The 144,179-nt window shown below is 29.7% G+C and overlaps 10 protein-coding genes across 14 annotated transcripts; 4 read left to right on the forward strand and 6 right to left on the reverse strand.

Annotated features, from left to right (window-relative positions):
• Positions 1–2,232: 2,232 nt before the first annotated feature.
• Positions 2,233–9,379, reverse strand: LOC114916681 (WRKY transcription factor 6). 2 transcript variants are annotated; one of them, XM_083068491.1, is made up of 7 exons: positions 8,708–9,379; positions 8,517–8,612; positions 8,182–8,319; positions 7,320–7,685; positions 6,909–7,022; positions 6,012–6,383; positions 2,233–3,720 (listed from the first exon to the last, which is right to left on the reverse strand). In XM_083068491.1, the coding sequence occupies exons 1-7, from the start codon at positions 8,897–8,899 to the stop codon at positions 3,694–3,696; spliced, it is 1,305 nt and encodes a 434-aa protein (XP_082924617.1). In that variant the 5' UTR covers positions 8,900–9,379; the 3' UTR covers positions 2,233–3,693. The 2 variants fall into 2 exon arrangements, with proteins under 2 accessions (XP_082924617.1, XP_029129794.2); XM_029273961.2 differs by lacking the exon at positions 2,233–3,720 and having other exon boundaries at positions 5,235–6,383; positions 8,708–9,375.
• Positions 9,380–14,073: 4,694 nt separating this feature from the next.
• Positions 14,074–25,163, reverse strand: EMB2729 (Alpha amylase family protein). 2 transcript variants are annotated; one of them, XM_020375002.3, is made up of 21 exons: positions 24,743–25,159; positions 23,639–23,710; positions 23,327–23,391; positions 22,220–22,879; positions 21,111–21,283; positions 20,903–20,992; positions 20,232–20,307; positions 19,894–20,001; positions 19,357–19,447; positions 19,029–19,130; positions 18,605–18,707; positions 17,783–17,920; positions 17,586–17,657; positions 17,398–17,502; positions 17,009–17,086; positions 16,818–16,928; positions 16,457–16,537; positions 16,044–16,148; positions 15,784–15,869; positions 15,615–15,669; positions 14,074–14,596 (listed from the first exon to the last, which is right to left on the reverse strand). In XM_020375002.3, exons 1-21 carry the CDS (start codon positions 25,042–25,044, stop codon positions 14,564–14,566), a joined length of 2,706 nt encoding a protein of 901 aa, XP_020230591.2. In that variant the 5' UTR covers positions 25,045–25,159; the 3' UTR covers positions 14,074–14,563. The 2 variants fall into 2 exon arrangements, 1 of the variants encoding a protein (XP_020230591.2); XR_002240830.3 differs by lacking the exons at positions 14,074–14,596; positions 15,615–15,669; positions 15,784–15,869 and having other exon boundaries at positions 16,080–16,148; positions 16,457–16,607; positions 24,743–25,163.
• Positions 25,164–27,372: 2,209 nt separating this feature from the next.
• LOC109811325 (Putative pyridoxal phosphate-dependent enzyme, YBL036C type) lies at positions 27,373–32,725 on the reverse strand. 2 transcript variants are annotated; one of them, XR_014431598.1, is made up of 8 exons: positions 32,371–32,725; positions 32,170–32,236; positions 29,990–30,036; positions 29,620–29,707; positions 29,002–29,135; positions 28,666–28,764; positions 27,924–28,062; positions 27,373–27,683 (listed from the first exon to the last, which is right to left on the reverse strand). XR_014431598.1 is itself a non-coding variant. In XM_083068492.1 (7 exons), the coding sequence occupies exons 1-7, from the start codon at positions 32,593–32,595 to the stop codon at positions 27,985–27,987; spliced, it is 738 nt and encodes a 245-aa protein (XP_082924618.1). In that variant the 5' UTR covers positions 32,596–32,725; the 3' UTR covers positions 27,373–27,984. The 2 variants fall into 2 exon arrangements, 1 of the variants encoding a protein (XP_082924618.1); XM_083068492.1 differs by having other exon boundaries at positions 27,373–28,062.
• A 5,976-nt stretch (positions 32,726–38,701) lies between these two features.
• Positions 38,702–39,687, reverse strand: LOC109811270 (uncharacterized). The gene has a single exon (XM_020374959.3). It carries the CDS (start codon positions 39,525–39,527, stop codon positions 39,060–39,062), a length of 468 nt encoding a protein of 155 aa, XP_020230548.2. The 5' UTR covers positions 39,528–39,687; the 3' UTR covers positions 38,702–39,059.
• A 5,670-nt stretch (positions 39,688–45,357) lies between these two features.
• EMB1789 (CCCH-type zinc finger family protein) lies at positions 45,358–55,040 on the forward strand. 2 transcript variants are annotated; one of them, XM_020374987.3, is made up of 9 exons: positions 45,358–45,561; positions 48,045–48,218; positions 48,802–49,991; positions 51,782–51,847; positions 52,340–52,402; positions 52,601–52,729; positions 53,259–53,309; positions 53,417–53,557; positions 53,711–55,040. In XM_020374987.3, exons 2-9 carry the CDS (start codon positions 48,089–48,091, stop codon positions 54,644–54,646), a joined length of 2,706 nt encoding a protein of 901 aa, XP_020230576.2. In that variant the 5' UTR covers positions 45,358–45,561; positions 48,045–48,088; the 3' UTR covers positions 54,647–55,040. The 2 variants fall into 2 exon arrangements, with proteins under 2 accessions (XP_020230576.2, XP_082924619.1); XM_083068493.1 differs by lacking the exon at positions 45,358–45,561 and adding an exon at positions 47,389–47,562.
• Positions 55,041–65,727: 10,687 nt separating this feature from the next.
• On the forward strand, positions 65,728–66,918 carry LOC109811301 (uncharacterized). Its single transcript, XM_020374999.3, has 2 exons — positions 65,728–65,964; positions 66,497–66,918. Exons 1-2 carry the CDS (start codon positions 65,872–65,874, stop codon positions 66,716–66,718), a joined length of 315 nt encoding a protein of 104 aa, XP_020230588.1. The 5' UTR covers positions 65,728–65,871; the 3' UTR covers positions 66,719–66,918.
• Positions 66,919–76,705: 9,787 nt separating this feature from the next.
• On the reverse strand, positions 76,706–79,421 carry SUMO1 (small ubiquitin-like modifier 1). The gene is made up of 3 exons (XM_020375012.2): positions 79,255–79,421; positions 77,075–77,224; positions 76,706–76,973 (listed from the first exon to the last, which is right to left on the reverse strand). Exons 1-3 carry the CDS (start codon positions 79,336–79,338, stop codon positions 76,908–76,910), a joined length of 300 nt encoding a protein of 99 aa, XP_020230601.1. The 5' UTR covers positions 79,339–79,421; the 3' UTR covers positions 76,706–76,907.
• Positions 79,422–123,070: 43,649 nt separating this feature from the next.
• Positions 123,071–124,337, forward strand: LOC109811293 (ethylene-responsive transcription factor 3). The gene has a single exon (XM_083068494.1). The coding sequence runs from the start codon at positions 123,463–123,465 to the stop codon at positions 124,108–124,110; it is 648 nt and encodes a 215-aa protein (XP_082924620.1). The 5' UTR covers positions 123,071–123,462; the 3' UTR covers positions 124,111–124,337.
• A 9,699-nt stretch (positions 124,338–134,036) lies between these two features.
• Positions 134,037–139,856, forward strand: LOC109811286 (zinc finger (CCCH-type) family protein / D111/G-patch domain-containing protein). Its single transcript, XM_020374979.3, has 4 exons — positions 134,037–134,205; positions 135,859–136,167; positions 137,718–137,778; positions 138,620–139,856. Exons 1-4 carry the CDS (start codon positions 134,080–134,082, stop codon positions 139,612–139,614), a joined length of 1,491 nt encoding a protein of 496 aa, XP_020230568.1. The 5' UTR covers positions 134,037–134,079; the 3' UTR covers positions 139,615–139,856.
• A 761-nt stretch (positions 139,857–140,617) lies between these two features.
• LOC109811259 (uncharacterized) lies at positions 140,618–144,033 on the reverse strand. Its single transcript, XM_020374948.3, has 6 exons — positions 143,656–144,033; positions 143,366–143,441; positions 143,169–143,276; positions 141,909–141,979; positions 141,743–141,805; positions 140,618–141,290 (listed from the first exon to the last, which is right to left on the reverse strand). Exons 2-6 carry the CDS (start codon positions 143,427–143,429, stop codon positions 141,099–141,101), a joined length of 498 nt encoding a protein of 165 aa, XP_020230537.1. The 5' UTR covers positions 143,430–143,441; positions 143,656–144,033; the 3' UTR covers positions 140,618–141,098.
• Between the last annotated feature and the right edge of the window lie 146 nt (positions 144,034–144,179).

Consider the following 144,179-nt stretch of genomic DNA (forward strand, 5'->3'; position numbering starts at 1 on the left):
AACACTTTGATTCGGTTTAAAGCAATGTTGTGCATACAAACATGTTAATCAATAATAATCTCTTTAACACACACCCAAGATATTACTCAAAGTAAAAGATAAGGGTAAGAGAAGATTGCACAAGTCTTTTATTCTGGTTCAGCCACTCCACATGTGACGTACATCCAGTCCTCAATCATATCCTGATCAAGATTTGTTCCACTATCTTAATGAAGAAGTTTTACAAGCATACCACACATGCATACACTCTTACATTCAAGATAATCACTTTCTTGACCCCAAGAAAGCACCTCTTGTAGAAACCCACTACAAGAATTCCTTACCACTTGAGAAACCTACTCAAGATTTACAATTATTCACAAAGAATTAAAGGAACGAATTCACCTGGAATTCAGAATCAAATCTTAATCCTTCTCCCTTTCAAGAATGTGATGATGATGATGATCTTTTCTCAAAACATTTTAAAAACGTTTTACTTCTTGGTTTCATAAAGAAAACACTCCAAGAAGGTCACAAAGACTTCACAAACACGTTTTTCACTCTGTTCAATCTTATTCTTTTCTTGTTTTGAAGTTTCAAAATGTGAAAACTATTTATAACATTTTCAGAACCAGATAATCGATTATTTTAAAGAATAATCGATTGTTTTGTTCTTCATGATTTCTGGAAATCAACCAAGAATAATTTAATCGATTATTCTACAAGATAATCGATTATTCTAGAGAGTGATTCCTGGGATAATCGATTATTTCACAAATAATCGATTATTGCAGCAAGGCATCATTTTTACCTGTTGCTAGAATAATCGATTATATTTAATGATAATCGATTATTTTGAGTCAGTTTTCAAAAACTTTGTTTTATGTCTCAAAATATCTTCTTAAGTTTCAAACTCATCATCATACTCACTCTTAATCAAATTAGATAAGGATTAGCTCATGCACAAAGCATACACACGAAAAATAAGCTCAACAAAACAATACAATTTATAAGCTACTCCTATTACACAACATAATAGCCACATTTTTCCTTGACTTTATTTTTGACTTGTTGATGTCCTTGGTCAACTTTGTTCCACACTTTGTTATCATCAAAACCTTCATTCTCCAGATGTGACTTGATTCACCACTATGAATCTCAGCACTTATTACATCAATTGTACAATTGATATAGATCCCAGTATGAATCCAAGGCCATTTCACATTAGACAAATGTAGAATGTGGTGATTTTTTAAAGGTGGGTTTGTTTTTTGTATCATCCCAAACTTTCAATTACAATTCGTATATCATGTGGTTTACATACAATCTCAAGCACTCAAAAAGTCTTCATTTGACCAAATTACTCCATATGTAACTCTAACTAGTGTAGTACATCATATAGGTACATAAACTAACTAAAATTTATCTATATTAAACATCATCTAGTACATGAAAATGAACTACATACACAATCATAAGATAAAGTAACTATACAATCATATGAAACCTAAAGTATGTCGTTATATACTGAAAACTAATAACTATAGTCAACCATAAGTAGATACACAAGGGTAAATGAAATATGTTGAGATTTCTATTGAAATTACTTTTGTTATTATTGTAAATCATTTTAATTCTCTCAATGGACTCAAACACGACAAGTATAACGGTCGTACAAGTAGTAAATTTATATCGTATCCACAGGGACTAGTTAGGTAAAACAAGCATTTAATGACTATTCATGACTAAAGAATAATTCCAATTTCTCATAGATTGTCATGCAAATTTGAATTAAAGGTTATGACTATTGAAATGTTAAACTATAAAATTCTTTGTTTTGTGTGTGGAAAGGGTAGAAATGGTATTGTGGTTTTGTAAGATTATGGGGTTAGATATCACCGAACTTCACACTGATGAATCTTTAATCTCTTGTTACATTCATTGCTTAGTCAACCCATAAGTTTACTTAAACCTAATCCCTTAGAGCAAGAGTCTAGGTGCAGATAGTGACTATCAATTCCTTGAGAATCCAATACCTACACCCGTATTACGGGTTAGGGTTTAAGACTACTAATGGGCCAAGCTCCATTCCTAGATACATTTTCCACTAGGCATTTGTTTCAGAGCTAGTTTCAATGGTTATTTTCCAATACCCAATAGACTCTATATCAAGCAAAGGAGGATCAATCCAAAGCAAGCATTAAGAATAGAAACATAACACAACAATGAATGAAACAACACATATATATACATATATATATATATATATACATATATCATTAAGAACGTAAAGATTACATAAGAGTATCGTTGGTTACATCTAACCCCACAAAATAATGGGTAGAACCGCTCAAAACAATGAGGGTAAAACAAAAATAGAGATGGAAGAACCGAAGGAAAGACCCACACACGAACGGTCCCAAGCACCGAGAATCCCTTCCTCAGCTCCTAGAAGTCGCCCAATGTGTGAATGAGGAAAAAATCCTCGAAGTCTTGATCTAATACGAGCTAGGTGAGTCAGGTTAGGGTTACCACACCCGGTGCATTATGCTTTGCGCTCGGCGCAGGGCCTTCTAGAGAGTTTAGTTACTCTTTGTGTCAAGACACGCCCGGCGCAATTACTTTTAAGCCGGGTGCGATGTCTTCTAGAGAGTTTAAGTTGCTCTCTGTCTTGAGCACACCCGGCGCATTTTCTTGCGCCCAGCGCAGTTCTGAATTGCAGAGAGTGTGGCTCTCTGTTTTGCTCAAGCCCGGCGCGGGTAGTCTTGCATCCGGCGCAGGTACTCTTCTCCTACTCCTTAGCTCCTTTAATTTCCAATCCAATGGGTCTTCAACTTTCAACTCTTCACTCAATACTTGCACAAAAAATGAGGTGTATCAAGGTATTGTTAGATAAATTTTGAGTTAGTTATATCTGCATAAAAAAATGATCAAAAAGAGAACAATTATATTGCAAGAGTGCATGGGGTGAGTGGAATTGTTCAATAATTCCTATGTATACATATGTATAAATGAGACTTAACAAAATACACAACATTATTTAGTGAAATATACAAGTATATCGTTGAAATGATATTTCAATTATAAAACTTACACTACTCCATGAATCTATTATGCATTTGGACAATAGTCTACATGTGCTTCATAATATAATGTTCATACTTATAGGCTCCTCTCTATCTATGAGACTACAATTTTTTTTTTTTAATATTATTAGTAATAGTGATATAAACAATTAATTTTTTTTCAATTGAATGCATATATAGGAAGCTTAAAATTCTTACTTTTGGAGATAAACTATTGAAGTTTTTTTTTTTTTTTGAGGAATGCCTCATATGCTCATAGCTTTAAGGAAAAATGTGATTGTTAATGTTAAGATTAAATATAAACTACAAATGAAATTTAGTATGTTTAATAATGTATACTTCTACTATATGTTTGATTTCTTTGCTTGACGTGTCATGCATCAAACACATGACTAATGATCAACAACTTCCAATAGGAATTGCATTAGAAAATAATTATTGATAAGCAAAGTTAATTTATAAACAAATATATAAAATTGTACTTACTCTAATATTAAAGTGCTAGATAAATTTGTTTTTTTACTCCTGTTTCCATTATAAAATGTAAAACTACTAAATTTCTTTAGTCTCGTTGCCCAACTTATGAATTGATTGAGGCTCTAAGAATGCATATATGTTGTTGTTCCCTTCAGCCACACAAAATCGATGGTAATACCTACAAAGTTAGAATAAAAGTTTAAAATTGAATTACAAAAATGTAAGTCTTACATCAATCAAAGCAACAAAATTAATATGTTTAGCATAGTTATTCTCTAATTTTTGACAAATCATTATGGTTTATGTACACTAAAGCACTAATCTCTTTATTGAACACAACCTTTACCCACATGGAACCTGTATGGGCACCTCTTCGCTATCAACAAACACTCACCTTAAAGTCTGGATTAGATTTACCTCAATATAGGTAACCACAACTTTTTCCTTTCGAACCTATACAATTGTTTCTTTAATCTACCCAACAATATCCTAATCAACAAAGGAAAAATATTATAATATATTAATACCAAGTTAAAATAAATAGCTTCATTAAATAAAATATTTGGGGAAATTAATAACCTTCAATAGCCTATGGGGTCATTAGATGAAATGGTGAGGGACATGTCCCGCTATCTAAACCTCGACACTTTCTCACCTTGCACCATACACCAAAATTTTCAAGTAAATGTTCATAAACAAACTAAAGAACTAATTGGAGCATTTAAGTGAACAACTAACATACATACATGAAAACCACCAAAATAAGTATAATGGGAACCAATAATCAACCAAAACAACCAATCAATACAAAACAAACAACCAAAATCTAGAATATTAACAAAATTGAAGAACCAAGATATGATGTTCCAAATTAAAGAACCAAAATGTAGACCAAAATGCTCTTGTCAATGATGAAAAAATGAAGTAGATAAAATAAATCATGGGAACACAATATTGAGAGCATAAAGATATCCAAAACATCTTACTCTGGCCTTAGAAACATCAAGGGAAAATTAAGAAGACAAGTTGCATCGACAACAAAGAGAGATCTTTGAGAGGGTGAAGGAAATGTGTGCATGAAGAAAAGGAACCATTATGATGTTTTAAATGGATATACTACATCATTTACCGATGTAGTACAATACTTTCTACATCGACTACATATTGAACTCATGTAGATCGATTAAACTACAATCAAATTAGTATAGTTGGTATTATTTTCAAAAAATATCATTACATCCTATATTACATCCAATGCAACACAACCAATGTAATATCCTATGGTAGTATGTTATATTTTCACTAGTGTTAAACGCTAAGCATGCTTAGACATGTTAAGTGCCATTTGACACTAAAGTTTTACGAATTTGGACGTTAAGCGAGAGAGACTCACTAAGTGTCGTGGCCACAATTAGCTATAATGATTTTGATGTTAGGCATAAGTTGGTCCGGCTAAGCATGAGAGTCACAAAAAGTAAGACTTGTTCTATGTGCCTATGTCACTAACTAGCGATTGTTGTTAGATATCTATTGATTAGACTACTAATTATTGAATTATTATACCGACTATTCATAAATTTTTAGTCATACAAACTTTATATTTGAGAAGTGTAATCATAATGTGAGAGGTGTGTTGAAAATCTCTTTAGATTGAATTAGACCTAATAATCATGAGAATAGAAAAATGTTCAATTGCACACATTCCCAAAGTAGCCGACACTAATAATGATAATTAATACAGTGTAAGGACTAAATAAAATCAGTAACAATGAGTTACAAGGGAGTGTCGTTGTATTGATATTATTCTAGAGGAGTTTGTTATAACGAAGGAAAATTGGCCATCAACGAAGAGGATAACCCAAAAGGAAACAACATCAAAGTAAATCTAAAGAGCCTCCGTTTTGCAAGGAATCATTCATGACCATTTTTTCCTATCTTTCCACATCATGTCCCTGACTTTTATACACTGACTATTTGCCTTATATATCGTTTCCACACCCCTACACGCAATCATGAATAACAATTTGTTACTCTCTTTCTCGCACTTTTTTTTTATTTCCCACTTCTTGAATCATTTGCTATGCGATCTGATGCCATAATAGAATTTTTTTTTTTTTTTTGGATCGGCAAATGTTAGTAATTAGTAAGTTATGTTAGTTGGGTTGCAGGGGGGTTCGAAACCTCCGACCATCCTTATTCCTCCAGCCCCAGGACCACCCCCTTCGCCACCAAACCACCTTATCACTTCGATGCCATAATAGAATTGCCTTCCCTAAAATTTCTTTCTTCATTTATCCTTGAGTCTAGACCCTTCTGCACATATAGTCTTGTGTGTTATTGAAACGTTGGATCTCCACTTGCACCGTTAATATTGTTTGAGTGTGAACTTCCAATAATAGATGTTATGGCAGCCATAAGAGCTACACTAAATTTCGGGTCAGAAGTGATAGCAGATGTTGCTGCATTTACCATGTCCATAAATGAAGCCGTTTTTGTTCCTTGATACCCATGTAAGTTGAAAAGCTTAGTTTGGTCAAGAAACTTCTGTGGTGCCCCTTGTGAGGAATTAGTGGTAGCACTTTGAGTGAGATCCAAAGTAATAGTTGGAAATGGTGCTGAAGTTGAGAGGGTGGCTAGGTTTTGTGAAAATGGAAGTGTTGCACTTTGTAATATGTTTGGGTGTATAAGGCCATCTGAGCTTGGCATCGATCCTGAAAGAAGCATTGATGCAGCTGAAGATGTGGTGGATGCCATTGCCTTGGCACTGAGAGGGAGTACATGATTATGTTGCCCTTCATATGTTGTGATCAACACACTTTGATCTTCAGCACATCTTTGTACCTATAAAGATAAATTAATTAGTGCAATAGTTAGTATGTGTTTGAATACCAATTTGAAACTACATTCAATGAAAAAGCACATATTCTAATATAAAAAATAAAATAAAATAAAAAAAATTATAAATGTAACTTTTTATTCAATCTCAATTGAGTTGAACTCAATTGATTTTCAAATAAACTCTTAATTGATGCAGTTTCATGTTAGAGATAAAAGTCTTATATTCTTTGTCAATTGTGACGTTAAAATCAAGTTGAACCATTTTATTTTATTTTATTTTTAAGAATTACATATGAATCTTAAATTTGATTTGTAAGAAGTCTAAATAGTTTGTCACAGCAAGTTAACGAAAAAATATATTTTGACGCCAAATGTTATCTAACACTTTAAAAAATAAGATGGAAAAATTAATGTAGGCATATGACAGAAGATATGAAATGTGTGATTGTGTGCATTTTAGCCTAATTTTACCAAAATGAAAATAAAATTAATTTTCATAAAAGAATAGATAGTGCAGAGATTGTATACTTGTTTCCTTACTGGACAACCTGTCCCCATTGAGCAACGATAATAAGCTCGCGGACACGGATTCCCTTTTGCTATCTTCTGACCATACTTTCTCCATTGACAACCATCTGAAATCTGTGTGAATTATAGAAAAGAAAAATAATATCTATTGCGCAGAAATTGTTGACTTTCATGAAAGATATATAGGCAATTATGTCACCTATAAAAAATGCATATCACATTGCTTAAAGCTTATTTGGAAATAAACTAAACTAAAATGAACTTATAAGAGATGATAAATCTTTTTTATATTTATACAATAATCAAACATTAGTTTAAGTATTTATAGGTTTTTAAAAGCTAGTTAGTCCACATAATGTAGATCATTTGGACTTGTATTTCCAATCATTAGAAATTTTAACTTATACTAACCATAGGATAATCTGTTGTTGCTCGAACTGATACGCGGGCTTTCTTGATCATTGACATGGTTTCTGATGCTTGATCAACATCCCTTAACGAACTCAATCTTGTGACTTCGTTTGAGAGCCACCCCGGAATAGCTTTCTCATCTTCACTCTTTCGCTTATCTCTTATGGATTTTGCACTATCCCTGCCAGTGCAAATCTTCTCAGTCTTGCACTCCATCAAGTCAATCATGCTTTTGCTTTCTTGCACTTTTCCCTTGGACTTGGAATGTTGCTGCCAAGTCTCTTCTGTCATGGCAACTCCAGTATCCAAGAATGCCCTTGTAATCGTGTCATCTTTCTCACCCTTTTCCTCTATGGCTCCTTTAATCTACATAAAAACCACATGATGCTTTTTAGGAATGAACTTGGTAGTGGAGTTTTACGAGAAAAATGAAGGGAGATCAACTTTTGTAGTTTTATATTAGGAGTTATAACTTATAAGGGTAACCCACTGCATAAAAAACACAAAGTAGGGGTTTGAATATTGTAACATAAAATTTGTTCAGATACAAGTTTTGAAATATTTTTTAAGAATTTTTTATTAAAGAATATTTTTTATTTTTAATAGAAAAATTCATAAAAATACCTCAGTTTGTATTCAAATAAGTTAGTTAATTGTGTTATGTATCCTTCAAATGAAAATACTACTTTTATGATTTGAACTCGTGATTTCTACCAAAACAAATAGCATCTCAACTATTTTTTGGTAAGGCTTACCCCCGTTAGTCAGTTACCCACTAGCCTTGGATAACTAAAGCACCAGGAAAAAAATCATTGCAACATGATATATATGATTTTCATTTATAAAAAATTAATGATATTACCTTGTTGTTATGTTGTTTCTCCTTGAGTTTCATAAGATGCTTGTGTAGGGCATTGTACTTATCGTTCACCTGATCAACCAGCTCTCTCAAGCGTTGATTTTCAGCACTCATGTGGTGCAATTCAGCGAGCATGGCTAGCTGTACCCAGAAAAGAAAAAAAAAATAGTGATCTGATATATAGAAACTCCTCTCATAAACTAATTATCCCAAAAAACTTAACCTGATTGTAAAATAATGTAAATTAAATACAGATCTTATAGCTAAAATAATTTTTATGTTAAAAGCTGTATGTTTGTCAAAATATATATATACATATGGACCCAAAAGAAAAGTACCTTACTTCCCTTGTTCTCCCTTGCCTCCAAGGATCCTTCTTCTATAGTTGATCTAATATTGCTAGTGGAACTCTTTGTAAGGAGATCTAAACTAGTCTAAAAATTCGAAACAGAGAAGAAAAAACAAGAGTTATCCATATCATAGTATTTCAGAAAGAAAATTCTAAGGAAATATTCATGAGTTTGCCTACATCTACATGAAGCTCCATTGGTTGCACCATTTGATCATCATCATCAACTGCACTTCCCTTCTTCTCTACCAAGAAATCCATCTCATCCACGACTAGTCGTGTCCCATTAAATGACATCGTCGGTGAAAAATGTGTAACTGCTGCAACATTATAATGGAAGTCAATCAAGTCATCATTGCATGAAGCTTCCATGTCGTTAGTAAGATTTTGACATATATGAATTATGAAGTTTGTATTTGCACTTTATAGAAGGAGAGTGTGTGTAGAGGTGCTTAGGACAAAGAAAGTGGTTGGATGAGTATCAAAGAATAGTCCTCGATAGAGAAGGGTCTGGTTCTGATATAGGTTGACATAAGAGATAGCTAGTGAGATGCAATGGACTCGGCAACAATTATGGTTTGGACTAAAGACCAAATGCTATGTGGAAGAACTCGAATATTTTAGTTAACAATAAAAGATTTGGGAACTGAGGTAAGATGGTGCGTAATAGTATCCACGTGTCAGTTTGCCATAGGGCTACATGGAGAAATATACCAAGAAAATCGCAAGGACAGTTGTTTGAGACTTAGTCTTATTTATCAACTTTAATTAATGAGAGAGATCTGACTTCTAAATTCTTTGCATTCAGAGCAGCATCCTATCTTGTTTAAGTCCTACATTAGTTGCTTTTGCATATTTTTAAGTGTTTATAAATCAATTATTATGCATGTTAATAATCGACTTATTGGACCGGTAGTCGGGGTGTTTTTTTATTTACAATTTTTAAAAAATTTAAAAAAAATACACCCAATTTATAGGTTTAGGATATTATATATATATATATATATATATATATATATATATATATATATATATATATCGTTTTGATTTATAGATTAGAAAAATGTTAGTATATTTGAATTTTGTATTGTAATTAACTTTACTTTAATATATAGAGCCTAAAAATAAAAATATAACAAGTTCTTCTTGAAAAATATTTCTTAAAAAAAAACAATAATAATAGTTAATAATGGTAGTAATGGTAGTTGTAATAATAGTAATTAGTGATAATGATAATTGTGATCATTATATCAGTAATGATAATGACAAATATTTGTATTTGATGTAGTGATTGTAACATGAAGTTTTTGACAAATATTATGAGATGTGCGTTTAATTAAAATCAAAAATAAAATTTACAATTTTCTCTTGATTTTAAAAGTAAAAGTAAAAAAGATTGAAATTGAATAAAAAACCATTTCATACCCATTTTACAGTTTTGTTTTAAAAATTACGTTTAAAAGCCAAACACTCGCAACCATCCCAAATAGACCTTAAATTTTTTTTTTCTTATGCTAGTTATTTTAAATTTGGATTTATCTGAATTACGTATATAACTTATTTTATAAGTTTGTATTTTAAATCTTTAATACCATCAAAGTTTCATATAATTGGTGTTTTTAATATTGGAAATTTTGTATCGATTAATGATATTACCAAAATAAAGTATATAAATGGAAATAATTCTTATATTATAAAATGATTTTGTAAAAATGAATTAAATTCATAATATATAAATTTAAGATAATATCAAAGTCCATATAGTGATTGTTATTGTTAGGCTTATCGGACCATTTGTTATTGAACCATCTATGGATACCTAATTTTATAAATTTCACCCTCGAGGTGTTCATTCTTTGGTAAGAAGGGGGTATGTTAAAAACTAATGGTATGATCAAAATAGTATTAGAGGGTAGGGGGAGGGAGTAATCCTCATCTTATAATTTAATTTTGTAAAGTTTAGTCGAGTGAATAGTCTACAAATCCAAAACCAACAAAGTTCCATATAGTTAGTATTAGTGCTAAAAACATGTTTTAGTTATTTTGAAACTATCACCTTTATCATATTTAGATGTAGAAATAACATACATTAAGAAAATTTTAGGTTTCTAATTTAGTTAATACAAGAGCTTTTGCAACAAATTTTAGCTCATGAGCTCCATTTGATGCTACTTAAGAGATTTTTTTATCTATTTTTATTTTTGGGAGCAAAGTTCCTATTTTCAACAATGTCTCACATGTTTATATAACATTCTTGAAAAATATAATCTTCCTTTGTTTCTACTAGTCATAACCTTTTTCCATTGAAGAAGGGAAGTTTATTGATAGCATGTTTTCATTATCCATAGCATTATTCTTGTTACTTTTACCCTTCACATTGTTAGATGATCAATTCCTAGAAGTTGAACTCTAGTATTAACTTAAATAAATGAGGTAAGCGCAAAAATATGGTTGAATTCTATTTAGTATAACTTTGAAATCTTTTTCGTAAATGATGTGTGTCAAAAAAGAGAAAATTTTTTTATACATAACTTATTAAAATACACAAAAAATAAAAATAAAAAATTGTTAAGAGAAAAGATAAAAAAAGAAACACAAATATTTATCATGATTCACTTTTAGATCTCGCTACATTCGACCTCTTCACCAAAATGTTTTCTTTATTGACTCAACAAACACACAAGTATTCTTCTTACCTCTTCAAGCAACAAAAATAGTATTCTTCCTACACACAAGTAACGCACCAAGTAATCTTTGACACTAAGTTTCTTTAGGTTTTCACATATACAAAAGTTGTTAATTTCATTCACCTTGGTTAGAGTATGAAAATGATGTATACTAACAATCTCTTTTAAGGATTTTTATGAAAGTGAGAGCTCTTTCAAAATCTATATAGATGATTTGTTTGATTCATACTATTTTTTTCAACATTGTTATTTTCTTTATATAAACTTGAGAAAATAGATTTTCTTCAACATCATGTGGTCTAGTAGAAGGTAGTTGAACCACTACAAAATCTATGAGAGCAACTTCCTCGTTGATCCATGACTAGGAGAGAAGACAACATTGCTAACAAGTCTAAAACAACTAGTAGGATTTTTCACACAACAAGTATATTGTGTGGTTTCTAAAGATAAAAATGTGAACATCCATTAAGTCTCAAGTGCTTCCTATTTATAGGAAAATGACAACACTATAACCTAGTGACTTTTGGACTCATTACATTAAGATATATCTTGGCCTATGAGAGACCTTATCTCCCTTCTTATAATTTTGGTCTATCTTCTAATTGTGTCTTACACACTATGAGTCAATCCAAAAAGAAATATTACAATCATGCATAATGTTTCACATTTTTTTCTTCTAATTTTTTGTTATGCATGTGACCTAATAGGTTCTCATTATGTTGGTAATAATATTAAATCTTAATATTATAAAGAGTGAGGTATCTAGCAACACATCACTCATACCAAAGCAATAAGACTATCCTATGATTCAATATATAATTTTCAATTACAATCTTCTTTGTGTTACATAGTCCGTTGTCCTAGATGTCATAATTGAATACAAGGCGTATGTTATGTAATACTTGTATAGTTCAATTCTATTATATTCTTGATACCCAAGAAGACATTACAAGTCAATATCTCATATTAACTTACTTTGTATAGCCATGCATAATATGTCTTACTCAATCAAGAAAACCCATATAGATAAACTCTTGTTATCAAGGAGAGACAAATTTCATCAATATATATCACTCACATTCCTCTTTATGATTCGTTCTATTTTCAATAACCAACTTTATAACCACCTTATTACATCTAATGTTTGTTGGTATTATAACATATATCTTCTCATGTAGGAATTGTAGTAACTACATATATTAGGACTTTATACCCTATTGTCAAACTTAGAATCACTTATGACACAAACATAATTTTCTATACAACATTATAACTGAGATTCATTCCGATACATCATTACATTAACCATGTACATATATGAAGACTAGATATCTCATACATGATAATTATCGGTCTACTCACATACTTATCTTAATGTACTATTGTTAATATTGACAATAATACTTGAGTATGAATAATACATTGAATATCTCATTTTTTATTAATAAAATTGAGCAGAGTACAAATGTAAATCACATAGAAAACTATTGCACTCTAGATCTTTAAAATAATGTTTGTTAAAGGAGACTTTGAAAGTCCAATAACAACTTTGTTTTAAATGTTTGAACCATATAAAGAAAACATATCTGTTGTAAAAGTGGATCATCCAATACGTTTATGCTTAAAATAAGTATTGGACACTCATTCGCGATTGGATTTACTTATTTTAAAACATAATGTCAGACGTGTTTTATTTAAAAAGACTTTTAGAGTTGTAAGAATTTTAAGTTTATCCAAAGAAAGTCCATAAACAAATAAAAATTTATATTTGTGCATTAACTTTTTTGGGTACATGGTGCGTTTTTTTGTTACACTATTGTGCAATTTACTATTAGATGTCAATATTTTTCGTTTATAAATTTGAATAATCTTTATTATCATCACAATATTTAGAAATTAGATGTTTCATACATCTTTAGTTTTAATAGGCGAATTGGTTGTTCGGTCCAACCTGACCTGGGTTTCTCAAGCCCAGTTGCGAAAGCGGGTTGGGTCTGATCAACTAGAATTTCTAATGTGTTGTAAATTTATTGCCTAGATCTGGTCTATTGGATCTGGTCCAATTAGCCTTTATTTTAGCCTAAATATATACAAGTTTTACAAGAAAATGAAATAACAAACAAAATAGGCATAAGTTATTTTTAAGACGATATTTCAATTTTCATGGGTCAAACCACATTTGTGGGTTGTTCGGCCATAGCATAATTTGCTACCTCTTAATAAGCTGTATCTCGAAAGCTACTGTTTGGAATTCTGCAAAAATATTTCAGTGTGTTTTTTAAAAAATACAAATATGCGGAGGTGCAAAGAGGATACAAATGGCATTGCTTATCACATTTGTAGCCACAAAGGGTTATTATTAACTTTTTAGTGAATAGAATTAATTCACGTACCTATAAAATTTATAAAAAGAGAAAAAACAACGAAGAGGCCTATATTTACATTTTTCATGTAATTTTACTTTAGTTGTGTTGTGTTCATTGTTGTCTTAATAATATTACAAGTAAATTGTACTGATGCTTCGTGAGATTTCGTGAAATTGTATTTGATATCCTGTTTTATCTAATATTTATAAAAACACTCCTTATAGAGAAACATGTAATATTTTTCAAACAATTAAATGGTAGTGGTAGTGGTGAATGTAACATTTTTGCCAACTTAGCATCTGGATCAAAATGTATATTAGCAAGTCAAAAGCAGGTTTTGGTCCATAATGTGAAGACTCATCTTCCAGCAGATATTTCATGCATCTTCTGATTAGGAAATTTACATTTTCCTATGAAATAATTGGACTGAACATATAGAGATAATTCAGGCATAACCGTAATTTAAGGTACAAAACAGTCCCAGTGCAACTACTTCAGTCAATAATCACTTCTCTATGCTTTATGAATATAATGTTAAAAATAAATATTAAAAAAAAATCCTATCCTATAAATTCTTCCAATAAACCATCTCATCAACCTATTCAACAACTCTTTACACAAAATCTAGCACATTTTTGGTACATGAATCATTAGGGTTTACAAGCATGAACCTAGTTTATATAATTATGACATGAAGTGCCATATTTCAGTATCTTGCATGTGTATGAATTTAGAACTCATTGCTCTAAAGCCTCCCCATGGATCATAGAATAACCCACAAAGCATGTGTTAACCTTAGAAAGTGGCTTGCCATCAACTCATTCAATTAACATCTGCACCTTCATGTAGATGTACTTGTATGCTGATGATCATATTTAATCTTATACTTTTGTTATATTGCTAGACATACTACTAGAGAAAGTATTCAGTGGTAAATTGTCATGAAATTCTGGCTGAAAGATACTCCACAGATGCAGTGTGCCTCATATTCTCAAAATCCGCCTTAACTTGTAAACCTGAAAAGGTAGGAAGTCTTTATCCTCAGTACTGTCAAGCAGAAGTAGTCAATACAAAGAAATGCATATACTTCAAAAGTTCTGCACAGAACATCAGATTGAAGGTTTGTAATATATGAATTTCGCAATGAGTAATCCTAGTAGGACTGTAGGAGTAATATAGTACAATTTCTATTTATAAAAACCAATAGACTTTTATAAATTGGAAAAGGGGGAAAACTCCTGCACATAGAGTTGGCGACTTATCACAGTAAGTGCCGAAGAAAGAAATTGAGTGCTAAAATGTAGATACGATTCTTTCTATTATCTAGGCAATATTAGTGTCGAAATCGAAACTATTCATGTTTGCTTCAACATATTCCCCCCATAACATCAAATTTAATTGATGCCGAATAATTATATCCAGAGTTTCAGAAATCACAAAATTTTGAATCCATATACATACATAGAATAAATGAAATCATACAAACAGTTGGCTTTCGGGATCAAAATTGTGACTAAAAAAAATTCAGGATCGCCAAGGATTAGTTTAGTGCCCCCCTAAAAAGGGTTATAAGCTTATATAAAAAAAATAAAAAATAAAAAAAAGGAGTGTAGAAAAGGATTATGATAAAGTCATTCCTTAAATTTTCCCTCAGAATTTTGAGAGGATGCCCAACTGAGTTTCAAAAAGGTGCTGGTATGAGTCACACATCAAAAAGAGAATAATATAATATTTTAACCGAAAGAATAAAGTTCAACAAAATCAGATAGTTAGTGTCTTAAACCTTTCTGCACTTATCTGTAGATTGCCACGAAAGAAAGCATTAAATGAGGAGCACAAGGAAATCAGAAACCCTAAACTCTATATGATTAATTTTAATTTTTTTCCCTTACTGTTTATAGTTATTGATACCAAATAGAGGATAATGAAAACCTAGAAAAATGACTTCAACTTAGATATACTTCAATGCTTTGATTGCATAACTATGATAGACATATGGTCCTTGGGAATAAACTGAGCAATAAAATAATCAACCTGAGCAGTTCTGCTGGGTAGTGACACCTCTAAGCAGTTTCGAAGGCCATCAACTCTGTCAATAGTCAAAACATTTGTTGCACAGATCAAAGATACAAAAATAGTACAAATGATTCTCCTTAAAAAGAAGAAAAGATGGAAAACCAAGAATTTCAAGGAGCACAAGTACCTTCTGCTGATAGTTTTTTGAAAATATTGGTCTTCTTTAAGGCTCCCTTGACCTCCATACTTTATTTCATCTGTGTTCAGAATAATCTGTGCCAACAAAAAATCAGTTATCCCTTCAAATGGCCTAAAACAAAATTATTAAAAAGCTTCGCCTTCAGACAGATTAAAATAAGCAAAGATAAATAATAGTAATAATAACAATAATAACAATAACAAAAACAACACGAGAAGTTAAAAATTCCAAGATGAATTAACACTTACTTGATACTCCCCGGCCTCTTCTACTCCTATGCTGTAACTATCATAAGAATCTTTTGGATGAAAATTCAAAACAAAGAGAAGGGGACCTCTGATGTAAGCTATGACCTGCAAATAGTTGAAGTGTATACTTTTACTAAATAGATTATTAATTGACACCTGTTGGCATGCTATATAATAAACCACTTAAAATATATAATACAAATATGTCAAGGACTTGTATATATAACAGAAGAAAGAACTCATCAAAAATGTAACAGAAGAAAGCAATGCATGATGCCATTGGAGTTTAGACAAATGTAGAAAAGGACATATACCATTGAACTGTCAATGAATATGCCAGAAACTAATTAAGAGGACAATTAATCACCAATTATGTTAAAGGAGAGAAAGGAATAAAAAAACATTCACTTTACCATTGAACTATCATTAACATGATGAATGCTTGGAAAACCTCGTGAGAGCACTCTCTCATTTTCATCCAGCTTCATCATGTCCTGAAAAGAAGGGGACATGTAATAATTGCAATTTCATTGCTTAGCATTTTAATATTCGCTGGTTACAGTCCTGTCACAAACATAAAACCTGAATCTGAAAGAAGCTTCGAGCCTAATATGATTACTTAGGTAAGAAATTCAACAAACTGCTAGCAGCCTAAACTGTTTATGAATAAAAAATTATTAGCAAACTCAAAACACTATACAAATTGATGCATTTGAGATTTGACCAGTTCAATATCCCAATTACTTTCCAAGAACACAACTTTTATACGATCACCTTATCAAAGGAAAATAAATCACGGTGAACTCCATCTTTGGCCAAAAGATCCCACTGACGAGTAGCAAGCAAATATGAGTTATTGTTGCTTGATGTTGGAAATTCAACTCTCTGGCACAGGCAAAACATCAACATATTATCGGTCACAAACAAGGATATATATGTGCATATTTAATATTAGTAATCCTCACCTTTGGATGCCCAAATTCATTACCCATGAAGTTCAAATAGGCACGACCACCAATTGTTAACGTGATCAATCTGATCATCTAGCCCAAAAGTAAAGAAAATTAATAAAGACAAAGGATGATGAAAATCATAGGAAAAGTCACTTTACATGATATATATCTACCAAAAGCATGTTACTTTTAATATAGAAAACGAGGAAGAAATTTTAGTGAAAAAAATCCAGAAGCAGAACCAACAGATTTATGCTAGACCTCCTGCATAATTACCCATGTTATAACAGTCATACTTAACAACTTGGAGAGAGACAAAGGTAAACAAAATTTTAGTTCTAATTTCAAAATCTTTGTTTTCACTTCTAAATAGTAAATTTCCAGAAAAGTGAACAGCATACTTTATGTAATGAAGATCCCCTCAATAAAGATTCCTTATAGTGATGTGAATTCTTGTCTAATTCGCCAAACAATATTTCTGCAAATGATCGCCTTCCAGATATGGACTGGAGCAAGAAAGAAAAAAAAAGATTTAAATCAATACCAAAAAAATAAAGCTCACAGTTCTGGAAATTGAAAAGATAGCTACCTGGTTGTGATTTTCAGCGTACATAAGCATCTTATCAGCATATTCTTTATTTGAAATTAATGTGTTAACAATCTACAGCAATAGAAACAACATAAATGAAATTATAGAATTAATTAAAAAAAAAAGGTAAAAGACTAAAAGGACCAACCAAAATCATTTCATTAATGAAGGAATGATCAATTATACTCAAGTACAACCTTAGTCATGTTCCATTCATGATCAGGAACACTCTCAAGAAAAGTTGACCACAAATCAGACACAGAAAGGTTGACATAGTAATCAAATCCCAATCCACCTTGAGAAGTTGGCTCACATAATCCAGGATAAAATGTTGCCTGAACAATAAGGGATACAAACATTATATTATACACACAACAATGAAAAGACCTCAGGATAATGATGCTCTAGCTTTAAAATATATGCAGCCCACTACTAACAGGCATGGGATGGTGGACAAATACAAGAAGTCACTAAAGAAACAGGAGGAAATCACTGAATACAAGCAAATTACCATGTATGATTTAATGTTACATTAAATAATTAACAACAGTAACCTTCCCCCCATCCCCCTCCCACGAAAAAAAAAAGAAAAAAGAAAATAAAAATACCACATATTATTTGTTAAATTGGCTTGTTGAACTTGAATCATGATGAATGCTTATCCTTTTTAATGGGTTAACCTACTTGATGAGCCTTTTAATCAACCCTTCTAGCAACTAGGTTGAGCCAGCTACATAGTTAAATAATGTCAATGAGATATAACAAAATCCATTATATTTGCAAAAACCAATTAGAGTAAAGTCTCTTTTAATGGCTAGATTTACTTTGGTCTTTCTTTGTGCCTTTTAGTCAGTTTATCTTCCATTTGACTACAATCAACCAACTACATCATTCCAATTCACAAATCACAATAAATGGCTTATTTTTCCTTTTTCTGTTAAATCTTAAGAAGTTCTGTGCACATAAGTATGTAAAAGTATCTAAAATTCTAAATAAATGAAAAGAATATAAACACTTACATCTTCCGCTATTGTGATGATATTTGGGTGAAGATCATGCAATATTTCATTGGCCAATATAAGATATGCAAGTGCATCCTTGTCAACATATTGGTTGCAGTACCTGAATGAAACTAACATTTGTAACGTATACATTTTTTAATGTAATTATGTAACCTATTTAAAAGAAATCTAAGTCCAAGTAGTACAATCAGTAAACTTGAAATTTTGCAAATGTCAAGTTGTAAAACAAAAAAAAATTAAAATTGACAATGATACTGGAAACCTTAAAAAGTCTTTTGAGAGGGCAAAAAGTTCAAGAGAATGAGTTCACAACAGCATTAAGATTCGAGCAGTGTCTTGGAACTAAAATATCTTTGTAAAAACCAACTAAAACTCAGTATATTTATCCAAACGAAGCAATAAATTTTGAAAAAGGTCTTACTCCTCCAAGTCACCCGTAAAAGAAGCAAAACCATTGTGAGTATACATCATTGACGAAACTGAATGGAACTGAAAACCATCAATTTGATACTCCATAATCCACCTGTCCAAACATCATTTCATGAGTAATTTAGTATATACCAATACCATTACCAACATCCTGCCAAATGATGAAGCAATAAAAAAGTAATAAACAAAAAAATAATAAAATAAAGTTCTGTATAAAATAATTAATGAATAGACTAATCAGGTAGAAAGACAATGGTTCAAAGAGACAACTGCAACCACTAGTGTACTCTACGCTATCTTTGCTTTGCAATTGCATATACCAATTCAAGTTTGATAGAAGGAAATGCAAAACATCAGGATCACCATATTTGAACATTCTGGTTCCCCAATACTTGTGTTGCCCTCGTTTACCTATTCAACAAGGAAATTTGAAATCAAAACTAGTATTTACAGGTAGTGGGATGATGCTAAAGCAGAGTAGGAAAAATCAATACAGTATTTTCTTTATATAGGGAGACAAAAGAAATTATAAATATCATACTCAGAAAACATATAAAAGAATCTCATCTGACAACAAAACAATTTACAAAACAGAAAAAGAATTCAATTATATGTAAATAAAATACGAAGCTTGTCCAGGATGGCTACCCTTTAATAGTACTATTGTAGTCATGTATATCAAAAAATTTAAAAGCAGAGATGAAATTTAATATATCAATAATTGACAGAAGATAACAGAAGAAACATCATTCGTAGACTAATAACTGATGTCACATCAGACAGGCTGATTTGTCAAGGGGGAAAAAGAAAAGTTCCATGTTACTAAATGAAAAGGTTTGAGTAGCATGAACAGGTACCAGAACGAAAAAAACAGTCATTTGATCCATCAAACATTGATAATCCGACCATCTCATCTGCTGCTGCATATGAATGGACAATTTCTAAGAAGACGAGCAGTCCTAATCCTGTGCAGTCAAAAGCAGAGTTAGCAAAATAGTCTGTTTTGCACAACAGAGGCTAAGAAGAGATTTTTTCATTATATATTATATATTATATACTTTAGCCTTCAATGCAAAATAAGGAAGAACTTCTCCAAAAGCTTAATAGCTGTAAATACTTGATAAAGCAGTAGTAGGTTAACATAGTCAGTACAAACAATTAAAAAAATCCATCAGTACAACATAAAAATGCTAACCATGGGCCTCATCAACTAATCGCTTGAAATCCTCAGGAGTGCCATATCGACTACTAACAGCAAAAAAATTTGTAACCTGTGCCAACAGATAAGACTTTAACCATGTCCTCAACTAGCTTATAATAGTGAACTTCAGATTTAAGCATAGTCAGAATCAAATTGTTAAAAAAGAGAATGTCACTAAGGGTCAGAGTAGCAATAAACTACTAATAAAACTTATAAGCAGATATAAGTGGAATTCCAGTATGTGCACATAGTGTGAGCCGTGACTTGCAAGATAATGTATGACTTTTGCACAATTTATATTTTATACACGTCAATTATTACAATCCGGTTTTTCATACAAATCATTTGGCAATGGCATCAATTGCTACCGACTTTGTCTTATACATTAATATTTAATAATACTTAATTTAATAGATATATTAAATTCAGAGGTCAACAAAGCCTAACATGGTTACATTAACCAAGAATAGAAGCTTCACATTCAGATTGATTTACAACCATGACATTAAGAAAGACCACTAAATATTCCTACCTTCTGGTCATGCATTCTCAGACATATTGACATAGTGAGCATCCACATTAGTAACAAGCACAACTTCTAAGGAATCTTAATCACAATATATTTACAGTGAAAAAATAAGCAAGAATCACAATATTTAACTTACTCTGTAACCAACTGTAAAATAATCCTTATGTTCAACAATTCCAATCAACTGGATGGCATTGTATCCAGCTTCCTTAATATAAGGAAGAACCTACATTTTCCATATAATAAAAATAAAAATTCAATGGAGCCAATTACAATATATAGACAAGATAGATATGTATAATGGATTAATTATAATTTCCAACAAAAAGAAATGGGGGGAAAACCTTGTCTGTGAAATCATTGAATGAGGATACTTTTGGCTCAGAACCACTAATTCCGATGTGAGCTTCATATATCCGTAGGGACTTTGGTACTTTGGGATTTGTATTTCTCCATTTGTATGCATCCTCAGGAGGTGGTTCCCAGTGGATTGCATAAGCTTGCCTTCCTTCTGCCTCTGCAATGTATTAAATCAGTATCATTCAGATAACACAAAAATCAGTATAAATACGATAAATATATATAATAAATAGCACAAAGAATGCACATCAAGGTAGAGAGGAAACTCCACCCACCACCAAAAAAAAAAAAACAGAAATAGAAAGTGACCAAGTGAATTAGGCCTTTTTCCTTCTTTTAGTGAATTTAGGTATACTAGCATAGCATTCTACATTTTTTTATTATTTTATAAAACTGAACTTTTAAATAGAACATAGATTCATAACTTTTAAGTGCTATTCAAACCCAAAATTGGCATTAGTTGAAATAAGTGTATTAACATAGGAAAATGAACAAAAGTTTAAATTATGGAAATGGTGATAATACATGAATTTCTTTCTAGGGTATAAATTTTATCACCTAGTGGGGTAAGACTTTTGTTGATGTGGGTTCTAAATTTTATACCCTATAAATAAATAATGCCAACATCAAGTAAGCTCTAAACATATCTTCCAAGTCTAGGATGCATTTTAGCTAATGCTCATTTTGAGAAAGAGAGAGAATGGGAGACATAGGATGAAATTGTGTTTGAAATACACAGTAGAGTAAATATCTATAATTAAGAGTCATAAATACAGGGGTAAAAACAAATAATTACAAAAATATACAATTACTCTAATTAACATAATTACATAATGTATAATCTCCCGTCACTATAATTACATTATTTCTAACTGTTCAAAGCATCTTTCCAAAATGCATGCCCAATTAACAAGAAAAAATTAACATATATGGCTATGCATGAGATCATGCAAAAGAATGCAAAATACCATGATTAAATGAGTAGGAAGATTTTACAAAAGAAACAACCACAAGATACTACACTTGACCAAACAGAATTCTAGTTTATATATTCACAGACAATTAGACTTTCAAGAATTCATATAAGATTTACCTGGCTGCACATATGTAGCCCAAGCAGGCACCCTCTCCAATGGTCCATTAGGAGTGTTGAAGTAGACCCTGTACTTACTGCCATGAGGAATGCCAGGACTATACTTTTTCAACCAAGCCTTCCTACCTTTACGTGTCTCAAACCAGTACATTACAGGAGGTTTCAGTGCACGTACTTTTTCATGCCATTGAGGATCAACTATCACATTAAATATGTCATACTCCTTGCCACTATCAATCACAGCAGTAGGGGAAGGGCCATGCTTTGCTGCCCATTCTTTGTATCTTGTTTCTGCATCCGGTATGTCCGGCAGGTCCTCTAAGGTCTGAGGTCCATTAGGACCAAATATCTGCTCATATAGTTTTACCGGCCCTTCAAAGCGATGGTTCACAAAACGGTCTTCTCCTGGTTGCCAGTACTCCTCATTCGCTTTCTTTATGAGCTCTTCAGCAGTGACACCACTATCCCCTTTATCATAATCATCTATATAGTTATACATTTGAAAATAGTATTTATCTGGCTCTTCTCCCTCTCTCAGCTTATCTTGAAGAATGATGAACCAGTATCCATAATCATCATGACCAAAGTAATGCTCTTTTGCACAATTTTCTGTAGGTGACCATCCATTGAAGTCACCGATAATTGCACAATAGCGAGCCCCTGCATTTACTTGCTTGTCAAAATAACAATGCTGGACAAAAATCACGTTCAAACAACAGATTTTTTCTTGGTGGCAATGGCAACTTCACAAAATAACAATTTCACTGTATCACAACTCTACATATGGGCCCATGTGTAGGTCACTAGTAGCAAAAGTTAAGCTTTTACATTAATACTAGGGGACAGATAAAGCAAGTATAGCTCAGACATAAAAGACTTGACTACATTTCACAAAGAACATAGAATAATTCAAGTTTAAGAACATCCATTAGAATATACTGATTTGGCAAATATCTAGGGTGTAATATAAAACTCAGGATGATGGAATCTAACATTGAGAAATGATTCTTGCCAAAAATAAATTAAATAAATTAGACTACACATTCAATATTTGGGATTTGAGAAAGACACAGATCCTAAGAGAAAACCTAGGGGATAATGTCTAACCTGGAGCCCATTCCATATAATCCACCCGATGTTCTGGATGACGATGCATACCCAGTAACTCAAACCTGGAGCAATTCATGAACAGATTTGTAAAATAAATATTAGCAATAACTTCAAACATCATAACTCAATGACAAATAATTTCAAGAACACATGCAAAACATAATACACAGCACACTATTTCTCCGAACTATGGTAGATTGAATTGATAGCGAGTTAAAATATTCAAAGACTTCCATTACAAGGAATAATGTAGCTTATGGCTGAGAGAACCGAATTACAAGCTTAAAGCCACATAATAATGGAACTAACCCAGAAGCCAAAACCATGAAGCTCTCGTGCCGCTTCAAAATTTCATCTTTCATGTCCTTCAATACTTTATACCTGTAAAACCAATGATCATTAACATCTAATAATGCCAAGCATCAAATTTCCAATACATGTAGGGGCAAAAACATAAAGTGCCCATAATAGCCATGTCACTCACATGCAAAACAAAAAATGAAAAATAAACAAGTTTTCCCCCATTTTATGTAGGCATAATTACACTCATTATGCGACACCCTTATCAATGAAAAACTACACCAACTTATCCTAAGTCCTTACTTCATATACTATTCTTACATCTCAATGACCCATTTATTTACAAAATTACACACAACTTCCCGATTCTTATTTTTGTAGTTGTAAGAACCCTGCACAAGGTGTTTCAAAGAAGGGATCAAACTCCTCTAAAGTCACCAGCTCACTTTAGAGAATAAGGTAAGTAAATTTGGTGTATGTTTGGATACCAGTAGGGGAAGCTCGAAAGTACTTTTACTCGTAAAACAAAAAAAAAAAACTCTTCCTTCTTTAATTCGTATCTTGGAACTCAGAAATGCGCATTAGCATTTAGAATTCTCAAAAGCTCGTTCTCATCCTTTATCCAAACCGATTCATAAAAAAAAAACTTTGTATATTACGTGCACAGGCATAATAATAAATCATGAGTGTGTTACAATAACAATCATTAATTTTCTCATTAACAACTGAAATTACATACTTTGAACATTTGTGAATAAACTTCTCTGAAAGTATTTTTCCGAGAGAAAAGAAAATGGAATATGTTTTCCATAAACTAAAATTAGTTTATCCATAAGCTAATTCGTAAAAGTTCTTTCTGGTTAGCTTTGTCTATTAGAAATACTTCTAAAAAAGTTTATCCAAACACATTATTTCCCGATCACTCACTTTAGAGGAGCCTAAGAAGCAGAGTGCCAATGCAAAGTAATGTCATATGAAGATAGTGCAATTACCCCTTCTACTTAAGCTCCCAACTTTCCATCACAACCACTAAACCAAACAGACCCAGAAAAGCCAAACGCGAATTCTACCAAACAGCACGCAAGTTTCATTTCAAATTTCCAAATTTCTTGCCTTTCACGGAGGAACTGGGCAAACGCTTTGTGGGAAATGCCGCGCTTGGCGAGAAAGCCAGCGGGGTCGATGCCCTTTTCGCCATCGCCATCAGCAGTGTTTTCTGCTTTGGAGTCTCTCTGCTTCTTCTGATTGGGGTTTTGGCGTTGGTGAGGGTTCTCAGAGGCAGCACAAGCTGTTGTTGTTGTTGTTCTTCTTCTGCGTTGGAAAGTAACGGTTCGGGGTTTGGTTTGGGAGTGAGGGGAGGAGGTGGTGGTGGTTGGAGGGAAGCAGAGTCTGTGTGGGATTGAAAGAGTTATCATTGTTTGAGTTTGAGATAAGGAACAGAAGAAGAGAAGCAAGACGCTGTTCAGTCTTGTGTCGAGTTTTAAGAGAGGTTTTTCATTTTTGAGTCCACTCCGCAAGCCAAAATCTGAAAAGGAGAAAACAGAGATTTCAAAATGGTTCTATGTATGGTAGAATTTAATGAAGGTTAAAATACTTTTTTACTTTGCATAGTTTACCCAGTTTTAATAATTTAAAAATACATTTTTTGAATTTTTATACTTATATTTTTTTATTATTTTTAGTCTTTGTCAATAATTTTTTTCTAATGTTGTTTTTGTGTAAGTAACATGGATTTATTAAATTTACGTGATAGTAATATATTTAATATTGTGGATCATAATGTGTCTCTTAATGATTTGGAAAAAAAATGAAGAGTCTAAATAATTTTGTGGATAATTAATATTTTTTATGATGAATATGATCGAGATGAACGATGAAATTATGGATGACTACATAGATAGTTATTAAATGACATATTGTCGTTCAAAAAATTAAATACATCATGTCATTTAGATTTAATGAGTGCATGTCAGTTACACAATAAACAAAATTACCAAAAATTAACAAAACTAAAAAAGATTAAAAAAAAATATAAATATAAAGTTTAAAAATATCTATTTAAAATAATAGATATTAAAAGATAGTGTTAATAAAATTTTATAGACTAAAAAGATATTTAAACCTTTAATTAATGAGTCTATAATCATTTTCCTCTTTAAAATTAAAAGGTCGAGTAGTTTTTTTTAAGCCATGTACATTTTCATTATGTGGGTATTCAGGACTAAAACTTAAAATCAATGTTTAAATTAATAGATAAAAAAACTTTAAACTATAAATCTTAAATTAGAATAATTCCATGATAATTAATTCACGTATTTGATGACAATTATATTAATTTGTGAATCAAAAGAACTTAAAAATAATTTTAAAAAATTGATAATAGCCTAAAATTAAAGTAAATTGTGACCAAAATATAATATTAATATATATTTTTCAAATAAAATTAATATTAAATAATTAAATTAAAGAAAACTAACTATTTATCATTATAGAGAAAGAATCGGGGTTGATTTATGATGATAGAATTTCAATGAATGAAAAATAAAATTTAAGTTAAAGTTATTTTTAGAATTAAATAACAAAATAATTAGAAGAAATTAGGAGATAAAATTAATTATTGAAAAGTAGAAACTAAAATACTGTATTCTTTTTTATATAGTCATAGATTTTAAAGACTTTTTAATAATTTTCTAGCATTAAGAATTAATGTGATAAGAAATTGTGTGTTTTGTTATATAGAAATTAGAGAAGAGAGAGAAAAAAGTGATTCCCGCACTTTTTATTTTCTTACAAATATGCTTGGAAAATGTACAGTAACTCACGCAAAACCAAAAATAATAATAATAATAATAATAATAATCAACTGAATTGAAGTTAGTTTATAATCAATTATCATGGACTTCTTCACTAAAACAAATTCATTTCATTGAGTTAATCAATTAAATAAAAAATAATCAATTGCTTCTTATTTAATTAATTAAATTAAAATTTTAATCGATTATTCAATTTATAAAATTGATTTTAAAAACATTTTTAATTTTTTTATTTCTTTCTTTATATTTCTCTTAAACTAAACACTTCTATTTTCACTCCTTTTCACTTATTTCTTTCCTTTGTCCCAAAAAAAAACCCTTGATGAGATCACAATTGAACTACAAACTCAACGAGAGATACTTTGTTGTCATGCAAATAAAGATAGTAGTACTCAACGCCTCTAGGTTGCTTGGACCGAAGAGGTTTGAGAACCAACTTTTATTAAACAATTTTCAACCATAAGTTACAACTAATTTGGTTTTCTATCTGCTGATAACCACTGGATTATGAGTAGGTCCAGTTAGCTGGCAGAATAAAAAAAAATGATTGCTTCAAACATGCCTCGAGCATTAGTTATATTCTAGTTAGCTAGCAGAATAAAAAATTGTTTGATTTAAGACAGGATCATTAAGATGAACCACTGCGCAAACTAGCTAGCAAATTAAAATTTGACGTAAAACATTTATTTCTTAGTATGCGAGGTAAGAACCAAAAAAATAAAACCATAGCACAAGTATAATCCACAAAACAAGACAGCTAGAACCAGGAATCAAACATGATAACATGCTACCATTATTATATACCATTGTATTTGATACTCTCAGCCTTTCTCACTCTCACATGCACGCATGCTCGGACACAAATTCACTGGTTAGCATAAACAAGTATTCCGTAAAACAAAAACAAGAAATAGGAAGATTGCATATCAATTGTTTTTATGGTGTAGAGACCAACTATGAACTTCTTTTATTACCAATTCCATCCCATCAATTACAAAGGTAAATGAATACAATATAGTTCAGACCATCTGCGCATTAATGTATACAGTGTATATATATATATATATATATATATATATTTAGGGTTTATATAACCCTTAATGAATACAAAGGTAAATGAATTGTTTTTATGGTGTAGAGACCAACTATGAACTTCTTTTATTACCAATTCCATCCCATCAATTACAAAGGTAAATGAATACAATATAGTTCAGACCATCTGCGCATTAATGTATACAGTGTATATATATATATATATATATATATATATATAGGGAGCGTATCAAGTGAGAAGTTTTTATTGTGAGAAGGTGAGAAGGTGGAAATATAACCCTTAGATTAATCAAGTGAGAGAAAATTTGGGATTTAATCAAATGAGAGAAAATTAATCTAAGGGTTATATTTCCACCTTCTCACCTTCTCACAATAAAAACTTCTCACTTGATACGCTCCCTATATATATATATATATATATATATATATATATATATATAGAGAGAGAGAGAGAGAGAGAGAGAGAGAGAGAGAGATTACAACTTCCCACTATTCTTGTTTCTTTGGATACTCCCTCGGTCCAAATATTGTAGACCCAATTCTCACATTAGTACTACCCATTTCAATCTGCAATGACAAAAATATTTATCAACTGTGGCATGTATACAATTGATCAAGAGTAAAAGAATATCAGTTAGATGAGAAATCTTAGTAGTTCAAAGAAAGACTGAAGTAGTAACTTATCTATCAATAAGTATTTTCAAAATGCATCACAACCAATACTGATCAAAAGAAATGTGCCAGTGTCATCATAACAATATCTATAAGCTATGAAAAATGCTAACATATATTACTCTATTATTAGGTGAAATTCATGAGGGGTTCACTAAATAATGTGGATTTCACCTCCTATTTAACGAGTTTCATTTATGATAATGTGGACTTCACCTCCTATTTAATGAGTTTCATTTATGATTTAGATGGATCTCTCTGAATTCTATTCAATATAAAGAACATGTTAGAAAATGTGTTGTTAACACTCTTCATACACTATCCATCATCAGTCATCGCTGCAAGTATCAAAGAATCCCATTCCCATGGTAATTGTCAATTAATTCCCTGATGAGCTAAAAATCATCCAGAACTGTGAGATAACCACATGTGCAATCATGCAATGCAACTATCAAGAAAATTAGAACTGCTAAATAACTTTAGCACACTATTCCATACCGCTAACTCAAAATCACCAGACATGCCCATCGACAGTTCACATTCCTCCTCGGGCATTTCAAGTGCCTTGCATACTTCAGTTCTGCAATTTGATAGGGTCTGTTTTTTCACAAAAGAGAAAACCTTAGCAAACAGCCAAATAGACTTTGGAATACAAGGCACATAAAACTGTACTACAAACCCAAAAAAATGAAGGTAAAATGCAGATCAAATTTCAAAAAAACAATATTATGGTAATAACTGAAACAGTTCTGAAATGGAGTTCTGACAAACAAGAAACAGATCATTTCAGGGAGTTCTCTAAATGCTTCATAATATACAGAGAGAATTTATTACCTGAAAGTTCTGCGGAGTAGAGGTATAGTCTGGCATTCCTATTGTCATTAAGCCAGAGAACACTAGGTTTGGGCAGCTCAATTTCACATGTTTTGCAAGCTCAACACAATTGGAAGGATCAACACCAGATTTGGCTGCAACAACATGAGAATAAAAAAACAACTTTATTTATGTAAAATATGTAAGAAATGAGAGCATTATATTCAGACAAACAATGAACTCCAAAGTACTTGAAAACATGCCATTGCCAATAGATAATAGAAGAATATGATACATTGTGTTAACATACAATGATGGAATAGCTGCAATTTTCCAATCTAATAGCTGACAAACTATCTTAGCATGACAGATTAAGTAACATCACTCAGTTTGAATGCAGTACAATAACCCTGGGATAAGGGGAAAATATTTGAGTTATTTACCAAATTAAAAAGACTCGGTATGCGAAGACAAGTCAGTAACACAGAAATAAACAAGTTACAATGCAAGAAAAAGGATTTCCAAATTCCGATACCTCAAACAAGAATTGGCCTCACCCAAAGGGAGTGGGGAACCCTCATAAGATCCAAAAAATATGACAAGGAGTTAGAGTAACTAATTATTTTAAGCTGAACTTACATTCTTCCCCACTGGTATTTACTTGCACCAAAACCTTAAGAGGATTTCTTCCGAGGGTTGATACCATACGGTCAAGATGATTTGCTATCTGCAGTTCCAGAGGTTCAAGAACACTTATAAGGCTTGTCAAATGGAAAAAAGGAATTTGTTAGAAAGTTAGATGTAACAAAATTACAATTTGAAATTTTAACTAGTATTTACTAGGTATAGACCTTGTCAACAACAACAACAATACTAAAAAGTAGTTAATAATTGAGCACAACGCGAAGACCAGTATTATCTAGATTCCTTCAAATTAGAGCATAAAATAAAATGAAATGCAACAAATTCATGTCTCCAAGAACCACAAGTAATATTTGTACATGTCTACCTTCTGATTGTCTATTGTCTCAACCACGGCTAGATTTGGAACTCCACCTGCATAAAGTATGCAAGGTTAACATTCACCAAATTAAGGGTGTTGAAGAAAGGAACAATTGAACAAGCTCAAACAAGATAATACAAGTCAAGCAATATTTTCAACAAGTTCAACGCCAACTGAAATAATGTACAAAATTTTGTAACCTTCTCTGATGGCAAAATTGAACTGGCATCACCACTGCACCTTTATATGCAAAATTTAGTCCCTATTTCATCTCTAGCATTTGTTGCCGTTACAACACCATGAGATTGTTATGGTGTTCTAATATGACATATAAGGATTAAAATAAAAATAATCATCACAAAAAGGGACCAAAAATAGTACTTATTTGTTACTCATTTTCAAACCCAATAATAGTATTATGTGTCACTCAGTGGTATAACATACTAAAATACTCTTTAAAAAATGAGAGGTGTATTAATATTATCCCAATTATTTTTTTAATAAATAATATATGCACCAATGGTGTAAAGGTTTTTTACACTATCATCTAATTACAAACTACATGCAAGGTAAGTTTGTTAATTTTTATAATAATTACTGTAAAACTCATATTAAACATGATTTTTGATTGGTTGAAAGTGTTTTCCAAATTCCAATTAAAAAATTTTAAAGTATTATAGCAATGTTACAACTTAGATTCATCAACATTGTGTTTGGTATCTAAGAAACAGCGAAGAAATAGAGTGGAGAGAGGAGAAATGGGACGTGAGCAATAAGATATGTGATTCAGTTGCTACGTGAGAAATTAAAAATGAGCGGGTCCTATGCATTTTTTTACTTCCTTGCATATATGTGTAGAGATAGACGTGAAAACTGCTATATAGCAAAGGTGCCCTCACTTTGTGACTCTTGTAGCATATATTTGAATATGTAACAAATGCCATGAGCCAACTTTTGCTTCTAATCGACCAAGGTTGATGCTTAATCAAATACAAGCAAACCAAAATGACCCCTGCTGTAACGAGCATAAGGCTAAGGAGGGGAACCATCCCTCAAAAGCCGGCCCAAGAGGTTGGAGAACCTCCCGCCTTATAAGGCCTCCCTGGTAAGGAGACCTCCCCGATGTGGGACTTGTTACATTACCACCCCCTTCGAAAGCCAGCGTCCTCGATGGCTGCACTCCACGGTACTTCACTCACCGGTACTTCACTCGGCCTTTGCCGGTCAGAACCCTCCGGTGGTCAGAACCCTCCGTGGGTAGCCCTTCTCGAGTTGGCTGGCTCTCAACGAAAGCACCATTGTAACGAGCATAAGGCTAAGGAGGGGAACCATCCCTCAAAAGCCGGCCCAAGAGGTTGGAGAACCTCCCGCCTTATAAGGCCTCCCTGGTAAGGAGACCTCCCCGATGTGGGACTTGTTACACCTGCACATTAATATTAATCGATTGACTAGAGGCATATATTTGAACATGTACAAAAAGCCGCGAGTAAACTTTTGCTTGTAATCAATTAAGGTTGATGCCTAATTGATAACAAGCGATTAAAATGCCCTAGCACTTTGGTGCAATCGATTAAACGTGTTCAATATTCAAATAATTTGACAAAAACACTACACTTACATTAGAAGGGTAAATTAGTAAATTTACTTATATTATAATTTCTTTCCTAGAGGATCCATTCAAACCAAACAACTCTATAATATTATTTCTCTTATATTTCTCACTTGTTTCTCTTAAACCAAACAAACATACTATTTTTTTCCCTCTATTTCTTACCTATTTCTACTCATTTATTTCTCTCCTCTCTATTTCTCTTTACCCTAATTCTAACCTATTTTTCTCCTCTCAACCAAACACGGCGTAAAAGAGAAAATAATATATGTTTGACCTTGATAGTGTAAAAAAAATTACACTTATCACATTGCAAAGAAGTTAAACTCTATTAATTAAAATACTCCCAAAGGACATAATTTGGTAACATGGTCCTTCTAAAACACAGGGTAGTCCTTATATATGCAAAACAAGAAGCTCATATATGATCCCAACGTTAAATTCAAGAGCAATCAAAGGCCACATTTTCAATTCAAATTCCACTACCCTAGTGAAAGCATAGAAGGGAACTCATTCTACATCACTAATAAAATAAAATAAAATAAAAAGTAGGAGAAAGTTTCTTAAAAAGGAATACCCAATAGTGTTTTCACTTTGTTGCTCTGCAAATGCCCAATGAAACGCCACTCAACGTCTTCAGGAAGCTGCAGACATGCCCCACAACGAAATCATCAGAAATTTCTATCCATAAATGCCGAAAACAACGTAGCAATTTTATTTCAATAATGAAATTTCAATTAAAAAAAAAACAAAAACAAAGAGGTAACTACTGCGGTACCTGAGGAGCTTTTTCGACGATTTCTTGGACGTAGTTCTCGCCGAAGCATCGGTGACCGGCGTCGTAGAGTTGCCGAATGAGAGCGACGGGTTTCGTCTTGGAAACCGCCACGACCCGGACCCGTTCGGGTTTTGAACCGGATCTCTCCGCCGCCTGCTGCACCCGGTGCATCACCGATCTGAAGGCCGCCACGGCGGCGCCCTCCGCCACCAGCGGAGAAGTCATTGATTCGGGAATCAAGGGATCGTTTGGGTTACGGGACGAAGCGAAAACAAGTGGCGCGTTATGTGTGTCTCTCTGTGTGTGTGTGGCGTCGCTTAGTTGAGGTGGCTCAAGAATGAACACAAAGCTTATACCGAATATGCCAGAAAAAAATAAAATAAAAATATTAATGCTTCTTGTTGAATTTGATTGAGAATCTACTATCTAGTTCTACCCACAAAAACACACACGAGAATTTAAAGTGATTTTTTTTTTTTAACAAACAGATGAGATTTATTTTTAAAAAAATAATAATAACTGTTTATTTAAAAATAGTTTAGATTAACACATAATAAAAAAAATAGTATTTATTTTATTAAAATTAAAAATACTTGTTTAAGAGAGAAAAGTGTAATTTTTACAAACATAAAAGTTGGATAAACAACTTAAATTGTTAAATATGTTTAATTATCGGTAATTTTTTTTAAGAATATTTGAACGTAAAAATATGAGAATATATTGAAATCAATAGACGATTAATAATATCACACATAAATAAAGATGACAATATGTAGTTTGAGATCGGTTGACCAAGAAATATTTTAGTTAATTCATGAGAAATAATGTGTAAAATACACATTAATATAATGAAATATCAATAGTGATATATAAAAGTGATTGTATACTTTTATGTATATATTTTTTTTACTGTTTTACTTTTAAAAGTTATAATGATTTTTAATGTACATTTCTATTTTTTTTCTTTAAATTTTTCTTAATTATTAAATAACTACCTACTTTATTATTTCTGTCTTTTATTATTTTATTTTTTAAAATATAAAGAAGCACAAATGTCTCTTATATGTTAATATTAAATTAAAAAATTAAGAAAGTGAGAATCTAATTAAATTTGTCTTTGAACTTACAATTAATATTGTAACATGTGTCATGCAGAAAATAACTGTTTATTTTATATAACTTAACTTTATAATAAATAAATACTTCAAATATAACATATTATAATTAAATTTTAAAATAAATAAATATTTTAATATGAATAAAAATCATATATTTTGTCACTATCAATTCCTTTATTCTTATGTTTTCAAAGTAAAAATCTTATATATTTGTACACTTATACATTGAATTCTTGTGTCTCAAAAATATCAAACTTGCAAATATTACACCTCATGATTGTATGACCTTTGTTACATCTATAATGACAAGTGACGATTGATTTGATGCTTTATAAGTGAATGCAATGTATGTTTGTGAGCTCATATAGATGAAGATAATGTGAATCTATTCCTCTATTTCTTTCTACCTCTTGCAACAAAGTTCCTTTTAAGTTTGTTTTTAGCATGTGTATTAAGACCAATTTTATTTTTCACATGCCTTTATTTATTCAAAAACATATTAAAACCATTTTTTCCTTTGTTGAACTTGGCAAGAAAGTTTTTTTTTTTTTTTTAATGAGTTTTCTATTTCAAAATCATCACCTTATTATATTGCTTTCTTTTAAGAAACATCAAAACCTATTTTTCTGACATACCATATTATTCCTTATGTTTAAATGAACATGCACATATGTATATATATTTTTTAATTGTAACATTTTATCATTTTCAAGCTTTAACGTATATAATTCCTTTTGTAAACATGTAAGCTTATTATTCTACTTCACTTTCCTCTATCATTTTCAAATTGTGCTTGCTAGACATTTACTACGATATTTTAGTGTTACCTAATGAAAATATACGTACTAACTAGCAATATAGAAGTACCTATAACAAAGTTTGTGTTAATAGTTAACTATTGTTAGTTACATTTTGTTATAGGTTATTATATGATGTAGCATAGTTTAGAAGCACTACTAGAAAAGTGTCATTTTTTTGCGAATTTTTCTGCAAAAAAATATTTGTAGAAATTTTTTTGCGAATTTATTTGCGAAAAATAATTTATAGATATTTCTTACAAATTTTGCTACAATTTTAATAATCATAGAAATTTTTTTCCATGGTAAAAATTTGCAGAAAATATTGTTAAAATTTTATTTTGTTTCTTGTAGATTTTCTTCCAAAAATAAATTCCCAAGTAATGTGTTTACTAAATAGTAGAAAAATTTTGCAGGTAACTTTTCTTGCGGATTTTCCTACAAATTTTAATTTGCAAGAAAAATAAAAATAAAATTAAATTTATAAGTTTAATATTTTAAAAAAACTTCAAGTCCCACATCGATTAAAAATAAAACAATTAAAGAGTATATAAGTTGGGGCAACACTTACCTTACAAGTTGATTTGTATGGTTGAGTGTTAGGCTTATAATCTACAATTTTAAAATTTAAAATATTATGTATCACATATGTTGGAGGCATGAAAATAAATGTTTCGGATGAATTCATTGTGAACATTTGAAAGTTGAAGAATTATTGATATAATTTATAGTAATTTCTTTAATCTTTTTCATAAAAAATATTCGTGCAGAAGTTCTTGCGAAAAAATTCACAAGAAACATTCCTGCGAATTTTCCTGTAATTTTTTTTTTTTGCAGGAAACTTTCCTGCAATATTTTTTTATAGGAAACTTTCTTGCGAATTCTTTTTGCAAGAAATTTCGTAGGAAAATTTCCTGCGAATTTAAATTGTACAATATTTTGTACATAGAATATAGAGATAGGAAAAAAAAAAGAGAAATTTAAAATATATATGGTAAATAATATGATAAAGGAAATAAATATAAAAAAAATGTTGTAGAAATTCTCTCAAGAATTGATGTACTTGTATTATCACTTTCAGAATAAAGGGGTTGAGGTGGGGTAACATATATAAATACTCTCTGACTCATGATAATTGTAATTTAAGGGGGGTGTATTGGTTTAGGATTTCGTAGGATTTTAAAAGACTTTTTTTGAGTAAAAAAGTCCATTGGTATTCAATCAGGATTTTATGTCACTTAAAACCAATCCAGTGGTATTCAATCTGGATTTTCAAGATTTTTTAAAGAGTCCATTAAAATCCACTGGTATTCATTTGAGATTTTTTACAACTTAAAAACAATCCATTGATATTCAAAAATATAAGGATTTTAAAGGATTGTTGTGTGAGAGGGATTTTGAAGGACTTTCTAGTGTTATCTATAAATACCAGATTCATAAAACAATCTCATCCAAACCCAACGGATTTTGAAGGATTGTTTGAAGTGATTTTTCAAGTGTTACAATAATTTTCAAGTGGGTTTTTCATCTTTTTTTTCTATGCTCCTGTCTTCTCCATTTTTTCTCTACTAATAATACTATACTATTATTCATTGCTCATATATAATATTGTAGTACTGTTCTCATCCCATTCTTCTATTTTGTGAAACTCTGATATGTAAATGATAGTGTCATTGACTTGCTCTATTTTTCTGTTCGTTCTCTTTAATTGACTTGCTTTATTTTATTCTATGTAGTTGAATTTGTTCCTTTATATAACAAAAAAAATGCTTGAAATTTCAACTTTTAAGTGGTAATTTTTTTTATAACATACGTCAAGAAGAAAAAAAAGGTGAATGATGAAATTGATATCATAATCTCTAAATATATATATATATATATATAAGATGAATTTGTTAGGGTTTCTGTGAGTAGAATGAGATGAAAATGGATCTTAGTTGGGGGAAGAACCCTCTCAGCATAAAAACTGCGAACTCTCTCATTCTCTTGAATTTGTTACTCTTATCCCTCCTTTTATGACTCAACAATTATTTTATTTTTTTTACTATGAATTTTTCTTTTTATTTTTATATTGTGAATTTAAGATTTTTTTATATTTTTAAAAAAGAAAATTAACATAAGACATTGCAGTATCTAATTTTTTAGGATTTAGGATTTATGTCTTCATTAGCTTATTTTTAAAAAATAAAATATTATTAAAATATTTGTTAGAATAATTTACATTTATAAATATCGTTAAAAATTATCATATAATATATAACTAAAATAAATATAAATATATATATATATATATATATATATATATTCTCTATATCTAAATACTCCCATTTATATAAAAAGATTATATATCTAAATATTTTCTCAGTATCGAATATACTAATTTTTTTTATATATAAAATTATCTTTTGTTTCTATATTTTCGTTTTTACATTTTTATTTTATAATGATTGAGATATTTGATCCATTTGGATAGCCAAGATATATTCGATCTTGTATAATTGGTGTGCTTCTAAAAATAATAATATAATTTTATTGATTTTGTCTCTTATCCATAATTATTTATATAACTGGTTTTCAACATATATTATTTTAGTAATTCAAATGGGAGATTCACATGAAAATAATAAAGAAAAAGGAAAAGAGAAAGAAAACTATGAAGCTTAGACCAAGGAGGATTCCGATGAATTGTTACAATTGATAGTGGATGCTATAAAAAGATGATAGAATATTATGGAGAATTATTATTATTATTTATCTAGACATTATTGTTTTTTTTAATTATTTTATCTTTGACTCTTTTTAAATTTGAATGTATGAATTTTTTTTTAAATCTTATCAAATGTCAAAACTCCACAAAATCCCACAGAATCCATTAAAATCCTGATTTAAAAGTCTTGTAGAATCCATTAAAATCCTGATTTTAAATCTTGTAGAATCCTGCAAAATCTTAAAAGTCATGAAAATCCTGCAAAGTCTTTTAAAATCCGCAAGATTTTTTTTCACTAAAAAAGTCCTTTAAAATCCTAATCCAATACACCCCCCTAAAATTTCTATATACATATTAAGGAGAATAATATAATGTAACTTTTTATACAATTTTACTAAAAATAAAATATTCCATCCACTTAATAAATGTATAACTCTTAAGTGTGAAAATTGAATAATTTATAAATAGATAAATTTAAAATAAAATATTATATTAAAAAATATTTAGTACACATTTCGAATGTTAAAATTATAGTTGTGGAAAAGATTTTTGTACTTAATCATGAAAAATATAACAAGATAGTTTAGCTTTTACGTCTTTTATTCCCTTTTCCAAATTTCTCTATATATCCTTCATTCTCTCGAGACTTCTCATGTTGTCAATGTCCTCTCCGAGACACAAATGCATGTGGACACATTGATTTGCACGAAAATCCATTGGTCATTGGACTGAGCTTCTATTGGCTGCATTCATGTGAATACAAGCGGATTTGGAGGAAACCCCATGCCACTTCAGTTTGCTTCCGATGTATGTAATGTTGGATATCTTCGTTTTTCAGAAACAGTTTAAGTACTAGCCAATTAAAGGTAGCCTTTGCTGGTCAATATGCTATCTTTAATTTTAAGTTTTCAGATTCGTGGCACTTTAATTATTTATCCTACTTCTCACATTGAAAAATGATCCTCCTTTTTGAATTTTAGGATCGTCATAAATTTTACCAAATTTACACACAACTCTTGGATCATCTTCAATTCAACAAATGTTATAATAAATCATGGAGTACGTATGTAATCTAACAATACAATTTTAAAATTATATAGAAAAAAGGAGTAAGCATAATTCAATATTATAGGGTCATTATTATAAGTTTTATTTTAGTCTATATGTGCAGTAATCTGAGATCTTGTATATTGTAACATAAATAATTTTTTTATGTAGTTCAAAAATTTAAACATTTTTCAATTAACTTATTTAAACGCTAAACTATTTTCATAATTAATTTTAAATAACATTTTCTACGTATATACTTTTTATGTGTGGATATAATTCGAATGAACCCTTTATTAATACACACACGACCTATCTGAAATCAAGATATAAAATAATAAAATCAGACCGATAATTCTCGCTTCGTATTGACATATATGCATGTTGCTTCCCTACCAGTGACGACATTTAAGCAATATTTATTGCCATTGAACATGAAAAACTTTTTTCTTTTCAAAAGTGAAGATAAACCCTAAACTTGAAAAAGAAAATGAAGTTTTTGTTCAATTAATTTATGTTTCATTGTATAAGCTTTTTTTTATATAAGCCAAGAAATTTTATTAAAAGAAATTTAAAAAAAAAAACTCCAATTAATTACCCTTTTACAATCAAGTATCTTAGAGTAAATTTATTACACAATTAAGAACAAAAGCCATTATATTCTGTTACTGTTAAAACTGGGTTTAATTATCTAGCTCTATGCAATCATTGCAATGTGTACATTTACGTATACACACACACAAAGAAGAAAACTCGAAAAAGAATTGCATAACATGTCATAATAATGTGATGAGATAATGTATACTTATTTCTTAGAGTTGGGGAGGATATATATAGCATTACGCTTTAGGAAACACTTAGAAAACTGCAATAACTTTAAGCAGTATAAGGACTATATGCTATTGTATTAGAGAACCATGGCCACCACAAATGTGGTCTACTTTATTGAACATTAAATTTTAATAAAATCTCAAACCTCGTATAGTAACATATATAGGACCCTGCATTGGGGACTGAACCTTAAGCATAACCGCAAATTCCATAGACACAATATTCACCATCTTCACACCGATGGTTACACTCCCCACAATGCCTCTTGTCAAAGTAGATGTCAACGCATTCCCCTCTACAACATGTGTGCGTGAACTTGCATTTCTTCTTGCACGCACCACAGTTATGGTCATCATACCCCAAGTCAATGCACTTGTTGTTGCAGCATGTTGAGTTCTTGGCACCAACGTAGTTGCAAACCTCGTTGTCCTTGTGGCAATGATCGGCAGCGTTTGGATTCTTAACTTGAGCCAGTAAACGGTTCACCCTCTTAGAAGGAAGAAGCACGTTCTTTTGGTGATTGGTTGGCGGCAACAACGGTTCATGGTGCACAAAAGCTGCTGGTTTTGGTTCTTCTTTGGTGATGCTTTTCATTGTGAGTGCGATGGACAAAGCCATGGTTATTGCTACGATGAATATTGCTTTTAGGAGCCCCATGGCTTTGCCAGTGACAAGAGGTGGTAGCTGAAGGAGTGCTCAGAGAAAGGGTGATGAAGAGAAGAATTAAGAGGTTATTTTTTGTGTGTTTGTTTCTTGGGAAAATGAAGAGGGTGGCCTAGGGTTTATAAGAAGGGAACTAGGGGAGAAGTTGACGCCGCAAAAGTGGTAAAAGGTGAGAGGGTTGCATGGTGCATGCTAATGGAAGAGTGTGATGGAATTCTAATGTGTATTCTATTGTTTGACCTTGAAAAGCTTGAGCCACTCGTATAACTTGAGCACTACAATATCCATCATTTTAAACTTTATATTCCCTGTAAGGTCTATTATACCCTTCGTTTCATGAGTTATATGATGCAACGTGGCATGTTTAAGTACTTGTAGAGTGTGTGGATGACAATATATGCGTTACCGTCCATGAAAAATTACTTATATATGGTCCAAGATCACTATATTTTATGATCCCATGATCCTTATGTGACACTAATTAATTAAGTTTTATGAACTCTTTTCTGTAAATATATGGAAAATCTTCGCAGCATACATATTACATAGGAAACACTTTTAATCGTTTCACTTCAAGAAATATTAGATACAATAATATATATATAAAAGACTCATTATATGTTAAAGATTTTATATCAATTATTGGTATGTCTAAATTAGTGTATATAAATGAGAAATAATTTTTATTTTACCATCTAATTTTGTAAGGTTAAATTAGACTTCAAATCACTTTCTTAAAATTATAAATATAATAATATAGACATAAATATATTTGATATATCTATATATATATATATAGATATATATAATTTTATTGTTAATTTTAAATGAGATTTAATGACATATTTTGTGTGTCACTATAAGTTATATTTACATATTTTGACAATATATTAAATATATTGTATTTATAATGTAAATAAACATAATTTTTAATGAAAAGTAGTATATCACTATAAAGTGTGTATCATTACATGACATTTTTTTATAGTGTTCTCATGTATAATTTATCTTAGACCATGTAATAACTTATATGGACTAAATTGTACTTTTAGTCATTTATCTTATTTTTTAGATTCATTTTAGTCCTTTATCTATTAACATGTTTGTTTTGGTCCTTTATCTTTTATATTTAGATCAATTTGATCCTTTTAAAATGATAATTATTTTTAATTTTGCAACACAATATTAAATCAATTTTCAACTAACTCAAAACATGAAACTCGTAATATTAGATTCAACTATATAAAAATTATGAAATTCAATTAACGTTCAAATCCAAAATGTCTATATACAAAGTGAAAATCGTGTGAAAAATTTCTCATAAACAATTAAAAAATTGTATAAAATTATATTTTTTGAATTTTTCAATTGTCTTTTGAACTTATTTTTTTATACAATTTTTACCACATTTATAACACATTTTTATTTGAATTTCAATTACATTAAATAATTTTCATAATCTAATAAGACAAGTTTCAAGTATTGAATCAGTCAAAAAATGAATCAAAATCATGTCTCAAAATTAAAAATGATCATTGTTTTAAAAGGACTAAATTGATCCAATTAATAAATAAATGACTAAAATGAACATTTTTAAAGATAAGGAACCAAAATGAATCTAACAAATAAGATTAAGAACTAAAAATATAATTTATTCATTTGCTTACTTACCTATTTAAGTGAGTTGGTTTACAAAATTTATTAATCAAAAGAGATTTTTTTTCATATAACTATATTATTAACATAAGGTATTTGCTGGTTTTTTTTATAACTAATTTCATTCAGAAAATTTGGTTGATTATCTTTATAATGATGTCTTTCAACCACATGTTTTTTTTTACTTGAACATCTTGTTTAATTACATCTAATTCATCCATCGACTTGTTAATTCAACGAGTTTGGTTTATAAAGTTTGTGAATCAAAACGTTTATTCTCAGGAAAAATAAAAATAATTTGTTATTAATTATTTTAAAGTGAAGAAAAAGGTTTTTATTTTATACTTGGTTCTAAACTTTTCTTTTGATGGTTATAAGTTACAAACTTTATAAATCAACCCACAAATTAAATTTTTATAAGCAAAATCAATAAAGAAAAGTAAACATATCCATTAAACCGCAGACATATATAAAATATATATAGGTCACTTGAAATGAAAAATATGTGAATAAGTTTATATAGCTAGTACTTATTATTTGTGCAGGTTGAAATTAAGTCCTAATTAACACAAGTTGAACTAGAAGGAAATTTTTGCTCCTCACATGTGTAGAAAAAAAATGTAGAACCAATCATGCAATTATGACTTAAAGTACATTGGTGAGGGTTTGTCCATGCACCTAAACCCTAAACCCCTAATTACGTACTTGTGAAAGTCAAATTAAGGGTAATGGTGACTTTTCAGCACCATTTGATGAAACCGCAGTGGACGGCTTGAGGAAATTAAGGCACAGTGCTAGGATAAGCAAAGGGCTTTTGTCATACACGTTAAGAACTTATATTTAACAAATTTCAGAAACTCACAAAATACAACTGCTACGTACGATTCGTGTTTAACATGCAAAACAAATTAAACAAAAACTTGCATATATATGGGTTGGGTCCAATTGGTTTCCGTGGGACTGAATCTGACCATTTTTATGTGTCGGCCAATTGAGGAATAATGCGTTGTGCAAGTTAACTAAGTTTGAAGAATTCATGTTATATTAGTACACGTGCACTGTGTGAACCATACACAAATTAACATGAGCAATTAAGAATGAAAGAGGGCTTGCTTCTAAGGGCTCCAATGCCACCTTTTAATAGGTTGTTGATACAATGATACTTGATACATAGATTTTGAATATTGCTCCATTTTTTTTTAGCTTTGACTGCTTTAGTTATTGCAATAATTTGTTTTATCAGTAAAGAAAAACGTAAAATGTAAACTAGACTAGAAGCATGAATGTGAGGACACGATAGTCCTATATTTCCCAGCAAATTTATAAGAAATATTCTAATGTTAAACCCGAATTATTAGTTTATTACAGGGATATCAAACAGGTGAATCCAATGTAATGCTTCTCAACTAGCTGAAAAATGAGTTAGGTTGAGTGTAGTTAAGGACGGCAAGGGAGTGAGGTGGGTACAGGTTTTTTTTTGTATTTGTCTCTATTTCCATCCATAGTCTTGTACCTTATATATATTTTTGTTTCTATATTTGGGTATGAAATTTGTATTCTTGCCTGTCAAATATTAAGTATATTTGTATTGTTTCATATTCGTCCACAAATTAATTAAATTATTTTTTGTCAAAATTGGAATGAGTTTGAGTATTATTCATTGATACAAGTTTACTTGATATCCCTAAGTTAACCCTATTTTTCATTTAGTTGTGTTCTAGAGGCAACTTTGACACATAAGTTGTACAATTCGTCATTGACCACCTGAGGCCAAGGGTGTTTCAAATTCATACTACTCAACAAGTGACTAGCCTTTGTCTTGGGCAACCAAAGCAAAAATACCGACTTGACCACATGAATATTGAATATATCACAGGAATACCAACTTAGTCATGAGAAACGTACAACCCTCATGGATTAATTGTGGAATGTCCTATAAGTAACTACCCCATAATATAACAGGAACGTCTCAGTTTTTATAATTAAGGGCTACAAAACTAGTAAGAAAAAAATCTTAGAACTCAAAATAGAGAAAAAGAGAAGATTTGCGAGAGAGAGAGAGAAGAGAAAGTTGTGTTTCATGCATGTGTCTCCCCCCTTCAACAGAGCCTCATATTTATAAGAGGTTGAGGGCATCAGACGAAATAACAACACAATTAAAGAAAATAAAGAGCAACAATGCATCAACAGCTAGAAAATTAACTCTTCTCCAATCTCTTAAATTTTGAAAATGTTTGAAAATAATATTAAAAATCCACAAAAAGCCCATGTATCTCACATGCATGCAAGACAGGTAGCAAATCGGTTGATTTGCACTATGATAGACCCAATTGGCTAATGTACACGTGTGAGTCTCCCTGCTCTTGCTAACTCCTTATATCCCTATATCACAAATTGATATATAATTAAGTCATTCTCCAAGGGAATATTAGCCAATATGAGACTTCTACCTTTTATTATACCTTATATACAACATGATTATCTTCTTCAACTGATAATTGCATAAATGTTACCTAGTATATTCATGTTCCTTCTTCTTCTTCTTTTGCCTACTATTACACTATTAGATCATAAGTTAACTCAATAATTAGAGTGTCTGTCGGTGGATGCCACCTTTATCCTCTAGCCTTGGGGTGCTACTTTGCCTACTCAACGATATATCACCATTTGAAAAATGGCACCATTTGTGGGAACCTTTTCCCCTCATTTCCAATAAGAATGGTGATCATTCTTAGACATAATGTTACTTCCTCAAGTCAAGGACAACCACTACTCCTACTTCTTGAAAACGGGGTGAAAGATAGCATCGACCACTCTAGGACTTAGCTCCACCACCTATGCACCCCTGTTGTTTGGTTCCAAATCCAAGTGTAAATAGTTTTACTTTGGTGATGAAAATATAAGGTACTTTCATAACTTTTGGATGAACAGAGCCTTTTGGCATGCCTATTAAGGATGTAGGGATTCATACTATGGACAAAATTAAGAATGGGAGGTTTCAAGGTGCTGAGAAGTGATGGCTTTCAAGCCATTCTCTTTCAAACTCATTGGAGTATTACAGTTGGTGCTCTTATCCATGATATTAATGAGGAACCAATGAGAGTTGAAGTTATGAATGAGATCCTTATCACCCTTATCCCTAAGGTAGAAAAGGTTAATTTAAAACACGAGACCTATTAGCTTGTACAATGTCTCCTATAACATTCTCACTGAAGTTCTCTTGTATAGTTTATGGTTAGTGATAAAGACCTTGATAAGTCTGAACTAGTGTAGTTTTGTTCCTAATAGGCAAACTACATATATTGTCATAATTAACCAAGAGGTTATCAACTCCATGAGAACTACGAGGAGCAGGTAATGATGGCTGGTTATAAAGATTTATTTGGATAAAGCTATGATAGGCTAAATAGGAACTTTATAAAGGATCGATATTCTAGTTGACATTGGTTTTCTAGAAAAAAAAAATTGTTGATATGGTATGGGATTGTATCTCTACTCCTTCTATGCACAGAATGGAGAAGCTTTGGAGGAACTTAAGTCATATAGAGGTATTAGATAAGGAGACCCTATCTCACCTTACCTTTTTGTTTTGTGTATAAAAATGTTATTTCACCTTATTGAAGTTGTTATTCAACACAAATTATGGAAGCAAAGGTGAAAAGCTGGTCACAAAAGATCAAATTCTTACATATAAACAATAATTATATTATAGTTAGACAAAACTCATGTCATAATATTTTGTAAAATTTTAGTTTTTTTAAAGTTTAAAATGTCATTTAGTAGTTAATTTTTTTCAAAAGATTTTTAATTAAATATCTAAATTAATAAATTTGTAATTAAATTTTCCATTTTTTATATTTTTTGTAATTTAATCTCTAAAATTAGAAATTTGATTATAATTTATGGAATTTTACAAAATATTTTAATATATAAATAATAATACAAAATAATAATCTAATTACAAATATCAATAATTAAATTACAACAATATAAAAAAAACATAAAAAGAAAAAAGATCTCATTATAATATGTTTTTAGTTGAAGTCTTAATTGAAATTTTTAAAAAAGTTTATGAACAAATTATGTATTATTATATTTTTAATTTAACGTGAAAAACTCGAACATATTTATCATATTTTATATTTCACTTCATTATGTTTGTTTTTAGATATCGATTTTAATTTCAGTTACATACAAACCTACATGGCGCAAGGCCCTCCGTCGGCTCTGCTCTGTTCGTAGCACAAGCGACTCCTGCCATTCGCGTCGGCGCCCTGTTCGCGTCACCATCGCTCAAGTCCGCCGCCGCAGGCCCCTCCCCTGTTGTTCGTCGCACTCCGCAATCCCTCAGAACGCTTCTTAGCATTAACAGGTCACTATTACTATCATTAAGTTCACGTTTGTGAAATAATTTGTTTTCTTGAGAAAAATATTGGTTGCTCTGTAACATTTGCAAATATTAATTTGCTTGAGTTGCTCTGTTGGTCGTTTTCCACTAATAAAATCTGAATTTTAACAAATGTTGATTTAATTTCCAATGATTTGCTCCCTTGCTGTGCCTTTGTAAAATTTCTATTGGGCTTTTTTTTAGGGTTTAGGGCATGAATGAATTTTATAGGTATGAAATATGAATGACTATGACATGAATATTTTCAAATTTTTAACAGAGACTAGTGATCCACTGATTCAACCGTTGATCTAGTGATCAGGGCTCTGATTGAGTTGATGACTGGTCTAAGTTTTAAAACAGTGGATGGCTGTAAATTGTATTGTTGTGCGAATGGTGGTCAGTTTTCATGTTAGAGTTGATATTGAGTAAAGATGTGAACCTGAATGTTTTGTTAAGAGAAAGTATAGCGAAGCGTAATGTTGGTGAATTAGAATTTTTCGCGTTGAAGTTGAGACCCTCTACGGTGTGTTTGAATAGAGGATTTGAAAAGGGGAATGTAATTTAAGAAGGGATTTAATTTATTTTTTTTTTGTGATAAAATTTTGTTCAACCTCACAATCTCGGCTGTATGATCAAGAACATGTAGTTTTGTAAGCAATACCTGCAGAACCCTTCTTTCCTTTCTCTTCAACTTCCTCTCACTGTTCTTGGTCAGAGATCACATGCACCGCTGGCCATAGGATTCTAGACTGTTCTTGTGCTTCTCTACACATTTTTGCCCTGTCTTGCTACATTCAAACAAAATATGGCTTGAACTTCACTACTTATAGGATTCTAAACTGGTGTATCTGACACTACACAACTCATACAAGTTTTTCCTGTCTTTAACTTTGGTTTCTAAAACTCGAAGCCTGAAAATCCAAAATGGTTTTTCAACTTTCTCATTAATGGTCAAAGGGTGTGCTAGCACTTGTGAGTTGTGAGTGTTGGTATTTTTGGATAGTCTCATTGTTTGTGACTTTGTGTCTTTGTGTCGGTTCAATAACAAATGGGTCCTTGTCAAAGCATAGACTTTTCAAATTGATTTGTGGGGGGGGGACTATGGAGAATCCCAGTTACTCTTTGCTTGAAATAGATGCCCCAGGCTCTGCATTTCAGTGACTTAACAAGGACAGAAGTAAAAATTCAAAGTTGTTCACATGGCTTCTGCTTCTCAAGGTGCATAGAGTTGTCTGTTGTCTTGCTTGGCTTGGGAGTTCTCTTTGTTCATTGCTCCATGCCGTTAAGAAAATATTTTTTTGGGGCACGTGGAAACTGAGATGTCTGCCAATGCAAAATTATATTTTCGTGTAATTCTTGCATTCTTGGTGATGACTTTGTCATTTTTTTCTTTTAAGTTGGTTACTTGCTTCAAAGGGTGGCATTACTTTCACCTACATTGTTGTCATGTTTCTTCCCTTTTTTCCACAATTTCACTGAAACACTTTCTCAGTGACAGATTAAACATGTTCTGTTTTAGAAATGAAAAAAAAAAAATTAATTGCTTTATCCAAACACTAGATTTTGCAAATGAAGAAATTTAATTTCTTTATCCAAACTAGAAAATTAAAAAGTAGGAATTTCAATTGAAGCAATTGAAATTCTAAAAATTTAAAATTCTTTTGAATTCTAAAATTTTCTCCAAACACAATGCCAGTGAAATACCAAATGACTATCAATTCTATTAGGACTGAATAATAATATCATTGTCTATTGGACCTAAGGTCCCGGAGTAGTTACACTCTGTGATGGGATGCAAATCTTGTAGCAGAGGCCAAGGAGACCATAAGGGTGCTTAGTGCATGTCATCCCACAAGTGGCAAGAGGATCGTTACTCTGTGTCATGGTTAAGGCAGCCTGCGGACTGGCGTTCCCAATGAATCACTACAATTTATCTATAATCAGTATAGTGTACTGTTACGTATCTGAGATCATCTGAAAATGGTTGGTGAATTTTGTGCCATGTACTTAATATCACCTGAAAATGATTGGTAAATTTTATGCTCGTACGTTAGATTTCCTGAGAATTGTCAGTAGATCTCATGCACCCCATTCAATATTTTACTAATTTGATGAGTAAATTAGAGTCATTATGGATGGTTAGGTTCTCCTTCTCTCTAACAAGTTTAAGCTCATCAGCTGTACTTTTAGGGATTTAAACTAAAGAGGTTGAGATAGAACAGTCCCATGCTTGCTACTGATTTACATCCCCAATGTTAATATGAATTTTAATTGTAGGCAAATGCTAACCAATATCTGAAAACCATTAGTTGACCATTTAAGTAATTAAAAATAGAATTTTTTCTATTAAAATGTTGTTATTGTATTAAATGTTGTATTTTTAAATAAAATTTACTATTTTCTTATTTGTTAATCAGTAACAGAATCTTTAATTATATTAATCATTCACCGATTTTGCTTTGCAGTGAAGGAAGCTGAATTAGATACCTCAAAACCCTCTAATTTTCCAATGGCTTTCCCTCCATTCCGTCGATCTCACTTGCGCAGCCACACTTACCAGACCCTTGTTCACATCTTCTCTCACCTTTCTGCGTACAACACGTCACTTCAAACAAAAACTCAACCCCTCAGCATTCCTGGTATGTGTTTCAAAACCCTATCTTATTATTTTTTTTGTTTTTTTTTTAATTTTTTTTCATTATTATGTTCAGCTTTGGATTGGAAATTGATGTTTTAGATTTTGAGCTTCAATTATGCATATGGTTATGGATTAATTTTTTGTTTATTTCAATTTAGTGGCCATTTCTCAATCATATGAATGTTGTTTCACTGAAGTTTATTTTGGTAAATGAATATTAAAAGGGTAATTTTTTGTAAATTTTTTTTTTCTGAGTTTTAAGTTCCCATTTGGATTAGAAATGAATGTTTGAAGGATTCGAAGATTAGGTGACGGTTATGGATCATTCTGTTGGTAGTTTCGATTTAATTGTGCTCTTCTGATATTTATTCTTTTGAATGGTTTTATAATTCAGTGTATTTGAATATTTGGTAAATTGAAATCAAAAGGGTGCCTTTTTTCTTTTTCAAGTTTCCAGTCGGGTTTGGAATTGATGTTTAAGTGTAGTTTATTTTGTTATGGATCAATTTGCTATTAATTTCAATTTAATGTGTGTTTCTCATATTTATTTACCACTCTTTAAAAAAAACTATTTTTTCCCCTAGTTCAAGATAATGGAAGTGGTAGAATTGAGCAAGAGAACCAGGAAAAGGAGCCTAAGTCCTCTGATATTGTTGATTTTGATTTTGTGGATCCTGGGGACCCTGTAGGCCAAAAGGAAATACAGGAGGTCGAGAAGACCATTGAGGGGGTTGGAGACAGGGATATGGATATTACTTCCTATAAGATGATCTTAGATGATATAGAACATTCGATGGGAATTGAGGAAATGTCTACCCAAACAAATGGTTTTGATAAGGAGCAGAAGATAATGGAAGAGTTGGAGCTGGTTGTGAAAGGTACTGAAGAACTTGTTTGTGATAGTGGTTTAATCCCCTCGAACTCGGGATTGAATGGGAAAAATAATGATGGCAGTGAAGTTGGGTTGATGGAACACCAAGTAGATGATGTTGAATTTTTGCATTCTTGTGTGAACTCATCTAGAAATGCCAGTCTGTTGAAAGAACCAGAAGATCTTAATCAACTTGTCTCTAAAGGATTTGATATGACTTCAATGTTTAATATGTCCACATCAACCAAGGGACAAGCTGCTGCACCGGTAATAAGTGCATCAAGTTCAAAGCATGAAAGTCAACAAAATGAAACAGAATTGGTGAAATCTGTTTGTGCCGTAGTAGGATCTGGTGAAAAGCTAATTTGTGAGAACAGTGCAACAAATTCTTCTAATATTCTAACAAAAAAAGGAGACATGGAAGATGGAGAAATTTTTGGAGACTTGGGCATAGATGGTAATTCATTTGATGCGTCTTCTGCAGATGCCCTAATTTTACAACAGATGGAAGTTGATGAGGTTCAGAAGCCTGAAAATGTATCTGGAAACATGATATATCCTTCTAAGATTGAGAATCAAGAAAAGGAAAAGGGCTATGACTCTAATTCCTCTATGGTAAATGCACTTCAAGATGCCAATAATAGTGGACAAGTGGAACCTAGAACTAGTGGTGAAAAAGGAATTTCATGTGGAGTTGAAGCAGCAACCTCTCATGAAACTATTGAATGTGAGAAGGCAGGTGTGTGTGGTTCTATTCTAAAGCCCAGAAATAGCAAATCTGGACACATTGCATGTAAAGGGATTGATGGCATGCTGACAAATTTAAGTCGAAATCAAGTCTTTTATGGAGATTTATTGGAAGAAACTGCTGCCAAAAGTCATGGAAACACATCTGCTATTAAGGTATGATTTTCACCAGAATATTTCATGCAATGAAACATTTACATAGTGTTTGATTGGAGGGGAATTGAGGGAAGGGGAGGGGTTTTAATAAACTTTTCTTGTTTGGTTCAATTCTTAGGAGGGGAGGGGAATGGGTGGGAGCAAAACCCCTCCTTATCTAATTTTAGCTCCCCTTCAATATTGGAGGGATTTGGAGGACAGCGGTTTTAAAATATTTTCGATACAATGTCTAAAATATCCTTACTTGTGCTTTTAAATTCAAAATCATAAGGGTACAAAGATAAATTGATTTTTAAAATCCCTCTCTCTCCCTTGTGAACCAAACAAGAAAAAAGTTTCTTCCCCTCCCCTCCTCTCTTTTGAACTAAACAGACCCATATATCTGTTGAAATTATGGGGTTTTATGTATTGAACAGGAGAAGAATAGAAACTTTGTATAATATTATAATGACTTGTATTATAATATATTGATGTGTCTTACATGTTCAGAAAACGTGAACCAGCAACTCTTATCTATACCATCATAACTAATTAGGGATAAAGATCATAAGATAAAGGTTTAGGGTTTATGGTAAGAATATAGTCAACCATAAATTTAGGCTTCCTACATGGAGTTCCATAATTTGTTCCAACCATGGTTGTCAATCTCTAGTGACAACTCGTAAACTCGTACAGTTTACGAGTTTACAAGAGCTTACCTGTACAACTCGGAGGTAAACTCGTTTTTTAGTGAACTCGGAGCGATCTCGGTGAACTCGGGTAAACTCGTGTAAACTCGCGAGACTACCTCCGATATTAAGAGATCACCGTTTTTTTTTTCCACACACAAAACGCACGTTTTGTGTTGTGTGTTAGGGCACTTTCACTCTAGACCAGACCTCTCCTACTCTCCTCTCCACTCCAGACCTCCGCAGTGCCTCTTCCACGGCTCTCCTCCTTCGCGCCTCACCTCCTTCGCGCGACACCTCCGCGCGTCTCCTTTCCTCTCCGCGCGACACCTCCGCGAGTCTCCTCTCCTCTCCGACGAATCTCCGCCGATCTATCCTCTCTGACAGTGGCTCTGTCTTCCCCGGCATCTGCAGATCTGTCTTCTTCTAAGAGGGAAGGCAGCGGCGACGGCTTGAGGAAGGGTTGCATTGCAGGAAAAATAATTAGGGTTGGAATATGGGCCAAATGGGCCAAGTTTTATTTTTTGTTTTGATTTGGTTAAGAGGGTTTTTACTTCATTATTTTTTTTAGAAAGTAACCTCTCTTTATTAATTATTAATTATTATTATTATAATTTAGATAATATTTTAAGTAATACAAAATTTAATATAAGACCTTAAATATTTTGTTTTCTTAATTTTTTTATTTTATTTAACTACTATAAATTTTTATTATTAAAAATATTTAATGTATAAATAGTTATATTTTTATTTTTATATGTATATTGTTAATTATTTGTATTATAAATTATCTAATATTTATATATATATATATAAATAAATTAGAATAGTGTAATCTTGCTATATTTAATAAATTATTTTATTATTAATATAATTTGTTATTTTACTCTTTAATATAAAGTTAAAATGTTTAATTATTATATAATTTTTAATTATTTTTATAATTTTGTTTATTGAGTAATCTCTTACGAGTTTACGATACGAGTTTACGATACGAGTTTACGGAGCCTTCACGAGATTACGTAAACTCTCGAGATTGACAACCTTGGTTCCAACTATTTGATGATTTTAAGACTATTTATGTTGATTTTTCTTGAGTTAATTATTGATCATTTGTTGCAGTTGGTTAATGCCAGTAGAAAGAGAAAGCATGGTCTTGGAGCTGAGGAGAAGGAAGATAAAAATAAGGTATTCTTCTTATATTGTTATTTTTTTTTTCTTGATGTTGTATTACTGTTCTTAACTTGTGTTTGTTTTAAGCTTCATTATATTTTTTGTTACTTTTAAATTTTTCTTAGTGTGTTCCACCAATGATGAATTGAAGATTTTGGCACCATGATGATCCTTATTTTTGTTAAAGTTAGTTTAGTAAGTTCAGAAGTATTTTATTCGGCTAGGATTGTTCCCTTCCCATTCCACTAAACAGTTAAAAAAGTGGAATCACGTTTTTTGTTGAATGTCTATATCCTGAATTCTTTATATGGTTTTCAATTCCCATTTATTTTTCTTATGAGGTTTTGGGAAAAAATTAACTGAAACCAGAATTATATCGAGAATTATACATTCAACCATAGCTTTGCATAACTTATGTAGAGTTCCAAAATGTGGACAGAATGTTTAATGATTTCAAGACTATTAATGTTGATTTTGCTTTGGCTAATTATTGATCATCTGCTGCAGTTGGTTAATGCCAGTAAAAAGAAAAAGTGTGGTCAGAGTGCTGAAAAGAAGCAAAAAAAAAAGGTATTCTTCTGATATTTTTTTTGATTTTCTTTCTTGATGTTTTATAATTGTTAACATTTGATATGGATGTTGAAGCTTGTTAAGTCAACATCTTTTGAAATCATTTCAACATCAATTAATTAATATTCTGTTATTTGTGAAACATAATCTATAAATCTGTAAGGTTTAAGAATGTGATTGTTTTTTTATTTGATATAGATAACATATAGAAAGAGGCGAGCAGAAAAGAACAGAGAACTGGGTGTTAAAACTTTGCAGTTGCAGCATGTACAGAAACCGAAAACTGTCTCACACTGTCGCCATTATCTCATGGGAAGGTGCCACGAGGTAGATTTTACCCAATTATATTTATATTACACTATGAAATGTTTTCTCACTTTATAGATATATGGAACACGTAATCTTCATTCTTGCTGTTTTTAATCGTTGTGATTATTTTACATTTGAGTCATTGCATGATACGTAAGATACTATGTTATTCTGGTGTTGATACTTCATTTAATTGTGATTTAAGAAGGTAATTGACATATTCACTTATTCTAACTTAGAAGCTCTATGAAGTTCATTTATACTGTATAAGGGGTAATGTGTATGTTATGTGAGAGGATTTCCATATTTTAAAGTCAGACAAATCTTTTGCAGGTTCTTCATTTTCAATATCTATATTATGTGACATTTGAATTAGCCTAAGCTCTTGCAAATTTATGTTAAGGTAGCCCATTCAGGCCATTATTGTAAGAGTAGTGTATTTTTGCAACTTGTGCAATATAGTGATATATATGATATCCGTATTGAAAAAATATGAAATCATTCTCACTTCCCCTTCTCTTGCCTTATTCCATAACAAATTTGGCAGGGTGACAAGTGTCTGTTTTCACATGATGTAGTGCCTCTAACAAAATCCATGGTATTTTTCTTTTAAAAATTTAATCTCTTTTTTTTTTTTTTTCTGGTAAGGTTGTAACAAGACCCAGGAGAAATTTACAAAACCTTTTATTGATTCTGAAATTGCAGGCATGTGTTCACTTCGCTCGTCACTCTTGCATGAAAGGGGATGACTGCCCATTTGATCATCAGCTCTCAAAATATCCTTGTAACAATTTTGTGTCCACCGGTTCTTGTTCCAGAGGAGATGCTTGCTTGTTTTCACACAAGGTACCATATCCTATGTGACTTGATTTCGCTTCTTGTTAATGACTGTGTCGGAAAACTTTATATAAACTTGATATCAATCTTAATTTTTATATGCATGTGTCTAAACTATATAATTATTCTTACTTAGATTAAAATGGGAACTTTCTGATTCAGGTAACAACCAATGAGGATATCCATAAGCCTTCAAATGTTTGCAAACCAGGGTTGAAGTCTCCACATCTGTCAGGACATGCAAATTTCAGTACCCCACCTAACAATCATGCCTCTAGTTCTGTCCGGCAAAACCACTTTACTAATTCGGCAGGAATTCATTCTCACCTCAATGATGAATGTAAGGTGACAGACATTCTACATAAACAACCCACACCACCTAAAGGAATTAGTTTCATCAATCTTGCGAAATTATCACCCAGCCTAAGTACACTGAAACAAGGCGCAGTAACAACCAAGGAAATTCCTGTACACACTCGGGAAGATCAAACTGCATCTGACAAAACTCAAAACAAAGTGGAAATTCCTAAAAAATTGCCAGCTGTTACACCTAAGGGAGTTAACTTTCTTTCTTTTGGCAAAGGTTCTGTCTGCAGTTTTAAAAGTCCTATTTGCTCCAATGCGAATAGGGAAAATGGTATCAAGTTGCCTCAGTTACTCACTTTTGGTTTGCCTGCAAAGGCAAGTTCGTCTCTAAATAAGGATGATCACGACAAAGCTTGTGACAGAACAAAACAAAATGTACCACAGACTGATATATTCTTAAATGAGATTTTAGAAAAAAAACAGTCTGTGGCAGACGGAATGAAATCAAAGTTATCAGAGAAAACCTTGGTAAATGTTTCTATGAGGGATCACAGCCATAGTAAATCAGTTCAAGAGGGAAAAGGGTCATCTAATAATTCTCAGAGTTCAAATGTGACCTCAGCTACACTTCGTCCATTTGTTTCAAATCAGTCTTCTGAAGGCCTATTATCTGGTTATCATAAGCATGTGTCAAACTCAGCCCAAAGGGCACTCTTATCAACTTTAGCATTTGCATCAGAGCATGAATCTGATATTAAGATGAAATACCCTACTGGTGGTTCGTCAGTATGATCAGAGGACTTTGAAAGAAAGTTGTGTTGAAGTTTCCAACTATGTAGCTCTTGGTGATTGGAATCAAGGCACTTCATTGTAGATATTTGAATGTGCATTTTTAGCATGTTATTCTTTTTCCTTATTTATTTATTTATTATTATTATTATTATTATTATATATATATATAGAGGGTTACCCTAGTGAAACGATGAGGCTGCTGATGTATGGCCTAGTCTTTTTTCAAATCTCAGCTTGTGAAGGTAAAGCTGCAGAGTTACCCAGTTTTCTTCTTTTTACAACACATACAAGTTAAAACAGTTATACAGGTTTCAGTATCAACCATTTTCATGATTTTTGAACATGTACATACAGTCTTTGAAGTATCGATGGCAAATGTATTTCTCTGCCTCTACTTTTTTGTTTTTCTCTGCTAATGCACACTGCTAGCTCATCTTAAGTAATATTAACATGTCCCAAATTTGATTAGGACCTCACCACGTACCTTGTACTCTTTTTTTTAATAATATTGACACTGTTCTTTTATATATCATGTCTTTCTCAACATATGTTCTGAACCGCGTTGCTTGATGTTTGGGAACACGTCCTTTTCTTCACATATTTATGTAAATATTTGATATTGGGTATTATATGTCAAATGTCAAGGGTACTTGCTGAGAATTTCCAAACCATTGGAAGTCTACAATTTCAGCCAAAATATTTCAATGGGGATAATCTAACTATAACGTGTAGCAGTTGGTAATTTGAGCCAAAACCAGTAATCAACACAAACAGTATACACGTTATGAACTTGTATAGACAAAACTGCAAACACTTGAAGGTTGACACAACTATGCATATGATCAAAATGCACCTCCAATATCAAAATGAAATGAAATGGAAAAAATACTTGTATCTGCCTAAAGGTTTCTTTGAGTAGACTAATTTAAAACTAATTTTAGGAGAGAGAAATAGAAAGAAGAAATGAAGTATTTTATGAGATAAATTAACTTATGTATAAATTAATTTGTAAAAATTCTATTATAATTTTTATTTATGTATAAGTTAGTTTTACTTCTTTTATTTATTTATTTTTTTGATAAATTGAAGGAGTAAAGCACCTCAACAAAAAACAATGAAAAATTACAAATTTACAAAGTCTAGGTTACATCAACATTAACAAGAAAAAAAAAAGAATAAGGGAAGAGCTATATAAAAAATTCACAAATTCTCACTAAGAAATAATCTATTATTGTCAAGTTTATCTACAAGTTGATTCCCTTCTCACATGACATAAGACCAAACGCAAATACCCATTAATCCTATTAAAAGAAATAACACTGCACACCAAACTAAAGCAAGGATGATATGGAGTGCAACCCTTCAAGCAATTATACTCCACCGGAAAATTCCTGTGACCTTTGTTCCAAGCAATAAAGATCCCAACGTGAATGCCCTCTACTTTAACTTTAACTTCAAGGACAAAACTTATTCAAATTTTACTTTTTATATTTTTTTTCCTATAAATGTTTTTGAAAAATTTATTCAAACACATTCTAAACATATTATTGAGCTTATTCTGATCATGATTAAGGCTCTTTCCGTTATTACACTTCAAACAATGTATGTCTGTACTTCAACTCGATGCAGAAAGACTGAAGTTAGGATTATAATTCTATTATGATTTTTTATTAGTATTCTTTTATAATTTAATCTCACTCTGTAGCAATTGAACCCAAAACCAATGGTACTTTCCGAAGAATAATCCTATCCATATATTTCAGGAACAAAATTCATTTTTAAAAAGAAAAGTTTTTTTTTGTTTTTTTTTTTAGTAACGTAAGATAAAAAAGAAAACAAAAGAGAAAATTACAAGCATGCGTAAGGCAACCAACTCACATCAGTTAACAGCAAGTGAATAATTAATTTCAAAGTAGATAATTAATCTAGGTAAGGTTAGCTACATGAATTGTATATTGCAATTAGATTCAATTAAAGAGCAAATTTTTAAGGATAAGATAATAAAAAAAATATTTGTGAAAAATATCTTTTTTATTATATGTAATGTTTTGACGTTATTTTATTATTACAAGCTATCAAATTATTTTAGTTAACTATAGTTGTTATTTTTCACTAATTGATTATTTTAAATACACATTCACCTATTACATATAACTCTATATTTTGTAATTTTACTATAAAAATGTAATTAGATTATTTAAAATGAAATGGATTGTCCTAAATTCATTTTTCACTAACATGTTAAAATATAAAAATTATTTTCACAATTCATTATAATAGAATTTAATTATAAATATAACCAATTATTAAAATAATCTTTTTTTAATATCTAATCCAAATATATACATCTTGTAGATTCTTTTATTTTCCTGACTTTGTTAATATAGCCCCTACCTTTTAATAAAAAAAGACATGCTTCAATATAAATTTATCTAGACATATTTTTCAATTATGTTTAATTACTCAAACTAATTTTAAAACAAAGATGCCATTGTTTGTTGCACCTTGGTTAAAAGCAGTAAATGACATTACTCCTTTCCTCATGTAACCTGGTATAGAGGCCCAAATATATGATCATGACACATAACAACTTCAGTGTATTATTGATTCAAATTATTAAGGCATCCACTTTCTCTTGTTTGGGAAACCACTTGAGTAGATGCATCTTCTACAATGGCAGTAATGCCACTTCATTGACTCTTTTTTCTGGTCCCCCTTCCCTCCTTCACTCTTCTAACCAAGAAAAAAAAAACTAATAAATCACAATTAACAGCATGAAAGCATAGGATGAAACAATTCTTTCAAATTCATTGTGGTATTTATTGTCCTTATACCACCGTGAGGAAGAAGTTACCATATAATGTGGATGAATTAGATCGGTGAGCAACGATTACCACATTTTTTTTTATCATAATCTCTTTAATCGGTTGAAATTCGTTGAAAAATACAAAAGTTGATGGATGTCATGTCTTATTTAATGACCCTTTTTACAGATTTTACAATTTTCAATAAATTCTAACTAATAAAAAAAATTGAGAAAAGTATGTTAAAAAATGTGTTGCTAGCACTTTTCTTAGATTGGTTACGAGTAAAACAATCAAATTATTTGATCACTCTAATTTTGTTAGAAAACCCTAAACATCTCATTAGTTTAATTTTAAAGTCAAATTTAGTATTATATATTTAGTTTAGTTTAGTTTGGAATGAATTGATTTTAGATTTTTGAAAGAGTCTACAAACACATAAATTAATACAACATTAAATATCACAAATCATAAAATTAAGGCTTAAATAATTTTTTAATACTCTTGTAAAATAGGGGATTTTTTTTTTATTTTAGTTCATTTTAAAAAAATTAATTTCTTCACCGTAAATTTTTTTTCATTTTCGTCCTTACTATCAAATTGATCATTAAATCTAATGGAGAAATGTAAAAAATTTATGAGAACCAAAATATAAAAAGGAAGATTATATGGACCAAAATTTGAGAGGATTAAAACGGAAAAAAAAAATTGAAAGCGTCAAAATAAAAATAACACAAATTTGATAAGAACAAAATAAAAATCACTAAAATTTAAAGGATTAAAAAAACAACAACCTTATTTATTTTATAGGGACTACATATTTATTTGAGTAAACAATCTATAAAATGTAAATAAAATAAATGCACCAATACAAAAATAAAAATAACTTTAACGAATGTATTAAATGCAACAACTTCGTAAAAGTTATATAGTGACATAATCACCACCCTTACACATGTACAAAAAGTCAATACAATAAATAAGTAGAAAAAAAAAATAAAGGGTAAAACATAATTCATTAGTGCAAAAATGGACTTTTTAGATGTCATTTCTATGTCAGGTAACATCCACACGATATAAAAAGTGACATAGTTGTATTTTTGTAAAGACGCAAAAACATTATATGTCAGGTGAGTATTTATGTAGGTAAGTATTTGTGTGTGTGTGCTATGTAGGTGTGGGAAAATTCAAAAAACAAGTTACATTTAAAAATATATATATTTTATGACAAGTATTGACATTTGTCACATCCATCGTAGAATGTTCCACATTCTATGACAAGTAACATCAATACTCATCATAGAATTGAATATAGGTATCAAAGTTCTATATGAACATATTTTGTACCCTTATTATAAGAGGCATTGTCCATCCAACATAGAAAGTGAATATTCTATGTCGAGTGTTGACCCGTCATAAAATGCTTAGATATTCTGTTATCGGGATCTATATCGCGTCCTAAGTGGACATAGAATGTCCAAAACACCCGTCATGGAATATCCCTTCTACACTAGTGATTTGGGTCTCTAAAAGTGCACATTCCTAGTACTTTAGTTCGTGAAAGTAAGAAAATTTTGAATAACTACTTATTATAATTTTAGTACCTAAATATTCATTGATATTATCATTTAAGTCACATACTTTTTGAATTTTGGACCAAAGAGTGTAACATTTTACACTTTCAAAGACTTTTTAAAAAAAAATTATACTATCAAGGACCAAAGTGCTAATGATTCTCTTCAAGGACCAAAATGGTATTTTACCCAAAAAAATAATCATAAAATATCGTAGAGATAACAAAACAAATCATAGCTCATGAATATGAAATAATAAAGAAATCAAACAAAGAATAAGCAAAATTACATTAATATCTTTTCTACATCACATCAATATCTCTAACAGAGTATATTACACACAAAAAAATCTTTTTTTTACTATTTCACGCTTGTTTGTTACCACTCATTTTGACACCTCTGTCATATTTTATGCTTTGTTTTTGTTGCATTCCATTTGTTATATTTTCTCCTTAATCCATTTGTTTTTGTTTGTTACCACTCACATATTATTTCATGAAGGGTGTCTTATTGATTTGCATGTCAATCAATATGAAATTGATGTTAATGAGATCGTAGAGGACTTCACAAATGGTAATGGGTTTTGGAATTTGTCTAAAATCTCTTTTGTGCTTCTAAGCCACATATAAAATAAGATTTTTACCATACTTACTCCTTTCCATATGAACTACTATAATTATTTGGCTTAGTCTCTGCCTCCAAATAATGGAAATTTCTCTTTGAAATCAGCCTACAATTTTGTCTCAGGTAGTCACGTTGAATCTTGCCTAAATATATGTTTTAATAATGACCAACTCTTAATTTCAAATTTTAATACAGAAGAGTTCTTAATTGAAGTACTAAAAATCTTGTTCAAGTGTTTCATAATTACTTTTATGTACTTAGTAGGTTGTCTAAGCCTAGCAATTCAGAAGCTTCACAAGACATCAACCAATTTGACATTTAACACCATGGTCTTGTCTATCCTAAGTAAGAAAACGAACATCCTGAGTCTCTATTAAAAAATGTTCAAGTTCAATATTTCTTCTTAGGAGAAATGCCTCGTAGACTTGGATCAAAATAACAACATTTTGAGCCCTCTATCAAAAGGCTTCGATTAAAACAACTTCTTAAAAGACTTGTACTAAAGATTCTACTCAAAGGTTTGAAGAGAATACCTGCTCATAAGGTACTTCATTTGAAGAAAAAGCTAATAGTACCCAAAAAGGACAATGATGGCAACTCTATTTAAAAACTAAGCAAGCCATAACAGATCTACTTAAGTGGATATAAAAGGAAAACTAAGGCTACACTTTTGAGGCAAGCAAGATCAAAGAGAGTAATCAAAACATAAGTTGTCATATATATAATCCTTGTTTCATACTATGATTCGTTCAAAGATCTTCATTTCAGTATATTGTATTAATCTTGTAATAGATAAAAAAAAGTGTGAATCTTCCTTAATGGAAACTCCAACTTAGGAGAACTTATTGTAATTTTAACAAAGTGCTAGGTTGCTAAACTCATTTATGAAATGAAAAAACCTTTCTTACTCAAATCTAAGTTGCAGAGGTGTAGGAAGAAAGAAAAGAATCACAATAGTGGTGTGTGACCTCATAGCAAGTGGATGTGAGGTTGGTTTTCTCAACAAGTTGTTGAGTGTGAAATCTTAGCAAATGGTTGAATGTGTATCACTAACTGCAAGTGGTTGTGTAGTAGTATTCTTGTATTAGCAAGTGGTTGAGTTGTGATTGAACGGTAGTTGGCCGTGATAGTAAAAATTTTACAAGTTTGCATGAGAATTGAATGTAGCTAAGTTGGGGTAAACCAATATAAAAATCTATGTCCAATCTCTCTAATTCTATCTCTTTACTTGTTTTATTTATTTACTACATCTTTCATTTCATTACAACATAATCGATTATAAAACAAGTTAGCTCAGAAACTATTTTCGAAAGAAAACTCCAAATTTACATACTCAAAAGTTTACCTTCTAAAGAACAAACTTCCGTAAAGAACTAATTTTTAAAGAACAAAACAATTCAACCCTCATTCTTGTAGTCTAACATTCACTTCAGTCACCATAATACCTCAGATTCTATTTATAGGATTATTTGGAACTAGTTGAGGCTTGATTGTGTGAAAATTTTTCTTTGGAAATTGGTGAAGAAAGGGTTAGCCACCAACGAGTTTTGGTTCAGCAAACATATGACCAATTCTGACATGTACACCAAATGTTTAAATCAATCCATTCCCCACACTTTTATACATTGTAACTATAACTATGCCAATAAAGTTTGGCTTGATGTTAAGCAAAAGTTTGGCCAACTCCTTGCCTATGATAATAACTTTGGATCGTTCATCTATAACAACCTAGGTCCTGATAATATTTTTGTTAATTGGAAGTTGATCCTTGGGTTCACCTTGGATGCCATCTAACATTCTATAAATGCTTTAATATTTGAAGATACTACTACCCTTCCTACCATTGTTGTGGCCAAAGTAGCTAGTGCTTTCTATTGTTTTATGTTGTTTGGAAGCCTTTTTAGGCCATTGAGATTAGGCTTTTCCTTGTTGCACCAACATGCAAGGATTAGATGGCAACCCCCCAATGTTTATGTTGTTTCTTGAAGCTGAATTGCCATGCCTCTATCAAGGCCTTGAAAAGTAAAGTTTGTGTTGATGGCCTCTTTTGAGACCATTATGGAGCTTTTGTGATGGCTTTCTCCACCAAACTTGGGCAATGCTCCATTTTGCAAGTTGAATTGTGATCCATTTGGGATGGCCTCACCATTGTTTAAAATAGATCGTAACCTAATAGTCAAATATGGGTCTCTTACTATGATTAGATTTCTCAATCATGGTTGTCTCATCCTCCATAGTTGTGTCTCCCTAGTGTTTAATATATATCTCATTCTTTCTATTGTTGATCATATTTGTCACGTTCACGTTTTAAGAAAACCTTGTTGATCATATTTGATTATATTACAAAAAAAAAAAACTTGAAGGTAATTCCAACTTTACTAGATTTATATGAAGTTTTATATTTAAGGTTTTTAGGTCACTAAAAACTAGGATGTTAACTCTGTAACAATGCAAATTAAAGTTTAAACTTTATAAACTTAGCTTAAATAGAATTTTAATCCCTGTGAAATAAGATTATTTCAATTTTAATCCTTTTAATTATAGTTATTTTTGTTTAAATTTTCTTAATTTTAGTTATTTTCACCTTAATTCTCTCAAATTTTAGTTGTTTTTGTATTGGTTCTTTTTTTATTTTGGTCCCTGTAATTTTCTCACTTTCTTATATCGATCACTAATTTTGTTGGCTTTTTTTTTCCATTAGATTTAATTGTCAATCTCATGATAAGGATGGAAATGAAACAAAAAATAAAAACACCTTATTTAACAGAGACTAAAAAGTTATTTGAACCTATAACTAATAACATAATTTGTAGTAGACTTAATACATTTTATAAATCAACAACGTGAACTCAACAACTAAATCCTAAACTCATGTAATCGATTATCTTGTAGTGTAATTAGTTACATTAGAGTGTTTTGATTTTTCAAAAACTTTATGTAATCAATTACTCTGTTCTATAACTGGTTACATTAGAACATTTCATGCAACCTAGAAAAATTATATGTCATTGTAATTAGTTATTTTGCTTTATAATCAATTACTTTAGATTAAATTGATTACTTATTAATTCAACTTGATTTACTGTGTTAATTACAACTTGGTTGATTTTAGGTTGAAAGATTATTTACACCAAATAATTTAAGGGTTAACTAGTTTGAAGTTAATAAAGCTAAAATAATAATAGCAAGTACGAAAACAACTTTGGAAACGTGAAGGAGAAAACAAAGAGCTTGAAAAACAACTTTGGAAACAACAAATAATTTAAGGTTTAAGGTTTAGGAACTTGAGTAGCAAAATGACAAGAAAGAAATTGACAAGACACACTTAAATGTTTGATTACCCAAAAAGTAAAACTACTATAATGATGAGAAATAATGAAAGGATAAAAGCCACACATCTTACACAATTAAAAGAATATGATTTGGCTCAAAGTAAACTTTAAAGTTAACATTCTACCTCAACTAAATTAAGAGACTACATGTTATAGTGAAGCATTCAAACAACCAACATTAAAAACATTATGCCTTAACACAAGATCAACTTTTAGAGAATTATTATTTTGGAAAATCCTTCAAGTCGGTGAAATAATTATGTATAAACACAATTTCTTTTATCTTAATATTAGTATTTCAGCTTGTAATGTACAGGTTGAACATTATCATAATATATTATATATACAAATAAGTATTATATTTGACATATAAATTATATTTAAAATTTGTATAAATAAGTACTTTAAAAATATAAATTATATTTTATGTTTATAATAAATAATTTATATTATGATAAAAAATATTTTAAAATATTCATAATTTATTTTAAAATTATTGAAATTTAATTTATAGATAAATATGATAAATATAAATTGAATTGGATAAAAATTTAAGAAAATCTCTAAAAAAAAATTGTCAAAATTATTTAAAAAATTTATTGTCGAAATTATTTAAAAAAATTAAAATTTAATTCACAGATAAATATGATAAATAAAAATTTAATTGTACAAGAAATTAAAAAAATTCTAGAAACACTCTTATTAAAGAAAAGTCCTTAAAAATATTTTTGTGCAAAATAGAAATTTGTGTTTAATATATAGGATTTGATTTTGAAGAGTGCTAGTGTACTACACAAAGTATACTTTCTATCTCATGTATGACCTTGATTTTTAACTTGCACATGTGAACTTTTAACAGTGTTATTAGAATTGAATTAGTCATCAATTCAGTTAAGATATTAGGTTAATAAGTCATTAGTTGAACTATTGGGTCACTAATTGAATTGCATAAATTAATATTTATCAAAGCTATTAAATTTTTTACTAAAGATTTATATGTGTGTTAAACATATAGCATATTTAACTACATAATTGCTTATTAGTCACTTTACTGATTGAACAATATTTATATCTAATCATCATTAGTAGCAGCCCACAACATGTGTAGAGGAGTAATTGCCCAATGCTCCATTTTTTTTTTGGAAGAGTACCAAAAAAACTATTATTTAGTTTATATAATATAAAAATAAAAAGTAAAGAATTAAATTGTATAAAATAAATTAATTACAAATAGTTAATCAATTAATTTGTAATGTTTTCACTTTTGAACAAAAGTCTGCTCATAATTTAAGGAAAATAAGTTGTGGTAATGTTAAATATAAAAAAAGGAAAGTGTAATATATCATTTTTTTAACCCCGCTTAAAATCTCCATAGATGTTAATGAAGTTATGAATAAAAGTTATTTTAAACTTTCTCTTCTTTTTTTTCTCTAATTTCATTTGTTCTCTTTTTTATTTCATAAAGTGTTATCTCTCATTCTTTATTGAAATTTCAAAATCTAATCGTAAACTTACCTCTTTTAACCCTTACAAACTTTTTTTTTATATATCACCATCATTGATCCATTTTCTATATAGCAAAGTATTGGAATACAAATAAGTATCACATCGATAAAATAAAAGAAGAAATAATAACTTATAAAACATACACATATTTTAATGATTGAGAAGTCTTTTAGGTGATGACCAAAAATAAAATTGTGGGACTTAAATCTTGAGAGGACAATATCTCATCATTATGAAGTTGTGTGTGAAATAACCTTATACTTATAAAAATAACTCTTATAAAATATCTCCTCAATGGTATCAAAACCAACAAATTCTACTACATGAAAGATTCAATGATTGAAAGGTTTTTTGAGTGATAACTAAAAGCAAAATCGTGAGAACTTGAACTCAAAACGGATAATATTTTATCATTGTAGAGTTGTATGTGAAATAATCTTATAAAAATAATTCTCATAAAATATTCTTTCAGACGAATATCATAAAATAATCCCAACATAAAGTAACCTTTAATAAAATAGTTCATAATCTTGTACAAATATATGATATATTTAGTTATATTTATTTTTCTAACAAATATGTGTTTAATAATTTATATATATATATATATATATAGAATTGAAATTATAAGTAATATTCAAATAACATCAATATTTTTAATTCAGCATAAGAAAAGAAAAAAAAACCTCAAGGCTGCTCATTATCATCATTAGAGGTTATGATCATAACATTAGATGTACAGTCTTTTGATACTTAACGTACACCTTTTAATTTTTAACATATAATACTCGATATTTTAGTCTTTTATCCTACACAGATTTTCTTAGTTTATACGAAAATAGAGCATTGCATATCATTTTTATGAAAATCGGAAAATTGTGTATTGTCAACAAGGCAGGAAAAAAATATATCAAATATAATTTGTCCTCTTTTTTATAATATGTTGGGATGAAAATATGTCATTACTTTTTTAAAAAAAAATTATTCAGTTATTATTATTATTATTATTTATATAAGCATGTATTTCTTTTGTAAAAGATAATTTTGTATGAATTATTATATAAATAATAAAGTTTTTTCAATTTTTATAAGTATTTAATATAATATAATATAGTATAGGAAGGTAGATGGATTCATAGGATTTAGTTGGATTGAGATATGGATAAAAAAGCAAGAGTGTGTTGTAGGGGGCATATCCTATTCTTGCAAAGTCTGCAATGTTGTCCTATTGGATTGCATGAAGCGTCGCATGTCAACATTTCCACGTGCCTATCATTAGCTTCCACCTACAGACACGTCCCCACTTCCCAACTCCAATATTTTTCCCAACATCATCCTCTCTTTCAAACTCGGAAACTCAAATTACACACTCACACACATTATCTATGGCTCCTGCCCAATTCCTCAATCTTCTTCAATCCTCTTCACGATCTTCTTTTGTCAAGCCCTCTAGGCCACTTCTCTATAACCCCATTAAGGTATCCTTCACTTTACTCTCTTTGCTTCTGTTTAACTTTCTGTACTACCAATTCCATCACTAATTGGTTCTTTCTTGTAGAATCACTAGGGTTTTTCCTAAGGGACTTTCTGTATTTTTTTATTTTTATTTTTACTTTTTTGAGAATGACCCGGGTAGGAAAATTGGGTTTTAATTTGATTCTTTTGAATTTCTCTATGTCCTAAATTGGTTGAAGTTGAGTGTGTTAATAATTAGAGTTGGTAGGTGTTTGAGGAGGAAGAGTACATGCATGTGTACAAGGAATTTTTATTTTAAATTTTTTGCATGATTCTGTGGTTGGGAGTGGAAATTAAGGCTGAAAAGTGTGTCAATTTATCTAATTCCCATGCGAAATCTTTGTATTGTTGAATTTGAAAATGCAATCTTTACTCAAATGGGTTTGTTACAAAATCAATCATGCAAAATGTTTAATTTGGTGTCATAGTATAGTGGTCATGAAATGCTGTGATAGATTTATTTACTTGTTGAGTGAATGAACATACATGTTATAGAACTATGGCCAAACAAGCAAGGGAAAGCATAGCCGTTTGATGGAAGAGAGGGCACCTTCTACAGCTGAAGAATTTGAGAGGGTTGCAGAGGAGAAGGCCAAGCAATCCCAAAAGGGGGTGCCAAGTCAGACTCTTGGCAAGGCAATTGATGGTGCTGAAGAGGCTTCAATAGGCAACTCGAATGTTGAATCAGTTAAGAATAGGCTCAAGGGGCATGAATGAGTGAATGAATGAACATGTGTGTGCAGCCAGAGAATAAGGGAATGTCTTGTATTTCCAAAAAGCTTGTTTAATTGCCACTGCAGAAAGAGACCAAACAATTGAAAACCTTTTAGCCTTTGTTTATTAGTTAATTAATGTCGGCTCATTGGATCTTGAAAAGTTCTATGAATATAATAATAGTATTCACTATTCACTCATCACTCATGAACAATTTGCAACCAATTTGAAAAATTCTGGGTTTGGGGGCTTAAGCTTTATTGTTTTGGTTGATTGATAGGGACTTCATGAATCATTAGGCTTTTTTTATTCATATGCTAGTTTAGTTCTTATTGTGGTTTAAAAGGGAATGGATCCTCTCATTTTGAATTTTCACATGATCACAGCATGTGAAAACTTCATGTCTATCTTTATTTAAATTTACACAGATTTTAATATGACTCTGCCTCAATTTCTACCATTTTAAGAGATAGATACAAAGTTTTCATATGATGTATAGCGAGTTTGGTTTCTCACATCACATGTATGTGGTTTTTCGGATGTAATTTTAAGAAGTTAAGAGTTATAGTGTATGGTTGGTTTCACATATACAATTAACGGAAAAGAAAAGCAACTAATTGTTGTTGTTTGGCTAAATGTGGATCCAAACATGCCAATATCTTTAACATCCAAAAGTGATTTTATATTTCTCAATAATAGGTATGCAAACACCAAAATTTATGTGAAAAAATCAACATGGTACTATCCATTCCCATGTTTTGAAAAACAAAAGGACATTCTAGGCAAAGCTAGCGACTTTGTTGTATAGATTATCATTATTTTAGTTGGTTTTGTGTGCTGTTTTGTGAATCATTGATGAATACGTCGTACTACTGGTGGGACATTGATGTCTAATTAAAGCAACCAAACACATCAACGGAAATTGCGCTGGGTATTCAATGTGGTTAGCTTTTTCTCTTTTTCGATGTTTAAACATAAAAGGATGAGAATTTGGGTCCATTGAAGCACTCTTCTTTTACTCTTTTTACTAGGATCTCTTGAGGGCAGTTGTGTTAGATAGATGTGTGTTTTATTTTTGGGCAAAATTTACATGTAATTTTGTAGATGTGATTGGTGTTATTTTTGGGTCAAAATTAGATATTTATTTTGGTAATATATATTTATATCTAATGAAGATTTAATTAATTTAATCAATATATATTAATAACAATACCAATGTATCCATAAATATGTATTAAAGTTTTGTTTTTTTTTTATTGTGAAAAGAAGGCCAATGGGCCCCACCATAAGCTATGTTCTTATCCACTTCCTCTACGGTTGGAAGTTGTTATCCAAATTTGAAATTGGTTCGAAAGAGAGTGACCAGCTCAACATGACATGTACGGCACCATGAAAAGTAAAGCAGTGGACCAAAAAATAGTTGAATACTTAGATTTGATTAAAAAAATAAATAAATCATGTTAGTCAATTTTCATTTTCATACAAATGGGTATGGGATTACGCACTTGTAGAAAAGAACTTTGTAAAAGAACCATACCTAGGTTAAGGTCTTAGGATATGTATTAAGCTTTATAGGAAGAAAAAATGGCTTCTCATGTTTGCTCCAAGAGCATCTCCAACGAGGGTTGCTTATAAGCAACTCTTGTGCCACTGTCAAATCAGTTCTGACCCACTTTATGAGTTGCTTAAATTTTAACAAAGTTGCTTCTACAAGCAACTCTGCTAAAATTTAAACAATCCATAAAGTGGGTCAGAACTAATGTGGCACAAGGAGTTGCTTATAAGCAACCCTATTACAGATGCTCTAATGTTAACTATCGAAATTTATGGAAAAACAAGTGTGTTTGAAGTGGTCGAGAGAAAGTGAGGCAGAGGAGAGAAAATTTTGAATTTTTGTCCTTAAAAATTAAATTTTTTTTATTTTTACTTTTTATTCAATCAAACAAAAAAGTACATTGTTATTCGTATTTTATTTTCTCTCAACCAAAAGAATTTTTTTTTTTTTATGGCAGAACAAAAAGAAAAAGCACCACCCACCTAAGCTTTGGTTAGGTTCTTCTATATAAAAAAAAAAAAAAAAAAAAAAAAAAAAAAAAAAAAAACAAAGGAGAAAATAGATATACGAAAGTGTGATAAAGATTTTTTTTGATATTATTCTCTAAGATTTATTTCTATAAATCGTAAGCCTTAAAGGGATGTATGAACCACACTCGTAATGATTTGAGTTAAGAGTACATAGTTGTATCGACTATTCTGATAGAGTTTTATAGTTCTTACTAGTTAATATACTCTCTCTTTTTTTTATTTGATAATGGATGTTTTTCGTGAAAGATATATCTATAGTTAGTTAGTTTTTTTTTTTTTTTTTTAAGTTTGCATGAATCACTATAAAATTTCGATTTTAATTGAACAATACCAAAAACTTATATCTGACATCGCACTTGTCTAAAATAAAAAAGAAAGGGTGAGCAAGATAGTTTTTTGCCAAAGCTTTGAGGGATTACATAGATACAATTCTCTTTTAAAAGTTTTAGAAAAAATTGCTAACTATTGCCTTTACGCTAAATGAAAAAATAAAATAAAATAATATATATATATATATATATATATATATATATATATATATATATATGTATGGAACTACAGTGAGGTGTATTGATATCACTATATGTTATATTTTTAATAAAAAATCATTTTTATTTCTTGATGGTTGTTCTAAGCTATTTGGCAAAAGGAATACATTCATTTTTAATGAAATTACTCACCTAACAATTTCGGGTCAATAAAAAGAAGTTGGGGAAAATTGTAAAGTTTTTCGGTTGTTTCTTAACTTTTTTTTAAGAACAATATATTTTCTATTAAGTATAAATATTTATATGATGTCAATAAATTAAAAAGTCATTTTAAACATAATATTTTTGAAGTAACTATGACAAAGTAAATATTATCCTATTATTCATGATTGAATTATCATTGTAAAAAATATTTATAATATTAGTGTATTCTAATTATTATTTTTGTTAATTAATATAATATTTTAATAATTTTATAGTCGATATTCACTAACATTCCACTTAATATTTGATACTTGACAGGTATTTCTATTCTTTCTTTATAAATAAAATAAAAGCTTATTTTGATATCACTTTTTTTAAAAAAATATTAAACTATTTTTTGTACTAAATGTCGAAAGCATTGATTATCAAAACCAAAAGAAATATGCAATTATCAGATATTTTCCAATATTTTTGTTTGAGAAAATTTCTTGTAAATTGTAAGTCATTTGGTTTGCGATTTTTTTTTTTGTTTTAATTTCATTAAACAAATTAGCACAGGAATTAAAGTGTTAACAGAGATAATCAAAATATAAAATAATAAAAAAATAGTCTTTACTATTTTTTTCTATACAAACATTTAGAGAGAAAAAAAAAATAAACTACACAGCCACTTTAAATAGTACTAATAGTCACGAGTTACTTCCAATTTTCGTTTTGTTGTAATGGTTGAGTTTTCGTATTGAAAATAGCTAAGATTAGGAGGATATTTAAAAAGTTGAGAAATTAATTAATAAGATAATAAGTGAGAGAAGATAATGTAAAATCAGTTAAAGATTGAATTATAGAAAATAACACTAATTACACACCAAAAAAAGTTATACCTAACCTAAGTTTTGATAATATTAAAAATGGGGTCAATTTAATTGTATGAATTTGAATAAAGGATAGATATGAAAGGTTGAATTATGAATAGTCTTTTTCAAAAGAAAACAAAGATCTAAATTAAGACAAGGAAAGCTTACCTGGATACCCGTATAAGGTTAAGAGATGATAAGAGATAATTATCAACTCAAGCAATTTCATAGCAATCAAAAGAAAAAGTATAGGCTATCATTATCAGCCAGAGAATCACAAAAAACTATTTTAGAATAATGGAATGTTTAAATATTTTTATGCAAACATTTTTATAAAGAATAAGATAAAATAATTTTTTTCATAAACTAAATTAAATTAACTTATATATATATATATATATATATATGTCAATTAAAATTCTCTCATACTAACTTTTTAAAAAAATTATTTTTAATTTATGTACAAGTTTTTTTAAATTTATGTAAAAAAAAATTATCTTATTTATTAAAAAGTATTTATAAAAAAAGATTGAACTAAATGACACTTTTAACCTCTTTATTTTCGTCAATCCATAATTTTAGTCCTTCTATTCTAAAATATGGAATCTTGATTTTTCTATTAATTTAATATTTGCTGATCATTAAATTTTAACATTGTCTCTATCATCACTTAAATGATATGACATTTAATGACATGATTTAGAAGAATAAAAATTAAAAATAATATACAAAAAAAATTTGTTTATATTTATTTTTATGAGTAATTGATTTTATTTTATTAATAAAAAAATTATTTATATTTTTTCAGTTTTTTATTTCTAAATGTTATGTTAATGAATGTTATACTACTTAAGTATCAGTAATGTTAAAACTTAATTATTAATAGATCTTAATTTGATGAAAAGACTAAAATTTCATATTTTTAAAATTAGAAAAATTAAATATTTATATTTAAAAATAGAAAGACCAAAATTATATATTAATAAAAATAGAAGAACCAAAAGTACAATTTATTCAAAATTTTATCAAAAAAAACCGAGGAATTTAGGTTGCATACATTTGATTAGATTTTTTCTTCAAATTATCTCTACTACACAAATATGACAATCATATAAAAAATTAAATTAATAAAACATGACTCCATCAACTGGACTCAATTTATATTATTTAGAATTTAAAGTAACTAATACTTTAGTTTGTCCAATACGCATACATATTTATTATACATAATTAATATTTATAATAAACTAAATAAAAAATATATATTATGTTTGAATATATAAATCATATATAAAATTTGTATAAATATTAAATAGATATTTTAAAATATATAAATAATATTTTATATTTATAAAAAAATAATTTATATTGTAACAAAAATTTATTTTATTTATTGATAACTTATTTCAAATATTAATATTTTTTCAAATATTAATATTTTATTCAAAAGTAACTATGACAAATAATAAAAAAATTATAAAAGAAACTAAAAAATCCTTGCAAATTTCTCGTTGAAGAAAAACTCTTAAAAATACTCTCAAAGATATATGTTTAATATATAAGAGTTGTTTTTAATATATGAAGAGATAAATATTAAAAAAAATATCAAAATAAAATTAATTAATTTGATACTTTTATGAAATAATCCCCGTTATTAACTCATAGAAATTATAGAATATATAAATTTTAAAATAATAAGTTAAAAAAATAACAAACTTGCAATTGAGTGACAATATAAACAATAAACAACTTTTACATTTTTATACATTTTAACTAGTATTAGTTTATATAATGTACATGTTAAATATTTATTATATATAGCTAAAATTTAAAATATTATATATATAAATAAATATTCTATTTAAATATATAAATTATATTTATATTTTAAATAAATAAATATTTTTAAATATATAAATTATACATTAAATTTGTGATAAATAATTTTTATTGTAACACAAAATTATTTTTATTTATTAATAATATATTTTAAAATATTAACATTTAACTCATAAATAAATAAGTATGATAAATAAAAATTGAATTATATATAAAGTTAAAAGGAACCTTAAAATGATTCAAATAGAATATAATTGTTGTTTATATAAAGGTTGATTTAAAACTATCCAAATAAGCTAATAACTTTGTAAAACCTCTACCCATTTGTTTAGGTCACTTGTAGAAACTTCAAATTAGTAGTAACAATTTCATGGAGAAACTATGATCATCAGCAGCAGGCAAATAAAAACAATGAATTATCCCAATTGTCATATATTGTACCTGCGTGGCAGCCTCATATCATAAGACTTAGGGGATATCAACAATACTTGCATGTCCTTATCGAATAATCAATTGTCCATGTTTCCACTAGGCCCTTGTGTTATACTCAGATGGACCACATGTCTAGTGCTTAAAGTCAAAATCAATCAAAGAATTAGCACTGAACTAATATGAACCACTAACTCAATACCGTTTTCTGATTCATTAGTCAAATATGGAATAAGTATGCTTAGCCTGAAATACATAAACTGTAACGGCATCTTGTTCCTTAATCACTATCACCATTCAACTTTATTTTTTTTTATAAGCCAAAAATTTATTAATCTCAAGAAAATTGTGTACAAGAAATGCAAGTCATAATTAAAAACAAGATGACCCAAAAATAAGAAAAAACAAATTTAAGGGACACTTGCACAGGACAAGGGGTTCATTAACCATTCTGAAAAAGAAGAAGACATCATTCTAACAGTCGTACACCACTTTCACAATCTCAACTGAGCCATGAACACGATCTCTTCCACCTTAAAGAATTTGTCTTTGAAAATGTTCTCATTTCGAGTCTTCCATAACTGTCATATACCTGCAAATCAAACAAAGGACCAAACTCGCTTAATACCCTTACTGCCAGTCACCAATACCAAATCATAACATGGGAGCCACTAAATAAAAGTGAAACTCTCAAAGATTTAATTTCCTTTGATCATCTTTCAATTTTGGTTTTTAATCATTTTTAATTTGAATATAATCCTGAACTTTTTTTAATCGTTAATTACAATCATGTTTTCTCATTAGTTTTTGTTTGTATAGCACTCAAATATGTTTTTGTTTACTAGAATAACAGGAATATTTTTTTATCCAATAATAAGAAGATATAACATAGCAAATGATTAAAAGTTTTCACTCAAAAGTCACTAAAAAAAATGTTATTTTTGGCGATTTTATTTTAAAATGCATTCTCAATCTATTATAAATTAATAACTGGTTATAACCCATTTTTTAACCTACACAAAATCAAGAATTCTTAAATTTATATAATAATTTACAGTTGAAAAATGGATACCAGAGTATTAAACTCCAAAAATAAAATACTGCATTTTCGTCCAAAGTCTTTGAAACAAAATACCCTTCTCCTTTAAGTAATAGCAGTGCAGAAACTAAAAAGGTTTTACCATTGTTTGATACTTGAACTCCCCATTTAGCAAAATCCAAGAAAAAGAAAATGATAAATCTATGAATAGGAAATAACATATAAGATGGGATGAGTTATGTAAGAAAAACAATATGGTATATAACTAATTAATTCACATAAAGCTGCATTATTTAGGCTAGCCAAAAAGAAAAACAAGAGCCATGTTAAAATATCAAAGCCAGAAAAAAATAGCAATATATTTTGTTAACTATTGTCGAGAATTCGCCTGGAGTGAATTTCAGGTCGATGCTTTGGCCAGTCATTTCTGCAGAACAGTTCTTCGAAAAACTGTGTTCTCTTTCAAGTTTTGGTTTTTCAACATTTTCAAAGGCAAAGCCAATCCCTTTTCAAATTAAAATCATTTTTACTAATATCAAACTGATTTTTCAACATTTTCATGAAAATACAAAAACCCACGAGTCAACACATTCGGTTCATTCCAAGTTCAGTAGATAAATATACTCACATAAGGTTTCATCCCCTCTTGTACTTTTAAGATTTGGTTATTTGGGTAGATGATGATGGAATTATTCTCGGGAGTCTCATAGCCCAGAGAGGCGTAGGCTACACTAATAGGATCCAAATTAGGCTCATCATGAGCTTAATAAGATTAATAGATATTAGCTCATTTTGAATTACGGTCATAGATTATTAAATAAATAAGTTTAGGCTTAATTGCACTTTTGGTCCTCCTAATTTAGTATAGGAGTAATTTTAGTCCTTATAATTTGAATTGCTTAATTTTGGTTCATAAATTTAAATAATAGACAATTTTAGTCCCACAAACAATTTACCATCCAAAATTTAACAAACATTAATAATGTAAATTTTATGCTAAATAAATATTAATTATATATCATTTAATTTCTTACGTGTCAAATTATTTAATATTCAAATTTTAAATTCAAATATCATTGAGAATTTTTCACTAAAATAAAATTTTTTTAAAAAAACTTACCAAAAAAATACCTGTACCAATTTATTTACCCAAGTAGCATCTTTCATCGTTTACGTTCAGAATTTAGTTCCTAGGGACTACGCATGCAAGCAGAACGGCCCGTTGTGCTTGAAGAACGGGCCGTTCCAATTGCAACATTAACACGTATAAGAAAGAGAAATATAAAATAAATAAATTTAAAATTTTTAAAATTTGAATATTAAATAATTTGACACATAAGAAATTAAATAATATATAATTAATATTTAATTAGTATAAAGTCCATATCATTAACGTCTGTTAAATTTTGGATGGTAAATTGTTTGTGGGACTAAAATTACCCATTATTTAAATTTATGAACCAAAATTAAGCAATTCAAATTATGAGGATCAAAATTGCTCCTACACTAAATTAGGAGGACCAAAAGTGTAATTAAGCCATAAGTTTAATATCTCATATTTGTATATATTTCTTTTATTTTAGGTCTTATATTTTGGGTCAAATTGTGAATTTTTTACGTAAATAAATTTTTTTTTAAAAAAAATTACCAAAATAACATCTGTGCAACATTATTTACCCAACTAGAACCAATCACTGTTCATGCTTAGAATTCGGTTCCCGGGAACCGAATTCTGAGTTGTTTTAAAATATATTTTTTTTTTTTCATTTGTGCCCAAATGTGTGCAAGTTTTGGAAGTGAAACGGGCCGTTCTGCTTCCAGAACCACTTCCAGCATTCGCCCAAAATGGGCCACAAATGCAAAAAAAAAAAAAATTAAAACAACTCAGAATTCGGTTCCCCGGGAACCGAATTCTGAGCATGAACAGTGATTGGTTCTAGTTGAATAAATAATGTTACACAGATGTTACTTTTGTAATTTTTTTAAAAAAAAATATTATTTATGTAAAAAATTCTCAAATTGTATAAGAACTTTCTTATAATTTTTTCTTTCTCGTAACTTTTGGATCCACGAGATGCAACTTACATTGAGCCAAGGATTAATATTTGAATTGAATTAATCCATCATGTGGTCGGCCAAAAAAAATGACACAAAACTAACAATATCTTTACTATTTTTATGAAATCTCAACCAAACAAAAATTTTAACTCATTTACTTCACTTTCCTCCATTTAAATCCTTCCTCTCCACTCCTCCATTCTTTTAAACCAAACGGAACCTTAAGAAAATTGCGAAGATATAATTACTAATATATATAGACGATACTTTTTTACTTAAGTAATTGTCCTCTAACGAGTGGGGTTTTACAACGAGTTCAATTACGTTTAGCCTGTATTTATTTATAATAGAATTAATTAATGTATAATAAAAACTAAAAAGGCCACCCTTAAGGGTAAGTTTTACACATTAAACATTCATTTTGACATCCCCAATTTTTTTATTCAAGAACTTTTAGCTCCAATGGCATAAGCTTATGTTTTTTTTACGACTAAGCACAAACTCTGTTGTTCAAAACTTTAAAAGACATCCAAACTTACTGTGGAAGACAAAATAAAATAACAATGAAAGAATACTTTCAATTGAATTCAATATAATTTACATTTCAAAACCAACTTCATGCCCTTGATAATAATAGCAAAATCCAAGCTAATCTGTATTCATCGAAAACTTAAGCTCAAGTTCTTAAACATAAAAGTTAACAATATTCAAACTAATTTTTGTAACCTGGATAGATTCATTCCTACAAATACAAATTACTGTGTAAGCTATATAGATTAACATTGGAAGAATATTTTCAATCATTTAAAATTTCTAAGCCCACTTTATGCCCTTGATAAATGTTATCATCCAAGCAAATTTGTAAACATCTAAATTAAAAATCGCATGTCCATTCACATGTCTATCAAATATTCCTTTCAAGACTTTTCAAAACATGATCTAAACATCCAACACATGTTTCATAATGGAGATGTATCACTCTCATGGAGGCTGCTCAAGACAAAATGAAGCTGAAATATTATATCACTCCATTCATAATGATATTAACAAAGGAAGCATAACACCTAAGTCAAGCGACAAAAGCTGTATATAATATAGCATAGATGATAATAGAATATGTATCTTATGCCTTAGCCTAGCTCTCTAAGTTAAACTAATTCTACTTATAATGCAAGGACAAAGGTGGACCACATCCTTCAGACAACAGCACCTCCTGTCTGATGAAGCATGGCATCGATCTCATCCCCATCCTCCATTTCCAACTGAAACAAAAAAACAAATTCAAGTCAAACCAAAAAGATTGATTATTTGAATTCAAAGGAAATTAAGATGATAACAATGAAAAGATGTTGGAAATACAAACCTCATCTGGAGTCTGCTCAGCTCGGAGGCGGCGACCATCAAACAGGAAAGCAATTGAGTTGAAATCCACTGACTGTCGGTCACAGTAAGCATTCATCAGCTTTTTCAGTTGAGTGCTTCTCTTGATCCTGAAGAAAACTTCATTTCCATCCTACAACATCAGAATCCCAAGTTAGCATATTAACTCTCAGGATGATTTTATGAATTCAGTTTAATAACCAACCAAGCCTGATATGCCAAACTATAACAAATTCAATAATTTAGAATATAAACTTCAACTTGTGATCAATCAATAACATTATCAGTTCAACCAGAAAAGGTACACATTTCCTAAATACAGATATACTTTAGGAGGAAGAAATCATTAGTAAAATAAGTTGGATTTGAGCATAATTTACCATAAAAAATGATCCACTTGGTGGGGATTTGGGGGTTTGGAGAAATAATATTACAAATTGAAATGCACAGATAGAAGTCAAATAAGCATATTTTCCCCCCATTTTCTATGCTAAAAAAACTACACATCATCTCCTTCCATAAAACCCGACATTCAAAAGCTAACCAAAATAGTGTCCCAAACTGCAACAAATAGCACACTATAAAAGTGTTGAAGAAGTAAATTAAAAACCCTGTTCTGCAATTGAACCCTTTGGGATCCAAGGTTTAATTTATGTAAAATATTAGTGTAAAATATTTTTGCAAGACAACCAAAATGAATTCATTCTATTGCGGCATAATCCTAATCAATATGATGTTATGTTAGCCAGTGTTCCTATTGTATGCTTCTGTAAAAAAGATTTATTGATTGAACATAAATTAAACTTTAAACACAAAAAATTTTAAAAAAATAATAATACATGTAAAAGTGTTATGCAACTTTTAAAATTTAAATTTATAAAAATAACACTTTATATGCATATAAATTATTATAATCATTATCATAATCATAATCATTATAATTTATTAACAAAGTAGCAGCATGCAAAGAAACTGTCCGCAAAGCAAAGCATGACAGGAAACACGTTACAACACAAATCACGCTGGGAAACACGCCACAAAACATAGCATGCTAACACAACATGCTAGGAAACGCTACAAAAAGGCATGCTAGGAAACTGATTCAAACTGCTTACATATACAGAATTAATGTAACTTAACAAGTTATTTAATAAATATATAAGAATAAATAGAAATTAATTTTATAAAACAAATTTAAATAGCATATTAAGCATACCCCAAGTAAATTTTACCAGGTAGACGCCTACGCTGTGTGCACTGCCAAGTATTATCACTTACAAGATAACTACGATCCACACTACTAAAACTGACAATTGGTTCATTTGTTTAGACTTAAAAATAAATGTTTATAAACATGTGATTTAATTAAAAAAAACCTATTATTTAAGATAGGAATTGCTTCTAAAGAAAAGAAAAGTGCTTATTTAATTTAAAATAAAAAAACAGAAGAACAAAAAAAGTTAAAACAAAAAGGACCCAATAACAGCACAACACAGGAAAAGAAGCTAACAGAGCATTTTGAACTTCCTCACGTAAATTAATCCAACCATCTAAAAAGATCCAGTGGCTCAAAATTGTATAAACAGTCCAACACACAAAATTAAAACAAATTTAAGACCCAAAACCCCAAACTACAATCGGAAAACAAAATTCAAAACAATTAACATATACAATACAAAAGATAGCATCATCAAACTCCACAGAGCATGAATTTCATCAGGAACATGTAACAAAGAGTAAAACCCTAATACAAAATCAAATTCCATCCGAAAAGCATAATCAACGAAACAATCGCATATAGATATACTCCCGCAAGAATAATAGAAAAACAAAAGGCAAAGTAAAACCAAATCCAAAAAATAAAAAAAATCAAAGCGAAATCATCAAGATTTAATTTTTATCCAACCCCAGGAATCCAAACCAAAATCAAACAACAATCAAAGCCACCCCACAATCAAACCCCAATTTTTTTACAAAAAAAAATAATAAAAGCAACAAACCCACATGCTTTGATACGCGATCATAACATAACAAACCCCAAAACACGATCTCAAACTGAAAGAACCATGCACCAGAGTCAATAATCAAGGATCAAAAACACACAAGTAACACGATTGATGAATGGATCAAAACCCTAGAAATGGAAACAAAGAAGGAACGAACCTGGCCCTTGACCTTGAGATTGATGTGCGCTCCTTGCTCGCTCGGCTTCTTGTCCTCCTCGTTGTTGTTGGTAACACCCGACATCTTCGAACTCTCCGCTTGTTGTTTGCTTTTGTCACCGCCGACAAATTCTGTATAAGCTCTGCGAAATTATGATTACGGAAGCCTCTTTCCTCTCTCTTATAGAATTCCGATTTGGACGCTTCAGATACGCAAGCAAAGCGTGTGCTTATTATTCATGGGCCTTCAAGATTGTTCAGTTGGGCCTTGTAAGCCCAATGCTTATCTGTGGAGGAAGTTAACGGTTTAAATTTCAATATTACCCCACCCTATACAAAAGGAAACAAAAAGTTTTTGAAAAAAATATTTTCATTTTTAACTTTAATACATCGTTTGGTCTCTCAATTTTTTTGGAATTATTAATTAGGTTTTTAAATTATAAAATAATTAAATCTTTCATCTTTTTATATTTTTATAAGTATATGAAGTTAACAATTCATATATGATGTATAAAATTTTACAAAATATTCTTCAAAATCCTCATATGTGAATATAAGTGAGAATATAAAGAATATTTTTGTGAAATTTCATAAATTATAAATAAATTGTTAACTCCAATAACTAAATTATAAAAATATAAGAAAATGAAAGATGAAATTACAATTCTTTTTGATTTAGAAACTTATATTAAAATTTTCAAAAATATTCGTAGAACAATGATTTATTAAACCTAATTTTTATATTTAATTATTAAGATGTCTTATTATTTTATTTTATTTTTGCTTTTGAACATTTATATATAGTATATATAAAATAGGGAAAAAAAGTATTTTGTATAAATTATATAAGTCTCTAAATAAAGTAAAAATGAGGTGACAATTTTTTGAATTACAAGTAAAAATATATTTGGTTAGGGCAGCTAAATTTTATGTTGTCATTCATGATTTTAGTTTTATACCTTCTTGTATTGTGGATGTAGTTATCCATGAGATGAGTAAATTTCACATGTTCTCATTAATTAACATATCATGTGTTTTATCATATCATATAATGACTAAGTCTCGCGTAGCCTTCTCATCATGACCTTCACAAGATTCATAGACATCTATTGTATTAAAGTCAAAAACACATAAATCAATTCATACAAAGCTCACAATATATTGTATCAATAGCATATTCATACACCACAACTAGTTATCAACACTAAGTAGTATAATGATTGCACATGTTCGTAGTTTAAACATAATAATTACACAACATCATTTGATACACCTCAAGATATAATTATCATGAGATCGTCTAATCATAAGTTAACACCTTGACCACACTTACTAAGTATTAAAATCAATAGCTTAATTAGTTTAACAACCTTATCAATATTATACATTAAGTCTTTAAACATCGCTGTGATTAAAACACCTTAATTCATTAGCAATCAAGTTACATCATAACTTATTAACAATTGTTTGCTATCATAATTTATCCTTTATAACCATTAATATTAGTGTCTCAAACCATTCATAAGATCAAACACTTAAAGAGACAAAACTATCCACTATCCCCATTCACAAATTATATTTTCACAATTTAATCTTCTAAGACATTGTGTGATTCAAACGCTCTATCTATCTATCTATTTATATATATAAAGTTGTCTTAATTATATTAGAAATATAAGAAAATTATATACAACTTTTATGTTGACCTCAAAAGTTAATTATGTCATCTATTATTTTGAAAAAAAATACAAAGTCGTAACGTTTTAGCATAAATCTAACAACCTAATCTTTACTCACTAATTTGATCAAAACTTGAGTTCTAGACCTCCTGTATAAGTTATTCCAGCAACATTTAAAAACTAATATTGAAGGCTACAATTATTACAAAGACCACAAAACCCCCCGACATGATGATTATTGCATACAGCGTAGCAAGTATCACAACCTCTGTCCAATTAGGCTTGGTGTGACTAGCGCCAAAACTCGCAGGGATAGCATCAAATGGTGCTCGACATGGTCCATTTTACACCCAATGTGATACAATTCGTTGGAGACTTTATGGACTATGCAAAAGTCACACAATACAAACCCAAAACCCCAAAACTCCAAATCTATTGTTAAATATCACAAGTAAAGCTTAATAATACCATATTATATCATCAATTACTCGAATTCAACATCAATTTCACATTTTAATTACTTACCCATATTAACTACTCATACAATAATCATTTAGGATTCCCATAGGTAATCTAAATCTCACAAGTCCAAGTTCAATCACAAAATTGAAGACATATACAACTACACAACATTAAATTGAACAACAAAGAATCTGATAGAAGACCAAAAACACATAATGCAATGCAATACAAAAAACAAAGAAAGGATAGAGAGTCAATCTCGCTACCCAACATATATTCTACATTTAGTGTGAGACTACTCATTCACCCTTACCATGATGAACGCTTGATGAAGGGCATGGGTCTTCATGGTGTTCTCCTACGAACTCCGATTCTTTTTCCCGTTCTTCAAAATGTATGTGTAATGTGAAAAATGAGAAACATAAAAATAAAGGAGCACACTTAACCCTTTAGAAACAATACTTTAACCATAGTTCTCTTTTCTTTTCCCTTCAAATATTAAAACTTGTTAATAAATAATACATCAAATAAACATATTTTTCCCAATCAAATAATTATAACAAAATACAATAATTAATAATTAAAAAATATATAATATATAAAATAAATATATTTCTCCCAACACCATTATAATTAAACTAAAATATATAAACAATAAATAATTATAATAAAAACGCATTTTTTTTTCTCTAAATACCTATTGCAACAAAATATCATAAAAACACATATTTTTCTAACAAATATTAAATAAAATAATTTTCACAAATACTTATTATTTAATTAAAATACTCATAATTATTAAAAACCTCTAAAATATTTTTATAAAATTCTTTAATTTATAAAAATATTATTTTAATAATTTTAAAAAATTTAAATATTACATTAAATAATGTGAATTTCTTGTTACTCGCACCAACCCAAATTAATGATTCTATGTTGCCTTTTCTTCCTCACACTTCTTGTACATTTTTGTGTTTTTCTGTTTTTTGTTCTTGTACTTTGACCAAAGAGAATGCATTTCTGTCCATTTTGAAAAATTAAAGAAAAATGTAATAGGAAAAGGGTACTAAAAGAAAGGTCTCTCAACCTTTAGATATGATATACTGAAGAGATATGAATCTTCCAAAGCCCAAGCCTTTATCATTAGGCCCTAAACTTTCAGGTCTTATATGGTATTCGGGCCATTATCACACTATATTTACTTTCAATTATAATGCAAGAAATTTCATTTAAGTCGAATGTCGAGAATTCTTCTATATGATTTTTAACACTTAACTTGACTCTCGTCAAATTAGGTTTCTAACACTAAGGTTGATTGCACATGCATTTTTTCTTCTAATTCTATTTTTTATTTTAAAAAATATCAATTTTACACTATCATGGTCAATTTGGTTAGGAGAATAAAGATGTGTATTTTAAAACCAAGTGGAATTTTATGTTATTTATTTATAGTAAAAGGAAAATTACGTGAATTTTAGCCTAATTTTTATTGCTAGATCTATTAAAATAAAACAAAGGAACAATTTAAAAAGAGATAAAAAGACACTAAAATATATGCAAAGCTCTTTGATTTAATATGTATTTTATACATAAATATAATTAAACATTAATTTAACTAATGATTTTAAATTTTACTTCTAAAAATGCATGTGTTAAAATTTAAAAGAAATGTTTTATTTTTAATAATTATATATGTCTTTTATTAAAATACATTAATCATATCAAGAAGGTATAACTGATTTAGTTGAGTAGAGTACGAGTTATTGTAAATCTTCTTTAATATTGTGCTCAACTCTCACGGATTAAAAAAAAGCATTAATCATGTGTTTTAACACACATTATGACTCTTAAGTTTTAGTCAATTTTTTTTAAAAGGAAAAAGGAAAAAAAAATTCAAAAATTCCAAATTATTCATAAAATAATACATAAAAACTATAAAGTGTTATTTCAAACCAAACGTCCATGAAATTTTGACAATGTGCAAATAAACATTAAGTGAGTGTTTGACTCAAAGTAATGTTAAATATTACATATATTTATTTCTCGTGTAAATAAAAAAAACTTTATTCAACTACTTTTTTTTTATACTTTTTTACACACATTTAAAATGTTAACACGATACCAAACACACTATAAAACAAACTATAATATGACACACAATTTTAAAATATAAAAAAGAATAGATTGAGTTGAATTTGGAGTGTATTGTGAAAGTTGTTATACATTTGGTTAGAAGAATTAAGAATCAAGTTCAAAAAATAAATAAAAATATAAACAACAGTTTATCAAAGTTTGAATTGGAATATCCTCCATCCATCTATCTCTATGGGTAAAATCAATACTTCTCCTTTTTTTTTTTAAGCAATAGTCCCCTGGTTAAAAGTTAGGAAATCAAATGGACTAAAAAATTTATAGAACAAGAATAAGGGCGTTCAAACTCGTTCAAATGACTATAAATCGGTAAGATCTTATTTAATTCTTTCCATGTAGAAACAACAATTTATAGCACATTTTTTTATTCTAATATAGCAAGTTCTATATGGATTATTTTGAGTAAAATATCATTCAAGTTTTGAAAGTGTATGTTGTAGATTCTATCATCTTTGAAAGTAAAGAAATTTAAATTAAGTAGTTGAAAATTATAATTATTTCATTTAAGTTTATAAATTTAACCATCAGTTATCATTTCATGAGTTAATTATTTATACACTGTCAGTATAAAAGTTTTTTTACAATGACAATCAATTATATCTTTTAATTTTGTCATGTCATTGTTAAAAGTAAATGTACTTATAGTGACATGACATAATTAAAAGATATAATTGGTTGTGAGTGTAAAAAGATTTTACACTAACAGTGTATACACTGACAGTATATAGGTGATTAACTTTTTAAATTTTAAGTATATGATAATATTATTGTTTAAGTCATTTGTTTTCAGAGTAAAGTGACTAACATTTTATATTTTTAGGTTTTTTCTTTTTGAATTTTCATGTTTTCGGAGATCAAAAGTGTAAATCCGAATGATGTTTTACTCGGTTCTTATCTTATATATACTTTTTCCTTTTCTCTTTTTTTTTTTTGATAAGCAAAAGAGATTAATATTAAAAGGAGTACAAGGGGTACTCCAACCCGTTACAAGAGATACAGATACAAAATTAGTCTAAAATCTAAAATAGAAACTATAAGAAATACAATGTTGGGTTATTATACCAAGTTGAGTAACTAAAAGAACAAACAGGGATAGAACAATTTATCCACTTCCATGAACGCAATTTAATATTATCCAACACTTCCTTGGCATCTATAGTACCTTGCTGAAAGATAATAACATTTCGATGAAGCCATAGGGACCAAATGACAGAAACCCAGACTACTCGCAATAATTGAGAATGTTTTTCATATATGCCAAGATTCGTCCAATATAAATAATGAGAAGTTATAGAATTGGGGAACACCACCGTAACCTCCAACCACTTAGCAACAGCTAACCAAGTATTAAAAGCCATCGGACACATTAGAAAGAGATGAAGAGGATTTTCTACAAACAGAGAGCAAAAAGAACAGAGATTATTTTCCAACTCCACACCACGTACTTGTAACAATGATTTGCACGGGAACGCATTCAATAGCACTTGCCAACAAAAGACCAAACACTTGATCGGAGCCTTACATTTCCAAAGTCTTTTTATAACTAGTTGAAAATCCGAAGAGTTTCTGAGTTCTCCACCTACCGATCTTTGTAGCCAAAGGTACGCACTTTTCACCGAGAATACACCGTCCTTGTCATAAATCCATCTCCAATAATCTTGCCTTGACGAGATAACTTGCAAGCCCTTAAGCATATCCAACAAGATATTCACACTCCTACCTTCATGGACAAAAGGTTCTCTTCTCCACTTAACCTGCCACACCCATGTAGATCCCTCCCAAGTTCCATTATCTGCCACCACTGACAATGGGTCTAAGGCAAAGGAGAACAACCGAGGAAATACTTCCAACAAGCGCAAACCACCTATCCACTTATCCTCCCAAAATCGGGTCATAGTACCATCACCAATACAACGTTCAATCTTTTCGTCCAACCAATAATTCCCTTGATGTAGCACCCACACTATATCCTTCCACCACCAAGATGCCTTCCTATCCACATTTGAGCAATTTGAAAAAGACTCAATACGACCATACCTATGATGGAGAACTTTTGCCCACAACATACCCGGAGATTGCATGCACCTCCACACCCATTTCCCTAGGAGTGCCCAATTGAACAATCTAACATCTTTTATACCTAGTCCACCCTCCACCTTAGACTTACACACTGTTTCCCATTTAACCCAAGGAATCTTTGAGCCATCCTTGACACCTCTCCACAAGAAATCACGTTGAATAGCCACAATTTCCTTAATAACCAAGTTTGGAGCTTTAAAAAATGAGAGAAAATGAATTGGAATAGCATTCAAAACCGAATTAATTAAGGTCACTCTCCCTCCAATGGATAAATGCTTATACTTCCAAGAGGATAGACGCTTTCGAAGGCTATCAAGCATTGGCTTCCAAGTATACAACTTCCTAGGATTAGCACCAAGAGGTAAGCCCAAATGCTTGAAAGGTAGTTGACCCACTTTGCAATGTAAGAAAGCAGCCGCCAAATTAGTAAAATCTGCCCCAGAATGAATACCGACCACGCAGCTCTTATGGAAATTAATTTTCATGCCTGAAATTAATTCGAAACCACGCAAGATTGCTTTTAAGCACCACAGATTCTGCATAGTAGCTTCTCCAATAATCAGAGTATCATCCGCAAACTGTAAAAGAGAAACCGGAGGACCTTCATCGCCTATGTGTAAACCCTTAAACAAATTCATTTCTGAAGCCCTACTCATCAATAGTCTGAGGCCTTCCGCAGCAATTAAGAACAAAGATGGTGCCAACGGATCCCCCTGCTTTAATCCTCTACCCAAAGATACTTCTGCTGTAGGACTCCCATTCACAAGGGTTGATAGGGTTCCCCCACATACACAAGCTTCCATCCATCGGACCCATCTCTCGTGAAAACCACACCCTTGGATCATGAACAACAGATAGTCCCATTCCACGGAGTCATATGCCTTCTCATAGTCAATCTTCATAACAAAAATTTGCTTCTTATATTTCTGAGCATAGTCAATAGCCTCAGAAGCAACTAAAAAACTATCCAACAAGTGTCTACCAGGAATAAAAGCAGACTGATTCTCTGAGATGATTGATGGAAGAATACCACGCAATCTATTCACCAATACCTTAGAGATAATTTTATACAAGCACCCCAGCAGGGAGATAGGACGGAAGTCTGTCAAACCTTGAGGACAAGAAACCTTAGGGACCAGAGCCACAAAATAAGACAGAAGAGCCTTTGGAATCTTCAAGTTAGTATGAAACTCAGCAAGCAAGTCCATCACATCCACCTTCATAAGAGGCCAAAATCTCTTTAAAAAAGCAAAATTGAACCCATCAGGCCCTGGGCTTTTGTCACCGTCACTCTCCCTAATTAAACAACTTACCTCCTCCTCAGTAAAGTCACCCACTAACCTTGCATTTTGTTCATTAGACACCACCGGAAAACCAGCAAGTGACAATCGTGGTCTAAGCCAACTTCTTGCTTTGAAGTGCTCATCAAAATATGACCACACTACTTGTTTGATCTCATGGACCTCCTCTACCATACGCTCACCCATCTTCAAGGCTACAATCTGGTTACGTCGTTGTCTTCCCCTGATACAAGCATGAAAGTATTTGGAATTTTGATCACCATATTTACCCCAACGAATTCTTGCCTTTTGAGCTAGCAAGGTTAACTTGTTTCTCCGAGCACTCCAAATCCCAGCTACTAACTCCTTTTGCCTATTTCTTTCTGATTGTATAAGAACCTGTTCCTCGTTCTTCGCATCAAGCTCCTTTAATTCATTTGTCAGACTTTTTATCATGGTATCCACATTACCAAACACCTCAATATTCCACTTCTTTAGAGCATTTTTAACATTCAAGAGCTTTGATCGTAATCTTTGAGCAGCCCACGGACCTTGGACCTGTTTCTCCCATGCAGACCTTACCACACCCTCAATACCACAATGAGAAAGCCAACAATTATTAAAGCGAAACGGTTTAGGACCCCAATTTAGCACCTTATGGTTCAAAATCAAAGGACAATGATCAGATACATCTCGCGGGATCACCTTCACAAATCCTGCACCCCAGTGAGCACTCCAACTTTCTGATACCAACACCCTATCCAACCTGCTCATTATAGATCCATCACTCCTAAACCAAGTAAATCGCTTGCCAACCAGTGGTACATCAATCAACTCCATCTCAGTTATAAATGAATTGAATTCCTCCATATCCCGTGCACCATGGTCACCAAACCCCCCTTTTCTCTCTTCTAGTCTTCTCACCGTATTGAAATCCCCCACTATACACCATAAACAACTCCCAAAACCTCTCTTAGACATTATTATATCTCCCCATAACCGCCGCTTATCCACAAGGTGACAAGAAGAGTATACATTGACCACTACACACCTATACGCATCCACACCCCATTGCAAGCAAACACCATGAAAACCAGAACCAGAAAACGAAAATAATAATTTACCTCTATCAGAGTTCCAAATTGAAAGTAGACCTCCACTCCTACCGTGAGAAGGGGAAGCAAACCACTCAAACTTTGTAGATCCCCATAATTGAGCACAACGAGCAGTATCACACATCTCCAATTTAGTCTCCTGTATAGCAATAAAATCTAGCTCCTCAGATCGAATAAGCTCTGATATGCGATGACTTTTCACTTTACCCCCTAATCCCCGACAATTGAATGTACCAACTTTCATTGCATATATGAGGCTCCCCTTATATCAACCGATGCCATACGATCCCTCTGCTCCATGGATATAATCTTCTGTCGCACTTCATCTTCATTTCCACGCACCTCCATTCCAATACTCTTGCAAATAGATAGAATACGATTTGCCATGGCTTCATCACAACATCGTTCTGCATTAGCAGCTGAATTGGCCCCATTAATATCATTTGAATGGACCACCTTAGAGTTTCCCCCACCTACACTAGTCTCTGGAGCCAAAGAACTTTTTGGCAATGATGATGAATCTTGAGGTGCTCCTTGGATCTGCATTTTCTTTCTGGCTCTGTTTAGTGCGTTTCTCACATTATTTCTTATAGTTGGCTCATGACACTCCACAACACCCCCTCTACTAGACACATCTTCTTTTTCACGAATCACCCTGCTCATATTGGTAATCAAACCATTATCAACTACTGCGACATGTTGGTCAACGCATACCTCCCTCATCGGGCTCACCATATGATTCTTCTTATTCCCCACTGCCCCACAATGATTATTCTTAGTGCCTTTGTTACTAACCCCTACAATTACGTTATTACCTTCCATGGCCAACTCAGTACTTTTACCATCTTCCATAGCAGTTTCGTTGACCCCTTCCACTATGTGTTCCACCCTTTTCGTAACCCCCTCAATGCCATTCTGACCATAATCATCATTGGCAATTCCCAATGAGACCTCACCGCTGCTACTTGCTTTGTCCATCATCTCTGGTGGTTGTTCCTCTATTCCTCTATCATCCTCAGAGGAATAATTTTCCACATCCTCCAAATTAAGTGACTGATCGACGGAAGCATCCTCAGAGTTGCTATCATCACTGGACCATTCTGTTGTCAGAAATTGTCCTCCATGTTCCTCCACCAAGCGCACTGAGAAACCTAAATCATTCACCAATACCCGTGTTTCCTCATTGATCAATGCCTTATACGTCGTACTCATTTGAATTCGGGCATAATCAAGACGCCTTCTCTGTCGTGTATCATCGTCTACTTGGATGAAATCCCCCATTGAAGATACCATTTTAATGAAAAATTTCTCTGACCATGCATGAAGGGGAATGCCATAACAACGTACCCATGTTTGACGTCGTACACAGACCATCCTCGGATGCCATTCAATTATCTCATAAAACCACCTCTCCCAAAGTTGTTTATATAGTGACACTGTATCCTTAAGATTAACACAAGCATCCGATTCTACTAAAACCATATCATCACCCATCGTTGTCACCTTAATATCCAGGAGACCCTCTTGTAATAGCTCTTGACGTATCGTATCTAACTGGATATGACGATGGCGCCGACCCACCAAAGATCGCTGACAATCCTCTATTACCTTATCATCCACCGAGAAATGAAGATGAGCCCAAGGCTCCTTTTTCCTCACCCATTCAGTACCCCTCTTAGCGGATACCACCGTATTTCCCTTTGAATCCCTAGCGTTGAACCTGGTTTGTCCTTTTAATTTGTCCGCATATGAGTCACTATGGCTACGCATTTCCCTGCCAGAGGCACATTGTCTACTAACTTGCATCCGCGTACCAACATGACTGTTACTCCTCACATTTCGAGAATGACGAGTGAGGTTGACCTTTAGCCTCCGTGCTCCAATGACAATAGAATTAAGACTCCTCTCCAAACCTTTCACATCGTAGACACCAGAGAATCGTACAAACCCAAACCTTCGTCCATGATTATCCCGTTTTTTGGGAATAAACACATCTACTACCTTTCCCCATTTTTGGAAAATTTTCCACAGCACCGAGATCTCTTGATTATCTGCCACATTGGTGAAGAAAAACGATGTAGAATTATTCAGAATCTTTCTTAAGTGTCCTCCAAAATTTTCGTGAGCTCCCTCCATTCCCCTTAGAGACCTTTTCGTGATCATTTTCCCGTTTTGCAATCTGAATCACGCAACCATAACCACTCCGATTAAGACAGAAAAGCCTTGTTTAGTAAGACATTTGATCAAACATATGGTGCGCAGCCTCTCCCTTACATCCTAGAATGGCATCCTGCATGTCCAGAGCTTGAGGAAACAAATATGAGGAAACACTGCAAAAGATTCCAACACCAAAACCGATAAGACAGAAAGACTTTGTTCAAAGTGTCATTTGATCAAACACCTGGTGCGCAACCTCTCTGTTTGAACTATGAAGAAGAAGAAGAAGGAGATGCTACGACGCTACAATGACCAATTGGACAAGTTGATGATTGAACAAGTCAGAAGCCCTTTGTAAATCGGCTAAAGACAATTCAGACCAAGAACACCCTACAGATCTTAATTGTCTAATAGATGAAAAGGAAGATTGTGGCTATGACGAGGAAGAATAGAACCTTTTAGAAGTTTTAATTTGAATGCCGTTCCAGTGAAATGCACTATTTTTTGAATAACAAATACTTTTTTTTAATTATATGATATTATTTTTCTAATGAAGTCAAAAAGAGATATTAATGGGACCAAACTCGTGCTCTATTGATGGTTTGAGAACACGTCTAGTGAACTCAAAGCATTCTTATCCAAGTTTATCATTAAAAAAACCTTCAATTAGGTAAAATATATAATAGAAAAAAAATACATATTTATTAATAGGATATAAGTCTTGGAATTGAGTTTAATCGGAAAAGAACGTGTCATCTCAAGCATATTTTTATTTTTTTTATATAACTAAAGATTATAAGTAAAATGGAAAGAAAAAATAGATAATTGTTATTGTTGGTAAACTGTGAAGTAAGTTTCACATTAATTAAAATTGAACATGTTGAGTGATATATAAGTGAATGATTCACATATTTAATGTTCTAAGGTTTTAGGTTATAATGTGGTATTAAATTCAGTTGTGTGATTTATTTACTATTCATTTGAGTGTTTTTTGGTGTTTAACTCTTTGATCTATGATATCAAAGTCAATCGTTCAACCATGTGACTAGTGATCAGCTCAAATGAGTATCGAGCAATAAAATTGGTTGTGAATGATAAAAGTGATTTGACATAGGATCCTAGAGCTTGATAAAGAGAGTCAACAAATGAAGCCCAACAGAATGCACATCAATTTCCCGCGCAATGTAACAAAAATCAGAAGCTGGCGCCGCTGCTAAATTGCGACGCACCACACCACACCTATCCGTAACTGAATCAATCAAAGTGCATAAACTTGGCAATTTTTTATTATTTTTATTTTTATTTTAATTAGTATGATCGAGGCACTTTGTACTTCTATTAAAGATAAAATAAAATAAAAATTAAGTCATAAATATAAGTTAATCTAATGTTATAATTAGTCAATTAATTTTAAGATCTTGATTTTGAGAAAAATATTATCTTTTTAATTTTTTATTTTTAAAAAATCAAAGTGCATAAACTTGGCACTTTTTTATTTTTTTTATTTTTATAAACATAGTTTAGGCAAAAATTAATTTACATTGTTATATAAATTTTGCTTACCATTATTTTAATACCCTCGATCTGATACCAAAATTAACGCATTTGAATTGGACATATAATCAGCGACAATGTTTGACATAGTAATTGATGGATTATTAAATTATGTTAATTAAATTTAAATTTTTAATAGGTTTCACCATCACCAAACACCACCCACTTAAGCACTTACAAATGCTTCAAATGAACCAGTCTCCAATAATTGATAGGCTCTAATTTGGGGATGGCAATCGACCACCATAGTAGTAGGATGCTCACATGCATTCTATCATATAAAATTCTGTCTCGTATCTTGTTTTACATATATATATATATATTTTAAGTAAGTATTCGCAAATTTTATAAATATTTATAGGTATTTATAAATATTTATAATTTTTTTAAATATTATAAATAATTTTAAGTTTATATTTGATGTTAAATACATTAAAATATTAAAAAAAATTAATATTAATTTCGAACTTGTAATTAATTTTTTTTTAAATATTAAAAATAATATAAAAAATGTAAGATGAAAATAAGAATATTTAAGTAATATAAGTACCTATGGATATTGATACTATTATATATATATATATCACTGTCTCATTTATAGATGCATAAAAAGGTACTCGTACTTATTACCTACGATTCATTTGCAGTGGCGGATTTTAAGTATGATAGGGGAGCCAAACTTTTCCAAATTTTCTTTTATATATATATATATATATATATATATATATATATATTAATATTATATTTATATATTATTATATTATTAATTGTAATAAAATTTAAAAAAAACTGAGTAAAAAAAAGAGAAATTCTATTATTTTTTAATTAATAAAAATTTAATTTATAATTATATATATAAAAAATTAATTTGACACCTCCAAATTTTTTATCCAAGTTTCGCCATTGCATTTAAGTTACTTATTTATTATCCATGACAAATTTTATCTGCAAATACTTATGGGTACCAATATTTTTGTTATCCTACTCTGATTGATTCTAGGATTAAAGAAAATTTTTACCTCTTCTATTCAATTTTTTTGGTGATTTAAAGTTAATGGATGAAAATTACTAAATATTTAATAGATATAAATTTGGATTAAAAATATTTATTTAATACTTTTCTTAGTTCTAAATATAAGTAATCAAAAAAATAATTTATACTAAATAAGAAAGTGAATTAATATCATTGTACTAATCTCATTTAAAAAAATAATCTAATTTTTTAAACTATTATTTCTTGAAAATTTATATTAAAAATAAAAAGAATGATTAAAAATATAATGTCAATTAAATGAATAAATATTTTGGAGATGATAACATTAAATAAAGTAAATTTTGTTACTTATATTTTAGATTATAAACATATATATGTTTTTAATTACTTATATTTAAAATTAGAGGAAGTAGTGGATCAATATAATTAATATTAGTGTACTTAATAGTTGTGTTACTTGTGTAGCTCACAAAATAGTAAAAATAAGTGGGTAAATATGAAAGTGTGTAAAATAATACTCCACAAGGAGGTCGTTCACTGGATTCATATGAAAAGCATCCCTTGAGAAGGGAGTTCACCCATGTTACTCTAACTTTTGAGGTTCTAAAATTCTCTTTCCACACTTTTGTAAAAAAAATGTTAGAGAAAATGTTTAAATAGAGATATATTTTAAAGAATAATGTTTGATTTTTTTATTGAAATTTTAAAATAAAAATGTTAAGTCAGATGAAGCAATTTCTAGCAAGGTTTTGAATGAGACAAATATAATACATGTTGTTATTTCTAACAAGTGTGTTAGTATTTCAGAAAAATATAAGTACAGGCAAGTCGGAGAATAGAGCATGTGCATATGCCACTTTCTACACCAGAACCAAGATGAAGGAAGGCAGACGAAAGGGCAAAACAAGTGCCAAACAAGGCTAAATCAAGAACAAGACAAAAGTGGTTGAGCACCAGATAAAGTCCGTACAAACATCAGATAAAGCTCAATGGTCAACCAAATGAAGGTGTGTCAAGGACAACCAAGAGCGCAACATGAGAACTCAGACGAAGGCTGATTAAAGATTAGAAAAAAGTCAAAAGCTTTAATGCCAAATGCTTAGACGAAGATCAAGACTTGAGAAGCAAATGGACTACTACACGTAGACGAAGATTGCCATGCAAGTATTTGAAGAATCAAGTCTCAAGGGACAACTCAAGCATCGTCTACAATCATTTAAAAACTCTCAACATGATCGAATGATTAAAGGAAAAGAAGAAAGGCAAGTCAAAAGTAAAATCATGCATGTGTCAGAAAAAGTACATTACTTTTTCATATAAGGACAATGCTTCTGCAGCTACGCGACCAGAAAAGGATAAAAAGTTCCTAGGTCTCAGCTAAAGTCAGACACTGCTGCTAACAAAATGAAGAAGACTTCACGCAATGTCTATAAACAGGAAGCAACATTTAATGCAAGATCTTGTGCATTAAATGAGAAGATCGAACTAGTCATGAACGACTACATCCTGCTTCAACGGACATTTGCAACGGGCAAATTTTACAAGATTATATATATGTCATAACTTTAAACCAATAAAGGTTGGCGTTGACAAAGAATGGTATCAAACCCATGAAGTAATGAAACCAGAGACAAAGCTTATACAATGAAATGTACAATTTTTGTATTTATCTCTGTAGACTAAGGAAGCTCTAAGTGTAACTTAGGAACATGCACCTTAGTGAGTGTATCAAATATTTGTATCCTCTCTGTGAGAGTAAATCAAACACTCAAACCAAATCATCTATCTATCATTTGTAAAGTCTGAAGAGGTTAGGGAAATAATACTTGTAAAAGCCTGGAGAGGCTTGTCAAAGAATACTCACTGCGAGGCAGAAGTGGCTGAATAAAGAATACTAGCGCTAATGAGTGAAGTTAGAGGGTCAGGAGTGGTCGACAATCCTCACTGAGAGTTTGAAGAGGTTGAACAAAGAATACTAGTACTAATAGCCAACCAGGAGTGGTTGATAATACTTGGGACCAGGAGTGGTCGAGAATACTCACTAAATAACATTTGTATTGGACGAAAAAGAGCTTCTTTGCGAAAACGTTTTTAAAATTCTGTTATTCACACACACATATTTAACCCCCTTTTATGTGTTTTCATCTAACTTTAAAAAATAATTTTGAAAAAAAAGGTTACAATCAAAAGATGAAATGAAGGAAGTAACGGAAGAAGAAAATGATATTGATTAGACATATGTCTAATTAAGGATACATTTGTATAAACTTTTTGCATTTTTAGAAGAAAAAAAAAAAAAGAAAGAAAAATAAACTACTACCTTAATTTATAATTATAAGATTTTTTTAATTAAATTATACCTTTTAAAAATTAGCTAATTTTGTTAATTATATTAAATTTGTCAATAATTTAATTTTTTTTAAAATTATTCTTAGCATCTTTTAAATTAGCCTTTTATCATTTTATGTAATTATTTTTCACCTAAATAATTAATGTTTAAAAAAAGAATAATGTCAAACTAGATAAGATGAGTTTATGTGTCTATTTATCTTATCCGATCATAATAATAAAAGAGTAGAGCTTTATCCAACTAATTTTAAGTATTTGTTATTTTTTGTCTAAAAAATTGTTAATTAAATAAAAATAATTTAGAGAAAAATTATTATTGCAACGGGCAATTAAGAGAGAGTTTTATAAAAAAGGGACAAACAAAAATGTAAAAATAACCTTATATACAAGGACAAAGGTAATAAATATTTTCATAAGTTAAAATTTGTTTATACTTAAATTAATTTGAAAATTTTATCTCATATTAGTATCTCTGAAAAGTTATTTTTAATTTGTATATAAGTTAATTTTAACTTATGAAGAACTTTTGTTTTATTCTTATATTCTAAAAGTGTAAAAAAAATAAATTTATCTAAATAGTTTAGAAAGAAAAGAGAAAAATTTTAAGGGGGGAAAGAGATTTTTTTTTCATGATTGATAAAAAAAAATATATAACTCTTTCTTGCTAAGTAAACATTTATAAAAATAAAGTGATAAATTCGATCGAGATTGGATATCCTAAATAGAGATTGAATTTTTATCCTTAATTAAAAAATAAAAATATTAAATCATTTGAACTGACATCTTTTATTTAATTTTTTATGTTTAACTTGAAAAGAAAATAAGTGATTTAAAAAATTGTTTTATTTTTATATTGTTATAATTCAGAACTCAAAACTTAAAAATATAATTGATTTTAATTCTTTTTTCCTTTCCATTTAGATCCTCCAATATTGAAAATTTGGAAGGAAGCAAAAATTGCATAAAATCAATTTTGATCCACTCCATTCTTCAGCTCTCATAAAAAGTAAATCAAATAATAAGAATTTTATATATATATAAAAAATAAAAAAAAATTCCCCCTCTCCCCCAACGAAAGGGTTATTTAGGAGAAACTATATATTCACATAATTAATTATATATAATTATAGAATAAATAGTGTATATACTTTCATTTTAAAGAGTTGATACATTACCATTTTATTACAAACTACAATGATATGTGATAATTCAATCAATTTTTATATTTTTTTATTCCTTTTTATAAATCCAATTACCCACTAATTCACTAGAACTAAAGAAGTTAGTTAATTTAATTGATAGTTAAAAATTCATCTTAAATTTTTTTTTTCAAAACTACCTCTAATATTAGTTATTAAAACTTTATTCCACCACCCACTTGGTAAATTAAGATAAACAATTTAATTAAGAATATTTATTTTAAAAATAATTAATATAAAAGAGCTTTTAAATTGATTTAGATTAAAAATACTACAGTAAAGTAACTACAGTAACATGTTTTTTGGTATAAAAAAAAAAGGTGCTTAGTAAAATTAAAAGAAAACTAATAATTAATTCTATAAAATTTATACTAATATTGTAGCTAGATGTGAACATGGTGAGTTGATTCAATTATGGGCACTCCCCAACATTTATCCCGTCAACGTTCCCACCCAAATCGACCCTTCACACTCCACCAATCAATACCAATTACCAATACAATATACTCTTATACTATAGTTTATAAATATATTAGCCTAAAACTTTAAAAAAGAAAAGTATAACTATAATGATAATATCATTAAATCAGTAACTTATTTATGATTTAAGAGGCTTCTAATTTAATAATTTATAAAATTTAATATAACAGTGACTTGTGATTTTAAAAATCGAAGTGGTATTTATTGAAATTTGAAAGAGTTTTCTTGTGTCCAAACGTGTCCTTCCTTTGAACCGGGTTCAGGTGCTGACGTGTCCCACGTTAGTGGGGTCACAGAGGAAAGAGAGAGGGTGGATGGATCTGGTGTGGTGGGGCCCATCGTTTGGGCTGTGGTCAACGGTCAACATGCTTTAGGATTGCATGGTCCAGAATAGATGCACTTTGCCGAAAGGTGAAATGACACTTAGATCCCTTCCTTCTCCTACTTTACGTTGCATTTTTTTTTAATTATTTTTTTTCTTCTTATTATCGTTATCATCTTGGAAATGCAAGTGATTTGAATCTTCCTTCTTTATTAGTGTCACTTTTTGAGTTTTGACATGTTCTGTTTGTCTCCATGAATTGTAGAACAAATCACCCCAATAAATACTACTGCTACTACCAATGAACCTCTTAAGGACCTAAACACTTGTTCCAATGAATAATCACCTATGAGGGTTAAAGAACGATTATCAATGTAAATAGGTGTGATATTTGAATGAGTTCAAGTAATGGTTCAATTCAATGGAGTATGTTTTAATTTTGTTTTGTTTTGTTTCATTTTTAACAATTTTAATGTGATTGTTATTTTATGATATTAATATTTATATTGTAACTTTGATTATTATTAATGTTTTTTTTTTCAATTTTATGTGCTATTTTTTAAATATTTTTTTTATCTAATAATAAATGTCATATTATGAAAAAAAAAATTTAAAAAATAAATGTGATGTTAAATTTTCAAAGTAATGTTATTACTTCTTTTGCAACAAAAAAAATCAATTTTACACGTTTAAAAAAAATTATCGATATTAAGTTTTATTAATTAATATTTATTTTAAATTGACATTGTTATAAATGTAAAAAAATAATAATAATGTAACTGAAAGATTATGTATTAAATAAAAAATACTTTAAGAAGAATATTATTAAATGAGATAAAGGTAATTGAAATTTACATTAAAAAAGTTTTTTTTCCTTATACTAGAGATCAGGTGGAGTATTATTTAAAAAATAATTATTGTGTTGTATTATTTATTACAAAAAGGTTAATCATAAAGTTAATTTTATATAATTACTACTATCTTTTATCTAGTTATTAGTTTTTTCTTGATTGTATCCCAACACAACACTTATTAAACTATAAATGTAGTATTTATCTTATTGGTAGAAATTTAAGAGTTAATCACCCATACATTATTAGTGTAAATCTTTTTACACTAGCAACCAATCATATCTTTTAATAGTGTCATGTCAATTGCTTATTTAATGAAATAAAAATAAAATAAAATAATTTAAAAAATTTGATTGGTTACCGGTATAAAAAACTTTACACTGGCAGTGTATGGATGATTAACTCAATTTAAAATGTTTAATAACATATTAGGAAGTTACATAATTATTTAAATGAAACTAGACATATTAGGGATGGTAACGGGTGGGGAAATGTGAGTTTGTATGTTTTTGTCTTCATTTTCTATATTCTTGTCTTTATTTTTATTCTTGAGTTCTTACTCTATACCCATCTGTGGTGACCACTACAATTATCAACAAAAACTAAATAACTAAGGGTATACCATGTTTATAGAAAAAATAAGCACATATGACTATAAAAGTTAAACTCTCGTGCAAGTCTAAACCAGATATATTAACTTATGTACACTAACAAAAATAATCTCCACTACCAATTGGGCCTAGCTTACATCTCCTCAAGTCTAATCCTAATTGGCTCTCATACAATATTACAGTACACACTACATGGAAATAAAAGTGTAAGTTTGAGTTCAAAAATATGGAAGCATAGGAAACAATTCTATATCATACTCATACAATGTCATACCATAATCATATATGAAAGCTAAACACTCCAAAGTCAACATATATCTATCCAAATCATGTCACACAAGACATCTAACAATGCATATGAACACACCACAACATACATCATATGCTTACACCTCAATTAATTTGTCGTCATGTATTCGCCTATGAAGATCTTCAAACAACATGAGTAATTTAAGTGACTCCACCCTACTAAACTCACCTAATTGATGCCACAAAGGCACGCCTGACATAACATCATAAAGTTGCAAATGCATGCTTCAAAAATCTCCTCCATCCACATGAAATATAAAAAACCAAACACATGCATTGCATCCAATAGTCTACGCACGTCATATAAAATTGGAAATCATCAAGAAATAACACATGCAAGTCAATTTGCATCATGCACCCAAATCACCCCCCATGAGCTCAAAACATCAAACATGCACCAAATCCCATCTCAGATTTTACCAAACAACCAATAAATATAATCTTGGACACATACATGATACAACCCAACAACTTATAAGAATCGAGCTTAGTTTTCCTTACCTCAACTTCGAGCCAACCAAATTCAAAGAAGAGGAAACGGAAGAACTCTTAGCTTCCACAAGCTCCACAACTACTTAAACTCCAATTCTCATCCCCCGAATGCTTGAATCACTACATTGGGGATAAAAGGAACTTCTCATGCCTTTGACAAATTTAGAAGAATGAAAAAGTTTCAGAAATCCAAAGTTTCTCACTCTACTCTCTCTCTAAGGTTTTAAAGAACAAGTGATTATGAAATTCTGCTCAAAACAAAAGTCTTATATATCTTCTCCCTTCAGGGTCAACTAAACCTCTGGTTAGAAACCCTCACAACTCAATCTAGGTACAATATTAACATGCATATGAAATTTGTGTTTCATACTTGTCTCGTCGGATATCGAGTATATTCATACTTGCCTTGTACTCATCCAAAAATTAATTAAATATATTTTACAAATATATATATATATATATATATATATATATTAGAATTTCAAAAAATGTAAAAATTACCAAATTATATTAATTACGTTTCATCTAACATTAATTTAAATAAATTTTGAAAAAAAAATAGTTTCTAGAAATTATATGCATGTGTATAGGGCGGGTAAATATACAACTATCCCCATCCCCATACCTATTTTCATAAATCGGATATTATCTATCCCCATGCTCGATCAAAGCTAATATTTTTCGTCAAAGTTGGGACGAGTTTAAACATTACTCACAAGTATGATTTTATTTTACATCTCCAAGCTTTGCACATAACATAAAATGAAACAAACGGAGTATTTATATGTTGTAATAATAATGTTTATTCAATGAAGAATTTTGTTTTTGATTTAACTATATACATAAGTGTGATGACTCTATTTCTTATGAGTTGTCTTTATCTTTTGTGAGAAAATCTTATTTCTTAGGAGTTATCTCTATATTTTATGAGAAAAATTCAAAGTAATTTTTTTTTAAAGATAATCATGATATTGTATGAAGTAGGGGTGACAAATGAATGAATCAAATAATTTTTAGATAGTTATAATAGATTGGATAAAAATAATTCATTAGTCCATTTAAATCTATTAAAAATTTACATAAAAGACTCAATCCATCAATTAACAATTTTTCATGGATGAATATCTAGGGATGTCAAATAGGTTGGGCTAAACTAACATATTAAATGTTATTTTAGACCAACTGAACTAACCTATATTTTTTTTTTGTCATTTCTTGGCCCAACCCGACTCATGTTGGGTCATCAGACCATCAAATAAAATTAGTCTAATTAAAAAATTCATTAAAAAATTAAATATTTTTTTACAATTAAATATTATTAATTCAAACTATATACTAGTTATAGATGAACAGTCAATTAATCACAGTCATATAATTTTAGATAGTTACAAATGTCAAACATATATATTCTACCTAAAATAATAATTAACATATAGTCTTTTTGCCTCCATGTATTTTAATAATATAGAATAAAAGTGAATTATTAACAATCTAAAAAAATAAAAATAAATTGTTTACTATAGGACAACTTTTAAGTAGTTTTAATTCTGTGGGTAACTTTTTAGGATGAAAAGAAGAAAAAATAAAAACTAAAGAAAAATGATAAGAAAAGAAGAGTAGTTGCATATATACATATACGCTTATAAAATTGTCCAAATAATATAGATATGAAATGAGATAATCTATTTTATTATTGATATAGATCGAAGAACACAATTAGTTTTAAATGGAGAATATATTATTTTTATATATATATTTATTTTCTTTAAATATATATTAATAAAAAAAGTAACATAAAAACATAATTATTTTAAAAAAAGTGGACACCAAAAAAAAATATTTTTTTAATATTATCTATACTTATTATAAATGAGATATATCTTGATAATCACCCTTTTGATCTCTACTTTTTAGTGAATTATTATACCTTTATAATATACAAAAAAAAATCTTCTTATATTTTTTTAAATAACTATCCACGACTTTTAATATTTGTTTATGTATAACTATTAGTGGCATAAAGTACCTCAACCTCTATAATTATAGATAAAGATAATATATTATAATTCCAATTATTTATTAAAATGTCTCAATATAATTTTTTTTAAGATAATTTAAATTTTTATTGCCTAATAATTATAATATTTTAAAATTTAGCTTATATTTATAAAACTTATAGTATAATACAAACATACAATGAGGGCAATGCAAGGATAATACAAACATATAATGAGGGCAATATAGAAATTTCACAAAAACTTACTTAATAACAAATTTGATATGTATCAGTAAACAGAAAATTTATCTGTACAAATTTTGCTAGTATTTTAATATGTGATCCCATATATTAAATATTAATTATGTATAATTAAAATTTATAAAAATTATATATAAAAAAAAATATTATGTTTAAATATATAAAATATATAAATTTATTTCTTTATTTTTATTTTTATTTTGATCTTTTATTTTCTAAAATATTTCTTTTAATTTTTTATATCATAAATTTAGATCAATTTAATTCTTTTAAATTATTTCTTTTACTGATGCAAGACTTTAAATTTGTATTAGATTTCCTTATATGAAAATTATTGACATAATTAAAGTTTAAATCAAAAGTATTACACATAAAATAAAAATAATTTTTTTAAAAAATATAACTTCATTTTATATTATAATTATTCATATGATATATTTTTCATATGATTTTTATTATGTTTATAATCTTTTTATATTTAAATATTAATTATATTTCATGATTTCATAAAGATAAATTTAATATTGTAAATTTCACATATTAAAATAGTCAAAAATTAATTCTAAATTAAATCATAAGGTTGAAAATGTTAATTATTTTAAAAAATATTAAATTCATCTAAATATAAAATATAAAAGAACATAATAAATATGTTAATAAATAAATAATCAAAATGAATCTAAAAAATAAAGCAAAAAGTCAAAATATAATTTAGTCTATAAATTATATTTTAAATTTTTGATAAATAATTTATTTTGATAATTTATTTTTAAAATATTAAAATTTATTTTAAATAAAAACTGAATCAAATATGAAGTTAAAAAAAAAATCCTAAAATACCCTCACATTAGATAAAGGTTGATAAATAAAAATGAAAACAGAAAAAAAATTAAAAAAAAATTAATTTTTTTTTTTTTTTTAAAATACATTATCATATATAAAAATTTGTATTTAATATATAATAATTAGTTAAATTTTCATTTCCATTTTATCCCCCATAATAGCAACAATCTAAATTTGGACAACAATTGCATGGAAACTCATGACAAACTGCTCGCACAATGGGATCCACTTTTACCTTCACACTTATTATATTACTTCAGTAGATGTTTTACCAGCAAAAATTGACAATGTGAATATTTTAAAATTAAGTGTATGTTTATTGTTTGTTTTGTTTAATTAAATAGTTTTAATATCATTTACTAAAAAATAAAATTATTAATAAAATATATATTTAATTAATCTTATGAATTATATATTTAAAAAATATGAATTAATATTTAGTTAAATTTATTGAAAAATAAGTTTTTAGGTGTGAATAAGTTTTTAGGTGTAAATTCATTTGGTAGTTATCAAATTTACAAAATACAGTCAATATCATAAAGATCCTATGAATTTTCAATAAGCAAATTAAGTGGAATCTCAATGGCACTATCTATATAATCTATTTAACCATTAAATTTATTTTTTTTAATTTTTACTATTAAAATTTATTATTAGTTTTAAAGTTATAAAATTCATTAATGAAATATCAATGATAGTATCTGTACATATATTTGGCCATTAAATTAATATATTTTAAAAAAATTATTACTAAAATCAATTATTAGTTTAAAAGTTACAAAATCCATTAATAAATTAAGAAATTCTGACAATTATAACAGAAGAAAATGAAGAGATATTAGATAAATTTTTTTAAAAATTATTAAAAATAATCATGAGATAAATATGAAAGGTTTAATATATTAATTTATACTAAATTTAATATATATATATATATACACATAAAATAATTTAAAAATTATATATATGTTAAATATATAAATTTGAAACTGAATTTAATTAAATAAAAGAGAAATTTTAAAAGTAATTACGTAATTGATGAAAAATTCAACAAATATTAAATTGTAAAATTTTATTGAACTATTTATTGTATTCAATAATTTAAAAATTACGGCACTTTTTTTTATCAAGAAAATCACGGCACTTTGAATATTAAATTGATTAACTTTTTTTTGTCACATTAATATTGAAAAAATAATTAAATATATTTTTTTTTACACCCAGTATTAGAATAATATACATAAAAATATATATATATATATATAAAATTTTCTCATAAAGAATTTTGTTATACATATTTATTTTAAATATAAAAACCTAAATATCTCATGTTTATCAAAATTAAAAAAAATGAAAAATAAAATAAAATAATTCATTCAAGATATGAATGTAGTTTTATACCATATCCTCGTAATAATATTGTGATTGTTTTACCTTCATATGATTGATATGAAAAAAATAAAATTATATTATCAAACATTTGAATTTCAAGTTTTATCTATGGATATTTAAATATAAAAAATAATAAATTAAATATATACTGTGTACCAATGATAATTTTAAATTTGTTTGCCTTAGTTTAAAATTAAAGCTAAACTACTTTAGTTACATATCATAAATAAATTGACAAACTTAAAATTGATATAATTATTTCGTTAGAAATTTATATTTAATAAATTTATATTAAATTAAGAGTTGTATTTTTATTTGTCAAATTTCATATGCGTGATAATTAATGTACATAATTTTTTAAAAGAATTATATAAATTTATACTAATATATAATTTATATATGAGAAATTTTACAAAATATATAGGTTTACCATATATATATATATATAAATATTAAATTAATTAAATATAATAATTTTTAAATAATTATCTATGTAATTGATGAAGAATTAAATGAATAATAAATTGTAGAATATGATTACCAATTGTTATAATCAAAATTACAAGTGATAACAGATGAATTTAGTGAACGAATATCAATGGTCATGAGAGTTTTTTTTTTTAAAATAAAATAAAATTGAAGATTAAATTTTTATTTAAATTTATGATTTGTTATTAAAAATTGTAAAATTAAGTTGTTTTAAGGATTTTAGAATATTCTGAAAGAATTGTACATGCAATGCTTATAAAAATAATAAATTAATAATATATAAGTAAATTAAAAATTGATATTAAATTGATTTTTTTTATTACTTAAATTCATTAATAGTTTAAGAAGTTACGCAAGTATGATAATTAATATATAGGAAAAAAATGAAAAGATATTTGATAAATTGTTTTTCTAAAATTTGTAAAAATAACCACAAGATGAATATGAAAGGTTTAATATATTAATTTACACTAAACTTAATATATGCGTTGAATTAAAAAAATATACATATAAATATAAAATAATTTAAAACTAATTATGTAACAGCTAAAAAATTCAAAAAATATTAAAATTTAAAATTTCATCATATTATATATTATGTTCAATAATTTAAGAATCATGGCCATTTGAATATTAAACTCATTAATTTTTTTATTGTGGCACATTAATATTGGAAAGCGAAATATATATTTATATATATATATATATATATATATATATATATATATATATTTGTTTATACTTAGTGGTAGAATGTTGGAATAATACAAAAAGGGAAAATATATAAAATTTATATATATAATTTTGTCATACATATTTACTTTAAATATAAAAAATATATTAAAATAATTTCAATATAGTTATTGAATATTTAGAATATTAAATATTAGAAACTTTTATTAAATAAAGAGTTGTATTTTTATTCGGTAAATGTCATATGTGTAGTAATTAATATGCATCATTTTGTGAAAAGATTATATAAGTTTATACTAATATATAATTTACATATGATACATTTTTTATTTTAAATATTTGTTATTGGGTGTTTATATTTAGTTTAATTCTCTATATATGATTTGCTTATATCTTATATTACTAAACTACTACAATGTAAATTATTTTCAATCAGATCACTCAATTTTAACGTAAACTTATTTTGAGACCTTAATAGTATATATATATATATATATATATATATATATATATATATATATATATATATATATATATATATATATATATATATATGAGGGAGGATCTTTTTACTCCAAAAGTAAGTTTATCTATACTTACTTCGTTTAATAACTCATGTTTAGGGATGACAAATATACCCGTACCCGCGGGTAATACTCGAACTCGTCCCGACTTTGACGGGGAATACCCGGTTTGACCGGGTACGGGTACGGGTACGGGTAAAACCCGATATATTAAATCGGGTACGGGTATGTACTTACCCGCCCCGTACCCGTACCCATACCCGTCCCCGTTCCCATTTTTAATTAAATACTCACTTTTAATTTAATTATATTAAAGAATTTTAGTATTTTTTTATGTGTAATTATTTATTATAATATGAGATAGAGAAATAATCTAATTATAATTATAATATAATTAAAAAAATAATTTAAAAATATTATATTTTAAAAAAATAATAATAAAATAAAAAATTTGACAGGTACGGGTACGGGTACGGGTATACCCGATACTCGACGGGGACGAGGATGAGGATGAAAATCACATACCCGACGGGTACGGGTACGGGGACGGGTATGGGTTTGGCTCGCGGGGACGGGGACGGGTATCATGAAACTCGTACCCGCCCCGCCCCGTTGCCATCCTTACTCATGTTCTACATCAAATTTCAACGATCTAACCGTTCAATTTAAAGTTTTTAATGCATAGATCAAATCTGTAAATATTTAGAAAATTTGAAAATTATTTGATACTTCATTTCATTAATTTGAATCAATGTATAAAATAATTATATGATTATACTACTAATGTTCATTTTTTTGTCTAACACTTGACTATGAAGTAAATTTGGAGCAAGCCAATCAAGAAAAGACACATGCAAGTGAAGAAAAAAGAATTTTTAGAGGTATTTCTTAAAGATCACTAGCATTGGGTGCCACTCTTATGACACTCAATGCCATTCTAGCAAAGAGCATCAAACTCTCCAATGTAGGGCACCACTCTACTTGCGCCTAATGCTAGCTTGATAGAGGCCATCCATGAGGTCAACATCGAGCGCCACTCAACTTGCGCCTAACACCATCTTGTTAGGGAACCCCATTTTTGCATTTACGTGCCCATGCCCAGTGTGGGTCAACCTACGTCGAGCGTCATTTTTATAATGTGACACTTTTTACTCACTTTTTCTCTCTCTCTCTTTAAGGGATTTGGGGGTATTCTTCATTCTCTCCCGGCCTAGACGATTTTTGGGGTTATTTTATAGGTTGCTAGGGTTTTCTTCATCACTTTCAATCTTCTCCTTTACAGTCCTTCTTCCATGATTGATCTTTTTTGTGTGCTCTTTATGAAAATGAGGAGCTAAGTCCATTCTTGTTGGAGTTAGATATAACCGATTGAATTTTCATGTAATTTGTATTATATATATATGTGTGTGTCTTTCTATTTCAATATTAATATTTTGTTTCTACTCTTAATGTTTGTTATGGAGTGATCAATATTTTTTGTAATCTTAAACTGGAACAAAATACCTAATGGAGCTTGTATCTAAGAATAGAAATTGACCCATTTGTTGTCTTAAACCTTTTTTATTAATGCAAGTTTGTTTATTAAGTATTTAAGGGATTGATACTTAATAAAGAAACTTAGGCTCTTTCTTTTAATAGAAGAAATTAGGATTTGAGTAAACTAGTGAGTTAAAATTAACATTAAATGTGAAAGAAGATTGAAGTGATTAAAATGCATGAGAGTGAGGTTTGGTAAAGTCTAATTCCAATACCATATCATTTTTAGTCTAAACCGTCTTCTATCTATTTGATAAAATACCAAAAGAACTTTGTCTTTTCTTTGCATAGCTTTTATTTCTTATACAAACCAACATCAATTTTTGGAATATTCTTTTGTTTAAATTAATTATTAATTGTATCTATTGTTGTGTATTACACAAATCTTTTAAAAGACAATACTTTTTTTTATTATACTATTTACCTGTGTGGCTACTGTGTTTGTCATAATCACCTAACTTTGCCACCAGTATTTACAATTGGAAGTAGTGATCAATCTCGGTCAAAGAATGCGAGTGCACATAAAATGAGTATTTCCTTCTCAATATAATATATTTCATACTCAATGTTAGAATTTAAGTCTTGAACATCTTGATTAAAAGACACAAATCGTTACCACTTATTTGAATCAATATTAAATGCAAAATGTTTGTTTAAAGGTTTATTAGAATAAAGTAAAAAAAGGTCACTCTTTAATAATAATTTATGCAAATTAAATAAATTAATTTACAAGATCGTTACCTGCCTTAATGATTGTGAACTAATTACAAATGCTCTTTTTTCAATCACCAGTTACGAGTATATAAGAAAAGCTTTATTGATCGGAGTAAATTCAATTTGATATTTTTTAATTTTAAAAATGAAGTTTGTATATCTGCTTATATTTTAAAAAAATTACTTTTGGTGATTTTAACTTCTATTTATAAAACTAATGCTAAAATACTCTTTCTAAAAAATAAATTTAAGTTAGCAAATTCTTTTAAATGTTAATTTCTTTATTTATAATAATTATGATAAACATTATTCAAAATTAAAACTTTATATATAGAGAGGAGGGATCCTTTTACTCTAAGAGTAAGTCTACCTAGACTTATTCCGTTCAATAACTCATGTTCTACATTAAATTTCAACGATCCAACCGTTCAATTTAAAGTTCTTAATGCATAGATCAAATATGCAAATTTTTAGAAAATTTGAAAATCATTTGATACTTCATTTCATTAATTTAAATTGACAGATAATCATAAAATCATTTTACACATTGATTCGAATTAATGAAACGAAGTATCAAATAATTTTCAAATTTTCTAAAAATTTGCAAATTTGATCTATGCATTAAGAACTTTAAATTGAACGGTTGGATCGTTGAAAATTAATGTAGAACATGAGTTATTGAACGAAGTAAGTCTAGGTAGATTTACTCCTAGAGTAAAAGGATCCCTCATTATATATATATATATATATATATATATATATATATATATATATATATATATATATATATATATATATATATATATATTATCCTAACCTCCTACTACTAGTGAATTCTTTTCAAATATTATTCTCTTCGTTTCATACTAAATATTGTATAACCAAATCTCTTAACTCAATAATTGTAAGACCTCTCCAAGCCCCAAGGACACATGGTTCAACTTGGTGATCTTAAAATTTCATTCTCATATGTATTAAAATAATATTTGACTAATAAAAATTACGTTCTACAAACACAAATTAGTCCTTGGTAATCCCAAGTTCGATTCTCTTTTGTGTTATAATAATATTTGGTTAGTGAAAATGACATTTATTAACCATGTCCATGAACAAAAAAATACCAAATGCCATATTAAAAAAAAGTTTCAAAATAAGTGTTATGTTAACTTTTTTAATATAGTAATAATTACCTTTTTTTTTCCATATTCTTTAGAAAGTGGTCATTATGTTGTATCATATCTAACAAATAAGATTAATCATAAGATTAATTTTGTAAAGTTGTTGTTTTCTTTTATCTATTTTTTTTAATTTTTCTTAATTTATATAAAATAATCTAGTATGACACTTATCATGAGATGAAAGAAGAATCTTCAATGATTATGAAAAAAAATTAATTATTTTTTCTCACTATTATTATTTTTTTAGAAAAAATAATCCTATATGATACACAAATGAATATTATATAATAAAAAGGGAATAGTTAATTACTCCAAAGAAAAAACAAATAACTATTTCTAAAAAAACATTTATGCATTCTATGACAATATATAAAAGATAATTTTCTTTCGTGTCCATTTTTATTAAGATATTTATATTTTTTATTCTATTTCTATATTTTAACTAATATATTTCAAAAGAAAAAGCAAGAAATAAAATATATAAAAAATAATTATTCAATTCTTTTAATATTGGCACATAGTCTCTCTTTCCCTACAGTTATATATAAATTGAGTGAGATAATCCTATTTCTCTAATCTTCTTAAATTTTTTAAATATTTAAATATATTTTTAGTTTTTTAAATTTATGATAAATTTATTTTTGATCTCTTAAATTTAAAATGATTATTTTTAATCTTTGTAATTTAAAAAAAACATTCTTTAAGTTTCCATATTTGAAATGACAGCTTCAAACAATTATGTAATATTATGAGTTTAATATAATATTTTTAATTAAAATAAGATTTTTTTTAATTATAAAAACTAAAAATATCAATTTTAAATTTAAAAGACTAAAAATAAACTTTTTTAAATTTGAAGAACTAAAATCATATTTAAGTTTTTTATAAAAACACGATACAAAAGCTTTTGTCTATATTTTACTCATTCAAATCAACGAAGTGGCTTAAAGGTTAAGAATTACAATGTCAAAGGAATCCAAAGAAAGAGGAATAAAGAATCGGAATGTTACCAACAAATTCAATTCCACGTAAAATAAAAATCACAAGAACGTACGTTAATCTCAATGATTGTAACTTGAAAATAAAGGTTCCATTGAAGTTTATTCCACCGCGTTTTACTCGTTGCTAAACCCTCCTTCTATTATTCAAATGACTATATTTCATTGCTAATAAATAATCCATAGCTATAGTTTAGCTTCTAATTGTTGAGACAATAGGGGGTATTATTGTTAATCATGGTTGATTTCTTCCTTCATGGAAAATCTTGCTCGCTTAAGAACATAATTACTTGAGCCATAATCATTCAAAAGCAATTTCCACGAGTGATGATGATGATGATTAAAGGGCCATACAAGCTTTATAATTTTGATTTCTTTTAAGAGGATAAGCAATGCAACGTGATCACACTCTTGTACAATTTTCTCATCTTTGCTTCTACCTTGAAAGCTTCTTCAATGGAAAGTGGTTACCACTTATCAAATTTGTGGCGTCTCCTATCAATTGCATTTAGTCAAGTCGACATGATTCATGAATCCAACTAAAAAGAAAGAACAAATGGAATTTTCTTTTGGGTTTAATTGTTACTTGTGGATATTTATTAGCGTGTTGCATGTTATTAATTTGCCATTGTAAGTCTTTCACGAAACTAATGATTTATGTTAATTACTTAAAAGTTCTAATAAAATTGGTAGATAGCTGAGTTTTTTTTAAATATGTTTGATTCTCTAGTTGTGCATGTGAAGACAACTTAACAAAATTTATTTTAGTGATTTTAATGTTTTGAAAAGAATTAGTCCCTTGTTATATCAATCGAATGTATTACTATCGATTAAATCTATGTTTAGTTAAAAAAATTAATTTATCTTAATATTGGAATGAGTCAATATATGAAACAATTTTTCTTTCTTCCAGTTTTTTATTTGTTGAGAATAATAATAAAGCATAGGCGTAATAATGAGGATTATTATCGAAATGGGAAAAAGGCTATATACACAAAGAAAAACCACAAACTAAAGCATTGAATTAAATTAGCTATATGTCATATTCATATTTCGCTTATTCCTTTTGTATTTCTAGTCATTATTAGTTCCTTTGACTAATGGATACTTCTGTTGAATTTTTTTAGAAATAATTTCTAAAGCTAAAGTACATAGAAAGGAAAACTGATTTAATAAAAAATAATGTGTAGATCATGTATTTTTTTTTTATACTCTTACTAACATAAAAAATGTAACGACCCGACAGGTCCTACACACACCACTGAACACCGGAAACACTAGGCAGAAAGAACAAGTATATAAATATAGGTTTTAGAATATAATTATATACAAAGTCCTGCTCCGACTAGGGTTAGAGTGCCAAAATAACAATACCAAACAAGATACAACGCCAACCGCTACACCTAGTAGCCACTACAACAAAACACCAATCAAACATAGCCAGCTCCGCCTACCAGCTGCCTACTCATCACGAACCAAACACCTATTCCTGTTCTGCTCCCGTACATAGTACGATCATAGCAATCCAACCACAAGGAAACAGAAAAGGGTAAGCTAGTATAGAAAGAAACAACGTATAACAAAATTCAAGTAATTAGAATAACTTCAACCGCCAATACAACAACATTCTGCTATCCATCAATTTATACAACCAACCAGCAATTGGATACAAATGCGTCGTCACGCATATCACCTCGGAGATCTCCTACAACAACTCAGCCGCTTGGGCCTACAACAACTCAGCCATTAAGGCCTACAACAACTCAGCCATTTAGGCCTACAACAACTCAGCCATTTAGGCCTACAACAACTCAGCCATTTAGGCCTACAACAACTCATATCAACATTCAATACAACCCAACTTTTGCTACTCAACATATCAACTTGCAACACAACACAACGGTACAACTCAACATCAACTTTCAACACAACTCAACTTTACAACTCAACATGTCAACTTGTAGCACAACACAAATATACAACACAACATCAATTAATCAACATCATCCATTAGTCATCACAATATATTCATCTATTTCAACTCAACTAAGTATAAAACAACATCAACCAACATATAAAGATTTCTCATCTCCGCGCCCGGCGCACTCATGGTTACGTTCAGCGCGGTACAACCAGAGAGCACCAGGGGGCCAGCACGCCCAGCGCAAGCATGCTCGCGCTCAGCGGGACTCAGCCAGAGAGCACAAGACTCTCCCGCGCTTGGCGCAACATCCATTGCGCCCAGCGCAGGCCAGGCAGAGACTTCAAGGAGTCTCCCACGCCCGGCGAACCTAACCCAGCGCTCAGCGTGGGGTAGGCAGAGACCACCCCGTTGGTCTCGCGCCCAGCGCAATTCGGAATTGCGCCTAGCGCCCACGAGACTGAGACTCCCAAGGAGTCTCACGCCCAGCGCGACAAGGGTCGCGCTTAGCGCAGCCTCTGGAGCCCAACAACAAGTTACAATGGGTATCGCGCTTAGCGCAGTCCAAGTCGCGCCTAGCGAGGGCCAACCAGAGACCCACATTCTCAAGCGCGCCCAGCGCACTCATCAAGGCGCTCAGCGAGCTTGACTAAATGAGGTCCCCTGGCGGTCACGCGCTCAGCGGGATGAACAACGCTCAACGCGAAGCTCATCTGCAACCCTACCCAGTTCGAAATTTCCCCAAACACCTGTAAAAATCACTTTCAAGTACATGCAATCCAGCCAAAGTGTCACATTCCCATCCAAGAGTTCGAAAACGACATTTTTTCATACATGCATCCACAAATCAAATAAAAACCAAGAATTTTCTCAAAACCCCAAAGTCCTCAAAACTCAATATTTCCCCCAAATCAGCCAAGAATCCGACAATCTTTAACAACCCAATGAGTTCTCAAACCCATTTCAACCAAAACGCATCCAGAAAACTAACTTCCCTTACCTCGGGTGAAGAATCCGAGCTTTCGAGAAGAGAAACGGAACGAAGAGGAAGAGAGTTGGAGAAGAAGATGAAAGAAGAGGCTCCGCACAGCACGGTTCAACAAGAATTTCAATCTTCAATCAGCACCTTCAGTCACCAAAACCACAAGTTCAAATGAGAGAAAGGAGAAGCGAGAGTAGTGAAGTATGAAAGTGGAAGTTTAGAGAGAAGGTGAGTTGGAGAAAAGTCCGTACGGGAGGGGGGGGTCTCATAGAAAAGACATTTTATTTTCGTGTATTTTTTTTAAAATAAAAGTGAGCCATTAATAATAAATTTTTAAAAAGGTATAGTTGTAAGATCACTTTTTTTAAAAAGAGTAATGTTATATATACAACAAAAATTGTACTATAACTTGTATAACATCATTTTTGTGTTAAATTCTCTATCATTAATAATATTTCTCTCTATAATAAAAGAAATGATGGAGAAAATAGACACAAAAAATACATATATTAAATGAAATAATCTATTATTAATAATATAAATTATTTCAGAGTGTATAAATTATTTTGAGACTATTTTAACTTGACCAACTATTTTAAATTTAAGTCCAAAATATGTTCAATTGCATTAAAAACTTGAAGTGAAAATTTGGTTGTCCATTATGATTCTATTCAATTTGTGTAAAATTGGGTCTCATAAAACAACATGCCATTCCTAGCCTCCCACATGATCCACACAACAAATTATTCATCTAATGTTTCATTTTCATTGAGAACTTTGGACAAGGGGCATTTTTGAGCATTTTGAAGTTTGAGTGCAATGGACTTGCTGTTCCATTGTCCCTCATCTTCCATTAACTCTATCTCATGAACTTTGTGAGTTTGTAGTAGTTTTTCTAGAGGTAAAGTCTCCAAATATTTTGAAGCTCTTAGTGTAGTCACCTGTGATCTTCATTGTCTAGGCAAACTTCAAAGAATTTTCTTTATATAATCATTATTATCATAAGTTTTATCAAGAGACATTACATTGTTAATTATAATGATCTAAAGCATAAAAAAAATTAATGTACGTATTTTGGAATCGTTAACTTGTAAAGCTTTTTCATAAGTTAAAGCTAAAGCATCTCACATCTCCTTTGAAGACTTACAACTACGAACATTTTTATATTTTGATTCAATTAATTAAAATACACATGATAAAGTTCTTAGCTTTTGAGTTTAGAATATACTTTATTTATGTTCATCTGACCAATAATCGAGACAATTCTATACTATACTCACATTTGAGAATATATATAGTTTTGACTCTCATGAATATCCAACATGTCAATGGCATGGATAAAAGAATGCTATAATATTTTAATAGTCACAGTTTTGACCTTTGAACATGTGATGTTTGTTAAGAACATGACCTTTATTGGTTTCTATAGCTATATTAGGATCTTTGTTACCCTTGCATTGTTATATGTTTAATTCCAAGAGGTCAAACTTTGTATCAATTGAAAAATGACATAGAAACACATATAACAAAAAGAGTTAAATTGTGTATGTGTAATTTTAAAACCTTTTACAAATAAAATAGCCTTTTGAAAATAATTAAAAGGTTATCCTATGGAAAAACTAGAGTAAGGGAAAAAGAGATAGCTCACAAAGATTTATATCGGTTCACTCTAACTTAGAACTACATCTAATCCTTTCAACCTAAAGGATTTTCACTAACCATAACTTTAATATACTAAATATTCTCAAAGTTTCTTCAAGATTTATAGTCACAATCTTTACCTAAGATTATAGTAACCTAAGTATTCTTTTGAATTGAACCTCTCCAAGCTCTTATAAATAAGAGTTTGTAAAGTGAACAACTCATAAGGTGAGAATGTTACAATGTATACAAATTACACTCAAAGTGTTTGATAAAACATATAAGTTTATGAGATTGTCTAACAAGATCGTTTAGAGAGATATTTGAATATACTCTTAAAAATACTAAGTCCCTTTTTTTCCTTGACTATGAACAATGTTAGAAAAGATGACTAATCTAAGAGAAGAGGGGGTGAATTGGATTTTCAAAAATTCTTTTGAACTTTTCTTGGATAAAAACTTTTCTAAGTATTTCCAATTAAACCAAGTGGAATGACTATGTTGCAAACTTCTTAATGCAAATCTGAATAAAACTAGCATACATGTTTTGCTTATGATACAAGAAACATATTAATCAACATGTAATCAGATTAAATAATAAAGCAAAATAAAGTAAAGGGTAAGAGAAACTTAATCTATATTAGTTCAACCACTACTACTTGTGACCTACATCTAGTTTCCAATCAACTTGATTGAGTGTGTGTTTGGTTTACCGTCCGAAACCCAAAAAGTCACGTTCAATGGAATTAAAAGATAAAAAATGTTACTTCTCAGTTTGGTACTTTGGAATGTGTGTTTACTCCGTTTAACGAAATCCAACGATAAACCAAACATGCTCTGAGTATTTCCATTATTTTTTAATTTTCAGAAGTTTTACAATCACAAAACACATGTAATACACTTCAACAAAATTAAAGAAACTATTTCTTGAATCCCAAGAAGTACCCCCACTAAAAGAAACCTTTCATTCTTGAGAAACCTACTTAAGAATCTTTCTATCTTGAGAAACCTACTTAATAATAAATAAATAAAAACAAGGAAAGATATCACTTATTGTATAAAACACCATGAACAATTGAAAGACTAAACCAAGTAGTCACAATACTCCAAGTAGATGATGATGATGGTTCAACTCTCTTGATTCATGCTAGAGGTTCTTATGAAGGGTTACAAACCTCTCTTCTCAAGAAAAACTTAGGTTAGAGCTCACTCAATGATTTAGAATTCATAAAATTTTAGTTTCCTATAGGTTTTGAGAATGAAAAATGTTATATAAAGTTTCATGTATGAAATAATTGATTATTTTAATAAATAATCGATTATTTTGTTCTCCATAAATCTGGAAACCCATGAATATCAGTTCAATCGATTATTTCCAAAAATAATCGATTATTCTAGAAAGCAATTTTTAAAATAGTCGATTATTTAGCCAGATAATCAATTATTATAGCAATTATTTTTGGGTTACTAGAACAAATAATCAATTATTACTAAAGATAATTGATTATTTTGAGTAAAAACTTAATACTTCGATTTTTCATACCATATCTTTTTCAAATTAGTTCTAAACCTCACATTTATCATCAATCATCAACTTAAATGAAGAATTATAAACCAAGCAATGATTTAACACCTAAACATGTACATAATCAAGCACAAAGCAAAACATATAAGAAATTATAACTTGCACTTTTATCTATCAAAGAGACTACTCATAATACATTTGGAATCATGAAAACATATAAGATCAAATCTTCATCTTGTCTTGATCAAAAAACAAGTCTTCTATATATAGGCCTTGAAGTAGAGACGTTGAGAGAATATAATTTCATTGAATCAAGGATATTTTGTGTTGGCATTCCATGTACATATAGAATTTGTCTTCTAGTATCATGGAAAGAGAATAAGCAGCAAGAACATTAAGCAAAAGTTCTAAATTTTACTACTTTAGGTTAAACATGCTAACACTTCTATTTTTATTTTTCTCTATATTACTAACCAAATAATCTTGTAGAGTTTAACTAATAGAGCACTCAAGTTTTATAAAGATAGGAGTTCGTTAAAAAAAACACAATTAACAAATAGGGTAGAACTTTCAAACGAATTTCTTATTTGATGTTTAACCATATAAGCATAGTGATAAGAAAATAAAATATTGGACACCTCACTAGTGTTAAAATGGGATATAACATTAAGATTTAACATAGATTATGAAGCACCCGATGTAATAGGAGGTTGTAACATCTTTGAAAATAATGTTATCCTTTTAAAATTAGTTATAATTTAATAGATGTTGTATATCATGTGGAGAAAAGATAGACACTAAAAGGGGGTTGAATAATATCAATCAAAAACTCATACTTTTTCAAGCAGTGAAGTAATAACACTAACATTTAAGAGTGTTGAAGAGAGAGTAGAAGAAACACAAGGTATTTTTATACTAGTTTGTCTCAACCATCGAGACTACGTCCAATTCTCAATCCAACTAGATTGCTTTACTATCTTAAATAAGATACAAGTATTATTTCAACAAGCCACTTTTGACTCAAATCTAAGTGTTATTTGAATTGTCTCTTCAAGCAAAGAACAAAGAACTTTATAGAAAGAACTTTATAGAAAGAATGATTTTGAATATATTTATTACAAAATAATTTCTAGAGAGATCTCTTTCTTTTTAATCATGAAACCTTCTATATAGTAGCCTGAATGAAAATGGTTATTGCAAAACCTTGAAAATTCCTCACAAGCTTGCTTCGTCTGTCTTTATTACAGGTTCTTTGAGGTGAGAATATCTGTTGATGCATTAAATGCTTATAGTAAATATATTTCACCAAAATTTTACTTCTTATCTGCCCAATAAGGTTACTTATCATCTTTAGGATACCAAACATATTATTTGTAGCGCGTGTCAACGAAGAGTAGGTTTTGCATCAACATTTGATGACTTTATCTGTGATTTCCAAGATTTGTTTGTCCTTGTTTCTAGTGTAAAGCATGACTTTTTTTTTATATAACAAATTTGTGAGTTTCAAAGAGTTTTCTTAGTTTGATCTGTTAAGGAATTACTCAAACATGCAACAAGTAGTCGTTAGTCTTCATAAAAGATAGGCATTTAAGATTATATAGAGATAAACTATATGTTTTGTCTGATGACACACTGTCTGTTTAATAATTTGCATCTTATATTTCATCCTATTTGTATTTCTCAAAAATATTTTCTCTAAAGAAAACTATTTTATTTGTTATCATTAAAACTTTGAAAGTTTGAAGAATCTAAGATCAATTTTTGACTTAACATATTATATCCAACATTTATTATATTTTAGCCAATATTGTGAGATAATTCACTCTAATTTATAATATGATTTTATAGTCTATTAAGTTGTTTTTTCTTGTAAGGTGTTTTAATTGATTTTCTTTAAGAATTTTGCTAAAAAAGATTCCAATAAATTTATGATACAATATAATATTTATAGATATATAATTAAATTAACTAATTTATTATTTGCTTTAGAGATATCCCACATATTAAAGGATAAAATAAAATTTTAGTCCTTAATTATTTATATGTTTGGTTTTAGTTTCGTTCTTTAATTTTAAAAAGTTTCACTTTAACTCTTTAGAGTATTTTTGTTAGATAAGTTGGTCATTCAATCAATTTATCATATTAATTTGATCAATTGAGTGGCATGTGACAAGTTGGGAGGATGATGAAAAAATTGACAGAAGAATCAATGTAACAAACAAAAACACTTAAAAAAACTAAAGTGAAACTTTTTAAACTTAAGCAATCAAATTAAAATCTAAAATAAAAATGAGAGACCGAAATTCTATTTTAGCATATATAAAACATAGACTCGTATCCAAATAATAATTAAAATCTTAGTTTATTATTTAATAAAAATTCAATCCGTCTCTCTCTATTTTTTTTTTAAAAAACCAACTCCTATAAGTAATACAATCAAAATATATCGATGAATATTATTAATAAAAGTAATATATCTTTTTAATGTAAACTTTTGTGGATCATTTTGTGTTTATAATTTTCAAAACATTTTTTATCTAGTTTTTATTACATCACCTAACTAGCTATCGAAAACTACTGGCATTCATTGTTAACTACTTTGTTTTATTTAACTTCAATTACCTTTTATTGTTTATTATTTTTATTTTAAAATACACGAGACATATAGTGTTTTTGATTTGCTGGTCTTAATAATGGTTATAAACATCGCACAAGAAATAATATAATTAAGATCTCTTGATCTTAACAATTGTTTAAGAGATGACTAAGGACAATTTATCAAGGCTAAAACCACACTACACCATGGCATTTCGGAACCAATAGAGGAAAAAGCTTACAATTTGATGCAGGCGCTGGATTGATTACATGAAATAAAAGTTCGAAATGCAATTGTTGAACTAGATTGTACATTATTTGTTGATAAGTTTTTGAAAATTTATGATGGATATTCTGAAGTTCACATTGTCTTATCTAAATGTTTAGAGTATTTCAATAGTATTCCAAGAGATATGGTAAGTTTTCAAGTAAATATGTTGCTTATAGTTTAGTTAAAGTATCAAAAAATTTATACTAACCGCCAAGTATTTGGTTACATACCAAGTTATATTCGTTTTCTTATTTTGAATAAAATGAAATATGTCACTTTTAGTAAGAAAAAAAATGGTGACAAATATTGTGACAATGTAAGTTGTAGAGTGTTATAATTATTTTAAATAATTTTATATAGTTAAATTCAGTTGTTGTGCTATATGTTTAGAAACTTTAGAATATGAGAATTTCTTATGATAATTTCAGTAGTGTTGGGGGTTCTCTGGATAGATATCCAACTTGACCTTGAAAGGAAGAGTACATAATGTTTCTATTAAGAATAAAGTCTCACAAACTCAAGTTCTTTGAATTCTAAAGACAAAGACTCTAGTTATTGGTTTCCTTCAACTCTAAATCCTTTCCTCTTGGTTTCTTAATTATAAGTAGAGTGTCATTTGTTGATTCAGGTTAGTAGGAACCACGAATCAAGCTTGTTCGTTCACTTGAAGTTGTTTTCTTCTTCTTTCTTCTCCTCTTTTGGCCTAGAGATTTTTGAGGTAAGGGAAGTTGGATTTATTGTGTTTTGGATGAGTTGTTAGCTAGTGAATGATTCCTAAGTTACACATTGTGCGAAATTTCAAAGTGTTGTGGCTGTGTTGGTAAATTTGAAGTGAAAAACATGTTGAAAGTTGGAGTTTTGGGTTGTGAATGAAATATGCTGATTTGCATAAATGTAGAACTCGCATTGTGTCGGGCATGCCTTTAGGGTGTCAGGCGTCATTCCAACATCAACTCTTTGTCTTGATTACGCCAGACGCATGATTGGTGGGGCTGAGCTTAAGAAAGATACTTGTCTCGAGTTGAAATGGTGCTAGATGTGATTTGTATGATGCTAGATGTGATTTGTATGATGCTAGATGTGAGATAACTCTATTTTTAAATATGCATGCCACTTTTTTTAATTTGCGTAATAGAAAATACTTTACTTCATTGTCCTTAAAAATTAGATTTTAAACGAAAATAAAATCCAATGTAATGGAGATAACTTATATATATTCATATAAGTTAATGTACATTTATGCACAAACTATGATGAAAGAGAATAATTTTATAAAAAAATTTATAAATATTTCTTATATTTCATTTTAAAAATTATAAATAACCAATTATGAATATGAATGAAACAAGCCAATAAAAGTATAATTGATACAATTTTTATTTTTGATTTTTAAATTTTGTATGAACAATGTAAAATGTTTAAGTATAATAAATATGTAAGAAATATTAATAATTTAATTTTTTATATTACAAACTTATTTATTTAATTATATTATTAATAATGTAATATATATTAATTTTTTATTATATTATATGAATAAATAAGTTAATCTATTAAATTTAATAATTTTTTTTTATAAATTTAAACTCAAAATTTTTAAATAAATAAGATTTTAATTAGATAAATCAGGCCAACTAAACTTTAAATATGTGAGACCGAATGCTCTATTTAAGATCCAAACGACTTCATTCCTAATTATAACCACAAATTAAAAACATTCACTTGGCTTTGAATAACATTCTTTAATATGTAGCTGCCGAGAAAATTGAAAATGAATGAAGAAATATGAAAATTTAGTATTTGAATTAACTTTTTTTTCTCTTTCTAAAATTTTTATTTTAAAATTTGTCTGTAATGTGTTGATACTCTTATCACGCAACAAAATGGAATTTGAAGATTCACATGGCATCATCACCGTTGGTTGGAAAAGAAAAGTGAGAAACAGATGTGGTGTCGTGAAAAAGACCTAACCATTACCGCACCGAGTCTCCAACCAATGAACCAAACCGACTCTCTTCAAATTGATTCCCCTCGCAACGCTAACCTCCTTGAGTTGCGTGTACAAATCTTAAGCCTCTTCCTGTCATTTTACACTCTCCATTAAATTTCATCGCTTCAACAACCCAGAAAATAAATAATAATACGGCCACCAACAAAATTAAAACTCAGAAAGCATAAAATATATAAAATAAAAAGGAAATATCATTAATAAATAAATTTAAAATTTAAATATAATTTTAATATCTTAAATTTAAAGTAAATTTATTTTTAATTTTTCAAATTTAAAATTATTTTTCTAATTTTATAATTTTTAAAAAGTTTGTTTTAATTTTTCGAGTGATCAATAATATATCTTAAAGTGATAAATTGAGATAATTATATAATATCAACTAAGTTTAATGTGATACTTTTACTAATAAAATATTAATAAGTAATTTTTTGTAAAAATACTATTAAATAAAATTTACTAATTGATATTTCTATTAATTAAAACATTATATTAAAGTCGGTTAATATTACATAATTATCTTAATTTATTATTTTTAAATATATTATCATTGACATAAAATATTTTTTTTTTTAAATTACAGAATTAAAAATAAAAATTTTAAATTTAAGAGATTAAAAATAAATTTATTCTAAATTTCAAGAATTGAAAACATATATAAGTTATTTTGAAAATTACATAAACTAAAAAAGTTACTTTTAAATTTAAAAGAATAAAATGAAATTTATTTTAAATTTGAGAAATCTAAAACATATTAAGCCTAAATCTAATTTCTATGTTTTTTTTATATGTAAAACATTTCACGAGATTATATATATATAAATTATAATATCAATAAATCAAAAGATAATATTGATATAATTTTAAGATATTTATTTTTAAGAGTTAATATCTAATTAAATTATAATATAAAATTTCTTTATATTCTTGGTATGTGAATGATTTATTCATATTTTATATTATAAATTTATTAAATTTATTATTAATATAATTTTATGATAATTATCATAAAAAAATAATAAAGATACGTCTGATTAGTGATAAAATATTTTTTTAATTAGAATAAATTATATCAATTTTTGGAGAGATAAAAGCATAAAGTATTGCATTCTCTTTTTTTTTAATGATAAAATATATTAAGAGATATATATTATATTATTTAATTTTTATATATTAAAATATTAAATAAATTACACTTTTATTCTTTAAAGATATCATCATCACTTTTTTATTATATTAATTTAATATTGTTAAATATAATTATTATAATTTTTAAAAATATTTTTAATTTTTTGTCATTCATTTACTTATTTAAAAAATTATAAAATATATAATTAAATTTTAATTAATTTATTAAAATAATAAATAAAATAAAAACTATAAAATGAATTATATATATATATATATATATACACGTCAATATATATGATATAAATTAACTTATATATGTAACAATTATATTTAATAAAATAATATATTTTAATATAAATATAATCATTTAAAAATATAATTAATATACATATTTTATCACTATATTAATATAATATAATAAATGATACTTTATAATAAAATGCTAGTTTATTTAGATATAATTAAAATATTATATTAATAACATAAATTAAATAATATCTTAATACTTATATATTATTTTTAATATATATAGGTAATACTATATAAAGAAAATATTATTTTATTTAAATATTTATAAATATATTATATTTATAACATTGATTAAATAATGTTTCAATACTTATATTTGATTTTATTATACTTATATAAATATATTATTTTTATTTTGATATATAACTTTAAAAATCTTTTGTAAGATAATAATGAAAAATATATTTTTTAAGATACATATAGTTAATTTTTAAAAAATCATAATTTTAATAATAATCATTAAATATATAAACTTAGAAACAAATTTTAATAATAATCATAAAAATAAAAGATGAACATAATATAATATTGATGTGAAATTTATTCTTTTAATTATTATGAGTTGTTCTTTAAAATGAATTATTAAGACCTATTATGCTGTTTATTCTAAAAATAATGGATAAGAAGGGTTTAAACTCAAAAAAAAAAATAACTAAAACAAAAAATGAATGAAAGGTCATTATTACATTACAGCCACAGCCGAGAAACAACAGGGAAAGGAAAGAAAGAAAGAAAAGTGGAAAACTACACTCTTGAGGTCCATTCTCAATCTTTATTAATAATATATTTTTGTGTAGATGAAGGAAGATCAAGAGAAGGTATTGTTGTGAGTTGTGTTGCTATGGTACCATCCTTCAACCACAAACCCTTTCTCCCTTTCTCCCTCTCTCTCTCTCTCCTTCTCAATCTCATCACATCATCATCTTCTCTATAACCCCAATCTCTCAAAACCTCACCATTAAACCAAATCAAATGACCCTTTTCTGACAACAAACTATAGGTCAAACCCTTCAACTTTTTTGCCCCCAATATAACATTTTTTCATCATTTCTCACCATATTTCCTCCATTTTCATTTTCTGGGTCGTCTCAGAATTCCAAAAAGCTTCCAACTTTGAAGATGGGCAAGGGCGGAACCGCGGCGGCGGTGGAGATCGGCGAAACCGGTTCAAGGCCGGTTTTTTTCAGAGAACCGAGATACAGAGGCGTCAGAAAAAGACCGTGGGGCCGGTTCGCCGCCGAAATCCGAGACCCTTTGAAGAAAGCTAGGGTTTGGCTCGGAACCTTCGACACCGCCGAGGAGGCGGCGCGTGCGTACGACACGGCGGCGAGAAACCTCCGGGGACCCAAGGCAAAGACCAATTTTCCCCTTTCTCCGCCGTTTTACCACCCTGATCCATTTTCCGACCACCAGTACTTCGCCGGCGCCGGCGAAGGCTTCCACGATCACCGGCGGCCGACCACTAGCGGCATGAGCAGCACCGTTGAGTCTTTCAGCGGCCCGCGGCCCGTCGGGACGGCGACTGTGCCGGTGCCGGCGGTTGCCGATCGGAGATACCCGCGGACCCCGCCGGTGGTCCCCGAGGACTGCCGCAGCGACTGCGACTCGTCGTCCTCCGTCGTGGACGACGGCGACGGCGACAACGTGGCGTCGTCGTTCCGGCGCCAACCGTTGCCGTTTGACCTAAACGCGTTGCCGTTAGAGGACGCTGACGTGGCAAACGGCGTTTGCGACGATGATCTGTTCTGCACCGTTCTTTGCCTCTGATGAGAGAAATGAAACCATGTATTGGTTCGTGGAAAAAATTATTAATTTTTTTCCTTTTTTTTTTTTTTTTTTTCTTTTTTCCTTCCTCTTTTATCTACTTGAATTTTTTTTATCTTTCTCTTTTTCCCCCTTTTTTACTACGCGGAGAAAAATGAAAAAGAAAAATATGATTGCTGATGATCAGTTATGAAGATTATGGTAATATGATCTTAATTCATGTGAGTAAATCTTCATGGTATTGTTTCTCTTTTTTTTTTTTCTTCAATTTTTTAAAATGATTAATAGGGTAATGTTAAAGCAAAAAAAGGTAGTGCTACTATTTTGTGTTAGATAGGGGAGTTAATTCGCATTACCGACTTTTCTGACAAATAATTCTCGGTATGTGTCTGTGTTTAAAAAACGAGTTAAGAACAAAATTAGTTATCATTGATGATCAATGATCCTTCGTCACATTTTGGGACAAGATTCTATTTATGGTTTGATTCTTTTTGTCTTTGCTTATTTTTTCCATCCTTCTAAAGTGAGTGAGACTATTGAAAATTGAATGCAATTGATGCTTGATACTTAACAAATATTGCATTTTGATTCAGTTGATTAAAAATGAATAATATTTTTCATAATTTCGTAGGTAGGGCTTTTAAAGACCAACAACTTTTTTTTTCTAAATTCATGTGTTACTTAAATTGGGTGGGCAATTTAGATTATAGATTTTCCAGCAACTTGATTTTGATTTTTTTCCCTACCCTCCTTTGGGTACTTGTGGAGAAACTTTGTTAGGTGAGTGAGGTAGATGGTGATAATTTCTTCTTTCTTTATCATATTGTGGTGCAATGACAATAGGAAAAGAACAATCATGTTGCCTTCTATAACACTCAAGATGTTTGGCAGGGTAGGTAATTTGCATTTTGGACGGTGAATGATTAGATCCAGAGAGATTCTCTCTCTTTTTCTGGATCTGTTCTTCTCACTAATAATAACTTGTAATTCTAACGCGTAAGAAAAGAATCGATCCATATTTCAATTCCAAGAAGCACATGGTTTTTCATGAACGTGTTGTACTTTCTAAGAAATTTGTGCTAGAAAAAGGGGACGTTGGAAGTTTCAACTTTGAAATTTGATCCCATGCAAAGGTTTGTTTACCCGTCATTTCACCTTAGTTGGGTTTCTTTGATTGCTAAACAGAACATGCAAGGTGTAAGGTGATGTGTGGTAAGGAGCGTTGGACAAGTTAGAAATTAGGGTTCACTTTAATTTTCCTACCACCCTAGGTTGTTCTTTGTTTTCTTTCAATAGAAAATAACACAAGGCCTAAGCTATCCATGAAAAGTCAACACTAGTTGTTTGAAGACATGTAAAACCTAAGGCTAAGGGTATAAATTATAATTTTTTGTCATTTCCAAAATTTTTGTTGTCACTTTCGCAAAATACATGAAATAGAACTTTCAAGGTTGGTTTCACTAGCCATTGCACATATGTATATGGCATCCTAACCATTTGAGCATTCTCACCTTGGTGCACCTCACCTTGCCATTTGTTGTCTTGTCTGGATTGTCTCTACATGTCTACTTTCGAACATTATCTTTGATGTATATGTGATAAAATTTAGAACAATGATCAATAATGTGGTATTAGTATATGGCTTTATGCTTTCTTAGTCCACACTAGCGTAAATCTTGTATCTTCGTTTTGAACATAAATTAAAAGAAACCCACAAGAGAGAATAATTGGGTGATGCCCATCATACTCCTCTCTAATGCTTTGTGATTGTATGGCCACTAGTGCTTCCTTCAAATCCACTTTGGCATGCAAAGAAAGTGGCTATAAGGAAGAGTTATTAAGGTGAGAATGTTTAAATTTAATTACTTTATACATTTAGAATCAGTTTCTAATTATGTCCGACGCAAATTAAAAGAATGTCTTCTTAAAGGGTTAATTAAATCAGTATTGAGCGTGGAGATTATTTTGGTTTAACTAATTATTTTAAAATTTAAAATTTAAATATGTAATTATATTAAACATTCTAAGAAAAAAATGTCTCTAGATTTTTTTGTTATTTGTTTAAAGCATGATTGTCTCTTATAAAGTTGTACATGTGATTTTTTTTTTGTTTAAAAATTATTTAGTCAAAAGGGTGAAGGGGGTATGGTTATTGGATGCAACAATATTGATTGATACCTACCTACCACCCCATGGTTAATTGCTCTTTTAATTCAGATTTCCAAACTTGGATCAAGTTATGTGATAAAAATGCTGAAATGCTAAGGACTTTGGTTGTGATTAGGGTTGCTAATCTGAAAGGACCACTTTGAAGGCGTAGGCAATTTCTCTTGGTGGAATAACTAGCAAGCTTGGGGATGGGTGAGGAGTGAGGAGAAATTAGGGTTAAAGGTAATGTTGGTGAGGAGAGTGTGGTCACAAAAATGGCAAATATTTTACTGATCATATCAGAGGGCTCCATGTGCATTTATTATACGAGGCAACACAGTGGGCCGAGAAGCATGCACCACAGAGTATCTTGACCCTCATTACCCAAAAAGTGAAACAATGTATTGTTCATGGGTGGCCAAGTGTTGGACCAAATAAAAAGCTGAGCCTGCAGTAAAATAAATAAATAAGGGGAATTTAAGTTTAAAAAAAAAAAAGAAAAAAAAAAGAGGGAAAGGGGAAAAATTAGAACAGATGAAGTTGTGGCTATAATTTTATTGACAAAAAAAAGTTGTTGAATAAAAGAAATGGAAGAGAAGCTAAGTGGAGTTCATAATAATTGTAGTGACCTTGGCGCGAATTCAATGATTTATCTTTGGTGAATATCATATAATTAAAAGCATTATTTCTAATGAAAATATTTTGACAACGATTGAAGTAAAATATATATGTTATGTATTGATGTGATGTCGTAATGTTTTAATATATGAAGTCATATATTGGTTTTTAAATAAAATTTAAGAACTTAATTAGCAGTCATAAAATTTTGAATATCTTAATTGGCACAAATTAATATATATATATATATATATATATATATATATATATATATATATATATATATATATATATATAAGAATAAAAAATCACACATATAAACACTATACCACTTGAATGGACCTAATCAGTTTTATTGTTTCATGCACATCCAAAACTATAAAAGCATTAGTTTTTATTATATTTTTAGGTGAACGATTATTTGATGACTTAATTTTTTTAATTCTTATGATATACACATTAACGCAACAAAAGTTTATTATTATTATTAATAATGTAGTTGCGTAACATTATCAAAAGGCGAGTGCGTATTTTTCATCTAAGTTTAGTTTTGGAATGTGCCTAAGGTGAATTAGTTAAATTGGTAATGCACCGAAAAATCACTAAAATTCATAATTAGATATAATAAAAATAAATTGGACGGATGATACATATAACTAATTGCTAATAAAATATTTTGTGATTTTATTTTCCATATTTATGAATATAAAGTAGTGATATTTCTTTTTATTGACAAGTTGTTTGTTTAAGTGATACTGGATTCAATCCCTTTAGATAAATTTTTTTAAAGTTTTGTGGATGCAAAAAAAGTAATTAAGAGGATAAACTCTACCGGTAATCAGTCATACTCTTTGACAAAAATCTGTCATTGGTAAAAGTAATGGATACTTCATACAAATAATATGGTTATAAAAAAGTGTCACTTCTTCATAAAAGAAACAAAGGGTTTCATTTAGTAATTATAGACGAAACAATGAGGGTGAAAAGGTGAAATTAGGGATGAGAATATGTTAGGTTATGCTAGACTTTAAATATATAGGTTAAGCCTTTATATAAATTAAAGCCCAAATTTACTCATTTAGTAATCATAGATTTTTTTTATAGGTATGACCTGACTTTTTTAGAGTCTGATTCGATCTGTTAGCCTATTTAAAAGCTTATTTAAATGAATAATATTAATTAGGTCAATTAGCTTAATTTTTAAAAATTCAACAAATTTATTTTTAAAATATAGTTTACTCAATATTATTAAAATGTAAATTTTAAAGGAAATATAGGAGAAAAATTGAATCATTTTCTATTGAAGGAACAATTCATGCTAGATATTGATGTATACTTATAAGCAGGTCGTAAACTTATAAACCTATAATGAAAAAAAAATTGTATAAATTTTTTTTAAATATTGATAATTTATTTTTATTTTATAAATTTATTTGTTTATTTATATTTTTAATAACATATGTATATTAATTTTTTTATTATATTACATAAATAAATAGGCTGATCTATCAAATCTAATAGATTTTTCTATAAGTCCAAGCTTAGCCTTTTCATATAAATAGGCTTTTTTAAAAGTCTTAGACTTGATATTTTTATTAAACAGGTCAAACTTTAAAAAAGTCAGACCATAGACTCTTATTTAAGGTCTGACTTATTCTCATCCCTTGGTAACACACAACACTTGTGCTCGTACTAGAAGTGACAGTTAGGTGAGTGGCCACATTAGAAGGTCACTTTAGATCTTGGATCTATCAAACTAATGACATTAAAAGAACGCTTACTAAAGGCAACCCAATAATTTCTCACTTTTTGCTCTTTATTTAAGTTTTATATGCATGAATTCATGTTTGTTTGTTTTGTGATTTGTTGTGTAAATTTGTTTTTAGCATATTTGATCATGGTGTTTTGAGGTTTGATTTCATATTTATAACATATGTATTTTGGGTGGAGAGTAGAATTTTGATGCTAAGTTTAGAATTATCACTTATGTTAAGATATTTGAAGATCATAGGATTTGATCATTTGTGGCAATTAACCAAGAGAAGATATGGACTTGTAGGTTGTAGCTTAAATGGTATGTTGGGTTTTGTGCTTAAGTTATACACTAGTATTGGTTGAATCTTGTTTGTATTCTTTGTGCTTCATGAACACCAAGAACAAAATGGGTTTTGTGCTTCATGTGGTAAATTTGGATGCATTTTCTTTTGAGGATATTAAATGGGTACAAATTGATTGTTTGGACACATTGTTATGCATGTTCTAAGTCTTGGAATAAATTGGAGATTTTAGGGATTTGTTATATTACAAATAGGATCATCACATTATCATGTTTGGGGTGTTATTAGGCTAAATTTTGAACCCTTTCTCCTACAAAATTCTCTTTTGTTCAAAATAGATGAGAATGGATTGTTTCATGTACTGTATTGGGGTATTTGGTTTGTGGGGTTATGTTTATAGAAATGGGTATTTCCATATGGGGTAGAGGGTTTGGTATAGTTGTGGGTTCTTGATATATTTTGGGGGTAATTTTGGTGCTTCATTGCTAACTCTACATGCATGACTCTTAAAAGTTTTTTATTTTCATTTTTGCATGTGGTTGGAGACATTTGGGGGCCTATAATAATTAAGATTGTCTTGCACTCGCTCCCTATTCTTTTGGAACCATATGCATGAATTTTGATTATCAATGTTTGATTAGGATGAATGCATCATTTGATTAGTATCTTGATGAATTTGAAGGGAATCTTAAAAGAAGGAAATTTTTTTAAATAAAATTAGTTGGGCTCACACTATCATAACATTGTTACATTTTGTATACATAAATATTAGTATTTTTGACATGAAGGTCAAGTGGTTGGTTAATAAATAAGCCTAAATCGGTGAGTAGAGTGCATTATGTGAACACCTTGTGAGAGTCATAATTGCATTTTTATAGTTAATATTGCTTGATTGTCAAATTATAACATGGTATGATGAAGTATGGTTATGATCAAGGCAAAAAATTTAACTAAAGGTCAAATCAACCTTTGAATGTTTAATTTCATTTAAACCCTATTTGAGCCTAAAATTTTAATTTTTTTGTCAACCCCTTAAGCCTTAAAAGATAAATCAAGATCCTCCTCACTCACTTAGAGACTATGAGAGCATTAATAAAATGACTTTTGCTTAAGGACAAACAAAGTTCTAGGTTTGGGGGAGAGATTGAGAGGGATGGAACGAGAAAAATGATAAGAGATGATGAATTCATAATATTTATAAAAATTTCTCTCTTGTGTAGTTGTAAATATTTATCTTTTTTACATAGTAAAGTAAAAAAAAAAAAGAAACGTTAAACATACTTGTGTTCATATTTGAGTAAAAGAGAAATTCCCATTTTGGTATATAATTAGGGTAGTTTTTAAAGAAAGATATAAAGGAATTGGGTTAGTGAAAGAAGTTGGTATTGAGGAAGAAAATTTTGTACATATTTGCATTCTTATTTGAATTGAAGCATCATTTTTACTCTCCAAACCTCTTAGTGCTTTGATTGTATATCCAAAAAATCAATATTCATTTATTAACCAAACCAAGTTACCACCTAATAAAAGACCTTAGTGATCCATGATTGATTCATGCTTATGTGACATGATTAAATGATAATAAATGTTGACTTCCATTTATTTAAAGTATGGATTAAGTGAAACACTTACCAAGTCGAGAGATACACACTTTGATAAGGATTTTGCTCAACTAGTTGCTTGACTCGATTGAAAATTATATTGAGTCTTGTTGTGGTTGACCTTGTGTGACTTTCCTATTTTTGTGTTGTGGACACCAAATTGAATGAAAGATATTTGATTCCCTTGTTTTTGTAATGAAATTTATACCTTGCATCATAATTGTACTGTAGATTTGCTTCAAGATTCATGTGATGGAAAATATGTTTCAGTATTAAGTGTTTTTATGTTTTTTGGTTAGATGAATTTTGCTTGAGGGAAAACGATGTTCTAGATCTAGACAAGTTGTTAGTTGTCATTTTTACTTGAATTGAGTGAACATTATTAGGTAAAATGACATGCTTGCATTTCTTTTTCCTTTAAATTTGTCCCAAGGATGTAATTATTGTATATAATTATATAATTGTAATGTAGAAATTCAATCTATTCAAATTATAATAATTTTTTTTTGTTAATTATGGTGGTTTTATCTTGTAGGATAAAAGGAGAAAAATCAAGACAAAGAGAGAAGAAAAGAATTGAAGTTGGGGAAGATTCATGAAAGAAAATATTTTTATTTCCACTTACTCAAAAAAGTTTTTGTCATTTCAGAAAAATGGAAAATTAAAGTTTGCAAAAAAAAAATAAAATGCTTAAGCCATTTAGCACAAGCAGGAAAAAGCTCTCCTAAGAAAATTTGTTTAAGCCATTTCAAAAGGGCTTATGCGAATTTGCTTTATTCATGGTGAAGTATTCAAAAAGGCTTAAACCATTCCTAATGGGTTTAAGCCAAATTGTGAAGATAAAGAATCTCATGTTTATAAAACATAACATATTTAAGGGGGGAGGGGGAAAACATCAAATGACCTAAAAACTTTCTTTAGTCTCTATGATCATTCCTATCACTCTCTCTCACTCCACCACCAAAGACCATTAAAGTTAAAGATCTTAGAGGTGACTCTAATGTTCAGAGACATCAACAATATTAATGTCAGACACTTCTTGTTCTTCCTCTTCTTTTGTGAGTTGGTTTTCATGAAAATGAGTAAGTAACTTTCTTAATTTTGGTATTGGATGTAATCTTTTGTACTTCATGTGACTCTTGATCTTTATATATGTTATGATTTCTTTATTATATTGTTCCATTTCCGTTCTTAAAGTTTTAAAGTTTTGATCCTTTGTAAATTGATTTTAAGATTGGATTTTGATTGAAAAATGTTTGCTAAATCAAAGCTTAAAAAAAAATTCTTGCTAATACAAGTTTCTTTGTTGAATATGAAAGGAATTAGTATTCAAGGGAGAAATCTTAGAATCTCTTTATTAAGAAATTGGTATTGAATGAAGTTAATCCTAATCAAAATAGTGAAAGAGTGACACCAGAATTAGTATTCAAGGGAGAAATTTTAGAATCTCTTTATTAAGAAATTGGTATTGAATGAAGTTAATCCTAATCAAAATAGTGAAAGAGTGACACCACACAGTTAATCCTAATCAAAATAGTGAAAGAGTGACACCACACACGCACACACACACGCACACACACACAGTTTCAAGGTCACTAATAGGTATAAGAAGTGAAATCCAATCCTAAGCTTCTCATATTTGAATTACTCCAACAATTACCTACTTATTTGTTACTTGCTTTATAGTGTGTTTGGATGAGAAATTTTACAAATTTAAGGAATTTTAAATTCTTGGTATTTGAATTACTTTGATTTCAATTTCTCTTATTCTTAAAATATTTTGTTTGGATGAGTCAATTCAAATTTCTTAAATTTTAAATTATTAGGTTGAATATGATAATTTGATTCCATCATAGTAAAATTGATTTTAAAAATATATTTATATGTTGAGATTTTTAAATTAAATTTTATAAAAATAAATATTAATAAATTTTTAAATATTTAATAATTTTAAAAATTAATATTAGATAATATTTAATAATTTTAATAAATAATATAAGATAATATTTAATAATTTTAAAAATATTTTTGAATATCTAATAATTAAAAGAGTGAAAAGATAAGATAAAATATATAAGTGAAATAAGAAAAAAAAATATGAAGAATTTCAAATTCTCTCATTTTTGGGAGAATTTGAAATTATACTATTTTAAGGAATTTCACAAATGCTTGGATTTCAAATTCTTTGTAAATTTCTCATCCAAACAAAGTATTTCATCTCAAGAAATTTGAAATTCTTCAAATAAATGAATTACCCTATATAAATTCCTCATCCAAACACACCATTAAGTTTTATTAATCTAATATTTTGTTTCTATTTTAATGAATCAAGCAATGAAAATTTGTAAATATTTTTATATGCATTTCTTAATTTTTTAACTAATTGATAATCAATCAAAAGACCTAGTCTTTGAGGAGACAACTTTACTCATTATTACCACAAGTAGACTCTAATTCAATTGCTACAAGATCAACAATTATTTCAACTTTCAGCACTAGGCCAACTCTAATGGTTTTTTTTGTCATTATTTTAGTTACAGAAAATATGACTCTTAATTGATTCACCACTCTAATGTTCTTTGTGAATATTTTGTGTTTATATATATATATATATACACACAATTACACTAATAGAGGAACAATACACCACTTAATTAACAACAATTTCATATCATCATTAATGAATAAAATAACATAAAATAAATCATTCCAAGTGACAACCTTAAAATTACCAAAGGAGTAAGGATTATGTCTATGAATCCTTGCCACAAAATAATTATAAGTGCAATTGTTAACAATGCACAATTATTCAATACTTTTATCTCTAATCTTACACTTTTTCTTCAACAACAGATCTACTTTCACATTTTTTCTTCTTCTCAATCTTCTCTATGCCAATTAAATCCCTTTAATACATTTCATTTATTTGGTCAATAATAATAATAATAATTTTAATTTAGGGTTCTTCTTCTTCTTATTATTATTATACATCATCTTCTTGCAAGCAAAAACAAACTTATAAGGGGTCCAATTATCCAATTGATTTTCATATTCATGTATATGAAAAAATTCTATTGAAAGAGATCAACTCCCTATATAAATCTTCATATTTCAAAGGATTAATTTTATTCTTAATCAGAGAAAAAAATGACAATTCTTTAAATTAAAAATACATACACATTACATAAAGATTCATCTTCATAAAATCATAAAATTTTGACAATCTTTATATAATACATAATAATTTATTTAATTAAAAATTAGTTATACAATATCTATATATAAAATGATACAATATTTTTTGTATACATATTTTAAAAATATTTTTATCCTTTATTTATTTCGATAACTATGCACCCTCTTTAACACGCACAAAATTTCTAAGACATGAAATGTGTTTATTTTGCTAGTATAAAGAATGATTATATAATTCTGACCAATCCTAACGCGAGACGCTATTAACTCTGATATATAGATTAAAAACATTGGTATATAATAATTTCTCCATATAATAACAGTGTCTAACGAGGTTGGATTTGGCGGTGACAATGGGTAGCGAAGAAGAGAGGGTTCTCGAGAACCAACTCGAACTTCAATTGCATGAGCAAAGGGATTCCCTCTCTGCTATCGATCAAGCCCTTCTCTCTGATCCAACCAACCCTGAGCTTCTCGCGGTACCACTCTCTCATTTTTTAATCAACTAAATTTAAATTTTTCGACAACCCCTTACAATTTTTCACCCTGTTCGATTTCCCATTTCTTAATCGGGTTATAAACTAAGAATTTTGCCGGATTCTGTGATTTTGGCTCGCGGGCAATTTGTTTCTGTTCAAAGATTGAAACTTTCTGTGAACATGCGGGAATGAAATGCTGCCCAGTATTGGGTTTTCAATGTCTTATTTCTTTTTTTATAAAATAAATTTACTAGATATTTTATGTGGCATCTTTGGGATGGTAAATGGGTGTAGATATTTAGGTGTGTTTTTTCCCCCTTTTTACTGGTTTGTAGAATTTGATTGTGTTGTTGGCCAGAAAAGCATAATATTGAGGATTGGGATACGTGCTGTTTTGAATCCTTATCATGTGTAGATTTGTGACTCTTGAAAAAGTCAATGTCTGTCGTGTGAATTAAATCTATTGCTGTGTCTCAGACTTATATTTTCTAGTTGTGGACATTTGGAGAATCATGCTGAGTTCATTGATGTTTTAAGTGTGTGTAATGTGAGCTACGTTGGTCCTTTGAAACTCAATGAGAGCAGAGTCTTTATGGTTTAGACTTAAGACATAAGTAACAGGAACAATGTACTTGAAGCAAAGCTAGAAGGGGACAACACCTTGTTTAGGCGCTGCTTGTTCGGTGATGGGCTTGCCTCTGGTGCCTTCTGCACATCTTTCTGGTATAGGTTAGGTGTGCCTTTAGTCTTGGGCAAACACTACAATGTCGGCAACACCATCTGTGCCACTCTTTGCTGTTGGGTGACATGGTGGAAGGCTCTGATACCAATTGATTAGAACACTGGGAAAACCACACTACAAAAGCTAGCTATTGTAGTTGGAGAGTCCAAGGCCTTAAAAACTCCCATACCTTGCAACTGGATTCTAACAAATTAATAATCCCGACTAACATTTAAAGTGTTCTATTTCAAAATGCAAAATAGATATCACATTGTAAGATTATGTACAATTTTCAGTGTAAATAGGTCACGAGAAGAAAGATTATGTCATAGGGAGAAGGTTTAGGCACTTGATTGGGTGGGTGTAATCTAGTGGACTGGATTGGTTTTATATGCCCTTGCCTGACTCGTTAACATGCTTTTGTTTGAATTTTGAGAACAGCTGAAAATACATGATTCAGTCCATTTTTACATGTTAGCATGTGATTCATCTCAATTCACATCGAATTGATAGAGTATAAGTCTAGCATGATATGCTGGTTAGGTTTCTGTTATGATAGCTGTACATTCTGATTCAGTTATATTACTGTTATGCAACTGTACTTAGTTTGAGGCAGTTACTTTAACTGTAGATTAGTTGGGTTATCAGAGAAGCCTGCTTCTGTGAGCTAAAAATAAGAGTCTCTAAGTTTAGAGACTCGGAATCAATGATTATCTCTTGATCTCTCTATTCTCCTTCTCTCTGTCACTTTCAAGTTTCTACACAAATTGTGTTCCATCTGGGATCAGGGTCACAGAAGCTGGTGCAACACATTGAATTGTGTGATTCTATGATCTGGATCATGATTTTGAATTCATGATTATGAAAACCAATCTAGTATTTTCGGGGCTAGTTTTATCCTGTAAATCTCCTAAAATTGTTTGATATCACAGGTTCATGAGGAGCTCGTTCAGGCAATTAAGGATGCAGAAGAAGGACTTTTTCACCTAAAACGTGCACGACTGTTACAGGAAGCAGATTCAGTGCTGCATAACACTAATATTTTTACTGAAGAAGAGAAAGTGGAGCCCCTTGATCCCACAGATGTTGAACCAGAGCCATTGGAAGAACAATGTTATTCTGTAGGATCTAAATGTAGATTTCGTCACAAAGATGGGCGTTGGTACAATGGTCAAGTGGTGCAGTTGGATAATTCATTGGCAAAAGTTTCATTCCTTACTCCTACTTCTGAGAATATGCTGGTATGTAAGACTATCTTGGGTCAAGTATGACTATTTTCTTCTTACTTTGGTGTATAATATTGTATTTTAAGGCCATGTTTGTATGAATTTCTTCATAAAGGCTTAAGATAAATAGAAATAAGCTTCTCTCCAAAACTAAAATTAGCTTATAGGACAAACTTGATTCATTTTATTTTCCTATTATCTTCTCCTCTAAGTGTTTATGAAGAAGTTTATCCAAACATGGCCTAAGTTTTTAACTAGTGCAGTTTTTCTTCCCCTCATGTTTCCTCTACTGTAACTAATATTGAGAAAATAAGGGATTTTGAACTAACTTTCCTTTGCCTAATTCGGGATTGAATTTAATTAATAAATAAGGAAATTAGGCAACACAGGTATATCATGGGTATTAAGCTTTATTTTCAATTTTCCTTGGATTTATGTAGTAGTAGAAAAAAAAAGTCAATGATAAGGTTTGCTGTCTCCAGTACATTAACTCACTCCAAAGGAAAGTGATTAGTCACATGTTGCCATAGTTTAAGCAGGAATTTTGGGTCAATACCCTGTCGAATGTTGGTCCTTATACAATGTATATCTTCCAGCATGTGAGTTTCTGAATTCAAATACCAAAAGCCAATGACTTAGAAAAATCAGATAATTGGCAATTTTTCTTTTAAATGGAATTCCCTATATTATACCATTCCTATCATATTGCTAGGATTTCAGTCTGTGTTTGTTTTGGTATTCCTTATTCTCCATCTCCTTGTACTGTTTTTTCTTTCCAATTCAAATGCAACTTTTATCTATATTTCTATACTAATAATAAGGGAAATACTCATATTTGGTGTACACATTTTATAGTCAATTTTACCCTTTATTTCCTCCTTAACCATCCATTATTCTCTGTTAAAATGCATTAACTACCCCACTACTCTATAATGCAATGCACACACCCATATTCTTTTCAAACTCCATCCTCTTTTTCCATCTCTTGTTTTATTTTCATTTTTAAAAAATATGTAGAGAGGCATGGAATCTTTCTGTATTCCTTTCTTATCCCTATCTTACCATCTTAGTTACAAGACATCTCAAGGACTTCAAAGTATCCTCAACTGCCATTAATTGCCTTATATGATGTAAATCAAGAAAGGTCATTCTAATTGAACATTGGGCCAGTTTGTTGAAATTAAAAAAAAGCAATTATAAAAAATGTAGTTTTTATAAAGTAATTTTTGAAGAAGCAAATAAGAGTTGCTTCTTAAAAAAAAAAAAGTAGATATATTTTTTTTTATTTAAAAAAATGCAATTTAGAAAAACACATCAAAAAAATTTAAAATTGCTTATTTTATTAATTTTTTTTTTTTTACAAAAAGTTTAAACAAACAGGCCCATTATATTATATGTATAAAATGTATATAATATTTGAGAGTAGTAATATGAAATTTCTACTTATTTGAACAAGTTTTCTTTAACATTGTTATTCCTCCAAATATAGGTTTCAGATTATTCAATAAAATCAATTTTTTTTCATATCATAATCGTTGTACTAATACTAGAACACCGAAGTGCAGATGTGCAAGTTCTTTTTACAACAACGATGTCGATTTGGTAGTAACTGTCGCCTATCACATGGTAAGCTGCTGAGCAAATTGAACAAAATTGGATAGAGGTGAAATCACATAGACCTCTTTGTAATTGACTTTGTCACTAAACATTAGTGCCACTTGCACTTTTAGGTGCAAATATTCAATGAGCATTTGTACCCTTGGTGTCTTTGATAACTTGTTGAATCAAATCTTTGTTAAGATTTTGGGAGGTAGGTCATGTAAATAAACTAGGGGGTTGAAGTTTTAATTATTTGAGTGACATAACTTCAGCAATCAGCATATCAAGGGATTTTTTTATTTATTTTTAATTTGTGATTTTTCCATTTTGAGATATCAATTTTGTATTACATCGTAAAAGTGTAGGTGCCTTGTGTACTTTCACCTAGAGGAGGCTGGTTTAATTATTGCTACCCATATCTAAATTCCATTTAGATTTATCATGTGCTTTGTGTTTGCAGTTTTCTTTCTTTGAATAAAAAATAGCACATTACAATCCTTTTCTGCTTTAATGTTTATGGCATCTTGGGTAAAATTATTCACAGCTTGCCTCATTGAATCTTTTTCAGACACTTTACTAGGTTTCTTGGCACATACTTTTAAGACACTATAACATTGGGGGATCAGAACAAAATTGTAAAAAAGAAAGAAAATGATAATCTTAGTAATGTTAATCCAATTGATTCATCTTTTAACTTATGAGGAATTTGAAGGGTTATAATCCTTGAAATTTATTGTTTGGATGCAGAAAACTGCTGCAAAACCCGATTTGTTATGCAAGTTTTTGTCGTTCCAGCCTGTGGACCTTTGTATACCACAGTCCTATTTTGTTATGTATATGATAACTTTTGTTCTGTCTACATCTGCAGGAGTTGATGTTCAACTATCTGCTCTTAAGAAATATGTCCCTACAATCTGGAAGCAGTCCCTTGTGGGGTCAAGTATATGGGCAGTCTCAACTGAAAATGCAAGCACTTGGAGAGAAGCCGAGCTCGAGTCCTGGGACGAGAAAGCTGGAGTTGGTCAAGTTGTATTCCGAGACGATGGAAGTTCTGTGAAACTTGGTGTAGAAGAAATGGCACTGTCTGAACATGCAGAAGTAAGTGACTCAGAGAGCGATTCCAGCTTTGAACAATCCGATTCCACCGACTCTGAGGAAGAGGAGGAATCACAAGGTTTAGGATTTCTGGAGAGTACCAACCTACAGAGAGGTGTTCAAACCGAAACTGCGAAATTTGCCAAGTGGGAGAACCACACTAGAGGCATAGCTTCCAAAATGATGGCTAATATGGGGTACATAGAAGGAATGGGTTTAGGTTTAACTGGTCAGGGAATGCTGGACCCCATACCAGTGAAGGTGCTACCACCAAAGCAGTCCTTAGATCATGCGCTCGAGTCTCATAAAAGAGAAGAGAATGGGGAGAAGCAAGACAAGAAAAAACGCAGCCGAGGTGGTAAGAGAAAACGTGACAAGAAATTTGCTGAAGCAAATCGTGCAGCAAAAGAGGAAGATGAGTCGGCGTCAGATGTCTTTGCATTGATAAACAATCAGCTGGCAATGCACAGTGAGGCTATCAACGGTGGATCATCCAAGAAGCAGCAAAGTAAAGGTTCAGATGAGGGTAAGAAGGTGGATAGACGGGCGTTGGTTGCTTATGAAGAAGAGGTGAAGGATTTGAAGATGAGGGTTGAGAAGCTTGAACATATTGTGAATGCCAATAGAAAAGAGAAGGCTGTTTATGAGGGTGCTATGAGAAAATTGAATGAAACCCGCAAGGCTTTAGCAGATGCTGAAGCAGTTCATGCCTCTGCATCAAATGCAGTTGTTAGCAAAGAAAAAGAGAAGAGATGGCTCAAGTTTTAGTTAGCAGTTAGGATGTTTAGTTGAATGGTATAATGTGCCTTTAGTTTATTCCAATGCTGATGACCTTCAAATGAAATGAAGGAAAGGAGATTTCAATATGTGTAGTTCAGCTAAGATGTTAGTACATTGCACTTTTGTGTATGCAACCTTGTACATGTTATGCGATTATTCTTCAATTGCATGATATATGCACTTATATTTTATTTTATTGAATCTTTGTGTCGAGAATGACACTTTTTTGACTTGACCTTGGAGTCCCTCCAAGCCTCTGATGTTGGTCTTATTTATTTTTTATTCTAGGATCTTTGTTATGTCAGAGTTAGATAAGATCACTCGACTAATTTGGGTGGAGTTTAATAAGATTACTCTGTTCTTTTGATGCATCGTGTGTGGAATCACTTGCACAAAATTAGCCAAAGGAGTATAATCCAAGGGCAACAATATCAAGCGAATTGACTAGTTACTGCTCAACCAGCTCAAGAATCAATAAATGAACCTTCAATTTTGATCATTTCCTCCCTAGATTTTTGATCATAATGGTGATAATCATTACAATAAACATTCATTTGTTCAACCAAAATAAAAGGTCTTAGAACACATGATGTGAATTGTTGGTTAGTAGTCTTGTCTAAATTAACCAAATATTATTCTGTTCAAAGTGAGATTGAAACATCTAATATATGACCTTCAGCTTGTTTTAATAAAAAAATGCAAGCAATGGCTGTTTTAACTGTAGGCATTAGCACAGCTAGGCCTAGGTTCCGTCACCTAACCAATAATTATATATTGGACAAAGATTGTTTGAAAGAGCTTATTTATAATTTATTTACTATTTGTCGGATAAACTTTTCCATAAATATGTTTAATAGAAAGAAAATTAATTTTTTTAAGTTAAAATTAATTTATACATAAATTAAAAACTGTTTTAGAGAATTTAGTATTAGAGAACTTCATTAGTTTAAACTAATTTTATCTTTTGAAAAAAATTATTTCATATTTTCTTTTAAAAATATTTTTGGAAAAGTTTATCCACACAGACGTTTAGACTTTGAACGCAAACACTTATGTAGACATGCAACAATTTAAAGACTAGGAACATATTTATCAAGCACATATAAAATTCTATATACACTAAGAATTCATGAAGCAAGTCCTGTTACTTCACCACCTGCCTCTGACAGAGGTTGTACACGCATTGGCCTAGTGAAAAATTTTCACTGTATTATCTCATTGAGGTGGTATGCTCAATGCAGCAGCAATAGTCATACGGTAAATTCCAACCCCAGATGCACAAATACATTGTGCTGGTAGTGGTTGCAATAAACTCAGCATACCAATTTGATGCAACTGAAGCATCTAATTCTCATAACCCCATTAGGTCATGATAACTCAACATTCCTTGGACCTTTTTTGGAACGAGAACCCTTTGGCTTTTCATGAATATTATCTTTACCAGAAATAGATTTTTTATCAAGAGACTCAGGCTAGTTTCTATCATTTCCATCTTCACAAGCATTGCCAGTGCTACCAATTTCATCATCAGCACTACTTTCACCTGAATCTGTTTCACTCCCATCATCAGCCAACGGAATCACAGGCTGACAACTGGAAATAACAGATTCAGCAGCAGCCACTGCATCAGGTGTATGAAGATCAGCAACACCAACCATCAAATTCTTCAATAAGATGAAACCAAAATCAATAATTTAATTTAATCCACTATTTGGAAGTCAGCAATATATACACTTAGTACTAACTATACACTCTTTATTATTGGTTAAAACTTAATAGAATCAAATATATTATACACTCTTTATTATTGGTTAAAACTTATTAGAATCAAATATATTATGAGAGAGACTTTGAACCTATATAAAACCTTATTAAAAATTTCTCTATTGAAAATAAGGAACTTTTTCCAGTAGAAAAACTTTAAAAAATACTTCTAATTTTATCTAGACAAACTCTTATTAAATAAGTGGGTTCCATAAAATTTTGATTTCTAACAAATTTTAATCAAAAACAAAAAAATATATTCAAAAGAGTGTGCGATATTTCTCATAGTCATAAAGGCAGGAAGGTGGAGAGGGGTAATTGGTATACAAAGAGAAATGGAAGGGAGACTGACCATTTCAATAACATTGGATTCATTTCCAGTTAGCTCTTCAATATCGTACTTCTCAGGATTTTCCTACACACTCAAAAGTGATTTGAAAAAAGAAAAAAGTTTAAAGGGAGAAATTGGTCACAAAGCATTAAAAATAATGGATTTGATTAAAAAAAAAAGATTTAACCTTTGCATCAAGTTCCAGTTGTGTATTTGCTTCTGACATCACTCCTAGGAAGTCTTTAACCTTTCCTAAAACTGCACAAAAAATAACATTACCTTTTAAGGACAAAACAGAAAAATGGTAGTTCCGTTTTACAACTTTGCCAGAGTTCTGCTGCATTCAACCAATAAATTTTGATGCTTATGACTAGAATATAACCAGTTACTGTAATATACACCCAATTCAACAGTGAAATATTAGGGTAAAACACCATGTTAGTAACGAACCAAACAACCTTGCAACAATGTTCAATGTATTGTGTAGACTGACTTTAACTGATGAGTGTTAGGTGCATACTCAATAAGTACCATTACAAGCACAACAGCAATTTAGGAACATCCAATATGTTAGGTGTCATGTTTATCCTGAGCATCATCATGAACATTGGTAACATATCCTAAGTAATGAGATTTGAATCATAAACGTGAAAATTAATCGATGAAGCAAACAAGAGTAGTCATCCTCCAAAAAAGCATGCAATGATTTTGTGGCAATATCAGTCAATTCCTAGTGCTTGACAATTTCAATGACATCAATTCCTAATGATGAAAGGCTTGATTGTTGTATTGAATCGGTTAATTCTCTAGTAAATTGTTTCTCAAAGTGTTTTTTTTAGTATAGTCCACATGTATCTTTTATTGGATACAATTCTATTTGAGTTGAACAAGATCATTATTAATGACAAAACTTTTTCTCTGAGGATTAAATACAATTGTATGTTCACGGCTTAAATTCGAGACTACTGATTAAGCTTTACAAAGATTTTAACTGTGAAATAAATGAAAAATCTATTTTCTTAACAGTCCCCTCTTGATTGCCCGGAAGGAAGCGTCTTGCTCTTTCTTCAATAATTTTACATTTCTTGTGGAGCTTTCAATAAGATTCAAACTTAGATGAAGTTGTAATCATCTCTTACAGAAAAATAAAAAATTCGCTCTATATCAATGCAATGTCATCATCCATTACATAATGAATTGATGTGGTATATTCAAATCACCCTCCAACCCAAAAAGAGAGTGGGGGGGGGGGGGGGGCTACTAACTTTTTTTCTTAAACACAAAATAAATAGATACTACAACAATAACAATAAAAAAATTAAAGAAAAAATGATAAAAAAAACTATGAAAACAACACCTACTTCACTAATTAAGAGAACTGAATGCTTGCAAAATACGAAAAACAGGTAAAAGACAAAAAAAAGTGGGGATGAATTTGAAACAATACGTTGGCTTGTGGGAACTGAGGAAGTGAGGGGCCTGCCAGCAGGGGGTTGTCTCTTAGTTTCTGTGTTTGATTCTCTCTTATTATCATCACAAACAAGAAGAGTGGATTCTGCACTCACAAAAGCAACTTCATCATTTAAAAGCTCCAAAATAAAAAGAGAAAACAAAACAAATTCCATTGAAGCAAAAGAGAGAGACCTAACGATGAAAGGGACCTGCCCTTGTGCTCCAACTGAAGAAGCTCTTTGCTTCTCTCTGCCATTTGGGTCAGGGACTGAGAAAGAAGAACATACATAGGTTTAGTCATGACACATAATAGTATTTCAAAGTTTTCATCACAATAACCAACATAGATTGAGTTTAACTTCTATACATTATCAATGTAAAAATGTATATCAACTAATTAGTAATCGTTCTGTGCATGAATTTTAAATGAATATCACAAAAATTAACAGTTTTCGATTATATGGCTGTTAGGATATAGTTACCTATCGAATTCTTTGTAATCAAGAAATACGATCTTTCTTTTCTTTCTTCTATTTTTTTTTCTTCTAATTTTGGTTCCTAACAATGAAAATGTATGATTAAACGAAGGTAAAAAAGGTGTATTCTAATTAAATTCACATGGATTGCACTCTATAAAGCCTGATTTCTTTGTCTATCTATATATATATATATGAAGAGAAATAATAAGAAACTGGAGATTGAAGGGTGAAGGTAGGATATGAAAGTGGAAGACGAGAAAGTGAAGTGACTGAGTCTGAATTGATGTACCGAGGATAAAAACAATATAAAAAATTTGAACCAACTCAACTTTTAATATTTCATTTTTTATAGAAATCGGATCCAATTTAAATTGATTAATATTAGACATATACTATTTACGCTCCCTCTTTTTACTAATACACTTTTCATTTCTTTTAAATTTAATTTATCTAAATAATCTTTTATTATATATATATTTTTTGAAAGAAAATCTTTGCACAAATATAATCCATGATCTCCAAGAACA

The sequence above is a fragment of the Cajanus cajan genome, chromosome 2, assembly GCF_000230855.2.
Source record: "Cajanus cajan strain Asha chromosome 2, NIPB_CcT2T_4, whole genome shotgun sequence".
In the NCBI taxonomy this organism is placed as follows: domain Eukaryota; kingdom Viridiplantae; phylum Streptophyta; class Magnoliopsida; order Fabales; family Fabaceae; genus Cajanus; species Cajanus cajan.

What these genes read in the sequence shown, in the direction of transcription:
- LOC109811301 (XM_020374999.3), top strand. Translation starts at nt 65,872, where the DNA reads ATGGCTCCTGCCCAATTCCTCAATCTTCTTCAATCCTCTTCACGATCT. An exon ending in TTCTCTATAACCCCATTAAG is followed by an intron (nt 65,965 to 66,496) that starts GTATCCTTCACT and finishes TACATGTTATAG; the next exon opens with AACTATGGCCAAACAAGCAA.
- LOC114916681 (XM_029273961.2), bottom strand. Translation starts at nt 8,899, where the DNA reads ATGGAAGCTTCATGCAATGATGACTTGATTGACTTCCATTATAATGTT. An exon ending in GGGAGAACAAGGGAAGTAAG is followed by an intron (nt 8,320 to 8,516) that starts GTACTTTTCTTT and finishes TTCTGGGTACAG; the next exon opens with CTAGCCATGCTCGCTGAATT. An exon ending in GTTGTCCAGTAAGGAAACAA is followed by an intron (nt 6,384 to 6,908) that starts GTATACAATCTC and finishes TTATCTTTATAG; the next exon opens with GTACAAAGATGTGCTGAAGA.
- SUMO1 (XM_020375012.2), bottom strand. Translation starts at nt 79,338, where the DNA reads ATGTCGGGTGTTACCAACAACAACGAGGAGGACAAGAAGCCGAGCGAG. An exon ending in ATCTCAAGGTCAAGGGCCAG is followed by an intron (nt 77,225 to 79,254) that starts GTTCGTTCCTTC and finishes CTGATGTTGTAG; the next exon opens with GATGGAAATGAAGTTTTCTT. An exon ending in CTGAGCAGACTCCAGATGAG is followed by an intron (nt 76,974 to 77,074) that starts GTTTGTATTTCC and finishes TTTTTGTTTCAG; the next exon opens with TTGGAAATGGAGGATGGGGA.
- EMB1789 (XM_020374987.3), top strand. Translation starts at nt 48,089, where the DNA reads ATGGCTTTCCCTCCATTCCGTCGATCTCACTTGCGCAGCCACACTTAC. An exon ending in AGAAGGAAGATAAAAATAAG is followed by an intron (nt 51,848 to 52,339) that starts GTATTCTTCTTA and finishes CATCTGCTGCAG; the next exon opens with TTGGTTAATGCCAGTAAAAA. An exon ending in TGCCTCTAACAAAATCCATG is followed by an intron (nt 53,310 to 53,416) that starts GTATTTTTCTTT and finishes CTGAAATTGCAG; the next exon opens with GCATGTGTTCACTTCGCTCG.
- LOC109811270 (XM_020374959.3), bottom strand. Translation starts at nt 39,527, where the DNA reads ATGGGGCTCCTAAAAGCAATATTCATCGTAGCAATAACCATGGCTTTG.
- LOC109811325 (XM_083068492.1), bottom strand. Translation starts at nt 32,595, where the DNA reads ATGACTTCTCCGCTGGTGGCGGAGGGCGCCGCCGTGGCGGCCTTCAGA. An exon ending in CTACTCCGCAGAACTTTCAG is followed by an intron (nt 28,765 to 29,001) that starts GTAATAAATTCT and finishes GTGAAAAAACAG; the next exon opens with ACCCTATCAAATTGCAGAAC. An exon ending in CTGGTGATTTTGAGTTAGCG is followed by an intron (nt 28,063 to 28,665) that starts GTATGGAATAGT and finishes TTGTCATTGCAG; the next exon opens with ATTGAAATGGGTAGTACTAA.
- LOC109811259 (XM_020374948.3), bottom strand. Translation starts at nt 143,429, where the DNA reads ATGGCAGAGAGAAGCAAAGAGCTTCTTCAGTTGGAGCACAAGGGCAGG. An exon ending in AACTGGAACTTGATGCAAAG is followed by an intron (nt 141,806 to 141,908) that starts GTTAAATCTTTT and finishes TTGAGTGTGTAG; the next exon opens with GAAAATCCTGAGAAGTACGA. An exon ending in AATCCAATGTTATTGAAATG is followed by an intron (nt 141,291 to 141,742) that starts GTCAGTCTCCCT and finishes ATCTTATTGAAG; the next exon opens with AATTTGATGGTTGGTGTTGC.
- LOC109811293 (XM_083068494.1), top strand. Translation starts at nt 123,463, where the DNA reads ATGGGCAAGGGCGGAACCGCGGCGGCGGTGGAGATCGGCGAAACCGGT.
- EMB2729 (XM_020375002.3), bottom strand. Translation starts at nt 25,044, where the DNA reads ATGATAACTCTTTCAATCCCACACAGACTCTGCTTCCCTCCAACCACC. An exon ending in TCATCACAATAGCGGAAGAT is followed by an intron (nt 17,921 to 18,604) that starts GTAAGTGTTTAT and finishes CTTATTGTTCAG; the next exon opens with GCAACATTTTATCCTGGATT. An exon ending in ACGCTGAAAATCACAACCAG is followed by an intron (nt 17,503 to 17,585) that starts GTAGCTATCTTT and finishes TTCTTGCTCCAG; the next exon opens with TCCATATCTGGAAGGCGATC.
- LOC109811286 (XM_020374979.3), top strand. Translation starts at nt 134,080, where the DNA reads ATGGGTAGCGAAGAAGAGAGGGTTCTCGAGAACCAACTCGAACTTCAA. An exon ending in CTACTTCTGAGAATATGCTG is followed by an intron (nt 136,168 to 137,717) that starts GTATGTAAGACT and finishes ACCGAAGTGCAG; the next exon opens with ATGTGCAAGTTCTTTTTACA. An exon ending in TAACTGTCGCCTATCACATG is followed by an intron (nt 137,779 to 138,619) that starts GTAAGCTGCTGA and finishes CTACATCTGCAG; the next exon opens with GAGTTGATGTTCAACTATCT.